This window comes from Magnolia sinica, chromosome 13, assembly GCF_029962835.1.
Source record: "Magnolia sinica isolate HGM2019 chromosome 13, MsV1, whole genome shotgun sequence".
Lineage (NCBI taxonomy): Eukaryota > Viridiplantae > Streptophyta > Magnoliopsida > Magnoliales > Magnoliaceae > Magnolia > Magnolia sinica.
The window spans coordinates 5,341,015-5,452,528 of NC_080585.1; the positions used below are offsets into that span (position 1 = coordinate 5,341,015).

Genomic DNA, 111,514 nt, shown 5'->3' on the forward strand with positions numbered 1-111,514 from the left:
TGATCCGTTCATCAGGTGGACCTTACGATCTAAGGTCCATACATCAAAACCGACACAAATCAGATGATCTTAACGCTCCAATCAATTTCTTACAAAAGGCCAAACCACCTGATGTTCCACTTTAATTAGAAAAGGTTATCTGATGTAGAGCTACCATGATGAGCGGTCCAGATCACATTTCCATACACTCAAGTGGACAAAATATGTTCATGGATCATTTAAGGGTGGCCCAAAAACGGATAGCCACCAACCTACTAGTTCTAACTTTACATTCTCCCACATCAAACAAGTCAAAAATGGACGGCTCCTAATAACCCAATCACCAGATTTTCCATGCATTAATAGAGAATGACCCCGTATATTCTCCCCACCACGGGAATATTTTCTTTGGCCTTTGCTTAGTCTGCTAACAGAGAACTTATGAGATACAGGCAAGGTTTGTAGCACCGCACGATCTTTCCTGCTAACATTCCACTTCTGTAGGAAATCAGTACCGTATAAATGGTAGGCCGAACCATGAAGATCATCTGGGACGAAAATCAGGCCATTCAGTCCGATTATCAGGCGGGTTAAGTCATTAGAATGAATGGACACATGATGATATGAATCAAATTGCAGGTGTGGTCCATATATTAATCTGATCGACCTTATTTTTGACAACGGTTATCTGAAAAGTGGATCATAGCTTTTTAGTGGTACTGATTTTAATAATAAGTGGCATGTTAGTAGGAAAGATCATAGAGTGCAGCGAGTTACAGTACTGAACGTCGGTAACAGGAGTTTAACGTTCACCTCATGCAGAATGACTGATACTGCCCCTCCATTTCTCAACTAACTCAGTTGCGTTTGATTGGATGATAGGGGAACTTGATTCAGACCATTAATTTTTAGCAAAGCCTTGCTTTAACAGCTTCTAAAAGGGTTTTAAGCAAGAGGCGCAATGACATTTTTACCCTCATGGCTGCCAACTGGATTACACCCGTTTAAGTTGTAATCCACAGAGGCAAAACTGGTCTCTTTACTGTGGTTCTTATTGGACCATCCTTTCACATTTTTGGGTTGCTAAATGATGTTACATGTAAGGGTAGTTTAGTCATTTGCTCTATTTTCTATTTGTGTTTATAGTTATTAAATGCACGTTAATCAAGGATGTTAAGAGTCCAAGTGTGAATGGATGGGCCAAACCATTCAGATCAGTAAAATGAGCCTAATCCATGAATTAATTAGTAGGCCAAATCATTCGGGTTAGTAAAGTGAGCCTAGGCATTTAATAATATCTGAATTTGAAATAATGTGTAAGTAGTAGTTTACCTTAATTGTAAGAGAATGAATTAGCCCTTGAATTTGAGTTAGAATTATAATTTAAATTTTATAGAAAGAATGATCCATCCTCAATTTTGAAGTAGTTGTCTTAATCACTTGAGTATGGTTATATTAGATGAGAGGAGGGGATATAGAAAGGATGGAGAGACACAAATAAGAGTGAGAAAAGAAGCAAATTGTGTGCTGAGTTAGTATGGCATCGCATACTGAATAAACTCTATGGGTCTCATTGTGATCTATATCTTTTATACATGTTATTCATCCATTTTAACAGCTCATTTAGATTATGATTCCAATTGAAGCATATGCAAAGCTCAAGTAGAATGCACCATAGGAAATGGTGTGAATTAAATGCCTACCATTGAAAACTTCTTACGCCCACAAAAGTTTTGGATCAAGTTGATATTTGTGTTTTCCTTTCATTTGTCTACATGATCTTGGGAATAGGTTGGATGGCAAATAGATATCACTATGGGCCCTAGGAAGGTTTTAGTGTTGGACGCCATTATCCCCACCTTTTCTTGAGGTGTGATCCACTTGAGCTTTGGATATACTTCAATTTGAGCTCATGCCATAAAATAAGCTATGGAAACAGCATGTGTTAGCTCCACATAGTTTACTAAGTATGCAAATTGCATTCAGTGAGAAAAGGAGAAAGGCAAAGAGAAAAGCCGAGACTACAAATAGGTGAATATTGGAGAGAGAAGGAACGGTGGCCGACCGGACTTTACTATTTTTTTATATTGTTGTTGATTGATGCTTTAAATCTATAAATCAACATGTCTATTGATGATAATTCAATGTCGTCTGTAAAATTCAAAATTTATCAAGTTGGTTACTAAACACTTTAGGTACCCAATGCGATGTCATTGAAGGTTGTTTGATGACATCGAAAGCTTAATCAATGACATTAGTAAAATCTGAGAAAATCATGTTTAGTCATTAGAACGTTTTGGTCGTTTATTCGATGCCATCGACAGTTTGTCAATGTCATTGAAGTCTCATCGAAAGAACGCGTTGAGTTACATAAAATTGCGTATCTACGACATTTGTTTCCGATTTTGATTGTGATTCTCCTTAAGGCTATATATAAGGGTGTAATCGGGATTGGAGTATATCTTAGAACTTTTTAATTTGTTCTTAAGGTTTTTAATGGCTTGTAAAAGGAAGATTCAAGGCTTATCCGAATCGGATATTTTCTCTCTTGTAATTTCTGCTTTCATCGTGATATTTGTCGCTTTATATCTTGAATTTTTTCTGAAAGGGTTTTTCTACGTTAAATTTCAAGTCTTCGTGACTAGGTTTGTTTGTGCTATTTGATTACTTTGCTTGATTAATTTATGTGTGCTTCCGCAATTCCCCAACAATTGCCACCCACTTTAGTTTCTAATTTACAAGTTGGCATTCTAAGATGAGCCAATGCAACATATATACAATATTCATAAAAGTAGGCTCCACAACACTTTCATCGTACAACTTACCTAATTAGACGCCTTGTGTTAGCCACAAGGAGAGAAGATGAAAGATCTATGTTATCCATATGAATTAAAAGAAGTGAAAGGAAGTGAATTCAATCTAAGAGATGCCTGTAACACCTTGTGCGGTAAAATCTGAACCATTCCTCGCCAAACTATTCTCCAATAGTAAAATCTGAACCATTTCTTGCCAAACTATATTTAAACCACAATTTTATTCTCCAATAGCCAAAGCATTCAAACTAGCTTTATATGCAATCTAGAAAGCTCGTGCAATGCACGCGAAGAGATAAGGGAGAGAGCATCCGAAGGCTTGTACAGGCTATGGGTAGATAGAGACAAGGTGCAGCCTACTTGCAAAGACAGGAGTGCAAACTACACTTGGAAAGTAGACAAGGGATACAGGCAGCAATAAATACGAAGTGCCAGCTGCAGGCAAAGGTGGGTCCAAATAGAGTCACCACAGATAAAATCTAAACCATTTACTATTTCACAAGTAAATGTGAACCATACATTGCGAAGTAGCCACACCTCCAAATTACCAAAATATGCATAGCATTATTTCAATGCCTTCCATTGTCTTTTGAATTTTTAAACTGCAAAGCTCTGGTAAAATTAATAGTTGTGAGTTATACATAGTTGAGAAACTCCAATGAAGTCAGAAGAAGACTTTAGTTTATTCTCTCAATCCCACCTTGAAAGTTTAATGAAATGGCGTTCTCGTGATGCCCAAACAGTGCATTTGCAGTTTTTCATGGCTGATTGATTTCCATCTAGACTAATTAATAGAGGGTGGAACATCAATGCCAGGAGGAACGGCAGACAAGCAGCAGCACTCAAACTACATGCATGCAGATTACACTCCTGAAGCTGTGATCCCAAACCTCATTAGTCATTACATTTCAGGAAATGCTTTACGCGTGTACTTTCCAAACACCCAAAATTTGAAATTTCCAATGCAGGTGGGAAGCAAATATGACTTCAGCCAAACAAATTTTCAAAGATGGCTTACACCCCAAAATAGAAGGCATTAATCAAACAAGAATTTACAACAATAAGTTCCACTTTTCACTTAGAAAAGGCTGTGTACCTTCCCATGCAACCTCTTTCTCTATTGAAGGGATACCAAAGAAGAGTAATATATGTTTTTTTTCAGAAAACCAAATCACTCTCTCCCTCACCCCAAAAGAAAAATAATCGACATTTTCCCCTCCCTCCATTGAGAAGAACTTGAATAAAAAAATAATTTTATAACACCCAACAAAGGAGGATTTCCCATTTTTCTTCACTTTTTTTCTCCTTTTTTTTTTCAGTTTCATCTACCCCCATTGGTTGATTGCAAAGATCCTTCCTTCATCAGCTTCAAGCTGAGGCTATTGAACCGTTCTCTTGAATACTGCCTCGATGCTTTCCTCCAATCCGTGCCTGCCTTCATCATGGCTGCAAACTCCTCATAGCTTATGCGTCCATCCTGCAAAAGTCCCCTCATTTCGGATTATTACAAGTATACAAGAGGATTTTAAGGAAATAAATTGAGATTCAAAGAGTTGGGGCAGTGCAAGCAATTGATGTGTGTGTGTAGCTGACCTTGTCTGTGTCTACATCGCGGATAATGGCATTGATGACCTCCTCAGAGTTCTCTCCCAAGTCATCAGCTAAGGAGTCCGTGAGCTCTTCGATCTCTATGAATCCACTTTTGTTCTGATCGAAATACAAGAATGCCTTGTGCAAGTGCTCGTCGTTGCCCATCTTTCTTAGGTGGATTGAGACGGCAACAAATTCTCCATAGTCTAGAGCGCCATTCCCATCAGCATCAGCCTGTCACAAAAATGAGAAACTGACTCAATGCAAAGATAATTCTCTTCAACTAATGAGACTTAAAACAAACAAATTCTGCAATACAAACAATGGCATTAATTATTTTTAAAAAAAAAAATTAGGGTGGTCAATAGTCAGGGTGTCGATTGGCTTGGGGCCGAATGTTAAAATTGATTAGGCCCAGGCTGGGTTGATTTGGACCAGATTTTTTAACTGATTGGGCTGCATCCAAAGTAGGAATTCCCCCAAACCCACCTTTGACTGCATGTAGAGATTCCTGCCCATCAATGAATGGATGGCTGTGAACCATTGGTACTAAATCTTCCAGTTACCAATGGAAACCCAAAATCATTTCCCAAAAAAGAAAAAGAAAAAAAAAAAAGATAAAGAAAAAAAAAATGGTTGGGTTAGGGACACATACAGCTTCCATTAATATCTGAAGATCAGGGTCTGGGACCTGCTGACCAATCTTTTGCAAACCGACTTTCAATTCCTCGAGTGTAATCTGGCCTTGATTGTTTGTGTCCATCATTTGGAACATCTCCTTTATGCCAGCAGCCTCCTCCACAGATAAATGTTCAGCCACAACCTGCAAAGGAGAAATTCCAAAGCGGTGTCAGCCAACAAGGACTTATATAAGAGAGCAGGGCCAAACTTTGCCAAGATCAGTCCTTTTAAGAGACTGGGACCCGCAATAGTAATTGACAGCAACAGACCAAAAAATCCTAGCGGTCTTTCGAATCTTACTCTTAGAGCTCTCTTCTTGAACTTGTTCATTACAGAAAATTGCTTGAGCCTTGCTTTAACAGTTTCACCGAGAGGGACATTCGGGGCCTTCTTGGCATTTTGCAGCCAAGGATGATCTGCACTCAAAAAGAATCAAGAAGATGCTTAGGTGCTACTGTGTTCCAGTTTGGCTACTTCACAGGCATAAAAAAGATGCAGCAGAATCAGATAATAGGGAATTTCAACAAAAGAAAAAAAGCATCTCAAACCATGAACATTATGCAGCAGCAGCAGACTGTTTGTCATGCTGCCCAAAATGTGGATGGCAAGATATAGTTCCAAAACACGCCGACTCAACTTGAACTCGACCGAGTCAACTCAACTCAGTGAGATTTCAAGCTGAGTCACCAGGAAACTCTGTACTGGGCCTGAATTGGCCTGGACTCAGAGAGACACAACCGAGTCACTCACCTCCTAGGGAGGGATTTTATTAAAAATAACGAATGTGGGAATGGGAATCGAACTCCAACCTCAACCAAAGGACAACACCCTTAACCAGAGAGGTATCAGTATTGTTGTTGATTTGAGCTACATTCTAAATTATTTATACTAAATTTAACTATTTTAAAAATCTCCTTATATTCCTAATACTTTTCAAGTTACAAGAATTAAATATTGAGTCAAGTCGGGCCAAGTCTTCGAGTCAACGCACCCCGGCTGAACATTGAATCAAGTTTTCAGGTTTTTGAACTATGTGGCAAGATGCCTCAATGCTTTCCCATCCGCATTTGGGCTCTAATTCACATATTCAATGAAAATGATAAATCACAGTCATCTCCATCCATTTGAGAAGAAATCAGCAGTGAACAGCATTTCCAAATCCACATTCCATGGACATTCCAAATGGGGCATGTAAGTATTCATACATCCATGATTACAATGAAATGTATAATGAGGAAGGACACCAAAGTCAGCATATGACTCGTAGAGAAGGTTAACAGGATTATATCTTTAAAAGGATAGTTTCTTCAAAGAGTAAGGGCATTGCTCTTATATGTTAAGAGCTGCCACAATGAAAATATCTCAGACATTTAAGCATAACAGACTTTGAACAAGACGCAAGGAAAATCAGGAAATCCATCATCATAAGCTATTTCAAAATTTTTGAAAAATTTTCAACGTGCAAACAGTGAATGAGAGACTGAATGCATGCTGACATGCAGTTCACCCAGTAGGACCATGGTCATGTGATCCAGACCTTGTGGGCATGGGAGGCCCCACCATGGACAGGTGTCTCAAAATCTCTCAGAATGGAAGTTCCTAACCCTTCAACCAGTGGTCAATGAATAGATGGGTAAGAAAGATACAGCAACATAGAATAAAGACCAAAGATTACATAGCTAGGACCATTCAATCTGGAAGAATTTTGAGGCATACACCATCAGTGGTGGTGCCATCACATCAACAGGATCACGAACCATGGGACCCACTTGTCTGAAATGGGCATATCACTGATTCAGGATACCATTTGCATCCTGATGTATCAGGACCCTATATTCATCTACCATAAACTCAATGGAGAACTTCACAGAAAGTTCAATTTCAGCACAGTAAAGTACAGCAATCAAACTCCCTTCAACAGACAAGTCAGGACCTGTTTGCATAGGAGAAATCCCGTTGTATTTCTGTTAGAGATGATTTGTGATCGCAATGGGTTCTGTGAGAGAAATTATCACCAACCAAAGAAATCCAAATGGTCTCCTCCCATGCTACTAGGACCTTTGAGATGATTTTGATATCTTCACTATGATAAAGAGAATACACCAGACTATAGAAAAAGCTTCTTAAGCATTTTATCTTCGATCACAATTTTTTTTTCTCTTAAAGGGAGAGCTAGGCTTTCTTCGACCATGAATGCAACTTATAAATGAAAAACATTTTAGTTCTCCTCCTGAAAAAAGGTATTAAGAGAAAATGGAATAGTATATGTTTTAAGCAACAACAATTTGAAAGTCGCATGCATCTATCTAGACTTCAACAAAGAAAAATAATTCTTTTGGAAGCTTAAACAATATAATTTATTTGCATCATATAAGTGCACATATTCAGATCGAGGAAATAAACAGTGGAACATTACCAAGAACTTCTTGAGCTGTCAACCGTCGCTTAGGATCTGGATCAAGCATCCGCTTCACAAGGTCTTTGGCATTATCTGACACCTTAGGCCAGGGGTCTCTTTTAAAATCAATAACGGACCGAATAATAGCCTGCGCAACTCCCTGTTCAGTTTCTGCAAGCAAAACAATAAAATCTTAGAAAGAGGAGAAGGGAGAGCAAATATCAAAAAGAGCTTGAAGTAAAACATGGCCAGCTAAGAAAAATAGGACAGGGACTTGAGCACTTAAATGAGTTTTTCACCCGCTTAAAACAATGGGCAAGCCCCTCCAGTTCAAGTCCTGTGGGAAGGAAGAATCCAAACCGTGGACATGGAAAACCCAAGCGGAATTCTATAGGGAAAGCTGCAGGCATGAAACCAATGTACGTTGTTTGTTTTGCATGGTTGATTTCGATGGAAACGTTGAAAGGTCAATAGTCAATGGCGAGAGACATCTCTCATTCTAGAGGAACTGTCTATGGATAAGCTTTTTGAGAAGAAATCAATTCACTCATTCTCTGAGGAAAAGCATAATAATGAGAAACAATTTCCCCTGCTACTTTTTACAATGCAAACAGCGGAAAACAACATTTGTGGAAATCGATTTTATTTCCAACCATTTCCAGCTTCCCAGGCAGCCCTGGTTGGATTAGCGAAATCCATTTTTCTACAGTGGAAAAGAAATCTTTTAGCTCAACCGTGAGGTTTTTGGCCATTTGCGAAAACAAAAGCAGCTGTGACAATCAGGATCCTTACTCTTGCTCCGGTAGTAGACTCACAGGAGTTTGCGAAAACAAAAGCAGCTGTGACAATCAGGATCCTTACTCTTGCTCCGGTGGTAGACTCACAGGAGTTTCAACACCCGATCAAGGGTTTGAGTATCCATAGGTGGTAAAATCCCACTACAGCGTGAGTGTGTGGGGGTGTGTGTGCGTGTAACAAAAAAAAAAAAAACTGTGACAATCAGTTTCTATTTCCACGGTTTTCCTTTAAAAAAATGGTGGTTTCCATTTCCTAAAAGAAAAACCTAAGTGGAGATTTCCACATTTTTTTAGAGAGAACTCTCACTTTTTTACCATTGACTTATCCACATTTCCAGAAATAATGAATTATAAAACAAACAGGTTATTTAGGATTCATTTTCCTTTCCAAATCTACATTTTAGATTCCACCAATCGAAACAGAACCAACAAAAAAAAATAAAAAATTAACAGTAAATATGAAGGGAAAAACTGACCTGCCCAGAAAGGTGGGACCCCACAAAGTAAGATGTAAAGAATCACTCCTGCGCTCCAGACATCGACCTCTTGGCCATAATTTCGTTTCAGCACCTCGGGAGCCATGTAATAAGGACTGCCGACTATCTCCGTAAAGCGTTCACCTGTGTAAAACCAAGAATTTTCAGTTACGGCATGGGGAAAAAGAACTGCTAGTGCAATATGGTGCCTGGTACTTAAATGCCCAGAAGGCAAAATAAATAGCACAACAAATTATATGCAACTCTCCTTTTAAACATAGACAGGAGTGCATTAGTAGTTAACCATCTATGGACAATTTGGGCATTACCAAAATTGCAGGTGGTAACATGCATCCAGTGCCCGAAATAGCAATCCAATGATAACAGATCGGATCCACCACCATCACTGCATTATCATGTGGGCGGATTTTGCAATTGGGAACTTTTAGTGCATCCCACCATCTACATTTTATGGGACGCACCAAACATTTCGACTTAAACAACAATGCTCACAGATCAACTGCATTCCGTTCCATTCTCATTCTGGGGTACAACCAAATGAGCCTCATATTTACATGGAGCTTGAATAATCAAGAAAATATTAAGCATTTGTGTACTAGTATGATCAGAAACAAGGATTTCCAAGGACCTACCAGGTGTAAAGAATACAGAGAGCCCGAAATCAATTGCCTTGAGTGGAGAGGATTCCTTCTTGTTCGCAAACAAGAAGTTCTCGGGTTTGAGGTCCCGATGCATTACCCCGTGCTTGTGACACATCTGCAAAAGGGGGAAAAAAAGATAGAAAAATAAATATATATTTTGAGACCATGTCGGCACATCACAAGCCAAATTCAAAATTCCCAGGAATATTCCAAATGAAAAAGGCATGATTACTACCAAATCTTCTTTTCAGTAACAAATGTGCAGCACCAAAAACTCAATAGATGAGAGCATCAAAGAAGGCCATCATAAATAAACAAGAGTAAAGGCCACAACTTAGTGGGAATTTCACGCATGGAAATGTGAAGATTCTGAGCATCAAAACCAAGTCACCATGGAAACCAATCATGCTATTATAAGATTCAATTCAACACAAAGAAAGGATGACTGAAAATTCCAATACCCGATCATTAAAAAGGCGAAGCCAATGGTATGAGCAGGAGTCTGAGAACACGCGGAAAATCAAAAAAAAAAAAAAAAAACATTTTGGAATAAAGGTTGCAACTTAGTGGAAACTTCAGATACAGAATCAATGACCGACCATGACTTTTTATAGGACAGCAACAGCAAAAAATAAGAACAGTGGCAGTTCCATGTTTGAGGACCACCGGAACAGGAAAGGCGAGCATCTTTCGTGATCAGGACATATGCATGATGGATCTCGAAACAAATGATGTCCTTCCAAATCCTGTGGAAATGGAGTTGTGAAAAGCGGTTGCTAGGAAGCCATGATAAATTCCAAATACCGTTATATCAACCAAAACTGAGCTTTACAATGAGAGAATATAGAGATGATTTTCATAGAAAATGGGAAGTCGGGTTTTCACCACAGAAATATCGGTATCAAACATATCTGAAATTCGATTGCAGAAAACTAGAATCTACAGTCTCATAGATATCAAATCAATAATCCCAACCAAACAAAAATTCCCACAAATTCACCAAAATAATAATAAAAAATAGAAAATAAGAAAAACCTATATCTTAACAAACAAGAATCAGAACCATAACAAAGTACAGAACCCAAGATCCTAACAAAGCAATATTCCACAAACTCATCAAAATCAAATCAAGATAGAAAAAGCGACAACACCCACAATCTCCATATAAACCAGTAAATCAAATGAACAGAATCAACGCAGACGCAAACAAGACAAAGATCAGGTCAATGCAACAAAAATAGGCGGTCAAGATCAAACCTGCACGACTTCAACGATAGTGCGGGTGACGGCCGCAGCTGCCCTCTCAGTGTAATGTCCTCTTGCGACGATCCGATCGAACAATTCCCCTCCTTCGCACAGCTCCATAACGAGATGGACGGCATCGTCATCCTCGTAGGTGTCTGTCAAGCTCACGATGTTCGGGTGCTTGGGCAAATGCTTCATGATCTCCACCTCCCTCCGCACGTCCTCAATGTCGACGGCGGTCCTCAGCTTCTTCTTCGAGATCGATTTGCAGGCAAGGTGCTCGCCTGTGGATTTATCGGTGCAGAGGTACGTGATTCCGAATTCCCCTCGGCCGAGCTCGCCGCCAAGATCATACCGGGTCCCAATGTCTCGGCCAGTCGGATCTTTCAAGACCGAGAACTTTCCACCACCGGAGCCATGAGTCACGTTGTAGTCGATCGAGAACGGGTTCTGCTTCTTAGCTTTCTTTTTCTCTGAAGAGACGCCGGGTGAACCACAGCAATTGCCCATGGATCTAAGCTTCAAGCTTCAATCTTTTTCTTGGTTGAAGAGAGAAAAACCTAGAAAATAAAAGATTGCAGCCAAAAGAAGAGAGGAGAATTAATAAAAAGACGTTTTGCTAGAGATTTTGAAGAAAATCCAAATCCAAGAAAGCCCAATCCAGAGATTTCACGGTCTTTTAATGGCAGAAAGAGCCAAAAAAATGAAGAAAACAGAGTTTTTTTTTTTTTGCAGAAATAACCACCACCCTTCAAAGATCCAGCTTCAAATGTCCGTTTTTTCTTCCTGCTGAAACAAAAAAACAGGAAAGAAATAAAAGTAAAAATAAAAAAAAAACCAATTTCCTCACATAGCTTTAGATCCTTTCATTGGCAAAAAAAAAAAAGATTTTTCTTTTTCCAGAGAAAACAGCAGTCTTTCGAAGATCTGTTGAAAACCAAGAAACAGAGAGAAACCCAATTCCTTTCAAGAGCTGAGGAAGATATTTCAACAGTCGAAAACGTGAGGAAGGGAAGAAAGAAAAACCCACAGACTTCCAAAGAAAAATCCCAGATTTTGACCTTTGGAGATGGAAAAAAGAAAAAGAAGAGACCTGAAACAGCGAAGAGAAGGAAACCAAAAAAGAATTGAAAGACACCCAAATGGGATTAAGATGCAGAGAGGCGTTTTAATGGCGGAAAAAGAAGGATTTTGGAGGGAGGAGAAGATGAAAAGAGGGATTTCGGGATGTGAGAGAGGGCCAAAGCTACTTCCACGAGATTTCCCGTTCTAGCCCCCTCTCCCTTGAAAAATTACGAAATTCTCCTCCCTCTCTGTCTCTCTCTCTCTCTCTGCCCCTTCGCTTTCTCTTTCCTGGCAATGTAATGTCCAAAGACTCTTCAAACAAAACAAACGCCAGAAATTCTTTTCCAATTTTCTCTGTAAATACCCCCTCGTTTTGGTTCGGAAGGTTAGAAATTGCAACGCACTGGCTTTCTCTAGAAAATGCCCTTGGTTTTCTTCGGAAATTTCACGAGGGAAAAAATGTTCACATGCGCTCGCCGTGTGGGGCCCACCGATGACGTTTAAGTCGAATCCAAACCGTGATTGTTGTGATTCCGTCCATATTCAGAAGTCAGGTTGGAGCTGTCACGGATTGGGTACTACCCTCACCAGACCTATATAGAAACGGACCGTCGTACGAGGGGTTTTGTAGGGCCTACACGATGTATATGTTTAAGAGGCAGATGGAAGGCTCAAGTGGACCACACTACTGATAGTAATAGAGTTAAAAGTCTACCCATTGAAAATTTATTTGAAGTCACGGAAGTTTTAGATCAAGTTAATATTTACATTTTATCAGGTTAATTTGATTTTCAATCATATATGTGAATCTTAGTTAATAAGTAATTATCATTTTTTTTCATAATATTTGAAAATGCACATAATTTCACCTCAAAAAGCAATACAAAAGTGTTAACTTAAATATATGAACCCCATTATAATATATATGATATATCTGCACCAACCATCCATTTTATTAAAACATTTTAGTGCATAATCATAAAAACGATGCAAATCCAACACTCAAATGGGTCATGGAAAATGAAACAATTGCTTTATTTCATCCGACGTTAAAAGTTACTTCTTTTGTTAGGTTCACCCTGAAGTTTTTTCATCATCTAACTCGTTCATAGGTATGGAGAATGCTATCAAATCATTATCTATTATAGAGTCACACGGATGTGAATAAAGGGAAAACACAAACATTTGCTTGATTAAAAACTTTTAAAGGCTCTAAGAAACTTTTAATTATAAGAGTTTGATTCCGATTGTTTCTTGCGGTGTGGTTCACTTGAGTTTTGGATTTCGCTCATTTGTTGCTCATGTCTTAAATACAACTACATAACAAATGAGCAATGTGGATAAGTAATAGATATTGAGACGAGTCCTACATTGGCTTTATAAACTTCTCAATTTAAGTATTAAAAATATAATTAAATAAATAATTACTTAAGTAAATAATTATTACCCATTTACATGGTAATTATTGTTAGGCTAAAAAATCAAACAAGCATCATTGGTGGCCTAAGAAAGTTTTCGATATCAGGAACTTAATCCCCACCTATTCTCATAACATGGTCCACTTGAGTTTTTGATATGCTCTCGGTGATACTTTAAAATGATTTATCACATACACTATGATAGCCCCAACATAGCCTTTGACAGGGCCATCTGTATCAAAGCAGCAACAAATCTGCCGGAAGGTAATAGAGTTACGATCAACCTAACAAACAACTTCCAATCTTTTATGCATCATCTGACATCCCCGATGTTCATGCTGTGCAGAAATCAGCCCGTCCACTCCCTTAGTAGATGAGACTTGAATTTTAATGGCTATATATTATTTTCTATGGTGTGGACTACCTGATGAGTAGATGAGACTGTCTTTTTCACCAAGGTGATTTTCAAAGAGGTTAACCTATTGATTTGAAAGGGTTGGGTGACGCATGCACTTTACCTTGTGGTCCAACCACTTACACTTAATACCCTCTCAGTGTTGTGGTCTACCTGAGTTTTTAAATTGCATTAGCTTCAGTGCAACCTTTCATCATGGTGGGGTACACCTGACGTGTGAGTTGGATACAGTAGATACAACACGGTGGTTCTCAAGGGGGGGCGTCCCCTACACAATGTCCTCATTATTTCCTTTGGTGTAGCTCATTAGAATTTTAAATTAGGCAGGATTTTAGGACCTAGAGCTAGTACCAGCTGGTTATCCTAATTAATTGCACTTATGCATTTGGTGGTCCACCTGAGTGTTGAATCATGAATTTGAGTGAGACCAAATAAAGGGAGTACTTTTATGGATAAAGTAGATCTCCTCCACTCAAAAGGTATTCTCGTCATTCTCCTCACCGAAGCTGTGGTGATGCTCCCCTCGCACATACCCACGTCATGTTAGTGGTGTCATTGGGCCAGGCTTGAGCCTACAAAATCAGAATTATAATAACTTCGGCTCCGAGGCTCAGCTCAAAATAGTTAAAATTTTGGCCGAGGCCCGGCCCGGCCCGGCCCGAACAGCCCAAGTCATCATGGAAAAACACTTGGGTACCTGGCCTTCCGTAACTGTTGGGGCTGCTCCTGCACGTCACTCTTCTTTTCTTTTTTTTTCAACTCATTCTAGGGCATGAGCCCAAAAATGAGACAGATCCAAATTTCAAGTGGACCACATTGCAAGAAAACAGTGGCAATTGAACGTGGACGATTAAAACCATTTAAAGGGTCAAAAAGTTTTGGATCAAGGTGATATTTGTGTTTTCCTTTCGTCCAAATCCCTATAAAACTTATAATGGCGTGGGTATTCAATTGCCATGTAGTGTGGTCCACCTCGTTTTTGAATCTGCCTCATTTTTTGAGTTCATGCCAGAAAACTAAGGACTTAGATAGCCAAAGTGGATTTCTCACAAATTTAGTGGTGGACGCTCCTAGCTTCCCGTACTAAAAATAAATATACGGCGTTGTTAAAACGCGTACATAACGGGTGGGCCGAAAGAGCACCGACCATGAGAGTCAGTCGACAATCCGCGTCCCTTTGTCTAAAGGAGGGAAAGCTGAATTCCTCGCTATCCATCGCCACACCACCCCTTTTTACCTTCACAAAAATAAGGCTGATTCAACACTAGGTGGGCCACACAAACAAGTTATACCTATAACCTATAAATTCACTTGTTATGGCACGTGTTTTGAAATATTGTGATTTTTTTTTTTTTGGGTAATACGTTCATCTGATTAGGCACGTTAGATTAATGGATTGGATGGCATATAAACACTAATGTGGGCATTAGGTAAAACTAATGGTGAGCATTCCATCTCAACTCTTTCCTATGGTGTGGCCCACCTAATTTTAGGATTATCATGATTTCTATATCCCTTAAGTTAACATGAGGCATTGTACAAGATGGACGGGTTTGATCTCATGAAACAGTTACACCCAGAGGTTCCCATTTGCAAAGTAACCCTAATAGATAACCTGCCGACAGGTGCGCCATGTTCATTTCATGTGTGCGGGTGGAGAGCCATTGCTCTCTCTGCCATTTTAAAAATGGTGGTAAACTATCTCAACGATTCTGATTCAGATTCCAATGAGTATATTCCGTTCATGGTCGAGGAATGCTTTAATGGCAACGTTTATTCTCATTATTTCTTATAGTGTGGGGTGCATTTGAGTTTTTAATTATTTACTATGATGCGGTCCATTCCCATTATTTCTTACGGTGTGTGGTGCATTTTGGTTTTTAATTATTTCCTATGATGTGGTCCACTTGAATTTTGGATCAGTTTTTTTTAATATTTTTTTGTACCAATTTTTTGGGACACCTGCCGGTTTTTTCGAATCCACAAGAAAAGAAAGTAAAAAATAAAAATAAATTTTAATAAATTGAAATTTTGATTAATTAATTGAGATAAATGAATTTACAAGTATATAGAGAGAAATTAGATGCAAACTACAATTAAAACTCTCTAAAATTGGTAACCTTTTAAATAATTCAAAACTTATCTCTAAAATTTGTAATTTACTATAAATAATTACGGATGGCAAGATACGTCAAATCTAAGGTCCGACGGTTCAGATCACTTCCGTCATCAATTGAACCTTTTCTGATCCATCCCGACCATGAAGTTGTCCTCGACTTGCTTTACATCAATATAAGCTCCCTAGAGCTTGTTGTTCTGTAACCGATCATCATGATTATGGCAAGGCCCACATGCCAAGTGAATCTCTGACTTTCTCTTTCACCTGCAGCAGATCGCCCTTTCATAGCCAGAATGTGTACACACAACACATCGTACACGCAGCGTGAAAACCGGACGTAGCATATTCAGACGGGATGGGATGCGTATTGTACAGTGGGACGCGGATTGCGTACTACGCCGCCCGGGTGGGAACGGGCAGCAGCTTTGAGTGGCTACCATAATATATGGGTCTTATCCCCAGCATCCAATATTTTTTTTCGTAGATACCCTGAAAAATGAGGCAAATCCAACGCTTATGTGGACCACGCGAAAGAAAGCAACGGGAATAATAATTCTCACCTTTGGAACTTTTATTTATAGGGCTCACATGATGTTTATTTTCCATTCATAAAGTTACATATATACTGGACGAAGAGAAAGCACAAATATCAGTTTTATCCAAAACTTCTGTGATCCCCAAGAATTTTTCAACAGTAAGAGTTTAATTCCCATCTTGTAGTACACTTGAGCCTTAGATCTTCCTCCTTTATAGTCTTATCCCCTAAAATAATAGGAAAAAAATAGATTGATGGTGTGGATAAGACCCATACATCACGGTGGGCACTCAGAGGTGCTGCCCGTTCCAAACTAGAGACAGGCAAGATCTGACGCAGTCCGGGTCCTGTATAATGAGGCACTTACACGTCACGGTGGTCCAATATAACTTGGATCTTCTTCATTTTTTTGACCACGCCCTAAAATGAGCTGGAATGTCATTTACAATAAATACATAGGCCCCACAGTCAGGGAAACACCAACGACTACATGTACGTGTAAGCACGTGTGACCGCAGTCAGGGGTACGTACAAGTGGGGTTACTAAACCTCATGACTATTAATCTCTCAATTGCTATACACTCGTGGCACACGTGCACGAAATATGTGATGTACATCTATTGTTATCATGAGTAGATGGACCAAATGCCAGAGCACACCAGTCAAACGATCATAGCCTTTCATTAGTCATTGACCATTGGTCAAACCTTCTGAATCCACTTTTATTTTTTCTTGGAACATGCATTTTGATGCAATGATCCTGTTATGAACTTTAATAGATATCAAACCCATCCACCAATTCAGTCATCATTTGGAAAGTTCACCTGGGCTGCTGCAAGGTTCACATCAACCGTGCATCAGATGGACATCATCCGTTAGATTATCCTTAGATGTTGGGCCAGGGGGCCAAAATCAGAATGAAAACTCAATTGGCCGACGCAAAGAACGGTTGGATGGTACGCCCAACCAATAAAACCTTTCACATTGTTCATGGGGTTACCAATGTTGTTTATATGCCAATCGATCAATTCCACGTTTGCAATCAAGACGGATGATTGTGTCGTGCTTGCCATGTTTATTTATCTCCCGTATTTGTCCCACAACGAATAGAGATGAGCTCTAAATCACATGGAGCTTCCCTTAAACCCACTTCTACATACTATGACATTACAGGATGTCATTAAGTTGCTTGCTCAATTCCATCATACAACCAAAGCTGAGCACACATCTGAGGTGGGCCATTTAAATCCTAGGAGCTTTTTTATTGCTGGTTTAGGGCACTTCTGTGGGTGGAACTGGTCCTAAAGATAGTGACCTAATTGCTTTTAGTACCTTCTTTTGATGATGCTACTGTTAAATAAAACTAAAGATGTTTGTCAAATGTACACAAAACAATCCCCGTCCTTATAAAAATAACATATTTTTTTACTTTGAATCATCTTTAAATATCATGAACCAAGACCTTATCAAGTTGAATTAGTTTGATGGAACCAATTTTCAATGATGGCAACAAAAGTTATTGTTTTGGCGGACATTGTTGAAATTAGCTTATGTGTTAATTGAACTTTGCCTCACTAGTGAACTTGAACCCAATTCATCCTGTGGTCGTAAGAAATGAAAAGCTAATGAATATATGCCCAAGAATCATTTTATCAATCTAATTGCCAATAAAATCTAATGCTTATACTTTAGAACTTGTATTGTTTGAGAGCTGTTGAAATCATTCTAAGACTATGAAACTGGCAAAGCTTAAGCTAAAAAGTATGTGATGAAAATAAAATATATGAGCTTACTAAATGCTTATGTGGGCTGAAACAAGCACCTAAACAATGAGAAATTTGATTGAAAGATCTTTTCTTATAAGTTTAGAATATATGAAGCAAATAAATGTATATATTGAAAAAATATTGATAAGCATATAATTATTATATATTTGTATATATGTACATGATATATTGATTTTTTTAGTACTAATTCAGATGGTATTATAGAAACAATTTTTATTTTTTTTAAAATCATAAGTATTCAAAATAAAAAATTTAGATGAAGCAGATTTAATATTAGGAATGTAAATTGTAAACAAAGAAAATGAAAATGCTTTATTGTAATCTTATTGTGCTAAAAATATTCTTAAAAATTATAATAGTTTTTACTACATATAAACCAAACAAAATACCATTTGATCCTAGTATTAAAAGTAACGAGAATGAATGCCATGGGATTTGATTAAAATGCTAGTATGCAAGTATGATTAGTAGCTTAACACATGCTATAAATTCCACTAGGCATGATATGGCCTGTATAGTTAGTAAATTGGGTAGATACAAAATCTTGTTAGAAGTTGTTAAAATGTTGTATTTAAAAGTATTAAGATATCTAAATAAAACTCAAAATTACGCCTTTCAATATTTTAGTTATCATTTATTTTAGAAGAGTCTATTAATATTGAATGAAAGTCTGACATTGACTAGTTTAAATCTGCAAGTGCCTATATCTTCACCTTACGAGAGGTGCATTATCTTAGAAGTCAAAAAGAAACAAATGTTTATATCTTATTAAATGATGAAATATGATATCATAGCCTTGGGAATAGCCGGGGAAGAATTCAGGTGGATTAAAACTCTATTAAGTAATTTGCCATTAGAGGTGAAACATATTTCACCTATTATAATACATTGTCGTTGTAATGCAACCATTAGTAAAGCTCCAAATAAAATATACAATAATGCAACCAAAGAACAAGTATATAAGACATGACTTGTTAGATTATGAAATGATAACTGTTAATTTTGTCAGGCTAGGCAAGAATTTAGCCTATCCTTTAATAGAAAGCCTTGCAAAGGAAAAAAATATTCAACCTTAATAACTCAATCGGGTGATGGAAGATCCTAGAAAATTTATTCCACAGGTAATCGTGACTCGGAGTTTGTTTAAAGAGCATCACCGTGAATGAGAATTACATTCTCAAAGTCTCATTCCTAAGATGTGAAATGGTACCACTATTGTAATATAAAATAGATTGGATTAAATTCCTTAATAAGTGTATATATAGTTATTATAATGGGATATTGATTAGCAGTTGATCTTGATAAATTCATTTATATGAGTATAGAAGCGGGACCCCTTTCTATAAAATTTAGAGCTAAATCTCTAAATTACTTATAAAACTAAATTTTACACATGGGCGCAACCTATGAGTAGTTATAGAAAAATAAGAGTAAATTAACTTTTCTTATGGTAAAAGAATATAAGACTCAAGTCATTGATATAATTATAAGACTCAAGTTAAGTTACGAATATAGTTCAAATTGTCAGATATTTATATATATATTTGTTAATATTTTTCCTAGTTGCACAAAGTTTTATTTTAAAAAAATTATTTTGAAACAAGGAATAGATTGTTGTGTTTATATTAATTTCAAAACAAATAAGAGTTTTTTTTTTTTTTTAAGTCTTATATTTGTCCCACATTAGATGAGCTCTAAAAACACCCTTCATAAGAAAAAGAGCTTTGTAAGGGGATTGAGCCCCTTCTAGAGATTATGCATTAAGAACTATAGGAGTAGACATGCACTTTATAATTTGAAAAATCAAATATGGTGTGACAATTTTCTCTCAATCTTTGTAATGGTCTTCTCTTTAATCTTTATAATTGTTTTTCTTTGAATTTTTTAAGTCTCTGGCCATCAGTCTCTATATAAACCATAGCAAAGTCCAAACCATGGCAGGGAAAACTAATTACTGCTTTCTTTCTTTGTTTTCTGTTCCTTGCAATATCATTTTAATACTTAGCTAGATGTAGTGGTAAAACTAGAGCATGGTATATGTCTTGAGAGTTGTTTGTCAATCCAATGCACTCTTAAGCCTATTAGGTGTGGGCTTATTTATAGGCGGGATGGAATTGCATTTAGTCCCTCGTGGGTTCCCGATGGATTTTGAAATCCATTACATTTGTGGGCCCCACATTGATTGCATGTGTTTTATCCACACTATCTATCCTATGCCTTTTAGGCATGACACGAGTTATATATATCTACAAGTGACCGGCATCATTTGTGAATATAATTTGTTTATTACAATTTCGTAGTTCATTATATAGGTTTAACTTAACGCAATATTTTTCTAAGAGAAATAGTACAGGATCCAAATGCAGGTTTTATTTAATATAGTATTTTTTCAATAGAAAGAATTTAATCCCAAATGAGGGGGGAATAAGTGGTCAAAATACCATACAATCATTGTACGATAGTGGTATTAATTTCATGTAATGCAATTCTATACCATTTAATCCCCCATGCTAAATAAGCCTCTATAAGAGGGAACTAGTCCCAAAGATAGCAGCCTGGTCGTGCTGGATCCATTCTCCCAACTTCGTTGCTCTCAAATAAAGCTAAAGAGATTTGCTAGGCCAGATGAGAATCATCATCCATACACATGTAACATCACACAAACTAAAATGGGCTGTACCATGTGAATTTAGATGTTATAGGCATGATTTTATATTTTCACTGTGTCCCACCCAAGTTTTAGATCAGCTTGATTTTTTACTTCTACGTACGGTGAGCACGAAAGGAAGAAAACGATGGACAGAGTGGATCAGATGCACAGTTGATGTGGGCCCCACAAAACAACCTGGTACCAGCACAAGTTCTGGTGGTACCGTACCATATGAGCCACCTCTCACTTTTGGCTTATTATTATTTTAAGATCCAATCTAAGGTGGAACTGATGAATCTGAGTGATCATTTTCTTGATGGTTTAGCCTTATTTATGCATGTACCACGTGTACATTTTCTCAAGGATGCGAATTGCTTGTCTGTGGTCCGAAGCTACGTGGGCCTATAGAGATACCTGTGAGAAATCCAACCCGCCTATTTCTCATGCTCACAGTAGGATAAGATTCCAAAAGGAGGCAGACCCTTGGATGAAGGAAAAGTTTGATCCAAAACTTTTGTGGTCCACAAGAAATTTTTAATGGTCAATCACAGTTGTTTCACGGAAATAACTTCATTTTTAGGCTGATACTCAAAAATAATTAGTAATATATATATATAAGGATTGGCCCCGCAATAAGGGCCACACCTAATCCTTTCCCTTCCTCCTAACACTATTATAAAGAGAGAACTTTTCGTGCTAAAGCAAGGTTTGACTGATGACGTGTAAGTGCATACAAATTACTTTTAAATTGTATATGTAAAATGTAAGTTATTCAAATTAAACTCTACAAATACAGCCCCAGCTTATAACTGTCATGGGCAAAAAATTAATATTATTTTATTATGTGGTTTTCAGATTGTTGGATAACTTAAGGAACGGTTTAGAACATTCCAATGGTCTTGTTTCAATAAAACAAGTGACCGCTAGGGAATGAAAGTCACCACTAAAACCTTCGTGTGTCCATGGATGCTTTAGCTAGGCTGATATTGTGATGTAGAGCAGGTCACGGACAGTTTCATGGCCAAGATGGATCAGAAAAGGCACAGTCGATGACAGAAGTGATTCAGACCGTTGGACCTTAGATCGGGCGTATCTCACAATCCGGAATGAGTTATCGGGCATAAAATATATGATTTTCGGGTAGAACGATCTACTTTAGCCAGCCAACCCCGCTATGCTGGGTTGCGCAACCCGGATTTACGAAATACCCCTGGATCGACGGTCGTTTCCCTGTTTTAATATCGTTTTTACTATAAATAGTAAGTTTTAATTTGATTATAATTCTTCATCCGTCGAGCTGTAGGAGTTGCGTCCAACGTGAAAAGAGCTTAGAATAATTAGGAGAACGGTTTGTTGAAGCCAGATAGGACACTTACTATTTTTGGTCAGTAACCTTACGCACTAGTAGACATCACGACCGTCTATAAATAGTAAGTTTACTATTTATAGTAAGTCACGAATTCTAGGAGTATTAGTTGTAGTTTGATTCTGATTTTTTCTCATTGCTAGGTACCCCTATTTAAAGGGTTGTGAACTCATTTTTATGAACTCATTAATCAATTTCGAATTTTATTAGAATTTAGTTCTATTTTCTTGCTTTCTTTCCTCGTGGATTCGAGAAATCTCTGTGAGGAGTCCAGAGAAGCTCTGTGGATTCAGAGTAGTTATCCTTGAAGAAGACGGTGATTGACCTCATCATGTTCATCCCTGCATCATATTGGCATTTTTCATTCATTATAGTTTGAATCACCTTATAAATGGGTTGGATGGCACTCATGTGGGAAGTGGATTAAAGGGTAGCATAAATATCTTTAATGACTCTATGGGGCCTAGTGTGGTGTATGCATTTTATTCATACCCTACATTCATTTTTGAGCTCATTTTAGGCCACGAGCCCAAAATGGAGGATATTCAAAGCCCTATTGGACCACACCACACAAACCAAGGGATAATGACTTCCTCCATTGAAACCTTCCTAAAGATCCAAAACTTCACGACAACCAAGGATACACGTAGATGCTGGTAGTTTAGTTTGGTTCCTGTGAGATGACAATGAAGAGTCTCACCATTAAGAAAAAATGGAATCCTATCAACTTGTTCTGACCTAAGATAATAAGCTCATAAACTTAGTCTTATTTCATCATCGAGAGAACCGAAAGAGGACTTCCATCTCGAAGCATTTCATGGGTGGCGACACAGCCCATGTTGCTAGAATTAGAGAACCTCCTCATAAACCAAGAGTCTCCGGCTCCTAAGAAATTTTCCACGTAGCCATTTAATCCACACTATTTCCTATGGTGTGGTCCGCTTGAGCTTTGGACGGATCAACAATGTGGATAAAACAAACACATCATGCTAGGCCTCATAAAATCGAATCACCAAGGATATCAATGGTGTTGTGGTCTCCACGGTGTTGTTGAGGTCCCTACACAATTTGCTTCCACATCAAAGTGGACCTAGGAAGATTTCATTGGTATAGGCATGCCCATCCCCACCATTCCCTTTGGCGTGATCCATTTCAGTTTCAATTTCCTCACTGCTTGACCTCATGTCCTAACACACCAAGTGAATGTCACACGAACATCAAGGTGGGCCATCTGAAGCTTTTGGTTGGACATGCTGAAAATTCAGTCCTGTAATCTCTGTTCTTCTTATGGACAAGGCGAATCGGTTGAGATAAAACCCACAAGATCTGATTATTCAAGCGGTCTATGATTATAGCACCAGTGGTGAAATCCCATGGCGTGTGTGGGGTAGACTCCCAGGAGTTTCAACCCGGGTCAAGGGTTCGAGTACCCACCAGTGGTGAAATCCCACGGCGTGTGTGTGGGGTGTGTGTGTGCGCGCGTGTGTAAAAAAAAAAAAAAGCAGTCTATCATTATAGCACAAACTAAAAGCCGTGCCTATAAAGTCATTCAGTGGGCCATACCATGAAAATGATCGAAAACTATAAAAAAGCCTCCAAATTCATATGGTGGCTTACTTGATGATTGCACTAACGTTATCCTTAGGGCGTCCCACTTTCATGGTGGGGGATTTTGATGGACATATTTAATGCCATAACAACATCTGAGTGGGACCCACATGCATCATTTGTTCGATGAAATTACAATATTACTTGTAGAAATTACAATATTACTTGTAGAGATAATGGCTTCTACCACGCATTCTATGCACTTATAAAATTGGTTTGCTAATGTCAACACACATTCACATCAGATGGGTGCTTGCCGCATGAGAAAAAAAATGCAAATCCTGAAATGTTTTTTTTCAAAATCTTCTTTCGGCGAACCAAACACACTACATCATTCTTTAGGAAAGCCGAACAGACCCAAACATCACGCTCTTCTCTAGCTGCATTAGCATTCACGAACGCATACGAACCAAGTACACGTGCTGTCATTGCAAGCCTGTCAAGATCTGGGCCATTCATCAAGTACGCCACACAATGTATGTTTTTTAGCCTAACAGTATGATGGGTACACTCATCAGGTGTACTATATTTGTGCCAAAATTGGATGTTTATAAATTTGCAGGTGTTTCAACGGTGGTCAATTTTTTTCCACCTTTTCAGGTGGCATGGCCTACCAAAAATTTTGAATTAATCTCATTTTTTTTATCACATCCTAACATGAGTCGGCGCAAAAGATAAATGGAGTAGATATCACACCATCACATGGGCTTTACAAAGCTTTTCCTTGCATGGTTTGCCTATATTCATCCATCACCGTATGCTTCCAGTCAAGGTTGGGTCCATCATTTTCCAGGGGTATGGGTCCACACCTTTATTGATCAGCAATAGGTCCGACTCGCACGCCATGTATCTGGCAAAATTGGAAAGGAAGCGAAAGGAAGATGATATGGTAGAGCCGGAATAAATGAAATGTGATGGAGTTATCTGTACACAATACAACTGGCAGGATGATACATCAATCAGGTCCGTCTATATTCTTAGCCATAGCACGGATGTATTAATTAACTAAAAAAATAACTTATGTTAGACAGCCCAATCAACCTGACCTTCTATCCTAAAGACAGGGTAGAATATGAATACAGTTAATTGTCAAACAGCCGGTGGAAAATTGAAGAGAAGTAATGGATAGACTGTCTTTGGTCTTCTAGACAATAACCCATTAATGTGGGCCAAAAGTATGAATGGACCAGCTGTGAATTTCCTTCAATGTCATTTTCGTGGAGTACCTGAAAAATAAATTTTTGCGGCCTACTTTAATCATAATCAGTCTTAAATATTTTCCATTTGTCAATTACACCGGCTTAAGTTAGTGCGTTAGCCTAAAAATAAAATAAATCTAAAACTTAAAGTTATGTTATAGGAAATAGTAAAAATAAAAAATTTTATAAGTAATTACATCAAGATAAAGGTAAAATACAAATATCAGCCTCAGTCGAATCTCCGGTGACTTGAGGAGCGGGCGTCCTAATGTTTTTTCCATGGGCTTACTTAGAGTTTTATAATCTTTGTTCTCACATCCTAACATGAGTTGCGGCGACATGGGCGTAGATTAGGTACTATTCCCACCTGTTCTGAGCTCGAGGCTCTTAGGGCAATTGAGGGGTCACGATTTTATATATCATTTAAGATTATGAAACAAAAAATAACGAATGTCCAATGCCAATGACCACGCAGCGGGAATTAAACTCCCAAAGTTGAAATTTTCTTTTAGGGGCTACGGAAGTTTTGTATGAAGACAATAGTTGTTTTTTCGCTTCATCCAATTATATTTGACCATATTAACAGATTGGATTGGATGGAAAATAATTGACACAGTGGACCCTAAGAAGGTTTCAATGGTGGGCATCCTTAGTACCACTTCTTCATATAGTGTTGTCCACTTGAGCTTTAGATCTGCCTTATTTTTGGTTTAGCCATCTAAAATGATATGGAAATATGGATAGCCGGTGTGGATAAAACTCATAAATCACGGTGGCCCCTCAGTGGCCCTCCGAGCCTCCGCCTGACCCGAGCTCGGAACAGTTTAGTACATAATCCGCGCCCAAGCAACAGGTGGTATAGGAAATTGGCGTCCGTCCATCGCATTCCAGAACCTTCACCTCTCTTAGGGGTAAAAATGCAATTCATCCTTCGATTAAGTGCAATATTGTCGTCGTAATTTAGAGCTGAGGGAGGGTTTTTTTTATATATATAAATAAGAAAGCTCTTAAAAGCGACACGAGACACGATGACCTCAGGTGATGTTTCAAGGGAGAGGGCAATCTCGTGAATTCTCGTAGAAACAAGGTTACAAATGGTCAACCGCTTGCCGGCCCGTTGATGCCTCTTGTTAGTAATTGCCGGACGTGGATTTCTTACTAGAGGGATGATAGGTGGGGCTCACCGTTATATTTTTGAGAAATTCACACCGTTCATCCGTTCTGAAGCTCATCTCAGGACATGCCACCAAAAATGAAATGGATCCAAAACTTAATTAGGCATACGAGAGGAAATAGTTGGGATTCAATGAGCCTACTGTTTGAAATATTTGCATAGCCATGACGTTTAGCATCAGGCTAAGCTTTCGTTGTTTTCACTTCATCGCTGTGGGAACGACTTTATAGGTGATTTTACTTCATCCCAGTGAGAATGACTTTATAAACGGTTTGGATGACATATGAACATCAATTAGATCAAAAGAGGATTTAACGGTAAGAAACTCGCTGCCTAATTTTCTCTCCCATGCAGCCTACTTTAGTTTTGGATTTTTCATCTCTTAAAATGAGCTCTCAAAAAAAAAAAAAGGACAGCGTGGATTGCTCACAAACATTAAGGGCCCATTTGGCCAGGCGGATTGGAAGGGATTGGAAGTTAAATCCTGAGATTAGCTGGGCGTGCCAAACAGACTGGGTGACCTGATCCCGGGGTATAGCAATCCCATGGATCTTAAGACAATCCACTGGCAACACCGTCATTACCTTTAAATCCCATCCAATCCACCCTAATCCGTTCAAATTTGCCTGGGACGTGTTTGGTTCGAGGGATTGGAAGGTTTAATCCCGAGATTGGCCGGGCATGCCAAACATACTTGATATAACAATCCCATGATCTTAAGACAATTCACTCTCAACACCATCATTACCTTGAAATCCACACCATCCATCCTAATACCATTCAGTCCCTTCTGATCCACTCGGCCAAATGGGCCCTAAGGTGGGCCTCACCTATATTATACCAGTAACTGCACGCCAAAGGCTTTGGCCAGGACACGCATTTAGGAAACTGAGGCATTTCATACGAAGTTCCTCCACTGAAAGCTTAGGTGGGTTTACCATGATATTTGTGAGAAATTTTTCATCCCTTTTTTAGCTCATTTTATGACTTGGAGTCAAAAGTAAATCTTGTAAGAACTCTATTTAGTGGGCTTTACTGATTAACGGTCTAGATTGTCATTCAGTTGGACTAGATGATTGAGTAGACCAGTGGGCTCCACTTCAGGTGATGCGATGCGCAGTCTATTTACGCAACTTTGCGTACTGGGACTGAAATACTATAGCTACCTTACGCAGACAACTATTTGAGTTAAACTAGGATGCTACAATGTGGAGTGTGGGAGAGAGAGCTGTGATGGGTTTCAAACTCTCTCTCCACAGATTCTATATAAGAGAGTTGGGTCCCCGATCCTACACCACAGCAAAATTCGAGTCTCATTTATTGTATTGCAGAAAGGGTGTGAAGGAGAGGAAGATCCTCGAGTCTCATTTATTGTATTGCAGAAAGGGTGTGAAGGAGAGGAAGATCCTAAGCTCTACAAGAATTCTGATATTCTTATCTAGCTGTCATGGCGGCGTCTCAGCTAGGTAAGCTGTTTGAACCCCTGATCATCATATCCCATGCACAAATAGATTCGTGGGCCTATTCCGCATATAGATTAAGTTCCACAAATCTGACCCAAGACTCAATTGGGCTAAAATTGTGAGGATTGAACGTTTCCAATTGAAGTATTCGTAGGGCCACGGAAGTTTTGAATAATCTAATATTTGTGTTTCCAATTCATCCCAATAAATATCACGTTGTGAACGGTTTGGTATGGATCGCATGTAAACATCGTTGTCAACCCTAAGGATGTTTCAAGGGTAGAAATTTCCCTAGTTCAGCCGACGTGAGTCTTGTATCCTTCTTGTCCCAAGTTTTAAAATGATCTCACAAAATAGCAAAGCTGATAGATTTCTCACAAACATCATGGTGGGTCTCACCTAGGTTCCTATGAACTTTATGTGAAAAGGCTTTGATAGCGGATTCTGTGGCTCCTACAGTAATCGCGTCCTTCCCCTCTCTCTAACCACAAATGGGCAGGCCTAACGTAATGTATGTGCTTATCCACGTAATACATTCGTTTTCTCATGTCATTTTAAGGTAAGAGAATAAAATTGAGACATATCCAACGCTTAAGTGGACCACACCAAATAATAAGCTTGGTTACATTGAATGCACATGGCATTAAATGCAAGAGTGATATGGTGTGTGGTATACTTGAGCGTTGGATCTGCCTAACTTTTGCATCAATACATTAAGGGTCGTTTGGCACGATGGATTGGAAAGGGTTTCCCATCCCTGGTTGTTTGGCAGCATAAACTAATTGGGGTTTTCAATCCCCTCTTTGAGGGGGTTTGCAATCCACTGTGAGAGCTTAGATTACACCTAAAATCATTTCAATAGTTGCAGGTGTAACATGTGTGTCACTATATATTATCATTCTATTGGGCACATGGCCCACTAATGATGATCAGCACCTTCCAAACATTGTCCAGCACCGTCTAAACATTGTTCATGTAAATCAACGATTACAAATCGTTGGTTAGTCACTCAGACATGATCTTGTGCTTGTGGCCCATCTAAGACTTAAAATTTCATCATTTTCGGGCAAAGCATATATTTCAGCCGGCTTATCAGAACCATTGTATCAAAAATTACATATCTCACTAATTAGAGATATTAAAGTTAATTTAGTAATTAAATTCAAATCCTCGTAAATATACTATGGATAAGTACTCTTGGATCAAGGTTGATTCACACTTCAAGGTGCCAAACACACTGTGAGGATTGCAAATCCAGGGGTTTCTAATCACGGGTTTCGAATCCAGGCGGTTACAAATCCACGCTCCCAAACATGTCCTAAAATGATACCAGAAAAGGACGATCCTCATGGATAAACAGATACATCACCGTGGGCTCACCCACTGACGGACATGGGTAAGACCCTATCCGCGTCCTGCTCAGTGATGATTATAACAACACGTGTCAAGTACTTGTTAGAGACTTTTGATAAAACGCCGTAATCCTTCGAGAAGCCAGACAAATGCGGATTGCTAGGAGAAGGGCCCACCTTATTGCATTTGTTTTATCTATGCCGTACATCCATTTTTCTACCTTAAGGCATAAGCATACAACGCAAATCTAAAAACCAAGTGGACCACACCATATGTAAGAGTGGGGATAATAATGCTCACATACGAAACTTTAGATCTGCTTTTTTTTTAAAAAAATAAAATAAATTTTTTTTATTCATCCCATTAAATGATTTAAAAAAAAATGGATGAACCACGTTGATAGAATACATACATCCGGTGGGTCCTGCAGAGTCGGGTGAGGGGATCCCTGGTCAAGGGATCTCCAGCTAATCCGCATCTCTAGGAACCTCCACTCCTTTTCCGGCGCGAATTAGGGTGGGACATGGAACCATCTATATCGGTGGTACTGTGAACTACGCGGAAACAGTGCTGGTTAAATGCCCACCATTCAAAACTTTCCAAGGGCCCACTGCCATCCAAACTGTTGATAAGGTCGAAAGGGCCCACCGCGATGTTTATTTGCCATCCAAACTGTTGATAAGGTCACACAGAACCGTACAAAGGGAAATGGCAAATATAAACTTAATCCAAAAAATCTTATGGCCTACAAAAAGTTTTTAATAATAATTCACAACTGGTTCTTGTGGTGTGGTCCACTCGAGATTTACATCTATTTTATTTTTGTGCTAATAGGATAAAATGAGATGAAAAAATGGATGGACGGTGTAGATATATAACTCATACATTGAGTTGGGCCCCAAGATCAGGGTATCACCCACGATGCTTTTTGAGGGGAAACCTCCGCGCCACATGTTCTAGAAAGCGCGTGCAACGCCTGAACTCCGTGGCCCCACTGCGGTTTTTTGTGGTATCCATTCCTTTCATCAGTCTTTTCTACTCATTATCACCTTGCATCCAGAAATATTGGATCATCCAAACTTAGGTGGGACACACCGTCGGAACTCATTCGATGTGGACCACCCGTGTCTTCGGATCAGGATGATTTTTAGAATATGTATTTATCCTGTTGGTTACCATCTGAAGAACGGTCTGGATGGCGTACAAAAATCACGGTGGACCCAGGGAGGTTTCTCCTGTAAGCGTCCCATTTCCACTATTCCCTGAGGTGTGACCTACTTAAATTTTGGATCTGGATAAATCGTTGGTTCTACACTAATATAATATTTCCTAGCTGATGGACGGAGTGGATTTTGCATAAGCATTACGTTGGCCCCACAAAGGTCGATTGTTTCACGCTCTTCTTGCAACAGTTGTAGCCGACTTACAGAGGATTCCCGTCCACTCCTTTCAGATGACGCGGGGAATTAAAGAAAGCTTTACCAAAGAACCCTTGTTTCTAACTATCTTTACGAAATTATCCGCCAAAGTTAGGACCAGCTCCAATGGCATTTTCGTCAAGAAAAGATCACGCATTTTTGAACGGAGCTGCCCATACATTCAGTTTTACCAATGTAGAGTCGTGGGAAGACTGGAATCATGCCGTCACGTTTGAAATTCAACGGCATACTTTAATTATTCGCTCGTGTGAGATAGAACGAAGACTTCTAGACACACGCACGAACATAAAACACTTGTAAGAAATCCTGACCATTCAACTGATAGTACACAGCAAGCATGCTCTCGCAGAGAATGAGCCTGGTCCGGTCATGATCTGATTTTCTTTCTTTTTTTCTATGCTAAATGTAGCACAGGTAGTTCCATGTTGGCAGTTAAGAAACATCCATACAGTGGCAGAGTGGGACCATACTCACACGTGCACATAGGCATTGTACACATGCAGCAATCAGATTGTCCAAATAGTGGGCCTCACTATTTTTTATCTCTTCTTTTATTTCAGCCATTGGTTTGATGAAATTCAGTTCTAAATTTAAAACCATCTTTTTAAGTGAGATTTTTTGGCTACAACTGATCTGTAGTGGCCCAACGTTTTGGACGGTTTTGATTGAATGTCATGTATGCTCCTTGGTACAGTAGCTATTTGTGCAGCACATTTTTTTTTTCTTCTTGTTTTTTTTTTTTTTCTTTTTATTATTATTTTTTTTAATATGGAATGGTGGTTATCAAAGTCCCAGCATTATCGGCCTTGCTTAATACCATAGTTTTAAGACTTGTCCAAGTCAGGTTTTTTATAATTAAATTAACGGTCATGATTTCATAAATTGGACTTGTGAAACATATAAATACATTATCAACTAAAAAACCATAAATTAAAGTGAAATTAGCCACTTATCCTGAGCCATGACAAATCAACGATGCAGGGTACTTTTTGGAATTCATTGAGCTTGATGATATATAGTTATTATAGTTGCTGTCTCATTTCTACGTGTGTTGATACCCTTGGCTCACCTTCTCCTGCACTAGCCAGCCCCACACTTTTTGAGTTTGTAGAGAGATGGCTAAAGGTTTCTCTTATTTGTAGGGTTTGTTTTATTTTACATAGGTAATTATCAAGTCCTGCATTACTTTATTTATTTATATGTAATATTTTTTTCTTAATTTAAAATTTTCTTTATAAACAGGTTTTATAACTAAAGAGTCAAAATTTCATAAAATCAAAAGTTGTTTTTTTTTTTTTTTGCATGTGTGCATGTGTTCATTTATGTGGCCTATTGTACCTAACATGACTAACAAATTTAAAATGAGTAAATGTCGTTTTCAAAATAGTGGGGATCTAACAAAAACTCGAAATCAAAGATAGAGGGTACAACCAAACCAAAAGAAAAAGATTAGTGTTGCTTTTCTTCTCTTTACTACCCTTCTCTTACCATTAAGTGTGAGTGGGGTTGGTGTGAGTAAGGTTGTACATCTAGCCGAGTTAAGTTGAGGTGGGCTCAGTTGGCTTGATTCGTCCATGCTCTCCTTGAACTCGCCCTTGAACTTAATATTGGAGCTTTACTTGTTTGCCAAACCTTTCAAGGCGAGCTAATGGATTGAGTTGAGGCGAGCTTATCTCGAGTCGAGTCGAGTTTGCTCCCACACCCAACCTAACCCAACCCATCTGTCAGCACCCAACCTATCATCCAACACCCACACCCGACTCAACCCAGTAACCAACCCAACACCCACACCCGACTTAACCCATCAATCAACCCGCACCCGACTTAACCCAACTAACCCAACCTGCACCTAACCTATAAAGGTACCTTGTTGTGGGTGCTGAGAGAGAGAGAGACAGAGAGACAGAGAGATTGGCCAAATGCAGGCTATACGGCTGAGTCGAACGAGTGGCTGAGTGGGGAGAGGATAAGGAGAGAGGGAGAGAGAAAGAGAGAGCTTGGTTTGCATTTCTCTTTGCTATGGCCGTTCATGTGAAGTAGCACCTTGTGAAACCCCCCGGGCCCAAGTTTTACTTTGATCTAAAACTTTGATGGGCCATGAAAAATGAAAACAGTTTTCTCCCTTGATTCGCATTTCTCTTTGCTATGGCCCACCAGAATTTTAGATCAAGGTGAAAATTTATCAGATGGGGTTTCATGGGATTCCGCATTACATGGACCGTTCAGATTAGACACCAATGACACGTGTGCAAAGGTGCGCACATGCGCAGGTGAGCATGACTCTCTCTCTCTCTCTCTCTCTCTCTCTCTCTCTCTCTCTCTCTCTCTCTCTCTCTCTCTCTCTCTCTCTCTATATATATATATATATATATATATGAGTCGAGTTAACTCAGCGAGTCAACCCAATGACTCGCTGGCCCGATCATCCGAGCTGATTTCATATTCTAATTTCGAGCCATTTATTAGCGAAGTTTCTAATCTCCATCATTTGACCACATACGTTAGAGTAGCCTTTATTCGAGTCGACTCACTGAGTCAACTTAGTGATTTAACGTGTTATTTTCTTATATTTTAATATTAGATAATTAGAAACCTTAGTGTAGGTCTTAATAAATCGGCATGTATGATTTGTGTAGGGATGCCATCGTTTACATCGAAAATATTTACCGAGTGCTACTAATCTAAGTGCGTTGAATTGAGTTTATGCGAAGTCGGACCCAGACCATCTATATGTAGAATCCATTATCACATCAAATCTATCACTCTAATAGTAGGTAGGTGATTTTTCCGATTGAAAAGACTACATTATTATATACTTTGATTTCATTGATTATTTATTTCGTATTGCTAATTTAAAATATTTGATTTTGATTTTACATGATGTAGAATGCATTTATTTGATTTCTAATATGTGGAATAAATCCATTTGATTATTGTTAAATACTTTTAATTATATTATAGGTGATCTGTCCTGAAATGACCATTATGTTATTTTGATACGGGTGCTCTGCCTAGGGTCATTCCCAAAAAGATCGACACGATACAGGTGTTATGCCTAGTGTCATACCCGAAAGGATTGGCATGGGTGCTCTGCCCTGGATGATTTTCTAAAACGATCAACACACACGGGTGCTCTGCCCTGGGTATTTACCCTAAAAGTTTATTCACCAGGTGCTCTGCCGAAGGTCATTCCCTAAAAGGATCAACACTGGTGCTCTGCCGAGAGTCATTCCTTAAAAGGATCAATACGCACGGGTGCTCTGCCCTGGATTGAACTAAAAAGGATTTTAGATGATTGTATTATCTTATTTTATTATTATGAAAATTAAATTGTTATTGTTGTCATGTAAAATGTTGATTCAATACTCGTAATTGATCTTATTTATTTTCTTGAGTTGTATTAATGTTAATATAGAATTTTCAATTTTGGGAATGATGTAACTCTACGAGTTGTCTCGCTCACACCCATATAGATTATTTTGCAGGATTTGTATATGAAGAATCGGTTGGGCAAGATTGAAGATTTTTTCCCTATTTATTTAGCACAGGTAGTTCCATACAGTGACAGAGTGGGACCATCTTCACACGTGCACATAGGCATTGTACACATACAGTAATCAGATTGTCCAAATATGGGCCTCACTATTTTTTATCTCTTCTTTTATTTCAGCCATTGGTTTGATGAAATTCAGTTCTAAATTTAAAATCATCTTTTTAAGTGAGATTTTTGGCTATAACTGATCTATAGTGGCCCAACATTTTGGACGGTTTTGATTGAATGTCATGTATGCTCCTTGGTACAGTAGCTATTTATGCAACACATTTTTTTGTCTTTTTATTATTTGTTTTCTAATATGGAATGGTGGTTATCAAATTCCCAGCATTATCGGCCTTGCTTAATACCATAGTTTTAAGACTTGTCCAAGTCAGGTTTTTTATAATTAAATTAACGGTCATGATTTCATAAATTGGACTTGTGAAACATATAAATACATTATCAACTAAAAAACCATAAATTAAAAGTGAAATTAGCCACTTATCTTGAGCCATGACAAATCAACGATGCAGGGTACTTTTTTGAATTCATTGAGCTTGATGATATATAGTTATTATAGTTGCTTTATCATTTCTATGTGTGTTGATACCTTGGCTCACCTTCTCCTGCAATAGCCAGCCCCACACTTTTGAGTTTGTAGAGAGATGGCTAAAGGTTTCTCTTATTTATAGGGTTTGTTTTATTACATAGGTAAATATCAAGTCCTACATTACTCTATTTATTTATATATAATATTTTTTTCTTAATTTAAAATTTTCTTTATGAACAGGTTTTATAACTAAAGAGTCCAAATTTTATAAAATCAAAGGTTTTTTTTTATGCATGTGTGCATGTGTTCATTTATGTGGCCTATTTTACCTAACATGACTAACAAATTTAAAACGAGCAAATGTCGTTTTCAAAATAGTGGTGATCTAACAAAAACTTGAAATCAAAGGCAGTGAGTACAACCTAACCAAAAGAAAAAGGTTAGTGTTGCTTTTCTTCTCTTTATTACCCTTCTCTTACCATTAAGTGTGAGTGGGGGTGGTGTGAGTAAGGTTGTACATCGAGCCGAGTTGAGTTGAGGTGGGATCAGTTGGCTTGATTTGTTCATGCTCTCCTTGAACTTAATATTGGAGCTTTACTTGTTTGCCAAACCTTTCGAAGCTAGCTAATGGATTGAGTTAAGGCGAGCTTATCTCGAGTCGAGTCGAGTTTTCTCCCACACCCAACCTGACCCAACCCATCTGTCAACACCCAACCTATCAGTTAACACCCACACCCAATCTGACCCAACACCCACACGCGACTCAGCCCAGCACCCAACCTAACACTCACACCCGACTTAACCCATCAACCAACCCGCACCCGACTTAACCCATCAACCAACCCGCACCCGACTTAACCCAACCACCAAACCCAACTAACCCAACAAGCACCTAACCCATAAAGGTACCTTGTTGTGGGTGCTGAGAGAGAGAGAGAGAGAGAGAGAGAGAGAGAGAGCTCAGGCGAGTGGCCAAATGCAGGCCATACGGCTGAGATGAGTCGGGCAGACGCTGAGTCGAGCGAGTGGCTGAGTGGGGAGAGAACAAGGGGAGAGAGAGAGAGAGAGAGAGAGAGAGAGAGATGAGCTTGGGCACGATGGGTTAAGTAAGAGAAAGGGAAAGGGTAAGAAAGGGATGGACAACCAGGTAGGGTAGGGTTTTTTTTTTTTTTTTTTTAAGTTTTAAGTTTTAACACATATATATATATATAACATAAAATATATTTGAGTCGAGTTAACTCAGCGAGTCAACCCAATGACTTGCTGGCCCGATCATCCGAGCTGATTCCATATTCTAACTTCGAGCCATTTTATCAGCGAAGTTTCTAATCTCCATCCTTTGACCTCATACGTTAGACTAACCTTTATTCGAGTCGACTCACTGAGTCAACTTAGTGATTTAACGTGTTATTTTCTTATATTTTAATATTAGATAATTAGAAACCTTAGTGTAGGTCTTAATAAATCGGCATGTATGATTTGTGTAGGGATGTCATCGTTTACATCGAAAATATTTACCGAGTGCTACTAGTCTAAGTGTGTCGAATTGAGTTTATGCGAAGTCAGACCTAGACCATTTACATGTAAAATCCATCATCACATCAAATCTATCACTCTAATAATAGCAGGTATTTTTTCAATTGAAAAGACTACATTATTATATACTTTGATTTCATTGATTATTTATTTCGTATTGCTAATTTATGACATTTGATTTTGGTTTTACATAATGTAGAATGCATTTATTTGATTTCTAATATGTGGAATAAATCCATTTAATTATTGTTAAATGCTTTTAATTATATTATACGTGATCTGCCCTGAAAGGACCATTATGTTATTTTGATACGAGTGCTCTGTATAGGGTCATTCCCGAAAAGATTGGCACGGTACGGGTGCTCTGCCTAGGATCATACCCGAAAGGAGCGGCACGGGTGCTCTGCCCTGGATGATTCTCTAAAATGATTAACACACATGGGTGCTCTGCCCTGGGTATTTACCCTAAAATTTTATTCACCAGGTGCTCTGCCGAAGGTCATTCCCTAAAAGGATCGACATCGGTGCTCTGCCGAGGGTAATTCCTTAAAAGGATCAACACCGATGTTCTACCCTGGATTGAACTAAAAATGATTTTAGATGACTGTATTTTCTTATTTTGTTATTATGAAAAACAAATTGTTATTGTTATCATGTAAAATGTTAATTCAATACTCGTAATTGATCCTATTTATTTTCTTGAGTTGTATTAGTGTTAACGTAGAATTTTCAATTTTGGGAATGATGTAACCCTACGAGCCGTCGCGCTCACATCCATACAAATTATTTTGCAGGGTTTGTATATGAAGAATCAGTTGGGCAAGATTGAAGATTTTTCCCTTATTTATTTAGAAATCAATTAAAGTTCAATGTATATTATTATTATTTTTTTAAAATATCAATGTAATTAAATATTCAATGATTAATTTGTGGATGTTATTTAATGATAATTACTTTGACTCCTTTTAGTTATTCTGATTGCCGTAAAAATCATGAAAATAATGTGGGTTGTGGTGTATATTTTATTTAAAGTCAACTGACGGTCCTACAATTCGGGTTCGGGCCTGACCAATTCGGGTATCGAATTTCGGGGCGTGAAAGATTTTTTGGACAAGATCAGAAGAATGAATCAGAAGAAAAGGCTAGAAGAAATGAGAAGAAAATAAATAAGGAAGAAAGAGAAGCAGACAATTTCATCGAGTTAACTCAGCGAGTCAACCCAATGACTCACTGGCCCGATCATCCGAGCTGATTCCATATTCTAACTTCGAGCCATTTATCAATTAAGTTTCTAATCTCCATCATTTGACATCATACGTTAGAGTAGCCTTGATTCGAGTCGACTCATTGAGTCAACTCAATGATTTAATGTGTTATTTTCTTATATTTTAATATTAGCTAATTAGAAACCTTAGTGTAGGTCTTAATAAATCAGCATATATGATTTGTGTAAGGATGTCATCGTTTACATTGAAAATCTTTACCTAGTGCTACTACTTTAAGTGCGTCGAATTGAGTTTATGCGAAGTCAGACCCAGACCATCTACATGTATAATTCATCATCACATCAAATCTATCACTCTAATAGCAGGTAGGTGATTTTTCCGTTTGAAAAGACTACATTATTATATACTTTGATTTTATCAATTATTTATTTCGTATTGCCGATTTAAGACATTTGATTTTAGTTTTACGTGATGTAGAATGCATTTATTTGATTTCTAATTTGTGAAATAAATTCATTTAATTATTGTTAAATGCTTTTAATTATATTATGGGTGTTCTGCCCTGAAAGGACCATTATGGTATTTTGATACGGGTGCTCTGCCTACGGTCATTTTCGAAAGGATTGGCACGGTACGGGTGCTCTGCCTTAGGCGATTCCTTAAAACGATCAACACACACGGGTGCTCTGCCTTAAGTATTTATCCTAAAAGTTTATTCACCAGGTGCTCTGCCGATGGTCATTCCCTAAAAGGATCAATAAACACGGGTGTTCTGCCCTGGATTGAACTAAAAAGGATTTTAGATGACTATATTATCTTATTTTGTTATTATGAAAAATAAATTGTTATTATTGTCATGTAAAATGTTGATTCAATACTCATAATTGATCCTATTTATTTTATTGAGTTGTATTGGTGTTAACGTAAAATTTTCAATTTTGGGAATGATGTGACCCTGCGAGTCATCGCGTTTACACCCGTATAGATTATTTTGCAGGGTTTGTATATGAAGAATCAGTTGGGCAAGATTGAAGTTTTTTTTTTCTTATTTATTTAAAAATCAATTAAAGTTCAATATATATTATTATTAATTTTTTTAAAATATCAATGTAATTAAATATTCAATGATTAATTTGTGGATGTTATTTAATGATAATTACTTTGACTCCTTTTAGTTACTCTGATTGCCGTAAAAATCATGAAAATAATGTAGGTTGTGGTGTATATTTTGTTTAAAGTCAACTCACAGTCCTGTAATTCGGGTTTGGGCCTGGCCAACTCAGGTATCGAATTTCAGGGTGTGACAGCCAAGTTCAAGTCGAGTCGAGTCAAGTTGCAATATACTCGACCTTGGCTCGTTTTCAAAACGAATTGGGTCATATGAAGCTTTGCTTGCCTCATGTCGTCATTCAATTCGAGTTAAGCCGAGCTAGATCTAGTCGAGCCAAGCGAGCTTTCGAGCTAGCTTAGCTTGTGTACAGTCATAGGTATGAGTAAATGCTTACTTGTTAAAATCTCCCCAGAAAGAAAGAGGAATTCGTATAGCCAGAATAACATTATAGATCTATACATTCAAATTGTTGTGCGTATTTCAAAAAGTGCATGAAAAAGTTTCATTATGTAAAGAAACTTATGTTGGTTTTCTTCGTTTTCAAAGAAAAGCCTTTGTCCCCATATCAGATAGGAAATGAGAGAAATGTGTTTATATAGCATTATCCTTGTAAGACTCTTACGTAATGTGTTATATTATGCACAAGCCTGTATGCGCGCATGAGGGAGTGCAATTGGTAAGATTCCTGGATAGAGACTTTTAATTGGGCATGTGCGCATGTGCACACTTGTGTATATGCAGGAGGGGGCTGTTGTTGGCCCCCGGTGGGCGGTTTGAATGTGGCCTACTAATCATCTGGTCGTTTCCATTGTGTATGATGTGGCAAATGTGCTTCATCTCGAATGGGCGTTGGTTTTAGTTTTTATTTTAGAAAAGGGGGAAGATGAAAATGCTAATCCTTATAACCCAAATACATTTCACTAGGTGAGGTTTAAGACCTTTTGTTATCATTATTTATGCATAATAATTTTTTGCATTGTCCAAATTTTATTCTGTTGTTTTGAAATAAGTGGGTGATTGTTATACGTATTTCAAAAAAATACATAAAAAAGATTTCATTGTGTAAAGAAACCCATTTTGGTTTTCTTGGTTTTCAAAGGTAAAACATTTGTCCTATATCGGATAAAAATTGGGAGAAAATGTGTTTATATCGTATTTTCTTCATAAGACTCTTATGTAATGTGCTATACTATGCACAAGCCTGTATACGCACACAAGGGAGTGCAATCGGTAAGATTCCTAGTTCGAAAAACTTTAACCGGGTGTTTGCGTGTAAGCACACCCATTTATACTCGTGTTCTCCTTTGATTAGAATCTTGATTGGTCATATTTTACTAAAATTTATAATGCTTTTTTACAGTTATTAGATGTGGCCTACTAATCATGGGACCGTTTTCATTGTGTGAAAAGTGTCACATATTGAAGGGGCATCGGTTTTGATTTTTTATAAGGACGTGTTTGTTTTTTAAGTGGTCAGTTTTTTATTCTTTATAAAAGAAATTTTATTGAATGAAAAAGGGAGAGACGAAAACCCTAACCCCATAATCTTTTATCTAAGAATCATCTTTCGTTTTTTTTGCAAAAATAAAAAAAATAAAAAATCGAAGGTCAAATGTGGCAGTTTTGGTGTTTGGATCTCTTCAGCCTATGCATAGGCCAAAAAAAAATCAATCGTTGCATGTTGTATCCTAGGGATAGCACGTGGGGAGCCTGTGCACCGACCGAAATTACCCGAGTAGCATGAACTATCTCAAAGAGAGCAACATTGTCCACGCCTCATCCTAACGGTAGAGTATTTTAATTATCAATAGTCAATCCAACAATCGGGTGTGAGGTTTCAATTCGATTGTTGTTCATTTATTTTGTGCTTTTATTTAGTATAATTCATTAACATAAATTAAATATAATTTGTTAATTTGGACCATCCATCTAAGGACTTAATATGGACCAATTATATTTCAAAATAAATTAATATAAGAACAATTTTAAGAATATTTCTATAAGATGATTAAAAGTTAAGAAAATCCTTCTTAAATTGAAAATATTAAGAAAGTGCGTTATCGGTCTAATGCTTCTATTGGATAATTTTTTGCAATGTTGTCCCTAGATTCATTGATTACGTTAATGAAATTCCCATTACAAATCAATACCCATAAGGAAAATATTCACATGAGACATAGTTAATACTAGTAAAACTTAATGGAATTAGATTCTTATTATTATCGGTATGTGTAACATTTTCTTATTTTGTAAGCTTAATGGAAATATATTCTTATTATTATCATCTATAAATGTAACATTTTCTTATTTTGTGGGCCATTCTATATCAACAATTTTAATATATTGGATTGGATCTAATAGTTGGACCTTGCATATATAAATATGTTAGTGAGCCTATTTTTAGTGTGATCAATTGCAAGTAATGTTCTTTACACGTGCAACACTACTAGTAGTTATAAAAATCTAATTTATAGAGAATGTTAGTTGATGTGTGCTTGCTTTTTCTCTCCCATTCTTCTCTCAAATCGCCCACCCTTAACATGTTCTATATATGCTAAGGAAACTTTTCCATGGCATGACTATGCAATTCCTAAACTATTTTTATGCAATTGTAAACTTGTAAGCCATTTCTACTAAGCTTTCTTTATCATATAGGAATCAATATTTATAAGTTACTTAAACTATGAGCTGTTAAAAAAATTTTATTTAAAAAAAAATAAAATGTTTTGAAAATTTTATTTTCCCTCCAAAATGGTTTTGAAAAATGAATAGAAAAATTTGTTTTCTTCCGTCCTACTTAGGAAAGACCGGGAGAAAAATTGTGGTTTATAAGTGGTTGAGTGGGTAGTATTCTTACTTAGAAAAATGCATGATGAGGTACACGCATGTGGGCGTGGGCATGAACGGTGGCAAGGGTGAGGGCGTGGGTAGCATGGTTGTAGTGGCGTTAGATGGCGCACTTTGCACTTTATACGTGTCGTAAGCTGCTAGAAACGATCAGATCAATGGATCCAAAACCTTCGACTATTTTGAGAACGACTATTAGCCTTAATAGCCAAATTGGTCCAAAAACATACAGGCCTTAATGATCCAATGGTTAGATTGTTGATCCAATGATCTGAAACTCTCGAAAATTAATACCAACGGTCAGAAACATTTTATAAATGTTCTAAACCATTGATGACCACCTAACAATTGTCCACACCTCATATACTATACAAATTGGACCATCCAAGAGCAGAATCATCTAAGTCTAACAAATCCCATCACAATCCGATATGATCTCTCCAAACATTTTTCCTTTTAAGAAATTACCGAGTAGCTCAAACATTATTCGAGTCGTTGAGTTCGACCATTCATCAAATCTATCAGACAACCAACTGCATTTACTGAGTTCCTAAGTAGATCTATTCATAATTATTACACATAGGATCTAAGAGAGAATGCTTATCTTATAATGGAAGCAATTTGCTTGTAAACCATCAGCAATTGAAAAAGAGGCGAATCAAGTTTTAAGGACAATGTATTTATATGTGATTCAACCTTATGTTAAATTTTAAATAATTTTATTTTTAATTTTTCAATATATTTTTTCCAACACGAGTAACACTCAAAATATACTTGCCTAACCCCATAAGAACTTTAACTAAATCAAGCCAATATAAGTTTGGATATTTCCACATGTACTATGAATGTATGCGATAATTTTGTCTCAAGTTATTATACATATACCCTTTTATGTACGGCTTTAAGACTCATAGTCCCCCACTCCACTACATTCCACAATTATTACTGATCATTAAAAATAAACAATAAGTATGATCATTTTGAAATCAATTATTTAATTAATAAACATTTGCAAAACTAATTCGAATAGCCATGTTGATCAACCATTTCAATTCTCAATATAAGGTTAAACCCATAAGGACTGTAGATTATTTATTGAGAACCCTAATTCCCATGAGAATATGATCAACCACCCAACCCACCACAATCCACCTATGAGGTTTACAAATCAGTAAATTAAGATAATTGATCAAGTTCCCATTGAAACCATAGGTCCTTTTCGACCTAAGGATAAGTGCAACAACTACAAGAAGTGCAAGATAATATCAAGCAATTTAATTTCGCGTAATGTCTGATATCGGAGCTTAATTTCTTATATCCGATGAATTTATACACGTGTGGAAACATGTATCATAGTAGTAGAATCTTAGTACACATATATAGTGGCCATAACAATATTTTAAATATATGAATAATTAGATAATTATCATTATATATTTTACATCGAACTTTAAAAATATATAAAATATTAATTTCATTAAATTATACGGATATACATTGTATACCATGAGTTTTTAATTTCTTGTACGCTTAGTGAGGCGGCGTGTGATTTCAATTATAATAAGTGGGGTCCACCGTTCAAAATTTTAGGCAAATGGTTGGTTGATTGCCACTGGGGATGGGGAATGTTCTCATCTTCTTGTTAAAGATCAAGTCGAAAGATATTGTTATCATAATAAGATTTTATTTTATTTTATTTTATTTTTTTGAGGCAACGTCCATCAACGGTGGGAGCCAACTTGTCAATGGTCCAGATTGCCAGAACAAGTGTCCCCTGGCAACACATCATGCACTTTTCAAAGATGTGGCCTACCTATCGCATGATAGAACTGACCACCTGCTGGCTGTAGGCTAAATGGTCATGAGGGCGCCTATCCCTACATGCATGCCACTTGCACAGAGCAAGCCTATCATGAAAAAGGTCGTCCCGGCACATAAATTAGGCCAGGTCTGTTCATTAGGTGGGCAACACATCAAAATCAAATGAATATGGATTGTCCAACTTAACATACATGTTTGGCCCACCTAATGAATTCACGAGGTAAGATAGGTGCTCTTCATGATGCGATGCAGGATTTTCATGACTGAGGTCCTCTGCGTGAGGAGCCGGATTGCGTCCTACCCTCGCCCGGACGGATTGGGGACCACCATGATGTAAGTATTTTATCCACGCCGTTAAACACTTTTCTAGGATTATTTTAAGATGTATTTAAAAAAATGAGGCAGGTCCAAGGTTTGAGTGGACCACAAAGTGGGTATTGAACATCCACCTTTAAAAACTTCTTGAAAGCTGGAGAAGTAAGCTGATATTTGTATTTTCACTTCATCCACGTCTACATGACCTTATTATTAGGTTGGATGGTAAAAACACATCACGTTGGCCCTTAGAACGGTTTCAACGGTGGGTGTCATTATCAGTGCAGCTTCCTTTGGTGTAGTCCACTGGAGCTGTGGACCTGCCTCATTTTTATAAACATATCTTAAAATGATCCTAGGAAAGTGTTGAAAGGCTTGGATAAAATAATTACATTACAGTGGGCCCCACAGAACCCTGCCCGCCCGGACGGGGTAGGACGCAATCCGCGTCCTCTGCGCGAGTGGCACGTTGGTGGGAAAGACGTCCGCGCATCACTTGTTCTAATGCAAGCTCCTTCTCATGAGAGCCGATTCAGTTAGGTCGGGCAGCCGTGACTGTGGGGTCCACCTTTATATATATATGCTATATATCCACGCCGTTCATCCGTTTTTCTAGCTCATTTTAAGGTAACCCATAATCGAAGCGGATCCAAATCTCTAGTGGACCACACCATAAAAAACGGTGGTAATTAAACGCTTACCATTAAAAACTTCCTAGGGCTCACTGTAATGTTTATTTGCCATCCAACCTGATGAAAGGTCAAGCAGACTTGGATGAATGAAAAACACAAATATCTGCTTGATTAAAAGCTTGTATGGTCCATAAGAAGCTTTTAATGATCAATTACCACTTCTTTTTTTCATGTGGTGTGGTTTACTTGAGATTTGGATATGCTTCATTTTTTAGCCCACGTCCTAAAATAAGCTAGAAAAACGGATGAACGGCTTGGATATACAGATTCACGGTCTGAGCGAACTGGGTGAGGCCCCAACCTAGCTGAATCCGCTCCCTCTTATCATACAAGTGCTCACATGGCAGCCGTACCAGCCTATTGTGGGGCCCACCTGATGTGTTCGTTAAATCTGCCCGGTCCATTTGGGTCACTCTAATGTTAAGCCATTGGACCAAAATTCAGTCAAAACTGAAACTAAGGAGGGTCACACGCGCATCCAATAAAACTTCCCCGGAGGTTAGTGAGGCCCACCGCTATGTTGTATATATGTCATCCAATCCATTAATCAGTCACAACGTGCCAGGATTAATGGACATAAAAAAAAAAAAAAAGGCCATTCCAACACTCGGATGGACCACACCACATGAATTTAAGGTTTCATGCGACAATCTTCTCTGTAGTTTGTCTTTATACCCAACTCTTGGATCGGCCCGATTCTTGAGCTCTACGGAAAATATGAACGGATCAGATTGGATGAACGCATTAAGTGGGCCCCACAACAGCCAGGTTCCAGCACGACACGGTTCCATGAGAGCGCATCACTGCGCACCCATCAGATAATTAATTCCTCTCCTGGAAAGGCGGAGCGAGCTATATAACGAAAAGACGTAAATGCCCTTAAATGCTGAGATTAGATCATTCGCGAATTTCAAACATCAATGCGTTGGATGGCACTCACACATCACGGTGGGCCCCACACAGTTGGAAGGTATGGTAATTACCTTGCCTACGAACGCATGTGATCATTCTCTTTACTCTTTTGGTTAAACCCGTGACGAAGCCACCGTTCTTTTGATAAAAACTTTTATACTCTGGCTAAGTTGACGGATGATACACGTGCACTTGGGAATTACATAGGTTGCCTGCAAAGGGTAATTCAAACTAGAATATCTAAATTATGGTCCCAGCTAAGATATATGATGAACCAAGGTTGATTTATTATCTGACCATTGGATTAGTGGACTCATTGGACGGCTAAAATTGAAAATTATCCGTTGATCTTATTTCATTAAGTATCCAAATAAGAGGTTAGAATAGTAATCCAATCTGATTTTGGGATTTTGACTCAGATATTGGTTCTCAATCTGTTTGGTTTAATCAGAACTAATGTATGCCACATATAATTTTTTTTAGTGCATGTGTATCAAGTACCACTCTCTGGCAGAGTATCAAATAACAACCCATCCTTTTTAACTGGCCGGTCAAATTCATTGATGACCGTTTCATGCTTTGCTGAGCTCAGACGCGCGTGCAATAAAGCCTACGTACATGCCACACGTGCCATCATGGAACGATAGGTCTAAGATCCAATCCGTCCATCAGAAAGAAACCACTATTGATTATCAGTTTGGCTATACTTTTCAAACAAATGTAAGGATCTGAAAATTGGATGAAATTCTCTAACGTATCCGCGTGTTTCCAGTATTAGGGCCCACATGATGATCGGACCAAATTTATTTTTGGTAAAACATTTATAAGGTTGGACCCAGATGATGGATGGATTGGATCTCGTACGTATCTACCATGCTGTCACATGTGTGGCATGTACATGAGCTCTATTGCACGCGCGTGTGCGATCGGCGAAGATAGTAGCTGTTTACACTGAAAAAAGCTCATGATGAACTTCGGTACTTTTAGTAGAGTGATATGATTAATACGCACAAGTATAATATTAATAATTCAATCCGAACCGTCCAAATTGTGGCCCTCAACTTGATGAATATAACCTAAATTTATATTAAAAAATTTTAAATTCCAACTAGCGGATGAAAGGATATTTAGTGGACGGTTGTTGTGAAAAGTAGCCAATGGTCCTAATGAGGCAGACAGGTGTCCACTAATCAAAAGGTAACATTGTTCAACCAATATGATTTTGACCTTAAAAACAATCGGCAATGGGACACTTGATTTGGACGGTTTATTTGAGTTGATGTATACCACTTTGCAGATTTCGTGTTCCTGCTTATCAATCATCAATCATACCTACCAGAGTATCAGTAGTTCCCGTGAATCGAATCCGTGATCAAAATCTTAAATCTTCAAGGAACACCCTCGATGTTCAATTCACATTAAGGGCGTGTTTGGATTCACGGTTTTGAGTACCCGACGTCAGCTGTAAACAGGAAGAAAGCATTTTCTTCTTTCAGTGTTTTGCTGGTAATGCCTAGTATAGTCGTCTTTTGACAAATCCACACTGTCCATCATCTTCCTCTCGAGATTTAAACCATGAATGTGAGCTTTGATCATCCAATAATGTGACCCACTGAGACAATTAAGATGAAACAACAGCCAAACGGTCTTCTTTTGATCATTGTAGCGATCATGACGAAGTACATGGCTATGAAAGGTCAATATGTTTTTCATAGGTTTTTCTCTCTCTACCTGATGAACGGTTCAGATCCACTTTTCACTACATGATGGTGGCCCACAACGAAAAGACGGAACCTCTGTTTCGCAATAGAGTCGACGTACGTCGACTCTGTGAAGTTTGGTGGCCCACTTATTGAAGTTTCTTGGAAAATCCACTCTATCCATTGGATTTAGGACGAAAAACCATCCGGAAGGGAGTGCTTTTGGAGTGAAATTAGCGTGGCCCATGAGGGTGTTTACTCTGCCGTCCATTTCATGTTTAACGATTGAGATTCTGCAATAGTTTACATAGAAACAAAAGGACACCTAGGCAAGGGTAATGCCCATCCTCTGAAGTGAATGAACAGTTTAGATCATTCAATGGAATAGTGATGGGCCCCACTACACGCATGTATATACATCGTGTGGCCTTTATCTGATCGTTTCCGAACATTGATCTGACATGAAATTGTATACATACTAGAGTAATACGTCATATCCAAACATTGGTTAGAGACACGTCTCCGCTAGATGTATTATGAATATCGCCCAACGTATACGGGAACACTACCGGATACAATACAATACAACCAAAACGTGAATCCAAACACGCCGAGCATTTTACAACGATGGATGCTATTCCATTGATCTGTTGGCTCTCAAATAGTCTTTTATGGTGAGAATGCAGCAATTGCCCACATTCAATTATGCAAAAGTCTAGTATTGAAGGGCCAAGATCATCCAATCTGCCAAATTTATTGGGCATCTTCCATCGAAGATGGGATTCATCAGGTGAACGGCCTGGATCACTGAACCACGGGTTCAGGCGTATCTAATCATCAGATGTGTAGGGCTGTCAATGGGCCAGACTTGAGGTAGGTCTTGGCCCAGATTCTGAACTATTTCGGGCTGGGCCATCAGGCTGGCTCTATTCAAAATTCTGATTTTTGAGGCCCAAACCCAACACATTGGCCCCTTAACGTTGTGTGATTACTCCACTTGGGCTTGGACTAATATGGCCCAATTGGCTATGGCATAGCCCTAAAGCCCTAAGCTGTTATCCTAATTTGGCTAGTGCCCTAATGGACTAAAGAGGCGTGGACTAACATGGGCTTGATAATGGCTTGATTACTATGGGAGCAAAGAGATTCTTATTTTTTTCTTTGATTTCACGCTTAAAACTTACTATCAATGACTTAAAATGTATTAGAAGTGGGTCATATGATTATCTTATTTCTTCATATTTTTTCTCCAGAAACTTGACTTTTTAATGAGATTAGCTACTATTTTATTTTTAACTAGAGAGGGATATCAGAGACTGAATGGGGTATGAGTTATGTCGTCTCATCTGATCTCTTTTTTCTTTTTCTTTTTTTTTTTTAAAAAAAATTATTTTGAAATTTAATTTTAAACTTTTAGAAAAAACTGAAAAGGATGAATAAGGCGGGAAAATGTGTGGACCCACCCAACTACTTAGTTGCCCATATGTGTGCCCCACCGGCTCATATCCAATAATTTATAAGTGCCTCTATATCATCCATTGCACCGTATTAAAGTATCAAAGTTCTTTATATTACTTATATAAACTAGCATTCAAACTTCATTGTCTATATTACTAGTACCTATTAATTTCTATGTAGGGCTAGAATGGAAATTCATCATTGGACCTAGCTCGGCCCAGCCCAAATAGTTGGCCTACATTTAAAACCCTATCTTAGCCCTCGGGCCAAGTTTACTGGCCCAGCCGTAGCCCTTAAGGGTCAGATCACCGAAGCTGGGCCAGGCATCCCGGCTTATTGTCACCCTTAAGTGTGCCCTAGGTCAAGCTCATTAGTAGGCTGGCCCATCAGAATTTTTTTCTCCATACATCTTGGATGATGGGCCACCTTTGAACAGCTCAGATCTTGCAGAAAAGTGGGTGCCCAGGCCAGGCTTGGGGCTGTGCAGAATCATCATGGGCCTAGGCTGGGCTCTGGCCTAGAACTGACTATGAGGGCCGGTTGGGCCCAGCTCATTGACAGCCAACCATTTTCCTTGTAACCATATATTGGTCGGCTACAACACTGTCCAAGTAACGGGCCCATTTGAAATGGGCCATGACCCACCAATCAAACTAAGTGGATTGGAACTGGCAGCTTGGTGGACATCAAATGGACAGTTCCACCAACAGGAATTCACCTACTAATCAATCTGATCTTGGTCTCATGTCCTATCTACAGTGGGTCCCACTACTTGAGCGGTTTGGATCGAGGCGATCTCCATGCAGAACAGATCATTAAGAAAGAATTTCTAACTGCTCATCCCTTTCATCCCCACCGTGGATGTGGCTCAGCGTGAAAATTGAGTATGACCATGCAGAAGGTTAATTTGTTCCAGGTAGGGCTAACAACAGGTCCATTTCGGGTCGAGTCCTATAGAAACCAGACCTGACCTCACCGGTTCAGGGTCTTGCCCGGTCTGAGTCCTTTTAAGTTAGGGTCCCCCGGACTACCCATCGGGTCTTTAGATCTAGGCTTCTGGTTAGTTGTCAGATAAGAGTATATTACATGGTTGTAACCAATGGATGGCTTTAAATCACACTTAGGTGCAGGAATGGATTGGGTTAGCCTGTGGGTAAACTGGCCGGACCCACTTTTGGGGCGGTTCAGGCCAAGTTAAATGGGTAGTGAGTCGGGCTCAAGCTAAAAATTTGACCCACTTAAGTAAATGGGTCAAGTTTGGGTTGAACCTGCCCAGTCGGATTATCAATGGGTTGGGCCAAATGACCCCCGGCTCATTGATTAGTGATCCAGACCATTCAAAGGTAATGTACATTGTTATGGGAAAATACAACTCGGGCCAACAAGCGTACTCCTTAAAGTGGATCCATCGACAAGGAGATTAGTCCGACCCTCAGTCTGCAAAACCGGCAACCCGAACAACCATAGTAGGATTCTCGAGCCCTCTCATAGCTCGGCTCAAATTAGCTTAGCTCAGTTCGTCTCTGGTTAGCCAGCAGAGCTCAGCTCGAATTGGCTCAGCTCGAACAAAAAGGGACCCATACCATTTCAACCAATGACGTCTTAACTATTTCAGCCGGCAGAACGGTGCTGAACTATATCTTCGGCTGAGCGAACAATCTTTCTCAGTTATGCATGATTCAAAAGTAACCGCCGATCCCCACCAGTTGCACATAACCGTCCATTGCGTTATTCTAGAGTAACTATCGACATTCATCACTCATGCACATCTCGCCTAACGGATGAGATCATGCTTAAGATTATGGGTCATCCTGCCCTACAAACACTATAAATAAGGGGCACACCTAAATGAAAAGGTATGCAGAATCTTTGGCCCTAAACCTTTCAACACGACTAGACCCGGATTCCTAACTTGACTTTGGCATCGAAGGGTCCCCTACTTTAGCTAGAGTCTCATTTGCTTTCCTCCTGTGCAAGTGCTCAGAAGACGAGAGAGGGCGGCCCAAATTCTTGCATCAACATACATTATAAGGATTTCCTGAATCACAAGCAACGTTGGTTGGTCCACTGATAAGGCATGTTATGAGAAAATGGGAGGCTAGAAAGACATGACAGTCAAAGTACCCGTGCTACCACATTCCAAAGCAAAGTGAAAAGGATGCTAATACACGCCGATAGAGAAAGAAGGTCATCAATGGCAGGAGATCGGTCTATAGTTTTTTCTATTATATGACCCACTTGAATTTTAGATCCGGCTCTTATTTGTGCTGACATCCTAACATATGGTAGCAGAACAAATGTACAGAAAGATGTTACCCAATTACGCTATAATTACCCTATACTGTCCATTTTTGCCGAGTGACTTTAAACTACACATGTATAATAAATGAGAATTGAAGATTTTCAAAGAACAAAAAATAAATTAAAAAAGATTAATCATAAATAGGAACTGAATTTTTTCATGAAAAATGAATTCAAAAGGATGATTGCTTAATCTTTCTTGTATGTTTTGGTGGTGTATAAATATAAGTGAGATGGCTCTAAATATAAAAAAATAATAATAATAAAGAAAGATCAAAGAGATCATTTTAAATCTCAGCAGTAATTATTTGTAATTAAAACATTCCTAATAAGAGATTGCTTCTGAGTGTTTTTAAGTCGTTCATTTTCTTTGATATAATGGGGTCCACTTTCTGAATGGATCAGGGCAATGTTTTGGGAGGGGCCATTTATCATTGGCGCATCGCAGGGCACTGCCATAGGCCTAGACTTCAACGGGCCCGGCCCAACAGGGTCCGACCCACCTGACCTATTTGTGAAAGGACCAAAATGCCCCTCGTGGGTCGGCGACTGCCTTTGATTCGTATATAAACTCCTCTCTTCCTTTCATCCTCTAACTTCTCCCATTTGCTGCGAAGGGGATAGAGCGTTTCAGGTTCGTTGATTTTCTCCAACTTGTAAATAATTTTAAAAAAGCCCTAGCTGTTATTTTGCTATTGCTTTTTCTTTTTCTTTTTTTTTTCCCTTTTCTTTGATATTCTACCCTTTCAAAACCCTAGATTTCGCTCTAGCGTTCTTTATCTTCCCTTGGATTATAGGGTTTTGTATCACATTTCTTACTTTCGAGTTTATTTCTGTAATTTTAGATCTATTTGTTTTTTCAATGTTCCCGCGAAACGCGGATCTCCTATCGAATTCTGGTGCTTTTCAATTTTCCGTGTTTGAATTCTGTGAATGTAGGGTTTAGAATTCAGTTTCTCATGGAAACATCAATTTATGATTTTCTTCTTCTTCTTCTTCTTTCAGCTTCAAATCTTGCATCAGAATCCTGAGAATTGTAGTTTTATTTAGGTAGTTCCTCTAATGAATTATGAGAATCTAGGGTTTGCCTTATTACTTACGAATTGTGAACCAAAGGAACGTTTGGCTGTGGTACTGAATTGAATTGCAATTTTCAGTCTAATTATGTAGAGATAACAGCACTGTGGTTTTTTCCCTTAGCATTCATATCGATGGGTTTTTGCGTTTCTTGAGATGAACACTCCTTTTGATGGTAGTGGTGAAAAAAAACGTTGGGGTTGTTTGGTGGACGCATAAAAATGATTTCCATCTCATTTTTGTTACCATAATTATGTATTTGAGATCATATTTCTTTTTGGAAATTATTAAAACTAATCTTGATAACCAACAGTCATCATCTGCATAATTATGAATAACTAAAATAAGATGAACTCATTTTCAAGTGGCACCCAAAGAGGCCCAGAGTTTCTTGAGGAGATGTGTTTGGATTGGATTTCCTTTTGGAAATTCATTTCTTGAATTGTGATTTCTCTTTCAAGTTTTGTTTGTGATATCGGTTCATGTGGTTATCTTTGTTTTTGTTTCTGCAGGTCTAGGGACAGTGCTTGAAGAGTTTTGGAATTTTTGTTCGAGGAAGACTTACAGTTAAGGCGACTTTCGTACAATTTGGCAATAGGAAAGAGACAGGGAACGGAAGATGGAAACAATAGACAGCGATATTGCTAGGGCCCAAGAGGAGAGGAGAAAGAAGGAGCAGGAGCTTGCTTCTCTCACTGCAGTTACCTTCGATGCCGATCTTTATGGGGGTGGCAACCGCTTTGAGGGCTATGAGCAGTCGATCCCTGTCAACGAAGACGAGGAAGATCAAGATGCTGGGGAGCGAGAGGTTGCCAGGAAACTGGCATCTTATACTGCACCTAAATCGGTATTGAAGGAACTACCGAGAGGAATGGGTGGGGATGATATTGATGATTTTGGTTTTAAGAAACCACAGAAAATCATCGATAGGGAGGATGATTATAGGAAGCGGAGGCTCAACCGGATAATCTCACCAGACAGGAATGATGCTTTTGCAATGGGGGACAAGACACCTGATCCTTCTGTGAGGACTTACAGGGATATCATGAAGGAGGAGGCCTTGAAGAGAGAGAAAGAAGAGACATTGAGAGAGATTGCAAAGAGGAAGAAAGAGGAAGAGGAGAAGAAGGCTTCAGAGGGGCAGAGGGATGCTGCGTCCGCGCCCGTTCAGGCTGCTCAGAAAAGGAGGAACAGGTGGGACCAATCTCAAGAACAGGATAGTAGTGGCAAGAAGGCCAAAACCACGTCTTCAGCATCAGATTGGGACATGCCAGATTCCACTCCAGGGATTGGCAGATGGGATGCGACTCCGACTCCAGGAAGGGTGGGCGACGCAACGCCATCAGTTTCTCGTCGGAACCGTTGGGATGAGACTCCAACACCTGGTCGTCTGGCTGATGCTGATGCAACCCCGGCTGCTGGAGGAGCGACTCCTGGGGCGACACCAGCTGGTATGACATGGGATGCAACACCTAAGCTGGCAGGACTCTCTACACCAACACCCAAACGCCAGCGATCAAGATGGGATGAAACCCCAGCAAGCATGGGGAGTGCAACGCCAATGCCTGGAGCCACCCCTGCTGCAGCGTTCACCCCTGGTGTAACCCCAGTTGGGGGAATTGACCTTGCGACCCCAACCCCTGGAGCTATCAACCTTCGTGGTGCCATTACACCCGAGCAATATAACCTGCTGAGATGGGAAAAGGATATTGAGGAGCGGAACCGGCCATTGACTGATGAAGAGCTGGATGCTATGTTCCCGCAAGAAGGATATAAGATTCTGGATCCTCCGGCATCTTATGTTCCGATCAGAACTCCTGCTAGGAAACTTCTAGCCACCCCGACTCCCTTGGGAACTCCCCTGTATGCGATTCCTGAAGAAAATCGTGGGCAGCAATTTGATGTTCCGAAAGAAGCACCTGGTGGGTTGCCATTTATGAAGCCAGAAGATTACCAATACTTTGGTGCATTGCTGAATGAAGATGATGAGGAAGAGCTGTCACCAGAAGAACAGAAAGAGCGGAAGATCATGAAGCTGCTGCTCAAGGTCAAGAATGGGACTCCGCCGCAGAGGAAAACGGCATTGCGGCAGCTTACCGATAAAGCTCGAGAATTTGGAGCTGGCCCCCTGTTCAACCGAATTCTGCCATTGCTGATGCAACCGACATTGGAAGATCAAGAACGGCATCTTCTGGTTAAGGTCATTGACAGGGTTTTGTACAAGCTGGATGAGCTGGTTCGGCCCTTTGTACACAAGATTTTGGTGGTGATTGAGCCACTCTTGATCGATGAGGACTACTATGCACGTGTGGAAGGAAGAGAGATCATTTCCAATCTCAGCAAAGCAGCTGGCTTGGCCACGATGATTGCTGCAATGCGACCAGATATCGACAATATCGATGAATACGTCAGGAACACAACAGCAAGGGCCTTCAGTGTGGTTGCCTCAGCGTTGGGTATTCCTGCTCTGTTGCCCTTCCTGAAAGCTGTGTGCCAGAGTAAGAAATCCTGGCAAGCCCGGCACACGGGAATTAAGATCGTACAGCAGATTGCCATTCTAATGGGTTGTGCTGTTCTTCCACATCTGAGGTCCCTCGTTGAAATCATCGAACATGGTCTTAACGATGAAAACCAGAAAGTGAGAACTATTACTGCATTGTCTCTTGCTGCCCTTGCTGAGGCTGCTGCTCCATATGGTATAGAGAGCTTTGATTCGGTCTTGAAGCCTCTGTGGAAGGGTATTCGTTCACACCGAGGCAAAGTCTTGGCAGCTTTCTTGAAATCAATTGGTTTCATTATTCCTCTCATGGACGCTATGTATGCAAGTTACTACACAAAGGAAGTGATGTTTATACTGATCCGAGAGTTCCAATCGCCTGATGAAGAAATGAAGAAGATTGTTCTGAAAGTGGTCAAGCAGTGTGTGAGTACAGAAGGGGTGGAAGCCGATTACATCCGTAGCGATATTCTTCCGGAGTTCTTCCGCAATTTCTGGGTTAGACGCATGGCGCTTGACCGCAGAAACTATAGGCAGCTTGTGGAGACAACCGTCGAAATAGCTAACAAGGTTGGTGTTGCAGATATAGTAGGAAGGATTGTCGAGGATCTCAAAGACGAGAGCGAGCCGTACCGACGGATGGTGATGGAGACGATCGAGAAGGTGGTTGCAAATTTGGGAGCATCTGATATCGATGCCCGGTTGGAGGAGCTCCTGATCGATGGTATTCTGTATGCTTTCCAAGAACAGACCAGCGATGATGCTAATGTGATGCTCAATGGTTTTGGTGCTGTGGTGAATGCCCTTGGACAGAGGGTGAAACCGTACCTTCCCCAGATTTGTGGTACCATAAAGTGGCGATTGAACAACAAGAGTGCAAAGGTGAGGCAGCAAGCGGCGGACCTCATATCGAGGATCGCCGTCATTATGAAGCAGTGCCAAGAAGAGCAGCTGATGGGCCACTTGGGTGTTGTCTTGTATGAGTATTTGGGAGAAGAGTACCCTGAAGTTTTGGGATCTATATTGGGAGCGTTGAAGGCCATCGTCAATGTCATCGGTATGACAAAAATGACGCCTCCAATAAAGGATCTGCTCCCGCGCCTGACTCCCATTCTCAAGAACAGGCATGAGAAAGTGCAGGAGAATTGCATCGACCTTGTTGGGAGGATTGCTGATCGTGGGGCAGAGTTTGTCCCTGCAAGGGAGTGGATGAGGATCTGTTTCGAGCTACTTGAGATGTTGAAGGCCCACAAGAAGGGGATCCGACGTGCCACTGTGAACACATTCGGGTACATTGCAAAAGCAATTGGGCCTCAGGATGTCTTGGCAACGCTGTTGAACAACCTCAAGGTGCAAGAGCGTCAGAATCGCGTGTGCACGACTGTGGCCATCGCAATTGTTGCAGAAACCTGCTCTCCTTTCACGGTCCTACCGGCTCTGATGAACGAGTACCGGGTACCGGAGCTGAATGTGCAAAATGGGGTCCTGAAGTCTCTCTCCTTCCTCTTCGAGTACATAGGTGAGATGGGGAAGGACTACATCTATGCTGTGACGCCATTGCTCGAGGATGCACTTATGGACAGGGATCTGGTGCACAGGCAGACAGCCGCCTCTGCTGTCAAGCACATGGCATTGGGCGTAGCTGGGCTGGGCTGCGAGGATGCCCTGGTGCATCTGCTGAACTACGTGTGGCCCAACATATTCGAGACGTCTCCCCATGTCATAAATGCGGTGATGGAAGCGATTGAAGGGATGAGAGTGGCATTGGGCGCTGCCGCAGTCCTGAACTACTGCCTTCAAGGCCTGTTCCATCCAGCACGGAAAGTAAGGGAGGTGTATTGGAAAATTTACAACTCCCTATACATTGGGTCACAAGATGCACTCGTAGCTGCTTATCCTGTGTTGGATGATGAGGAGAACAATATCTACAGCAGGCCAGAGCTGACGATGATAGTCTGAGGCCAGTGGTGGGCAACAGGAATCTGATCAAGGCTATTGTTGGATGATGTAGAGGCTCTTGCAGTGTCTTCATGGAGTAGGTAATCTTCGTTGAACCAGAGATGTATGTTCTGTGCTGGTGCATCTTTGCACTCTCCTTAATATGTCAAAATGCAGATTGGGACCGTCTTTAGAACACTGCTCCCTCTTTAGGCATATGCTTTCTGTAAAATGTCTTAAATAGTTTTACACACATAGTTTTTTTTTCTTTTTTTTTTTTAAATACTATTTTAACTTAATCTTCCCCACCGCCCCCTTTGTTTACTATCTTGGTCGTTGCATTTCGTGTTGTAGAGTTTTAGGCAGTTTCTCACTGTAAATGTAGTGAGGCATGTATGGTGATCTTAGCTGTTCATATGGTGGGACATTACCTGGATGGGCTACTAGCCAAAGAAAAAAAAAAAATAGAAAAAGAAAAGAAAAGAAGCATTGTCGGACTGCTCTTATCCATCTATTGTGAGTTCTGAACACTCGAGTGTTTGTTCCTGTTTGATTTTGGGATATGACAACCATTCATGGGGTAGCCACCCCAATGGTTCTGATGAGCTGAAACAAATGGCTGTGTGCTCCGTAGAGGTGTCCATGAGTGCAAATGTAGTTCGTTGAATCCATTTATGGACAGGAAATTGCAACAATTCAGTTCCATAGATGTGAAAATGGCAAAATTTTAATTACCTTTGTCAATATTTCCCATTTTCAATTTTCGTTACTTTTGTTAATACATCCTGTCCGTGCCCCACAAGTCATTTGTGGAATAAGTTTATTCAACGAATTATTCATCTGCTTCTACACTATTGCCTGTGTGGGCCCACCGTGTTGTGTATGACCTCCGACCTGTGCATTAAGAGAGCTCCATTGTGATGATGGGACGCCCCAAAATAAGGACTATCTAATCATTAGGTGAGCACACCATAGAAAACAATCCACAACCACCCAAAAAAAAAAAAAAAAAACCTCCAAATTCAGCCATGGCCAGCACATGATGGCTGGATTGGCCTGTATTTTGACATGACCAGCTGGACTGGTTAGATGTCATCGACACAACATGGAGGACCCATGGGCAACCCTTGTTGAATAAGCCTACTCTACAAGGACTAATGGAGGAACTGGCCTTTTTCAGTCTTTCTAAAATTTACAAGTAGGTGGAAATTTTTGTAGGGATGGGTACGATGCAGAATCACCGATAATGGATCTCCTACCCTTAAACACGTGTGGACCAATCTGATTTAAAGTGGCCTTTTTTTTGTTAAACCTTGGTGTTCCCATATCAGCTACCAAACATGCTACTATTTCTTTTCTTCCCAACAACCGTTAGGACGTGAATCCAAAAATAAGGCCAATTCAAAACTCCACGTGAACCACACCAAAGTGAAAAGTGTGGATGTGGATGCTTACCATGAGACCTTGGGCCATTGGAGTTTTGATCAGCATGATATTTGGTCCCTTCCATCCTAGTGGGACTCACCGTCCTATCAGAGTATTTGATGGCACATAAACATCACAGTGGGGAAGGGAAGGCTTCAATGGTAGGCTGTCCCCACTCACTGTTCCCTGCAGTGTAGTGGAACTGCATCAAAAATGAAGAACGTGTGTTGTGTCAACAGGCACACAACAGTGGGCCCCACCAGCTTCTTCTTCCTCTCTTATTTTCTTAGCACTGGCACCCTGTTGCAGAGATTCTAATCCCTTCCGAACCACAGGCTAGTTTGCCATTGAAGGGATGGACCACTGGAAAATATCTTCTAAAAACTTATTAGAGAACTATACTGAACTGAATTATGGTGATTTACTTTTGGCCTGAAGCTTTTGAGGCTTGTCTACCGTTAATGAGGAAACCTCATCTTTAACCCTTGTTAAGATAAGGCACCAAGCATTTCCCATAAATGGTAGACAGGAATCATAAAATCATTCCAAGTTCCTCAAACAAAATAACCAGTTGTGCTGCAAGAGAGCATGCATGCAGATGGCTACTCATCAATGTCTGGTGGCATCCGACTGGCACATACAACAGATTTCCACTGTATACACTTCACATTTGCATCTTTCCTCTGTATAGATTTCGCCACAGATCATTCGTCAACCATTTGCCTCTTTGGGTTTGGGACTGTATAGATTCATCTTTCTTACATTTCGCCCCAGATCAAAATCCAACACGTTTTTGGGTTTTAACCAATGTGCAAGAGATGTTGATTTTGCATGGAAAAGCTTTTCGCCGGCAAGGGACAGAAACCTACCTCAGTAATTGGCATCAAAATGACACATTTTTCTCATGCTGCCACCATGTTTAGAAAATACTCAAAATTACTTTATTTCCTTATTTTAAAAAATATATATATGTGTTGAAAATCCTATGTATATGTTGAATGATACAACAAAAAGATTCTATAGATTAATTACGCCTTTAAATATGCAGCAAGCTCATTAAAAATACATGTATTCATCTTTGGGCTGTAACTGCCTCACACAGTTCTCGACTGGAAATGCAATGTAACCTGTACGAAGGGCAAGTGAAGAGTTTCGGAAGGAAGCTTTGATGTATTAGATTCTAAGTGAAATTCGGCAATCAATATGAACTTGATTTCTGAAGGTACGTATTCAAACCAATTTGGTTTTGTATGAAGGCACAAACGGCCAAATCGGCATGGTTCGCCAAATGATTGAGTTATTTTTTCTTTCCGAACTTTGGGTTTTTCAACATTCGGATGCTTGATGGCGTGACCTCTACCAATTCATCTTCTTGGATGTACTCTATGCAGTCATCAAGACTGTACGTTAAGGGCGTATCCAGAATAACTGCATGGAAAGAAAAAAGGAGAAAAATCAGTGTATATAACAAATGACATTAGATTGATTTACTGCAGAAACAAAGCAACCAATATATTTAAATGATCATTTCTTAGCCACTGAACATATGAATCATAGCATGCACGAGAAAAGACAAGTCTCCTCAGCAGCTTTTAGGACCAAAACGGCATGATGGTGATAGATGTGGTTGCATCCTGCCCCTGCCAGGGTGGACTTGGTCCAGGCAGGGGCTCTGTGGGGCCCACTGTGATTTATGTGTTTTATCCACTTCATCCATCCATTTTTTCAGATCATTTTAAGACATGAGCCCAAAAAAGAGGCAGATCCAAAGCTTAAGTGTACCACACCACAGGAAGCAGTGGAGATAGTGACGCCCACAACGCTTGAATTTAGAGGTTGGGCCATGTTTTTACACTGTTTCCTATGGTTTGGTCCACATGAGGATGGGATGCCCTAACATCAGGCTGATCCAAAACTCAAGTAGGCCACATCAAGGAAACAGTTTAAAAGAATGTCCAAAACTTCAAATTCGAGCTGTGTGGCCCACCTGTGTTTTGGATTGGCTTGAGTTTTGGGGCATCACATCATCCTAGTTAGGGACATTATATGAAGGGGTTTTATGTAATATGCATATCAAGGAGGGCTGCCCCACACAGTATTATTTTATTTTATTTTCCTGAAGGGGGCATTCTTGTTCTGTGTTTTGTCACCCATGAGTTATGGATTGGCCTTGTTTATAATCTCATGGGCAAACTTGGGGGAGCACACCTTATGGATGGGGGGCGGTCCAGGCGGATTTAAGTTATACGGTTGACCTCACACCACTAACATCATCTATCAACTTGCTGAGTTGCTCTGGAGGAAGCTGGTCCGAATCAACATGACTCGTTTGAGTCAGCCCGACACAGACAATTCGGCAGCTATCAGAACCAAGTAATTTCCTAATATTCTGTATAGGTGGGGTGCACCGTATTGTTATGCACCCAAACCTGTACATATCAAGTATAATTTGGGCAGAGTAATCCCTTAATATTGTGTAGAGGGGTGTATCGTATCATTAAGTAATCATGTAAGTATCCAGCAATACAAAATGGTTTCAAACAATGCTGAAAACCTTGGTCAGATTTGATACCAAGCAAAGCCGAAATCTTAGCACCTGGTTGAAAATCATGGTTCTTCTTTAAAACAGCTGATGAGTTAGATTTGTTGACCAATTGAGAGTTGGAGGCAGATATTTACAGGATGATTTTGCACAGAAAAGCTTTCTTCCCAAATTACTTGCGCAAGGGACAGAAACCTCCCTCAGTAATTGCCATCAAAATGATGGGTTTTTCTCATGCTGCCACCATCTTTAAAAATAAAAATAAAAATAAAAAAATCCCTCAAAATTACTTTATTTCCGTACTTGAAAAAAAATATTGAAAATCCTCGGCACATGGTGAACACCTTAAAGTATACAACAAAGAGATTCTATAGATTAATCTGCACCTTTAAATAAGTCGGCAAGCTCATTAAACATACATGTATTCATCTTTGGATTGTATAGAATTCAGTTGGGCAGAAAGCTTCTCTGTGCAAAAACAACATGTGTTGAACATTGGGTGTTCTTCTCCTACTGAACTGGCACCAGTAATGGAAGGGCTAATAGATGTTCACACATCTTTTCATCATCATCTAAGCCTTATCCCAAGGAATTGGAGTCAGCTACATGAATCCTTTTCTGCCATTCCACTTTATCAAGGGCCATAACTTCAATTAGACCACAGGTCATCAAGTCTTTTCTTACTACCTCCACCCACATCCTTTTGGACCATCAGTTGGATGTTCCCTCATTTAATTTTCAAAAAATAACACACTTTCTTAAATTGCCATTGCATCCTAATCTCTTTGAAGTGCTAAAAACACACCCTAGGCTTGTGTTGAACATCGACAATACTAATTTTCGGATGTGAGTGGAACTGTCTAGAAACAGCTGGCATATGCGTGCTTTTTTGGAAGAAAAACAAAGGAAGATCATGATAAGCATCTGAGTCATTTGCAGTGTCACTAAATGCAAAGTTATTACTCACCTGTTTGTTCCTTATTGGACCGTATGTTTGTTGCCGCCTTTTTCTTGCAGACATTGAGGGATAGATCACCAGGACGCTGATGAATGCCAACTATTTGACCCTTGTACACTTCCATACCAGGGCTAACAAACAACTGACCTCTTTCCTGTGAACTCGAAAGTGCATAGGAAGTAGTTGTCCCACCCTCAAAAGCAACCTGCACATCAATTTTCGCTCTTTTTTTATTGTTTTAGATGAGAATCTCTCTCCTTTTTTCTTTCTTTCTTCTTTTCTACCATGAATCTGATGAAAAACTTTGATCTTAAAGGAAGAGCAAAGTCAATTGAAGTGTTAGAATTTACCAAGGACCCCTGATCACGGGTGCTGATATCCCCAGCCCATGGTCCATAGCTATCAAATACCGTGTTGAGAATTGCTGTGCCTCGAGAAGCTGTTAGGATCGCATTCCGCAGTCCAAGAAGACCACGAGTAGGGATCTTATATTTAATCAATGATGTCCCCTCCGACCTATGTAGAAAACATATCACTGCTTCAGATCAAAACTTTTCACAATTTCAATTGGAAGCTGAAGATGAAAAATGACACCAAAGCAAAGAGAGGTTACAAACCCAAGCCCCTGCATATCAAACATTTGCCCCCGCCTTTTCCCAAGAAGTTCAACTACAGGTCCCATGTATTCTTCTGGAACCTCCACAGTAGCAATCTGCATTGAGTGGAAATATAGGGGACAGTCAAAAAGATAGAAGAAAATGGGGGGGGGGGGTTGGAATCAATCCAAAGAATCATGCCTTTGTTTTTTTTTGGTACAGGCATCATGCCCACCAAATATGTTAAAAGCGCCAATGATACTCTATCAAAAGAAAGGCATTCATAAAAGTATGTATTTGCACTTTACACGCAAATTCTCAAAGCAAAATTGTTTCCCTGGCCTTCAACAAGTCACATCCTGATATGAAGTTTACCTCAAAAGGCTCGAACAACTTATCATCCACCTTCTTGTTAATAACCTTCGGTGGCCCCACCATAAACTCGTACCCTTCCCTCCGCCTGAATTGCATCATGAGGATCAGAGAAACAAAAGATGCTAAAGAAGAAAACCAAGAGCAAACAAAGAAACCTTAAACCCTAGCTTACATGTTCTCTATCAATATGGTGATATGTAAGGTACCCCTCCCACTGACGATGAATGTATCTGCCGTTTCACCTTCTTCAACTTTCATAGCTAAATTCCTCTCAAGCTCACGGTAGAGCCGATCTCGAAGATTTCTACTGGTTACATACTTTCCCTGGATATGAACATGGTACAGATGTCATGCCATGTTTGATCAGCATCCATAGCATCAGCCTGCACTGCTCATATACAAGTAAACCCCACTCTATTGCATCGTCATTTCATATTAGGTACAGTGTTATCTGTTCCTTTTAGATGAGTATGTAACTTTGAGGAATACCCAGGCAGTACCTCATGACAATTAAAAAATATTCCATGAACACAATCGAATGAGTCCCGTTCTAATCCGGCTCCTTCCAAAACATCGCATCAAACTCTATGTAAGGTAATTTTTTATTCAAAAGTTGTACCCTATACATAGGGAACCTACACATGATAAATAAGGATGCTCCAAACATCAGAGAAACATGTATGAGCACACCCACAGTTTCAATCCACTGAAGAAGAAAAAATGCTTAAACAAAGCTTTTTGTAAACTTGCTCAAAGATTGTAGTGTTTCTAAAGGCAAGGGAGGCTTCCACCTTGAGGCTTGCCTCGAGACGAACTCTCGGGAAACACCCTGGGGCATAGCCATGGCATAGGTATTGAGGCTTACACCTCAGTTAATGAGCCCATATGAGGAACTTTTTTAATCAGTTATACCCTATAGGCCTATACACACTGAACCTACACATGATAAGAAAGGAGGCCCTAAGCAACAGATACAAGCACACCCAGAGATAGGGGTGTACACGAACCGAGCTAGCTCGCTCGACTCGACTTGAAAAAGCTCGATTCAACTCGGTTTGAAGCTGAGTTCGAGCCGAAAATATTCCATGAACACAATCGAATGAGTCCCGTTCTAATCCGGCTCCTTCCAAAACATCGCATCAAACTCTATGTAAGGTAATTTTTTATTCAAAAGTTGTACCCTATACATAGGGAACCTACACATGATAAATAAGGATGCTCCAAACATCAGAGAAACATGTATGAGCACACCCACAGTTTCAATCCACTGAAGAAGAAAAAATGCTTAAACAAAGCTTTTTGTAAACTTGCTCAAAGATTGTAGTGTTTCTGAAGGCAAGGGAGGCTTCCACCTTGAGGCTTGCCTCGAGACGAACTCTCGGGAAACACCCTGGGGCATAGCCATGGCATAGGTATTGAGGCTTACACCTCAGTTAATGAGCCCATATGAGGAACTTTTTTAATCAGTTATACCCTATAGGCCTATACACACTGAACCTACACATGATAAGAAAGGAGGCCCTAAGCAACAGATACAAGCACACCCAGAGATTCAATCAACAAACAGAATGCATTTTGTAAACTGACTTGTATATTGTAATGTTTTGTAAAGGCTTGCCTCAAGTCAAAGCTCTCCGGAAACACCCTGGGGCATAGCCATTGAGACTTACATGTTACACTTCAGTTAATGAGGCACATGGGAGGCATATGGGTTTTGTACGCTTTACAACTTCTATTAAGAGGCTTAGACCTCTCAATTTACTTTTTCAAGAGTGGAAGTTGTACAAGAAAATGTTTTCTTTAACGTATTTACTTTTACCTGTTTGTCCCTCTACCACCACGAAGCTAACAGTTAAGGAATTCGGTAAAATATATTTTTGAGGTACTTTTAACCCCATTCAAGAGTTCTCCCAATTTCTTACACATCTTCTATGTAATGGGCAAATGAGCCCCACAGATTTTTTTTTTGTTAGGTACTTATCTTCCAAATTGTCTAGTGTTTCGTGACATTCTGTTTCTGAAAAATGTTCCATACCTTTTCTTTTGTTGGTTATTCATGTTCTACTTCTGCATTCCTATTAAATAATCACATATTATAGCTATCTTTCTTAGATTTAAACGTAACACTTACTGAATAGATATAACGCAACAAAAAATTTGTATAAAATATTGAAGTACATTATGCACAATTTTCATACAGATTTTGCAATTTGTTCTTATTTTTCTCTATTTTCCTGAATTTTCACATTTTCCTGCTCGTTGAACACTCACATCCCATATACAGGTTTTCTTCTTGAATGACTGAGCGTACCTCACGGCCAACAAAAGGTGAAGTATTGATAGAGAAAGACATTTTAACTGTTGGCTCTTCCACCTTAATGGCAGGTAAAGGCTTCCCAGCACTTTTATCGGCTATTGTCTCCCCAATCTGCAGGAAAGAATAGCTTTAGTAACTTGCAGGTACTCAAGGATGGACCATAATTCTGAGCTAGACAGTGGTCATCAAGATCAACATAAGATCAAAGACATGGTTAATTGATAAATAAAAGGTTAAATAATATGTTTACCATAATATCACCAATACCACAAACAGCACAAATATCACCAGCCTCCACAGTCTCCACCGGAGCCCTGCTAAAGTTCTCAAAGACAAAAAGCTCACTGATTTTACTATACCTACATGTTTCCTCTGAGGTGCATACCTGCAAAACAAAAGGTAAATTAAAATCAAGCACCATTAAATGGCTTGTTCTTTTGTTGTGGATGAGATGTCCAGCAAACGATCAAACTAGGCTACATCTCCTCCCAGTAGATTTCAACAATTAATGAAACAAAGATACAAAAAAAAAAAAAAAAAATCCAACATTTACAATTTTAGATTTAGATTTCTAAATCATTTCCAAAAATAAGAGGAATTGATGATTTATCGATTAAAAGAAATTTCCCACTACTGCTATATTAGAAGACATTTAATTCAGTAATACCAATGGTTCTTCATAAATTAATTCTGAAGACAAGGTTCCCTCACCTTCACATCCATGCCTCTTTGCAACACCCCAGCATGCAAGCGTCCAATTGCTATTCGGCCTTTGTGCTCATCATACTCAGTATTTGTCACCTGAAATTTGCAAAATATCACGGATTTACTGAACATAAAACAGTAATATTTGACGATAAATTTACATCCACTTAAAAGATAATACAAATGAGAGTTGTATATTTGAAGCTACACATTCATGAACCCTAATGCACTGCTGCATTGTGTTCAACAAGCTTCTCCTGCTAAATAAAATCTAGATATTTCAAAAGTGTACTGGAAGGTCTCTTTTAGGATTTCAAGTTGTAGCAGGACCAGTAAAGTTCAACATTCCATAGGAGATAAAATATTTGACGGAAGAACAGGAGATCCTTTTGAGCAACCTATTATAATAGGAAAGTCATATATCCTGAAATTAATTCAGAGTGCAATCTTTCCCCTTTGTATTTGTCTTCGTTGTTCTAATTTGCCTTAGATCTTCATATATGGCTCTCTCTTCTTTTTTAAAAAAAAATAAAACATCATTACATTTCAATTTTTTTTTCCAAGAAAAAAAAAAAAACCCAGTAAAGTTCCTCCAGAAATAGGTAATGAACTGCTACAAGACCAATGTACAACTATTTTGCTGTTACGAAATCAGTGGAGGAAACCATTTCTAGGCTTATATATTTATGGAAACATAACACAGTGAGGTGAATGACTTGTCACATATTGAAACCATTGGAAGGCGAATGAAGATGTAAGACACATGGTCACTGGCTAATATACTCGACGTACCATATCAACTTATCCAGTAACTCATACCCAAACTTAAATCAACAGCCTCCTTGCACCTACCACAATCATGGACATCCAAACCCAATAGATTTTGTGCCTTGATGTCCAATATAGCATGCTTCGATACTATATTAACAGTGTGTCAAGACAACCAAAGAGTACTCTGTCTCCAGTTAGGGTATCTTGAAGCAATTAACTAGTTAAAAGGTAAAAAAAATACCCTTAGTGATGAGGACATTAGACCCTTCAAAGTGGATCAGAGATGAAGGCGGCCGACGAATACATCTTTATGGCTCGATGATGGTTCGTGGCACAACCAATGAAGATTTTGAAGACCTTACACGTGTCCCTGGATTAATTGAAGGCCCCGCATTAGGAGGACACACATATAGGATAAGTTAGAAGACAGATCTGTTACGCATGATTTTTTATTTTTTATTTAGAAAGCTTTGTTTTGCATGCTTTTTTTTTTCCCTTTTGTTATAGGGGTAGTTTAGTCATTTTCTTTTAAATCCGAATTTTATAAATAAGGTACTTTCTACCCTAAACCTAAGAATATTTTTTAATGAAAGCTTAGTGCCTCCTTCCCCTCTCTCTCTCTCTGTGGTAAGTTCTTCTCTTCCCCTAATTTCTTCTCTTCTTATAAATTCTATTTCTAGCCCTCCAACCTTCTTCTTCTCTTTCTATGCCTAGTCTTTTTTCTTTTTTTTTTTGTAATTGCTATTGACCCTGAAAATCTAAGAATTGATCTCAACCCTCTCAAATTTTTCAGCCGCTCATATTCCAGAAATCATTTGATTTCCTAGACTAGAGAAGGTGCATTGATTGTTGAATTGAAACCATGCAAGATCGAGAAGTCTCATCCCTCGCCGAATCTAATCCATACATGATTTGAATACGGTACCGCAGAATTGTGATGATAGTCTGCAACCATTGCATGTTCCCTTTATTATTATCTTTACTATGATGTGGAATGTGAATATTTCAATTGATTTGCTTAGTTTATTTCGCTAGATAATTTTTGTGCTCACACATGCATTCTAGTTTAGACCATCCTGCATCACTTAGTCACATTATACCCTTGAATGAAAACGTAAAGCATACAATGATTCGATGTAATATCCTTGAGTTGATAGCAAAGTTAAGTTCTTTCATACTTTTCCCATTCTAAAGCTTGTTTCCATTATATGCAACAGGGAGCATTTGTAAAGAAAACTACAAACCATACAATCAAGATTCAAGATGGACGAAAGAACAAAAACAGCATTATCAGAGGATTTTTTGTAGAGCATAAACGCCTTTTTGAAGGACAAAACTATATATGAATACAAGTAACAAATCTTTCAAAAGAATGTATAGAAGTAACATGCACAAAATGATATCAACTTCCATGAAGAATAGTTTATCAACAACATTAAATACATTAACTATATAAAGAAACAACCACTAACAAGCATCTGCAATGCACCATCTTTATCAATAGTTGGCTCTGGTATGCATCTAACAATAGCCTCAAAAAGTGGTCCAAGATCATCTGCAAGATTGTCTGCAGATAGTCCAGCCTTTCCCTTGATAGCACTCGCATATATCGCTTGGAAATCACACTGCATAAACCATGAAAATAGCCAGGAGATTAGGCTCAAAATTGCAAATTTGTTGACATCTTGTTATACATAATGTATTATTCTTGGTGTGACAAAATTCCAGAAAACATGAAGTGATGGCTGTGTGTTGATAGAGTACCTGTTCATCTGTTGCATTTAACTCAATAAAAAGTTCAAAAGTGGAATTGATCACATAGTCTGGGCGTGCTGAAGGCCTATCAATCTTATTCACAACAACTACAACAGCATGCCCAAATTCTAGAGCTTTCTTTAGAACAAATCTTGTTTGTGGCATTGGTCCCTCTACAGAATCTACCTGTAAAATACAAAATCATTGCAATTTGTCAATAAACCACAGCCATCAGAACAGTCAAAGTAATCTAGACAATTGAAGTAAAAGAACCACATAATGAGGGAACCCTGCAGAGGCATGCTGCTCAGCAAAAAGGCAGCATCAGACGTTCATGAATGGCATCTAAGTAATATAAAGGTGGATGACAGTGCCATTAAAATTGACTAAATAATTAGGTAACCTGACGTTCTTCAAGGATAACTGCCTTTTTTTCACACAAGTAATCAATCTGCAAGAAGATGGAGTCCAAATCACAACTTCCAAAGTGCTAGATGGCACTTGGCTCAACGATTGCTCCACAGGCAACTGCAGGTGCTAAGGTAGGAATTATGCACCTTGCGAATAGAATGATGTATACTGTATACAATGTTTAGCACATAATGCTTGCTATTGGAATATTGAAGTATAACATGCATACTTCTAGCACATTCAATCATCGTAAGTATGATATGCGCACATACATATTAGTTATAGCGTTACACGCTACACACAAAAGTACAATATACATACTTCTACCACATGTAATCATCAGGAGCTGTATGATATACATCACAAAAACACTTCTACCAGATTTAATCATCAAAGCTGTATGATATGCACACATAATATACATGCACAAGATATTAGTTATGGTGTCATGTACCACATTTAATCATTGGAAGCTGTATGACGAAGCTCACACAAGAGAGAGAGAGAGAGAGAGAGAGAGAGATTCGTTATAGTGTAACACACACACACACACACACACACACACACACACACACACACACACAGAGATTAGTTATAGAGAGATTAGTTATAGTGTCACACACATGAGACACACACACACACACACACACACACACACACACACACACACGCACACGCATATATATAGTTATAGGCATGCCTCTATATACAAACACGTCTTGCCTGTATGGTATTCAACTTCAAATGAACTAGTGTATCATCTACACACACACACACAGAGATTAGTTATGGTGTCACACACACACACACAACTTCAAATGAACTAGTGTATATTCTACATATATCATCATCATCATCATCATCTAAGCCTTATCCAATTAATCAGGGCCGGCTACATGAATCATGTTCCGCCATTCCACTCTATCAAGAGCTAGACCTTCAATTAAACCATAGCTCATCAAATCTGCATATATACATCGAAAAATTATTCGCATTGAACACTAGTGCAGAGACATCATAATAGCTGAACCTTATACACCGAGTATAAGGATACAAATGAAAGATTTTCTTCACACGATGAACTCAAAGAACTACACCATGAAACTTCTACTATATTTTTCAAAAGCCATTTTCGAGGGCATGTGATATTCGTACCAATCACTACAACCATCATTCTGGATTTACATCAATTAGATTAATTAGGAACAAGAACTAATTTCACAAGTTCAACCTATCCACAGCACTAGCAGTTATCTTTTAACATGGCAAGCTAAACAGAAGGCATCAAAGTGAATGAAATACCACAAGAATCTCATCTCCACATAAATTGGCTTCAAAGTCATACAGCCATTGTTTATTGATGGGTTTGGAGTTCAATGACTTTAAAATAAGCTAAGAAAAATTGTCACGATAGTACTATAGTACCACTAGAAGAACTCCCTCCACCATATTAAGGACACGTTCCACTTCACCACCAAAGTCAGAATGACCTGGAGTATCAATAATGTTTATCTTAGTATCCTTGTAGAAGATTGAAGTATTTTTGCTAAGAATAGTAATTCCCCTTTCCCGCTCAAGATCGTTTGAGTCCATTATCCTCTCTTCTACAAATTGGTTGTCACGAAACACCTGCAAAAAAGGACATCTGGTAATTATTGTTCACATGATACCATTATAATTGGAAATGAAGAGTAAGAACAATGTGTTGCTAGGGTTTTAATTATCAGAACAGGCATTGCACCAGTCCAATATTGCATTACTTGGCAGACATTCTGCTGTGAGATCAAGATATGATCATTCTAGAAGCCCAATCACCTTTTTGATCTGGGGAACTTCTGAAATAGTTTAACACAAGGCAAGACACTGTTTTTGCATCCTGATCTCTGCACATACTTAGAGTAGTGTCACAACAGTCTGGTGATGCCAAACCTGTTCACCAGCTGGGTCACAATTGGATTAGTCATTGTTCAACAATCACATCAAACAGATTGCAAAATCCAACCCATCTTATTGGCAGGCTTTTTCCCTGTAATGCAGATTGTTGCAAATGTAATTTGAAATCCTGCAGCATTTACCTTAGATTGTTTCAACATTGCATCCACCAAAGTCGTCTTTCCATGATCAACATGAGCAACAATTGCTATATTTCGTACATCTCTTCTTGTCATTAACTGGTTCTTTTTCCCTACTGTGATTGACAAAAATAAAAGTTATCACTATAATTAGGAATTGTGAGACCAAAGCAAAGGTCTTTCTTGCAAATAAGACCTCTCCGCACAGTATGGGAAAAGGAATTGATATTTACACACCATGGTTTCCATGCATGCACCCTAGGCTTGGTGCTAAAATGTTATATTTAGAACTGAAAACTAAATTGACCTACGAGCTACCCAAAAGGAACATGTTTGCTCACTATTAGAGATACTTTTAATGAAAGGGGACTTTAATAAGTTACTTTGAAATGATGAATTTTTTACTAGTAAAAGAGAAAAGTGTAGCTAATTACTCATGATGAAAGATTGCCAAGATGAGCTAGAATAACTAGAGTTTCTAACTACTGAACTAGTAAATTAATCAATCAACTGAAAAAATGAAAATTGTCGAAAAGTGAAGTTTCAGGTAACTATAATCAAAGAGAGCAACCATGTCAAAACTTAAAATTTCGCATCCAATTAATCATTGATAAACCAAACAATGACTAGAATCTCGCAGCAATCAAAGAAGCCCATGCCAGGGCATGTTGAGGCCATATTAACAGCCCCACAATTTAGCCCGCATACTCCGTAAAGTTGGTTACTGAAAGCCCTCCATGGTCAATGCTTCACACAAATTCATAGGCATTGCCATGCTTATCAATACCACTCTCATACCATTCATGCACCAACTTATTCCCTTCAAACACTCATTTAGAGCTAAGGGATTTAAAATTAGTCAGACTAAAACAGAGTGCATGGAGTGCAATTTTATTAACAATAGGAGTGGAAACAAGGAATTAGTGAAGATTTCTGACCAAGGAGTTTCCCGAATGACTCCTATCGATATCTTGGGTCAATGATTCATGAGAGCAAAGAGATTGATAAAGATGTTACCCATAGAATTCAACCTGGGTGGAAGAAATGGAGAGGTGCCTCTAGAGTTTTACTTTTATGTGAACATCATGCACCACTCAAACTAAAAGGGAATATATGAAAGCTATAAGACCAGACATGTTTTATGGGACGGAATGTTGGCCAGTTAAAAAAGAACATGTTCATAGGATGTGTGTAGCTGAAATGAAGATGCTGAGATGGATGAGTGGCAAAACAAGGACAGATAGGATTAGAAATAAACACATTCGAGGGAACATGAGAGTAGTGCCAATAGGTAATGAGATGAGAGGAAGTAGACTTGGATGGTTTGGTCATGTGCAATAGATACCAAGAACTGCACCGGTTAGAAGGAGTGAGTTGGTACAAGTTGAAGGCTCTAAATGGGCAAGGGAAGGCCCAAAGGACGTGGTTGGAGGTAGTAAGAAAAAACCTGATGATCTATGGTCTAACTGAAAGTATGGCCCTTTATAGAGTGGAACAGCGAAACAGGATTCACGTAGCCAACCCCAACTAAGTGGGGCAAGTCTTAGATGATGTTTTGGAATTTAGTTCATGTTATTGAATATGAAATTTTTTCCATTGTTTGGTTTATGATTGATTGATTGAATCTTCACCGTTCGATACGATTGTTCTCTTTTAATTTAGTGCAATGATAAATTCCAGTTAGCGTAGCTCATCTTAGTCAATCTTTCATCATCAGTAACTAGCTACAATTTCCTTGTTTACTGATAAAGAAATAATATGGTCCAGATTTCAAAGTAGCTCATTAGAGTCCTCTTTTACTAAAAATATATCCATCGGACAGCACACAAATTACTTTTAGCTAGCTTCATGATAAATTTCATTTTCAAGTACCGTCTCCATACCAAAAGTACAATTAAAGGTCTACATATCAAAAAGAAGGGTATAGATAGTGAAGCCCAGAGAATTAACATTCAAATATTCAAAATTGACTACAAAAATACTCAAAAATTGAAGAATTCAATTTCATCTAAAGTAAAAAACTAGAATATAACGTAATTCTCAGGAGAAAGTCGAAAATCATTACGAGATAGACTAGAACTGAAATTCATCGGGAAATTGCAGTTAAATCTGAGAGAAACCAAAAACATGTGAGTTTCGGAGACAGAGAGGGAGGGAAGTTGAGGGTATATACCGGTAGTGGTTTCGGTGGTCGATGAAACAGAGCATTTGATTGCGGTGAGATTGGAAGACCCAGAACGAGCAGCGAGCTTCGAGAGTATTTTAACGGTTTGAGATGAGGGGAAGGTGCGGCCGAGGATTTGTTTCGGGAGATGGAGAGAGGAAAGGGAAGGGCTCCTATTAGGGTTTCTGCCGGAGAAATGGCCGAAAGAAGACGAGGATTTGAGCTGCGTTTGGAAGCCAATCGCCATTTCCATCGCTCTCTCAGCAGGCGGAGAGAGGGGATTTGGCAAATGAGGCTGGTATGAAATTAAAAAAGAGGCGGGTATGGTCTTTATAGCTCAGAAACAAATGGAAGTGTACTCGTGAGAGTACACTCTACAAGTGTACTCGCCCTTGCACCAGCCGATATTAGAGATCTAATCCGTTCATTAACTGGGCCAAAATTGACTGCGATGAGGTTAGAAGGGATCAATTAGGTGGTAGAATACAAAGGTACGTTGATGTGGACCATTAGCCCTTTTGCAACCCTTTGCTTATGTACTTTATGTGTGGCCCATCTAATGAGAGAATCAGCCAATTTTTAGTTCACACCAGATACACGGTTTGTCATTCCTGATAAGCAGTTTGGATGTTTTAATTAGGCACGTTTTAGTAGCGAGTTCTCTAACACTTGTGCGAGTGTACTTGGCAGGGTTGATTCATAGAGGTTTGCTGGAATACATACTGACCTATCAGCAATAGGTGCGTCCCGGCTTTAGCCGTTGGATTGGGGACATTTTCGATAACCTAAACCGTTTATATGATGGGCCTTTCATGGATGGAGAAAACCTTAAAAATCTCTCATAAATAATTCAACCCCAGCCATAGATCGTCGATGTGTTGGGTACACTGTCCATATTCAAAGGAAAAGAGTTAAATAATTAAGGGCTTAAAATATTCTAACTAAAGATATTTATATTTCTGACATCCCACTTTCAAAGTGAGGCCCATCATATAAACGGTTTGGATCATCGATGCATGATCCGTGTCCTATGCCAAATTTCAATGTATCTATTACAATACATCGGGATGTATTCTAATAAATCCATTTACTGAGATGACATGGTAACGCTGTTTATCTTCCAGCCGGAGAAAACTAGAACGATTTTATGCGGCTGTTCTTGCATTGTCTTCTAGGGTTTGGTGGTGCACACGCACCTGTCCAAAGGCCCCACGTGCATACTACGGCCCAGTCAGGAATAGGTCGATACGACTAGGGATGGTCCACTCATTGGGTGGACCATATAAAATGAATGGACGATTTAAAACAAAACTTGCCAACCGTTCTGTGGGCCTCATCGTGACGTCTGTGTTATATCCACTCCGTCCATCCATTTCTCCCGTTCATTTTGAAATATTAGGGTAAAAACGAGGCGGATCTAAAATCCAATTGGACCACGATGCTGCAAACAGTGGGGATTGAATGCAGACCATTGAAACGTTCTAGGCATCAACAGAAGCATTGGATCGAGCTGATATTTGTATTTACCCTTCATCCTGACGAGAACAACAGCATGAACGGGTTGGATAAATACAACGTCATGCTCCAGGGAGATTTCAACGGTAGGCGTTCCATCGCCATTGTTTCCTGTGAGTGGCCCGCTTGAGCTTTGGATCTGCCCTTTTTTGGATCATATCCTAAAATGAGCTAGAGAAACGGATGGACAGAGCCGATATAGCAGATACATCAAGGTGGGCCCCACATATCTTAGGGTCAGAGGGAATTCTTGTAGCCCGGGTTACAGGACAATCGCGTCCGTCCATGACTGTTGCCAGGTTGGCACGTTTGATGCGTGTAAAGGTTCGTTCCGTTGGATCCACGGAGAACCGTCGTTGATCTGTGCGGTTCATAGAGTGGGTCCCGCCATAAATACCGCAGTCCACATTGGGAAATCACCAAACGAACGGTTAGTATCTACAGTGCCGTATCTGTTGAATTTCCGGGTGAGCTCGTAATGAAGAGAACCGTGCAGTAGTGCACCGTGCGTAGAATAGATAGCATCTCTTATAGAGGATGAATGGCGTCGATTTGGCAGGATCCACCGTTGATAATGGATTTGTTGCAGGCCTATCTAGTCATCGAACAACCCTGATTTCTGGCTATTGAACATACACCAGCGACTCAATTAATGAACGGTATAGATCTCGCAGTGGCACTTGCAGCGGGGCAAGGAAATTTTATTTTTATTTTTTTTTCCCTTTTTCTTTTCACACAGTCACACCGTAGTAGTATTTCACCACCTACGAGTAATCGAACCATTAACCGGGTGTTTTTTTGTTTTTTTTTAAATGAAGAATGCTAAGATCGGGAACATTCATCAAAACTTAGTTGAGCCCACCATGAACGTATGTGGTCTATCCACGTCGTCCGTTTGTTTTTTCAGCTAATTTAAAAGGTTGAACCTAAAATTGAAGCTTACCCAAATATGGAGTGAATCATATCACAGAAAACAGTAGGAATAATGATTTCCACCCTTGAAACCTTTCTAGGCTCCACAGTAATTTTTGTTTGTCATTCAATCTGTTCATAAGATTGTACAAACATGGATGAAGGGAAAATACAAGTATAAGCTTGATACAAAACTTTTGTAGCCCCTAAAATTTTTCAATGGTAAACATTCAATGAACAATATTTCCTGTGGTGTGGACCATTTGATCTTTTTATATGCTTCATTTTTGAGCTGAAGCCCCTAAATTATCTTGTAAAAGGGATGGACGGTGTGAATAAAATACATAAATTACGGTGAACTTCACAGAGTTTACTCAGTACATAATCCGCTTCCCTGCCTCGCAAGCTTGTTTTACCTGAGTTACGATTCACAATCATCCAAAGTACATCATGCCACCGAGTCCACGTGTTGGCATTTGCTTTCCCCTTCATCCCGACCTTATTAATTGTTTGACAAATAAACGTTAACCAAATTTTTTGGTGAGCCCTATGAAGTTTTTTAATGATAATATATAAAATCATTGTTGTTTTTTATAATATGGTTCACCACAATTGATCTTATTCTATTATTTGGCTCATACTCTAAAAGGATCTAGCAAAATGGATGAAGAGCTTGGATATAAAATACACACGTCAAGGTACGCCCTATAGTAAGAGGGGCATTGTCTTGGTGAGGTCATAGCTGCATTCATCCACTTCAATGGCAATTAAGGAGAGTGGAAATAGAAGATGTCATTATTGTTGCACGAGTTGATGCATGCAGTTAGATAAACAATAAAATGAATTTGTATTTTGCTCGTGGATTTTATTAAAAGCTAAGCATCGGTTATAGTGCTAGTATGTGGGTAAACTTTATTGAAATTGTATGGATTGTCTACCATGATATATGAAAGTTTGATGGAGTTTAGAATTATGGCTAAGTTTTTAAAAGAGATGAATATGTTCACTTATAATTCATTATATAATAAACTAATTCATCAATTAAAAACAATTAAACAAATAAACACTTGATCTTCAAAGTCAAAGTGAGTTTAATCACATAAGCTACAATAAATGCAACGATATAAGCAACTAATTTATAAAAGAGATAGTGATATGTGCAAGCAATTCAACCCTTAGCATACATCCAATTATACATTTATATAATTTAACAAGATACACTCACAAAGCATAAGCAAAAAATATATACAAATAATAATCCTAGACATAAACATGTATAGTAATTCAGTTACTCCACTCCCAATAGACCTACTATCCCCGAGTGTACCGGATTTTCGCTATCTTAAATGTTTAAAATCAGGATCGTCATTAACCACTATTGGTTTTAATCCAATGCATTATATACATCGGTAGCTCCCTATGGAGACCAACACACACGCACTCGGTTCAGTGAATATAGTTATAGTCTAAGGCCTTACATCTACTCCCGTCGAAGGCTCCTACAAAAACTAACATTTACGCTCATGAGCTCAATAGTGGTGAGTAATGAAGCAAAATTGAAGCTCCGGTGGACCAACCACATGAAATGGCATTGATTGATCACCCACCATTAAAAAATTATCGAGGATAACAAAAGTTTTAGATCAGATGGATGTTTTTGTTCTCCCTTCATTAAGGTCCGAGCGACCTTATGAATAGGTTGGATGACAAATAAACGTTACATATGCCCAAAATTGGTTTCACCAGTAGTTGTCATTTTCCCTACTATTTCATGTGGTGTGGTCCACTTGAGCTTCAATTCTACTTTATTTTTGGGCTCAAGACCTAAAATGAGTTGGGAAAACAACTGGACGACATAGATTTAAAACACACATCACACTGAGCTCCACAACGCCCAACAAGTCAACACACCACCCAACGATGTTGCAACACCACCTAATCTACGTCCGTTAGTCTTTGTTTTGGTTAGAAATGTAACTCTAGCATTGATGTGCAAGTATACAACAATAGGTACAAGGTATTTGCCAATAAGCCTATATAGGGGGGTTTTTGGCAATCTGGGCAAGAGGTTGAGGCTTATATGCAAAACACCATAACCACTTCTGTAAGATAGGTGACTTCATGAAATCCATCGTATCCATCATCAAGCGCGCCACCCATCGATCCAACTCCAAAACTCAAGCGTGGTGTGCCTCCTCATAAGTAACAACTTAAAAAGACGCTGCGATGGATCCTGGTTTGAGATTGTGGGGCCCACTATAATTTATATGTTTTATATCCATGCCATCTATCTGTTTTGCCATCTCATTTTAAAATATGGATTAAAGAATGAAGCAGATCCAAATCTCAAGTGGACCACACCATAGGAAACAGTGGTGATTGAAGGCTTGCCATTAAAAAATTCTTAGGGGTGACTGTAATGTTTATTAGCCATCCAACCCGTTGATAAGATCACACCAACTTGGTTAAATTTTTAGTATGGGCCCGACGTACCACCCACCTTTTATTGCTCAATTCGAACAAAACTTATCTAACCAAACTAGACATCTACCCATACGGACGAACCCATAAAGACGAAAATACCCTTACTTTTTCCAGTTGCTTTACCCTAAAAATCAGGGTATTTTTGTCCAAAACCCTATTTCCATACCCTAAAAATATACTTTGGTAGCATAAGTTTTCGGGCATTAAAAAAAAAAAAGGCATAGAAGGTAAGGAGTCTACAGTGCTAATTTTTCCACCAACTTAGATTAATGGAAAACACAAATATCAACTTGATCTAAAACTTTGGTAGCCCTCAAAAGAAGTTTTTAATGGTGGATTCAATGACCACTGTTTGAGATTCTGGGCCATTTCATTATTAGATTCATGTCCTAAAATGATATGGAAAGAAGGATGGACGGCGTGGATATAAGGCACACACATACCCCACTCTCCTGAAATCACTGAGCTTGGTAGTTCCTCTGGATGATAAATGGACCACTGTAAATGCCACCTTCTACCCCGCGTCTTTTCAAAACGCTCCCAAACTTTACCTCCCAAAGTAAACCATTCTATACGGACACGTTATTTGCAGACGAAAATACCCTTGCATTCATGGTGGCTAAACAGCTATGGCTACGGTTATAATCTGTAGCCATAGGTTGTGAATGTAAGGGCATTTTTGTCTACAAATAGTGTGTCCGTAAAGAATGGTTACTTTGGGAAAGTAAAGTTTGGGAGCACTTTGAAAAGACGCTGGGTAAAAGGTGGTATTTACAGTGGTCAATTTCTCTTCCTGGATCCACCTAAGCCCCATCCGCGGAAAAAATTAGCATTATAGACGCTCACCTTTTATGTGTTTTTTTTTCCTGAATAGCCAAAAACTTATGTTACAAAAGTAGATTTTTCAGATATAGAAAGAGAGTTTTAGACAAATATACTTCTGGTTTTCAGGTAAAAGCAGCTAAAAAAGTATGAGTATTTTTATCTCTATTGGTTCGTTCGTATGGGTAAAGGTCTACATTGGTAAGATAGGTTTTGTTCGGGTCGAAAAAAGGAAGGTAGATGGAAGGTCACGTCTACGGTAAAAAATTACCCCGTCATCATGGCTAAAACCTGGTGTGGCGTAAGTGAGTTTTGTAACACGGTGATTTGTTTTACCTTCCTTCATCCTAGTTATTTGCATCATATGAACGACCAGGATGGCATATATAAACCTAGGTGGGCCTCAAACTAAACTGACGATGGATGTTCCATTTCAACTCTTCCCCATGGCGTGGCCCACTTGAGCTCTAAACCGTCTGATTGTTAGGTCTTGGTGATAACATCAGGCAATGCACTTGATGGACAGGGGTGGATCTCATGCATGTCTTTTCTCACGTCCTACTTGGTTAGTAACAGGCACGCCCATGTATGCCAACGCCTAGCGAGGTTCGTAAAAATGGAAAAAATTAGTATTGTAGACGAGTCCATACAATGCTTTTTTTTTTTCCGTCGCCCGAGTACTTATCTCGCGGAAGGCAATTTTTAGGGTACGGATGTTGGTTTTTTGACGAAAATACTCCTGCTTGTTAGGGTAAAATAGCTGGAAAAAGTAGAGATATTTTTATCTTTATGGATTCGTCCGTACGAATAGTAGCCTACTTTGGTAATTTAGGTTTTTTCGGGTCGAATGAAATAACGTGGGTAGTCAATTAGGTATATACTAAAAACTAAAACATACTCGCAAAAATGAGAGAAACTTTTGATACACTGGTAGAGTGTGATGGATGATACACAGGCGCTCAGATATTCCTTAGAAATTAAATACGTGGCATACAAATACTCAATTAAACGGTCCAAAATATGCTACCCAGCATAGATGCGCCACAAACGAAAAATTAAGCTCCTCCAGTCATCTGACCATCCGATTTTCGAACACTCATTGGACGGTTTAAAATGGAAATGTCCAGCAGCAGTCATGTTCCCAAACAAGTTTCCCCGAATCAGAGGTTATTTGGTTCAACCAATCCGACTTCGCAATTTTGAATTCGAGACAGCGGTCTGTGTAATCTAGTCCGTTTATTCCATTACACGTGCACAATTTCTGAGGCGCGCCGATTAGGTACTACCCCCGCCTGACAGGCGAAGGCTCCGAGGGCCACTGAGGGGCTGACTTGATGTATGAACTTTATCCCCACCGTCCATCTATGTTTTTTTTCATATTATTTTCGAATATTATCCCAAAATATCGAAGATCCAAGTCTCAAATGGGCCACACAGTGGATATTAAATTATTATCGTTGAAAAATTCATAGGGATCCCAGAAATTTTGGATCAAGATGATATTTGTTATTTCACTTCATCCAGGCCGTGTATATGATCACATCAAGGGGTTAGATGGAAAATAAACGAAAAAATGGGCCCTAAGAAGGTTTCAACGGTGGTCGTCTTCAGCACCGCTGCTTCCTATGGTGTGGTCCTCTTGAGCCTTGGATATGCCTTATTTTGGGTTTAACATTCTAGAGTGATATGAAAAGAGGGATGGACGGTGTGGATAAGAGTCACACATCACGGTGGCCCCTCAGTGGCCCTCGGAGCCTCCGCCTGTCACGAGCTCCGGCGGGGTAGTACCTGCGTATGAAGCGTCATACGCAGCCTGAGTATCATATAAAAATAAACCACGCCTCATCCCTTCCCAAACCACGCAACTGTGCAGATGGAAGAAGAGAAAATGGAAGAAAGCAGCGGCGGCAGTCCCTGTTGGTCCGCCGCGACGAACTGGACCGTCGCCGACGGTTCTCTCCAAAACTCCATCTCTTTCGAATCCCCTGTCTTTCCAATCCCGGAAGAAAAAGAAGTAAAGAACGCAGTGCTTACCAAAGATCAACTCATCCTGCAACCTCCACCGTCCGATTCGGCCCCCTGCGAAATCAACGGTCAGTTCCAGAAATCCTTCCATTTCTAGAGTTTCTCTTTTTTCCTTTCGTTTTTCTAGGATTCTTCTTTCCGCTTGTTCCTTTTCCGAAATCTGCTGTTAGTTTGCTTGAGATCTCGATCTAGGTTTTGGGTTGGAAATGATGATTTGTAATTTTTAGCCTGTTTCTGAATTTTTCAGTCCTCTACTTATCTTCTTTGCATGAGATCTCATTATGGGGTTTGGATCGTAAGTGATGATTTGTAATTTGTAGACCGTAATTCTGAATTTTCAGTCCTTGCGTATTTTATTTTATTTTCTTTCTAAATAGTTTCTTGTCTAAGACAAGGAGGGTACGGTATATGATGGGCCCACGTTGTGGTGATCCATCCGTTTATATGGTGGACCGCGTTGCAGATGGGAGATTGATGCATCCATGCTGCACAAGTTGGCTGATCGAAGATCAGGCCCATCAATGGGCCCTGCTCAAGGATGTGAATCATCCAACTCTCTGAATCGAAGATATGGACTGCTTCGGTGGTCAAGATTGATCTGATGGGAAGATCAATGGTCCTGATGTGCATTTGGACCAAACCGATGGCCATCTAGTCAGTCACTGATGCAATCGCCTCATATCCCACACGTGCTACGCTTCACATGTGTGTACAATAAAATGACCACTTTCCCTTTTTAGCCCATCACCGCATTCCTTTTCTTTCAAAATCTCTATGTTAGGAAATTTCCTTTTTCTTTCATATCTTTATATTAGGAAAGAAATAAATTTAGATTTTTCTTATTAAGGTGCTTTGTTGTCACAACTTTGCAACAAGTGGTCGATTTGATCATGAAACGGGTGGATGATCTAGAGACCTGTTCCACTGTCAAAATGAATGCTTTTGGAAGGACATATTATTGTTCTCAAAATCGCAAACATAGAAATCAATCTAGACCGCTAAACCTCCATGGATGGCCTTGAAGGAGATTTGGAATATGGGAATGTTAACTTAAGGCATCTTGGCCGCAATGGTGATCTCCAAGAAAAAGAATGTGAGCTTGGCTATGAAGCCCAACAACATCGCTATGTGGATGAATAACCTCCGATGGGATCATCCAATTTATCCCGAAAGAGGAAGGAATATTCGCACTTTGGAACTTGCTAAGCATGTCAAGATTGGCATTCCAGATTACGATGGTAATTTGGATCCCAAGGTGTTCAATGATTGGTTAAAGTCAATGGAGCGATATTTTCATTGATACGAAATTGAAGAAGCTGTCAAGTTATGTTTTGTTGCTCTGAAACTTAAGGGTGCAGTTCAAGATTGGTGGTATGCCATCGAAGAAGATTTGCAATGGTGTGGCCATCTTCTCGTAAGCAATTGAGAGGAAATGAAGGCAAGATTAAAGCGAAGGTTTTTGCCGCCGGATTATGAGACGACTTCTTTCCAAGAGCTCCTCACGCTTCGGCATGACAATCTGACCTTGTAGGAGTACACAACATTATTATGGCTTAGTTATTCGCTACCGCCTAACAGAAACCGGAAGACAACAAGTGACACATTATTTCAATAGGCTATGGTTCAATATTCAACGAGAATTGGTGATTGTTCGGCTCAATAGCGTAGACGAAGCGTATCAGATGGCTCAAAAAGTGCAGGAATAAAAGTTAGTGATAAGGCACTGTAGTGCTCAAGGTGGGGGCTATGCATCCACCCGCCCCACTACTAGTGGCTCTACTTCGCGTCCACAACCATTTGTGCCCCGTACTAAGTTGCCTCGGGGTAACAAAATTGGTCAGAACTTTACTTCCAATCCTCTTTTCCGAAACGGTGATACAAAGGGAGAGTCTGTTGCATCAACGTAGGTGATGTCGACCAACACTTGCTTTAGGTGTGGTGGTCGTTGACATTACACGACGGAGTGTCCTTCTCGTAACCTCCAATTTTGGGAGGTAGAAAACTTCATTGCATGCCAAGTGGAAGATGAATCTGAGAACAATCCAGAATTATTATTATTATTTTTTGAGAGAATGGAGATTTTATCAAAGAAGTGCAAAAGCACGAAAGAATACAGGCCCAAAACACCACTAAAACAAAAGAGTAGATGAGGTTGCCTTAACATAAATTGCCCCTTTCGACACCAGCCGTTTAACCTTTAAAATCACGTCGCACCCCTACAACAATATTATGAAAACAACGATCATTCCTTGAGTCCCAGATAACCCAAATAATTGCCATGATTAGAAGCTGCCATATAGCTTTCTGCGCTTTACCAACTCCACCCCCATGCCAGGCCCATAGAAGCTCTTCCATCGTCTTAGGCATAACCCAACCTGCATGCAAGCACGGTAGTCAGTAATCCCAAACTCTTGTGGTGAAAGGGCAATGGATAAACAGATGGTCGATCAACTCCTCATTCCCCATATGCATAAAACGTATGTTGGGCAAAACGAGCGCTCTTCTCTAGAGATTATTAATAATTAGGATTCACTTTCAACCTACATCCAAACAAACGTTGTGACCCGAGGGGAGCTCCAGAAAACCAATGATGGAACAAATGTGACGTATCTGCATAAGACGACAAAGGAGAGAGGAGGCTATAAAACAATTTAACTGTAAACTTTCCCAATATGTTACAAGTCTGTTACAAGTCCAAATAATTCTGTCGTCTTGAAGAATGATATGCTTCTCCACATCTAAGAGCTCCATCAAAACCACAAGCTCATCGAATTTGGCATCCAACAGGTCCCTACGGCAAGGGGGAGATCAAATAATCTTCTCCTCATCTATTGAATAACAATCCATCACACGAACAAATCTATTTGGAGCGAGACTATCGACTCCAGGGAACAAAGACTGAATTGCCTATGTGCCGCACTAGATGTCTACCCAAAATCAGATTTAGGATCTTGTTCCGACTTTGAAGTCTATGCTCCTACTAACTAGATGTTGTGTGGCTATACTCGCTTTCCAAGTGCCTGAAGCTCTATACAGGACAAGACTTTAACAAACCAACCGCCCTCCTGCACACTATACTTTGCAACAATCAATTTTCTCCAAGGACTTCCCTCTATGCTAAATCTCCAAATCTACTTCCCAAGTAGAGCCGTATTCATGTTGCCTAAGGATTTAATGCCAGCGCCCCCCCCCCCCCCACTTCGAGATAGGCTTGTAGACTTCGTCCCACTTGAGAAGGTGGAACTTTATGCCTTTTGTAGCCCCATTACATAAGAAATACCTCCTAAGCTTCTCAAGCCCATCCAACACCGATCTTGAACACTTGAATAAAGACATGATGTATATCGGCATATTGGAAAAAGTTGACTTAATTAACGTTAGGTGGGTCCTCGAAGAGAGATACGTGCTCTTCCAAGAAGAAAGCTTCCACTTGATCCTTTTGATCACCTTGTCCCACAAGTGTTTGGTTGGCTTCCCCAGACAGAGACAGACCAAGGTGTTGACGGAAAGGATCCCGATTGATAACTGTAAGCAATAGCCATCCGAGATAGATCATCTTGCCCAACATGCACCCCAACCATCTCAGATCTTGCCACATTAATCTTTAGCCCAGAGATCACTTCGAAACATACAAGGATTATTCATAAATTTCTGATGGAGTCTTTTCTTCGCCTCGCCAAAAAGCAACGTATCATTTGCATACTGAAGGTGAGAAATGCTGCCTGGAAGATTTGCCATCTAGAAACCAGAAAAGAGTAAATTTTCCTTGCTTTTTTAAAGCTCATACTAAGGGCTTCAACCACGACCACAGAGAGAGGATGAGAGGGAATCACCCCGCCTAAGACCACGGGAAGCTCTGAAGTAACCTTTGGGAGATCCGTTCACCAGAATGGAAAAAGATGCTGAATGAATGCAAGATTTGATCCACCCTCTCCATTTACTACCACAACCCAACCTCCCAAGCATGTAATCCAAAAATTTCCAATCGACATGATCATAGGCCTTTTTGATGTCTAATTTACAGACCAAGCCACTTTCCCCCTATCTGAATCTATTATCAATGCATTCGTGAGCGACAAGAGTTGTATTCAAAATTTGTCTTCCTAGCACACAACTCCTTGATTTTCCGAAGTAACTTTGGAAACGAACTCCCTAAATCTGGTGGCTAGAATCTTGGCTAGAATTTTATAGGGATCCCCAATGAGACTTATTGGCCTGGAGTCTTTCGACTGCTCTGCACCCTCCACCTTTGGAATAAGGGCAATAAAAGAAGCCCCAAGTTCGGATGAAAGCCTTCCACGCTATGAGAACTCCACTACAAAATTTGTAACATCCTTCCCAACAATATGGCAAAATTTTAAAAAAAAAACTATTGGAATTCCGTTCGGGCCAAGGGCTTTCTTCCCACATAGAGATCCTAAAGTTTATTTAACTTCCTCTTCTGAAACTGATCTTTCCAAAATGGCGCATTTGCAACAGGCATATGGTGAAACTGCAAATTATCTAATTTCAGTCTACCCCAATGTTCGCTGGATAACAAATTGTTGTAGAATGAAACTATAGCCTCACAAATATGGTATTTCTTAGTCATGCTTACTCCATCCACCACTAAGTTGGAGATTCTGTTAGCATGAGCTCTAGTGCTTGTGATACTGTGAAAGAACCGGGTGTTTTTATTCCCATCTTTCAACCAGATCACACACGATCTTTGACGCCATCCAATCTCTTCTTCCTTGGCCCTGTGCGCATATTTGTAGGCAAGATCAACCCTCTTCTTTCTGCCCTCTTCCAATAAACTTGCAGCCTCTTCTGCCAAATCCAACTCATGAATTTGCTCAGCTAGCTTGTCAAATTCTTCTTCCCTCTTGCCAAGGACCTATTTCTTCCACAATTTCAGCTTCTCTTTTAGCAGCTTTAACTTTCTAGCTAGAATAAACCCAACAAAACCATCCACTAAAGAGGACCACCAATCTGATATAAGATATTCAAAACTTCCATCCAAGCCATCTCAAATCTGAAGGGTTTAGGAACCCAATTTCCTCATCTATTTGCAGCACAATAGGCCTGTGATCATAAGTAAGTTTGACAGCCCATTCTGATGAACCAAGGGATATTTTTCGATCGAATCTATTGAAACAAGAAATTTGTCCAAACACGACATAATGGGATTCTCACAAAGCATGGTGGACAAGTTGAAATATCAAATGCATCCCAAGCCATATAAGATTGCGTGGGTGAATGACACATTCGTCCTGGTGACTAAGAGGTGTTTAGCAAACTTCTCCTTGGGTCGTTACGAAGAATCATTTTGGTGTGACATCATCCCAATGAAGGTCACACATATTTTAGTGGGGTGCCCGTGAATATACGACATGGATGTAAGGGTCGCAAGAACACATACAACTTTATATATAAAAGAAATTTCCTAATGGAAAGATTTTGAAATAAAAGGAAAGTGACGATGGGCTAAAAAGGAAAATCGGTTCTTTTCTTGTCCACATGCGGAGCGTGCATGTGTGGGATGTGGGGCAATTGCATCAATTCCCTTCAGCTTGGAAAAAACTTGGCTTTGTCAAGTTAATGGTAATGTACTATTCATAGAGTTCTGGGTTGATGTGCTTGAAATCATCAGCTGAAATCCATGTGCTATTGGATCTTGGTCGGCCCTTTCATTTGACAAAAAAACTTCTGATACTCTCCTTGGCGTGTGGAAATTATCTGATCATCCAACATGTCTTCAATGATTTTTTTGAGCTGACATGGTATCTCAAGTATTCGGATTGCCTATTCTTTTGTGCTTTCATTTGCATGATGTCCAAGATAAACTGTAAGGTCTTCCACATTAAAAATGGGGCTGATCTTCATTTTGGGTGGAAGCTCGATTAGGTATGCAATCACCTAGCCTCTTCAAAATATGTTGAGAACCTGCCTTTCTGGAGTGGAGCTTTGTATAAGAGCCCGATGGAAACTGCTTAGGCTTAAGTCGCACGATGACTCTATCTCCTCCTTGGAATTGTGCGGAATGTCGTCGAACATTTGCATATCCCTTATAATTTTCATTACTAAGGGTGATCTTTCACGTAACTTTTTCATGTATCTCCTTAACATGTTGTGCAAAAGCTTTCAACGTCCTGGCTCGATCGAGTCGCACTAGGAAGTGATACTAAGTTGATAGGTTGTCGCGGTTGCATACTCGTCGAAAATTTGTTTTTAAGAAGTAACAGGCTTGTATTAAAAACTAAAAACAGAAAAAGAAACAAAAACAAAGGGACTGCTGAGATAGCAGAGCAGAAAACAACAAAGGGACAGAAAGGAAACTAGCATCCTAAAAACAGCAAATCAAAACCCTTGAGCGCCGGAACAATTGCAACCCACGATGATTATATTTTTTGCCCGGGTACCCACAGCCAAATCCGAAGAATGAGAGTTGTTGAAGCATCTCTCGTTTCTTTCTTTCCACACCGCCCACCAAATAGCTACAATGGCCATTCTCCAAACCGTGGCTCTGTTTTTGCCCAAATTGAAGCCATTCCAATATTCCAATAAGATAGCAGCTGAGGTCGGCAAACACCCTATGACATTGAAACTTGACATAAAATCCTCTCGAATGAGTGAGATTAAGGGACAGTGGACAAGAAGGTGATCCACTGATTCCTCATTATCCATGCAGCAGAGACAAATGTTGGGGAGTTGCAATCCTTTTTTCTTCAGATTATCTATCGTGAGGATTTGATTCTTAGATGCGAGCCAAGCAAAGCAGATGAATTTGGGGGGAGTAGGATAACGCCAGATAAAAGCAGTGGCTTGGGAATGAGGGGACGTAGGGATTAGAAGCGCATATAGGGATTTGACAGAGAATCGGCTAGATTTATCGCTGGGCCAAATTGTCCTATCCGGCTGAGATGGATTCGGAGAAGCTTTGGAAAGATAGTTGAGGAGGTTTGAATAGTCACTTATCTCCCAATCATATAGATTCCTGCAACAAGGGATGTTCCAAACGATGCCTGAGTCGGTAACGGAGTAGAATTTGACTATAGGGGAGTCTTTGCTGACAGCGATGCGGTAGATGGAAGGGAATCTGTCCTTTAAGGTCAATTCCCCCATCCAGATGTCTTCCCAAAATCGGATAGCCTCTCCATTCCCTAGTTCAAAGCCCGTGTTTTGAACGACAATATTTTTGGCTCGTAGAATTCCTTTCCAAATGTATGACGCTCTATAAGCTGAGGAGTCTTTTGTCCACCATCCCCCCAAAGAAGACCCATATTTACCTTTGATCACATTGCACCATAAAGCATCTGGTTCTAAGCTTAGCTGCCATGTCCATTTCCCCAAAAGGGCTTTGTTCATTATCCTCAGGCTTTTAACGTTCGCTCCACCATCCCGAAAATGACGGCAAACCTCCTTCCAGTCAAGGAGATGGAATTTTTTCTGGTTCTCCTTACCACACCACAGAAAGTCTCTTCGCAACTTGTCAATCTGACGAAGAACTGAAGGAGGGCAGTTGAATACGACCCCCCATCGATAGGTATTGGCACTTCCACCTAGCCAGATGCTTCTGAAATTTGTAGATGATCTTAACCCACATGGATTTAGGGGGGGTGTCGATAGAAAGAGGGAGACCCACAAACGTATAAGGGAAAGAGGCAGCAGGACAACCAAGGTGAGCAGCAAAAGAGGCAAGGACATCATCAGTAATGTTAACCCCAAAAATTTTTGATTTGGACATATTAACTCTCAAGCCCGAAACAGCTTCAAAGCAGCACAAAGTGGTGTGAAGGTTGATGACGGCTTCATCCTCTGCTTCGATCATGATGAGGGTATCATCACCAAATTGGATGTGGGTGATCGGGGTAGGGATCCCAGGCGTATAGATTCCACTGAATAGAGCAACATTCTGACCTTGCAACAACATTTGAGAAAGAGCCTCACCAATAAGAAGAAAAAGGAGAGGAGAGAGAGGATCCCCTAGTCGCAGACCTCTGGAAGAAGGAAATAAAACTTACGGGACGCCATTGAGGAGAAAATAGAGTGAACTCGACGCATTCCTTCATCCAACCATTCCACTTCACTCTGAAGCCCATATGATGCAACATATATTGAAGGAAATTCCAGTCTACATGGTCATAAGCTTTCTCTATGTTGAGCTTGCAAAGGAGGCCCTTCAAGCTAGATCTATGGCTCGAATCCAAGCATTCGTAAGCTATAAAGGGCACTGTCAGTGATCTGTCTCCCTCGGATAAAAGCATTCTGACGTTTCGAAATCAATTTCCCTATCACCGCCGATAGTCTGGTAGCCAGAATTTTTGCCAGGATTTTATAAATACTGCTAATCAGGCTAATGGGTCTGAATTCCGTGGAGTTTGCTCTTGCAACTTTGGGTATGAGGGCAATGAAGGATGCGCCAATGCCCTTCGAAAGCTTGCGTCTAGAGTGAAATTCATAAGATCAGGACGATCAGGCCGCACTGTATCCCAGAAACATTGGAAGAAACTGATGGGGAAGCCATCAGGGCCAGGTGATTTGTCACCTTCCATGGCATCAATTGCTGTTTTAGCTTCCAATTCCGAGAACGCCACTTCCAAGATATGAGCTTCTGATTCCTGCAACGAGAAGAAAGGAATCCCATCTAGGCGAGGTCTATTCCAACCCTCGGAAGAGAGGACGGATCCGAAATGGTCCACAGCCAAGTTCGAAATCTCATCTAGGTCATCTGTCTGGCAACCATCTTTGGATATGCTGAGAATGGCGTTCGCCCGGGTCTTCATGTTGGCTATGGAATGGAAATAATGAGAATTTTTGTCGCCTTCCGATATCCATCTTGATCTAGATTTCAGTCTCCAAGTGTGTTCATCTTCGAGGACTTTGGAAGGTAGAGATTGGATGATCTGAATTCGCCTGGAGAGAAAGTCATCCGTGAGGACGAAGTCTTCAGCCTTGAAGTCGATGTCTTGCAATTCAGCAAAGAGAGCATCAGTCTCGAGCTCTCGCTTGTGTAATTCAGATGCCTTCCACTCTTTTATTTTTCCCTTGATGAATCTGAGTTTGCAGATCACCCAGTGGCCTGTAAATTCGTCGGTGTGAAAGGAGGACCACCAATCCACAATTTTCTCCTTGAAGCCTTCAATGTGGAGCCATGCGGAGAGGAATTTGAATGGTTTCGGACCCTAATTGATATCGGACTCGGAGAGAAGGATAGGACAATGGTCTGAAGTTGTTCTAGGGAGAGCGGTCTGGTTAACGGCAGGATAGATATTGATCCAGTCTGAGGAAAGGAGGAATCTGTCTAACCGAGATTGGATCTGGGACTTGCGGCCATTGGACCACGTATATTTGGCACCTGTGAGAGGGAGGTCCGCTAGCTCCTGATCTTGAATCTAGTCAGAAAAAGACTGCATGGCATTGCTGGATCTCCTTTTGCGGGAATGTTCCTTCGCAAACCTAATGACATTGAAGTCGCCTACGAAGCAATAGGGACCTGAAAAAGATCGTCTAATGGCAGTCAGCTCGTCCTAGAAATTTAGCCTCAAAGAGTCGTCGTTAGGGCCATAAACGGATATAATGAGATAGGATAAGTTAGAATACTTATCTTTGAGAATGACCGCTTTGGAGAAGGATCCCATCAGCTAGGTTTGTAAGTCCCACTTGGAGGACTTCCAGGCAATAAGAATGCCTCCTGAGGATCCGACCGCGACCAGAAGAGTACAACTAATCCAAAATTACTCTGCAAGTGTGCTTGAAGATGAAATTTCATGGAGGCAAAGATCGCAGAGCAAGTGATGCGGACACGGGTGCATTCAAGGTGTACCAACGAAGAAAGCGCCAACCACAAGTGCCGTCCTTGTGGATAGGCGAATATTGAGGAGCTGAAGACCTTTCACATGTGATTGGACATATAGAAGACCCCACTTAGGGAAGACACATGTGAAGGAAGATTGGAGAAAGAGGACCGAGCGCCCAAACTTTCCCATACTTATGTTATTTGCACGTTTTTTGACTTAGTTAGCGGTCTTTTAATAATCTTATATCTTTATTTGCTTATCCTAGGGGTATTTTAGTAATTTTATGTCTTTATGTGCTTATTTAAGTGGGGTAAAGCCCTAAACACGAATTTCAACTATTGATGAATGAAAAGCAAACCCTTTGGTTGCCTCCTTCCTCTCTTCTCTCTAATGGTGCTTCTTCTCTCCCCTTGATCTTCTTCTTCTAATTTCTTCTTGTGCCCCTCCAACTTCCTCAAGGTAATAACTTTCTTTCTTTTATTTTTTTGTTTTGGCTAATTCCTCTTTGATCAAAATCTTGAGAACCGATCTAAACCCTAAATCCCCAAATTCTCAAATCCCTAATCCGAGAAACTTCTTGGTTCTTCGGACTAGTGATCTTCATTGATCGATTGGGTGTGACCATGCAAGATCGGGAGGTCTCATCCCTCGCCGGATCCAACCTAAGTAGTAATTGAATTCCATACTCCATGGTTGTAGTGATGGCCCGCTCCATTGCATGTTTTCTTTATGATTTTCTCAGTTATGATGATTATTGTTAGAATTTTAGATCATTTATTCCTTTTATTTCCGTTGTTTAATTATCTCCATGAGCATGCATCATAATTAGGGCTGTCCTGCGTCAAATTTGGTATCAGAGCCTAGGCTTGCATGGTTTTTGTCTAGATCGAGTTATCAAATTAGGGTTTTGATTTTTAGGTTTAACTTGGGAAAGTTTCAAGTTTAGAAAGTTTTCAATTTTAGAAACTTTCTAATTTTAGAAAGTTCCTAATCTGGAAAATTTTCAAATTTGAGTTGTTTCCTGTTTCAACTTAATTGTGTCAGTTCATAGAGTTTTGCATTCATCGCATTCATCTTGAAAGTCATGACACCTAGTAGTCTAGTTAGGTAGAGTTTGGTTCAAGTCTTCATTGTATGCCCACGAGAAGAGGTAGAGGTTTCGGACTTCAACCTACCATGAATAACGAGCAGTTATCTGAGCAACTTGCTCAATTGATACAAAAGATAACTGCCCTAGAAGCGGGTCAAAGGTGTGAGTTTGCCCGCCTTGAGAACCAAATTACCACCACCATGACTAAGGTGGAGCAACTAGAGGCGTCCCAAAAGGAAAACCCCGCTGTAGGGGAAGATGCGCACTCCCAAGTGGAAGGAATCATTGAAGAACGTGCTGCCACACGTGGTGGTAGTGAGGATAGAGATCGTGGTAACGGTCGTGGTGTGGTGCGAGAGGCACGAGCCACATGTGGTTATCAAGACCGTTATGATCCAGATGAGCGTGCGATGAAGAGTGTGAGAGTTGAGGCCCCGAGTTTTGATGGACGCTTGGATCCCAAGGCATTCCTTGACTAGGTTGCTGACATGGACCACTACTTTGAGTGGTATGGCATGTCAGAAAACCGTCAAATGCGGTTTGCTAAGATGAAGCTTATGGGTCAAGCCAAGCTCTTCTGGACCAACACCGAGCGTAGGGTAGAGAGAGTTGGTAGAGCCCCTATCACACATTGGTATGAGATGAAAGAGAAGTTGAAGGAGAAGTACCTTCCTCTCTCATACCGTCAGAAGCTCCTTGACCAATGGCAATCCTTACGCCAAGGGTCAATGTCTGCCGCTGACTACATCGCTAAATTTGAAGAGTATGTGATGCGATGTGATATCCGAGAAGACCCTCTAGTAACGCTCTCGCGTTTTAAGACGGGCCTTTGTGTGGATCTTCAGCGCGAGCTTATTACTCGGCCCTTAACGGACTTAGATGAAGCATATCAAGTCGTGCAGGAGTTAGAGCAATATCTGAAGGCTCCTGTCGTTCGTCGTTTTGAGTCCCGAGACTCCAATGCTAGATCTAGTTCCCAAGGAACTAGACCTAATATTGGTAATCAACCTAGGGCACAGGCGACCATTCCGCCTAGGCCTAGGGAGGACAAGGGCAAAGAGGTTCTTGGTGCCGGTCCTAGTAACATGAGCCAAGTGAGGTGCTATGAGTGTGGCAACCTTGGCCACATGTCTAATCAGTGTCCTACGAAGAGCCGTGGGAGAGCCTTAGTTATAGGCGAGTCCCACGAGGGTGGAGATGACCAGGGTGATTATGAAGTTGAAGAGTATCACCATGAAGGAGGACTTACTGATGAAGAAGTGGATGGAGAAGCAACGCTTGCGGTAGTCGGGCGTGTGTTAGCTCAGTCTAGAAGTGCTGACGGGCGTCGAAGCACTATCTTCTACACTATTGCCAAGTGTGGTGAAAAGAATTGTAAGGTGATAGTGGACGGTGGAAGTTGTCAGAATGTGATTTCCACTAGCACCTTAGATCGCTTAAAGCTGAAATCCACACCTCATCCAGACCAGTATAAAGTTTCTTGGGTTGACAAGACATCCCTACCTGTCACCCAGCAATGTCTAGTCCCCATCGAGTTTGGGTCATACAAAGAGTCCCTGTGGTGTGATGTTTTACCTATGGATGTGGGGCATGTTATCCTAGGTAGACCGTGGCTATTCGATAATGATGTCACGATCTTTGGCGTTCGAATGCGTGTACTTTTATGTATAATGGTAAAAAGATCAAACTTAATCCCATGCCACCTGAGAATACACTAGGAAAGAAGAAGGATGAGAAGGCAAGTGAGCCTAGAGAAATTGGGAAATCCAAACCTAGGTCTTTACATATAATCAGCGCATGAGAGTTTGAAAAAGAGGCTAAGGAGGATTCTATGGTGTATGCCCTTGTGGCTAGAGAAATTACACTTGAGGTTCCATCAGAGTTGCCCCGTGAGGTGACCTCGGTCCTGAAGGAATACGGTGATGTATTTCCTGAAGACTTACCGAATGAGTTGCCACCTATGAGGGACATACAGCATGCCATTGATCTTGTCCCGGGGTCTACTCTACCGAACCTTCCTCTCCACCGGAGGAACCCTGCAGCGCATGCAGAGGTGAAGAAGCAAGTTGATGAGCTTCGGTAAAAGGGTTTCATCCAAGAGAGTATGAGCCCGTGTGCCGTGCCTGCATTGTTGACGCTAAAGAAAGACGGCACGAGGCGCATGTGTGTCGACAGCCGAGCCATAAACAAAATTATCTTCAAGTATATCTTCCCTATACCTAGACTTGATGATATGCTTGACATGATGGCCAGGTCCACTATATTCTCTAAGATAGACCTCAAGAGTGGATATCACCAAATTCGTATACGCCCAGGAGATGAGTGGAAGACGGCGTTTAAGACGAAAGATGGGTTGTATGAGTGGTTGGTCATGCCCTTCGGCTTGACTAACGCACCCAGTACTTTCATGCGGGTGATGACCCAAGCTTTGAGGCCGTTCATGGAAAAATTCCTAGTGGTGTACTTTGACGATATTTTTATTTATAGTACCACTAAGAAATCACACCTTGAACATTTAAAGAAGGTCGGTAGTGTCCTTAGGAAGGAAAAGTTGTACGCTAATCTTAAGAAATGTGCATTCATGTCTAACCAAGTTGTGTTCTTAGGATTTATAGTGTCATATGAAGGGATGCGGGCAGACCCTGAAAAAGTCAACATTCATGAGGTGCGAAGTTTTCAAGGCCTAAGTTTTCACGGCCTAGCAACTTTTTATCGTCGGTTCATTAGGGGTTTTAGCACGATCATGGCTCCCATTACCGAGTGCATGAAAAAGGGAGAGTTCGTGTGGTCTAAAGCCGCCGTCAAGGCTTTTAAAGAAATTAAGGGCAAGATGGTGGAAGCTACTGTAATGCGTCTACCTGACTTTTCTACAATCTTTGTAGTAGCGTGCGATGCGTCTGGTGTCAGTATAGGTGGAGTGTTGAGTCAAGAAGGACACCCAATGGCCTATTTCAGTGAGAAGCTGAATGAGGCAAAACAAAAATACTCCACTTACGACAAAGAATTTTATGCGGTAGTGCAATCCATGAGACATTGGCGACACTACCTCCTACCGCAAGAATTCGTTTTGTTTTCTGACCATGAGGCTTTGAGATATTTGCATTCTCAGAAGAAACTCAACCCAAGGCATGCCAAGTGGGTAGCGTTTCTTCAGGAATATTCGTTTGTTTTGAAACACAAGGCCGGGGTTGAAAACAAACCAGCGGATGCCCTTAGTAGGAGAGTGGCGTTGCTCAACTCTTTGAGTGTAGAGGTAGTCGGATTTGAGCAACTGAAAGATGAATACCCCATATGTCCTGATTTTGGGGGTACTTACACGTCGCTCTCTAGTGACCAGCATATTATGGGTGGATATGTTCTTAAAGATGGCTTTCTTTTCAAGGGAGACAGACTTTGTATTCCCCGTATGTCCCTTCGTGAATTCCTCATCTGGGAGCTTCATTCAGGAGGGATAGCTGGCCATTTTGGTCGTGATAAGACCATTGCCCTCGTGGAAGATCGTTTTTATTGGCCAAGCCTCAAGCGAGATGTAGCCAAAGTTTTAGGGCAGTGTCGAACATGTCAGCTGGCAAAGCAAAGAAAGCAAAATACTGGGTTGTACACGCCATTGCCAGTGCCACATGCTCCGTGGCAGGACATTAGTATGGACTTCGTGCTCGGGCTTCCCAAGACTATAAAAAAGCACGATTCCGTTTTTGTCGTTGTGGACCGTTTTTCTAAAATGGCGCATTTCCTCCCATGTTCGAAGACGTCAGATGCGTCTCATGTTGCTCGTCTTTTTTTTGATGGTGTGGTGCGTCTCCATGGGTTACCTAAAACCATAGTGTCTGATCGTGATGTTCGATTTACTAGCTATTTTTGGAAGACACTGTGGCACATTATGGGAACTCATTTGCAATTTTCTACTGCTTACCACCCACAAACAGATGGTCAAACTGAAGTGGTAAACCGTAGCCTTGGAAATCTTCTACGTTGTCTAGTGGGTGAACATGTTAAGACTTGGGACCTAATTTTACCAACTGCTGAACTTGCTTATAATGGGTCAGTTAATAGATCTACAGGGTTGAGTCCTTTTGAAATTGTAAGTGGTTATAAACCTAGAATGCCCATAGATCTCTTACCTATGTCTGTTACCCAAAGGTCTTCTGAGTCAACCGATGCATTCACACGCCATATTCATGATTTGCATACACATATTAGACAGCGGTTAAATAAGAGCAATGATGATTATAAAGTTTTAGCTGATTCTCATCGTAGAGTGCAAGAATTTCAAGAAGGAGACTATGTAATGGTGCGAATAAGGCCAGAGCGATTCTCTCAAGGATCTGCAAAGAAATTACAAGCGCGTAGTGCTGGACCATTCAAGATATTACAAAAGGTTGGGTCCAACGCGTATCGGGTTGACCTTCCATCTGAAATGAGCATTAATCCAACTTTTAATGTGGAAGATCTAGTCCGTGCCCATACTCCCATTGTTGATACATCATCCCTTTCATGGCCTTTTTCTGAGTTTACTACCCAACCCCTTCCACCCCCTCCTCCACTCATTACCCATAAAGAAGCAATTGAGGAAATCTTGGATGATGAGATAGTATCCACGAGAGATGGGGGTTTCCAAAGGTATCTTGTCAAGTGGAAGAACAAACCATCGTCTGAATCTACGTGGCTGTCGGGCGACGCATTGCAGGGTATTGATCCAGATCTACTTGAGCGTTACAAAAGTTTCAACTCGTCGGGGTCGAGTTTTCTCACCCAGGGGAATTGATGCGGACACGGGTGCATTCAAGGTATACCAACGAAGAAAGCGCCAACCACAAGTGCCGTCCTTGTGGATAGACGAATATTGAGGAGTTGAAGACCTTTCACATGTGATTGGACATATAGAAGACCCCACTTAGGGAAGACACATGTGAAGAAAGATTGGAGAAAGAGGACCGAGCGCCCAAACTTTCCCATACTTATGTTATTTGCAAGTTTTTGACTTAGTTAGCGGTCTTTTAGTAATCTTATATCTTTATTTGCTTATCCTAGGGGTATTTTAGTAATTTTATGTCTTTATGTGCTTATTTAAGTGGGGTAAAGCCCTAAACACGAATTTCAACTATTGATGAATGAAAAGCAAACCCTTTGGTTGCCTCCTTCCTCTCTTCTCTCTAATGGTGCTTCTTCTCTCCCCTTGATCTTCTTCTTCTAATTTCTTCTTGTGCCCCTCCAACTTCCTCAAGGTAATAACTTTCTTTCTTCTATTTTTTTTGTTTTGGCTAATTCCTCTTGATCAAAATCTTGAGAACCGATCTAAACCCTAAATCCCCAAATTCTCAAATCCCTAATCCAAGAAACTTCTTGGTTCTTCGGACTAGTGATCTTCATTGATCGATTGGGTGTGACCATGCAAGATCGGGAGGTCTCATCCCTCGCCGGATCCAACCTAAGTAGTAATTGAATTCCATACTCCATGGTTGTAGTGATGGCCCGCTCCATTGCATGTTTCCTTTATGATTTTCTCAGTTATGATGATTATTGTTAGAATTTTAGATAATTTATTCCTTTCAACGTCCTGGCTCGATCGAGTCGCACTAGGAAGTGATACTAAGTTGATAGGTTGTCGCGGTTGCATACTCGTCGAAAATTTGAAAGGAGAGTCCCATAGTGCGGTTCACAGAATTGTTATAAGCAAACTCAACTTGTGGTAACACGATGTCCCATGAACTGATATGATCACCAACTAGACATCAGAGTTGATTCCTAAGACTGCGGTTGACTATTTCAGTTTACCCATCTGTTTACGGATGATAAGCACTCGAGAAATTCAACTTAGTTCCCATCTTAGACCACAAGGTGCAACAGAAGTAGCTCATAAACTTAACATCACGATTAGATACAATCATTTTAGGAACACCATGTAAGCAAACCACCTCTTTGAAGAAAACATTGGTGATGTGCATGGCGTTTGATGTCTTCTTACAAGGGATAAAATGAGTCATTTTCGAGAACCTGTCAACCACAATATAAATAGAGTCATAGCCACATTGAGTCCTACGCAAGCCCAAGATGAAATCCATACCGATGTCATCGCATGGAGCATTTGGCACAAGCAATGGCGTATAAAGACCAATATTCTGCTTGCTACCTTTACCCAGTTAGCATGTTCGACATTGACGAACAATGATCCCGACATCTTTCTTCAAACCTTGCCAATAGAAATGGTTGGCAGAATCTTGCATTCGCGGTCTCTAGCATTCGGCTAGAGGATTGCTGGGTCCTTTCCCACAGTCTCTTTCTTCTTTTCTTTGATCTATTTGCTTCCCCTTTCGGGGTTTGCATCAGTCACTTAGATTTAGAGTTAGTTTAACCAATTTCCCTATAGTGTTTTCATCCCCGTGGTTGGCCACTTTTATGGTATCAAACGATGTTTGGGTGACAAAAAATTGGTTCTGTTTCAAATCCTATTGAGTTAGCTTTCAAATGAGTAGAAGATTATGCAATTCCAATAATATTTGAGTTATGACCATAGTCGGTTAAACAACATACATCAAATTAAAAAAGAAAAAGAAAAAAGAGTACATGAAATGTCCGTGTTTAATTTGGTCTCAATTGGTAAAAATTCGGTTAAAACAAAAGAGAAATGCCAAAAATTCAAAGAACGAAAAGTTCAATTCTAATACGGTTTGGACTCAAAAAATGAGTGAAAAAGGCTATATATGTGCGTATATGTTTGTATATCTTATATATAAGGTTAAGATGACTTTTATTAAAACCATTAGAATTTCTATATGATGACTATAGTGTAAGATAGTTGAATGGTGTTCTTTGCATCTCTCAAATCTTTCCTTTTCAAGTAATCCTCATATAAATCAAGCTCTCTATCAAAAGTTTTCACCTTCTACTCTTTTATCAATGGGGGTGGTGATGATCAATCTCTAATTTTTAAATTTCCTTCAAAAGTTTTTTTTTTTATTTAAATAAATAAAATGTGTTTTATTAAAAAAAAATCATTTAAAGCAATTTTCCCAAAAACAATTAATTTGCCTATCTTCCTATATATACAGAGTTTTAAATGTTTAATCAATTATGCGGTTCTTTTTTTCTCTCCAAAAATACAAAGTTTAAAACGGTGTTTTGCTAACTATGGTTATGATTGATTTATGGTAGCCATACATGGTTGTGATGAGATTAAGGGATATTTTGGATATTATTTCTAATATTTTATTGAGATAGATGTTTTGGATTAGTAATGGATGGTATATTAGGGTTCTCTTTTTCTTGAGTAAAAAAAAGTTATTTTCTTGCATTATAATTTGTGTTGCCTGTGGTAGAACTAGAAGAAATGGAATATTGTGATTACTAGCATTGTGGCTTGTAGGCTATTGGGTACCAATCCACGGTCCTTTAAATTTTTATTTATTTTATTTTATTTTTTTAAAATTTCTTGCTGCATTAGTGAAGAAAATTTTGTGGTTTGATCTTCAAGGCAAAGGTACATATGCAAATCGAGTTCAATTTGGCTGCACCAGATATGCTTTGTGGTTTGCTCCATCTAATGATCTTGTCCAAGCACAACTAAATGCACACCAACGCATAAAATTGTATATTCTCAGTACACCGATCAAATGTCTGGAATCATCTGTTGGGGTTGCACTTGGGGATTGCTGTCGCAGTGGGCCCCACCCAATGAACACCTTAGGTCACTGAAAGGTTGATCCTACCTGTAGTGTCATTTGGTTGAACAAAATGCTCTTTTTGCTTGAGCAACATGTAATATGTTGGTATATATTTTTGGTTTACAAAATTTCTGAAGTTGAATGCCATTTGGGAGATATGTCAGGCCCCATGCTTTCCACATCATACTTGTTTGGGCCAAGTGGAGCTTCTCTTCGCTCACAATTCCAATGTTTTTTATTTTAAAAAAAGAACGTCACATAATTTTGTGATTAAGCTAGTGAAGGCACTGCCCTCTGTACCATACAAATCTGATGTGCAGGGCATGGCACCCACCATAATCGAGGGATTCCTTGCCCAAATAAGCTCCTTTAATGTTGATTATTCATGTAGTTTAGATGTGGGGCCTTGTTGTCGGAAATTATATCTTGTGTCATTAAGTAACCCTGTAACCAGAATTCAAATTTAGCTTCAAATCCAATCCTCGTAACATATTTGATGCATTCTGTCTATGGTATCAATTTTGTGATTAAATTCTATCAAGAGCTCGCCCTTTATGTGGGATGCTCCATTATAGTCAATTAATTAAGCTGTTGTTACGAAGCCACATTGGAAAATGATTGGGATGGGGGAGAAGGCATGCCATAGATTCAATTATTTATTATGCCCATCTTATTTGGTTTATCTGTATATAGGAAAATGATTGAGATGGGGGAGAAGCAGTGTTTTAAATAGCGGTAGCGTGATGCGTAGCACTCAACCCTCTATAGCGTGTAGCGTAAATACATAGCGTGTAGCGTAAGCTGCATGATACTTCTATTTTTAAATTTAAAAATAGGACAAATATAATAAATAGTGAAAAAAAAGGAAAAAAATATAAAAATGCGTAAAAGATGATTCATTTTATCAATTATAAGCATGTTCAAAAAAGTTAGCATGTTCAAAAAAGTTATTAGTTATTTATCAAAAGCCAATCCACATATATAAGCCAAATCAAATAATTATCACATCAACAACTTTCTAAGCAAACCACTTTAATTAATGATGTCTAATTGAAACCACAAGTCACAATTATGAAAAGAAATAAAAATCCCATTGGTTAAAAGTATTAAGTACAATACAAGTGTCACATTCATCAACATTAGAAACAAAGAAAACGTGAAAAAATAATAATAAAACTAAAATAGTAAAAAAATACCTTGTAGCTTATGCTATGGACGCTACGCGCTACGTAGCTGTAGCATACACTACGACCCTTACGCTATTTGGGACGCTACAGCCACGCTATGCTACGTAGCGTACGCTACGGGCGCTATTTGAAACACTGGGGAGAAGGCATGCCATGGATTCAATTATTTATTATGCTCATCTTATTTGGTTTATCGCTATTTTATACGATGCAAGTAGTTAGGGGCAAAAATTGAACCACAATTAGTAATATAGCTAGATCTTTTCATTATTTAATGATATGAGAAGGTTTTTAGCCAAAGAAAAGAACATTTACATTGTTTACAATGATATCCAACTGTATGTATCACAATGCTGCAATTGGGATTTTGCCTGTCCCTTTTAAGAGGCGAGAGGAGGGTGGAGATTTTACTGACGCACAAAATGATCAATAGTCCTCACACATATATCCGATTTGTATTTGCTATCATCTACTCTGTGATTTTAGCCTTTGAATTGGGAAAAATTTTCAATGATCCACACCATTCATATGAAGGGCCACATGGTGGATGGTTGATGACCAATGCATTCTTTGTAATGGAAGGCCCTATGGATGGGCGCGCAAAGGAATGTTTGAAGGAGACAATCCATGTCTGAGAGTTCTTTCATGTATCCTCCTTCCACGATGAGGCCCATCATATAAGCAGTTTGACCTATTGAAACATTACCTCAGATCAACTACTATGGTCCCACGTAAAAATACTAGTAAGTCGAGATGTATTGTAGCAAACCCTTTCTCATATGGACCTTTTCACTACTGCTTCTCCCCCTTTCTCCCATGTTTTGCAAACCACCTCTCTCTGTGCATTGCATCCCCATTTCCCACTAATGTACATGAACAGCTTGTTGATGGGCTTAGTGAGAAGTCACCACCAATCAGTGCATCTCTCTCTCTCTCTCTCTCTCTCTCTCTCTCTCTCTCTGTAGCTTTCCCACCACATTTTCAGTTGTTCATTCTTATCTGAACACTAGTCTTTCTTAAGATGTTCTTCTTGTGGTTATGCACATATTCTGTGGTTTTTTCCATAGATACATGGGCAATAGTATTGATCATGTAAGTATAAAGAAAACCCCAAAAACTACTCTCTTCCTACTAGAAAATTGGATGACTTGGTGGCCATAAAAATCTCAAGAGAAAAGTGATTATTAGAAAGATTTTTTTTTGAAGGATTCATTAGAAAGATTTTTCTTGACTATGTTACGAAGACACTCCAGTTGAACTTGGTTATCTGCATTGAACTGCATTCTAATGCTCTTGTTGCACTTTTAGATACTGATGTGAACTTTCTTTTGCTGCCGAGTAAATTCTATCGAGCTCTGTTTGCCAAAATTGTTGTGGGCAGAAAATTTGACCAAGCTATAACTTGAAAATTGATCATTGTTGGCCTATCACAAAAATTCATACATTGCCTTTTTGCTCAAAAGGTGTGGGCGAGCTTCCTTAGTCTGTTTAATGTGCCATGGGTGATGCCAGGATTAATTGGTGACCTCCTTTTGGCATGTCATGGTGTTGGGCTCGGGAAAGAAAGAAGTGTGAGCCGGAGATTGGGCTTTTTTTTTGGGGGGGGGGGGGGGTGGGGCGCGGAGGAAGGGGAGTGGTAGATGCTTTTGAAATGAGTACGGTCGTGTAGGTTTTCAGTAGGGCAAAGCTTTTTGTAGTGGAATGGCCTCTTGTATAAAGGCACTTGAGGAATGTAATTTTTCTTCTCTCTTTGGGTTGTAGTCTTTTCCTCTTACCTTACCACTTCTAACAAAATACTGTTTATCTTTCAAAAGAAGAAGAAGAAGCCAAGGGTTTCTTTTATTCTTACTATGAAATGCAGACCAGGTGGTGGCACACTAACAAAACATCATTCTTTCAATTTATTTTTTCAATGATTGTGATCTCTTTGTACTGCAGTCACTTTCACACAAAGGCATGAAGCCCGTCAGGTCTATGTGCGCAGCACAGCTCGAGTTTTTGAGATATATTATGCAACCGAACAGCAGAGCGGTAATGAGTACCTTTGTACTGTACGCTGTGGTGTTGCTGCAAGAGAAGGCGAGATACTTCATACAGGCAATGGTGGAGAAGCCATTGCTGAACTCCAGGATGGCAATGGTAAAGCCATGGAGCTTCCAAAAGAGATAACTCAGAGCAGCAGCAGTAGTAGTAACGACGAAGATGGTTGGGTAGAAGTGAAGGTCCCTGATTCTCCTCTCAATGGCACAACCAATCCCATGTCTAATAAAATTGATGGAAAAACTGACAGAAAAACTCAGGTATGCTTGCATTCTCTTCTCAGTCTAGCTAGAGGAAATGAGATATTTTTTTTTTGTAAATGCTGATGAAAGAAACCTTTCAGGATTACTACGAGGCAACCGCAGAGATTACTGATGCAAGTCCTTGCATCTCCATCATAATTCGGTTGCTCTCCCTTCAGGTCAAGGGATGCGTTTTCGTAGAAGAGATTTACATATTTGCCGACCCAGTTGAATCCACCGATTCAGACCATCAGGCGGGTCCTTCACAAAACTCTGCCGGAAGTAATTTACTCGCCATGCTTGTTCCTAGTCTTCTGCAATTATCTAAATCAAGGCAGGAAAGAATCCAAGATAGGCATGTTCATGATACTGGGGAAGCACGGAAATTACAAGATGGTGGGTTGAAAGCAACTGAATTGATCAGTCCAGAAATGGGGAGGGTGGTTCAGCAAGGAACACCTTCCAACACTGCAGATCCAAGGGTAATGACAATGAAAGAACTGAGTGGTGACACTGCAGAATGCGAGCAATTAGGATCTGGTAGGCAGATACCTGGCGCAGAGAACATACCCGAGTCCGAGTTTGTTTCTTCCATTGGAAAGAACAATCATTTAGATAGAATGTTGGATCAGCTTGATACCCGAATGGGAAGAATAGAGGCCTTCTGTGCAAGGTTTGAAGAAAACATGCTGAAGCCCCTTAGCTGCATGGCAATGAGGCTTGAGCAGCTGGAGCAGAAACTGGATGCACTCGCTCTGAGATCCCAACCCTCCACATCATTCTCCTGTTCAAGGTTTGCAGCTCCCGAATTTTCATTCGGTGATTCTGAATCCAACGATGCTTCAGAATCAATGCAGAAGGATCTCTCTGTCGAGAAACCATCTTCAATCAATGATAATGCTACTGCTTCAGTGACATTTGTGCCTGAGCTGCGCCCCTGTTTGATAGTTACTGCACCCGAGTTCTCAAACGATGATGACGATGGTGATAGAAACTGTGGTGACAGTTCAGAGTCTGTGACGAAAGACCATACTGCCCCTGAATTTTCAAAAGACGCTGATGGTGATGAGAAATGTGGGGAGACTTCAGAGTCTGTAATGAAGGATCACTGCATGAATAAGCCATCTTTATCCATCGATGATGCGTTGGCTTTGGCCCTTTCTGCATTCATATCGTCAGCTTCAACTCAACCTCCCAAACTTATCCCTACTTTGATTGTTAAGGCTCCTGAGTTTGCAAATGAAGATGATAGTAATGAGGAATTGCTTTCACCCTCTGCTGGGGTTTCATGTGAAGGATCTGAAAATCCCAGCATCAATTGCTGCAGGAGTGACGGAATAGATGGTTCCTGTTCAACTAAACACGTCTCCACTTCTCCTGTTAGGGTTTCATGCAAAGGATCTGAAAATCCCCGCATTGATTGCTGTGTGAACGATGGAATAGACGGTTTGGGTTCAACTAAATGTGTCTCCCCTTCTCAAGAGGGTGAGATATGCGAGCATCATATGAAATGGTTGAAAGACAGCCCTGCAAAGGCTTTGAGTTCTGCTAGATTCATATTTGAAGGAGCTGAGAATCCAAAAGATTCAGAGTCTACTCTCTGCAATTCTCAAGACAGCAATATACAAGAGCATCATCACATGAAGTGGGCCAACGACAGCCCAACAAAGACAGCTGCAAACGTCGATGTGACACAGAACCAGCTTCACATGGGAGGGGTTGAAGACAGCTGTGAAGATACCAGCAGGAACAGAATTTCTGCACAAGACTGGGATGACATACAACAGGCTGATGGTGGCAATGCGGAGACAACTGCTAATGGAGCTGTCTCATTCAAGGAAGGTACTGAAAGCACCCATCAGACCAACAGAAGCAGTGCTGATGCCGTGAAAGGAACCTCTCCAGGTCAGTTCTATGAGGAGCAGAACAATGACTGTGACAGAGATGCCACTAACAATGGAGATATCACCCGCAGCGGTTCCACCACAGGTGTCCAGCTTCAAAATGAAGGCCATGATGAAGCTGGTTTGGAGAATGAACTGACCCAGGCATCAAAACCTGCAGTGGATTTCAATCTTCCCATCTTGGATGTGAAGTTCACGTCACAGGAAAACTGCAGCAGCAGGTTGACCCTTGAATATCTTCTAGGCGACCTTCTGGAAAAGGAAATGCAGGATTCTGGTGTTGGGGATGCCTATGATGATGCCTATGCTACTACTGTCCAACAAAATCACATGGTCTCATTTGATGGATCTGGGTCGAAAGATCCTGCAGTAATCAATCAGTTTCTGGAGCTGGAGGATCTTTCAGTGGAAGATGTAGCTTCATGTACTAATGGTGAAGAGTTACAAGACCATTCAGCAATGGTGAACCAAGAACCATTCTCCGGCCTCATATGAGCTGCCTCAGATTGAAGCAAGGCAAGAGAAACACTTTCATTTCATACCATGACCTTATGCTAAAGGGATTGCTTTGTATTAAAAAAAAAAAATCAAAATCAAAATCAAAATCAAAATCAAAACTGTTTGTACAGGGGAAAACGATGCAACAGCCTGGTAGATGGTTATATATCTCAAGTTCTTTTCCAACTAAGTCTCACTCATCCATGATTTAGAAAAAAGATAAGTTCATCTGAACTTGTATTTATTCAACAAATAGCAACAGCTGAAAAAAGGGGTTGATCATTCACTTTTGCCATTTTGCTGGGCCGCAACAAAGTTGCGGATGACTTCCATGGCCAGCTGGTGAGCAGTCTTGTTCTGCAGCGTTGCAAGTTCATCCATGGCTTCGTATGTGTCTTTGTCAGCAAAAAGCTTTAGATTAAATCGTGCCGGTGCCTTTGCTATGCCTTCCCACTTCTCAACCGTCTCTTTCAGTTTGTCAAAGCCCTGCATAGGATAGGAAGAAACTTAATGTATGCTTACTCTGCCGGTATAGAACCGTTTGGATTTTCAATTAGTTGCCCCAGGAATGATATGTAGATGAAAATGGGGCAAAACGAAGCATTGAGACACTACTGATATAGAAATTTTGTTCTGTGGTAGTGTTCTTTTAAAAATGATTAGACATTCGCTAAATTTTAGATCCCAAAATCCATAAAATAATTCAAAAGTTGCAAGTATGGCTGGAAGAAATTCAGATGTTGTAAATAGCATGACCCAAATATAAATTTGGGTACTCACCATGCGGGTTGTGAAATTGCCGAATGATTCTCCCTGTTGGCGTTTGCGTCTCCAGTTGTAGAACAATGGCTCCAAAACCTTTTCTAGATCATGAATCTTCACCTTATTCATGAAGCATTTTGCTAGTGAGGTTTGGTTAGGCGTTCCCCCAAGCCAGACCTGTTTGAAACATGCAAAAGTACCCCATCATTCATCCTTCTAAAATAAGTCCTATTTTAAAGATCGGTAAGAGACATCCTGTAATGGATCTTTAGAAGGACATTTCTGTGTTCCTGCTTGTTTGGAATTTTTCCCCATTTTTGGGTGCAGACAGGACATGTCATGCTCAAATCACCATTCTGGCAACTACATGGTACCTATCCTTGTAAAAGAATATAACTTATCTATGATACATTTGTTTTTAGGGTTTCGACCAAAATCAGCATGTGAAATACCTGGTACATGTTGGGTCCATCGCCAACCAGTCCAAGCTCAGCCATATAAGGCCTGGCACAACCATTAGGGCATCCAGTTACCCTTATTACCACTGACTCATTGTACTTGAGGCCAACCTGTAACAACAAAACACCATTTTCAAGTTTCTGGGTGACCCCATGGAAAAACAGGTTTGATGCATATTTTCTGTTCATTTTTGAATTACACACACACACACACACACACACACACACACAAAAACGTGAGTATATAGCTTTATGGCTTGCCTTATCAAATACAGCTCGAACCCGCTTGAGAATGTCAGGAATTCCACGCTCAGCTTCTGCTATTGCCAGAGGGCATAACGGTAGTGCGGGACATGCCATTGCAGTTATATTGAGTGGATCCACATACCTAGGATTCTGTTCACATAAAAGCTAGTCAAGATCTGCTATGAATAAAAGACATTTGCAACAAGTAAACAAGTAACAGGAGCAGCAAACTCTCAAATTCTCACTCAAACTTGTAAAATTTTCATCAGAAATTCTGAAAGGAATGAATTTACAAAATCTTCATCTATCCATCCTCTATTCATTATCTTGATTAGTTTCATTCTCTTCATTTTGTTTAATTTTAGCCCTAGCATTAGATACTTAAATCTTTTCTGAAGTTGACAATTCAGTTCTAAGCAAAGTTGGACCTCATGCAGCCAACCTGAGTTGAAGAATTTTATGCTAATCTAGAGAGGCCCAACCTAGGTCAATCCTCACAAGTATAGCTGGGATGCTTTTAAAGTCTTGGGAACTCAGACTGACTTGTTCAGTCCTGACTGGAGTCATGACCCAGCTAAGTTGGGCCAAGTTCCCCTGTATTTCATTTCTCACAGTGTTGTACCGGACTGGTTCCAAATGAGTCTTGAGTCTTAAAACCTTGCTGGGGATTGAGTCTTACCAGAAGACCAGCCTGAGCAAGAGCTGTTGTGATGGGTCGCCTCGATGCACGGCGAATGTCACACAAGATAATGTTCTGGTTGGGTGTAAGGCGCACATTCAGGTTATACTTCTCGATTATCTCCCTTAACGTCTTCTTCATTGTCCCTCCAATGCGGCCATTATCAACATGGAGCCCACAAAACATTGCACCATTCCCCTGCAGGAGGATACATTAAATGATCAGAGAGCACAAACATGAACGAGAGGAAAAAAAAGAAAAGAAAAGAAAAGAAAAGAAAAGCATGCCACACCTAATATATCAATAAGAACCTAGGCAAGATAATGAAATAATCGAGATAATATAAATCTAGCTAATACATGTTAAATTCTATAGAAAACCAGATCTATAGATAAATCCTAAAGAGAGGAAGTAAGAAGCAGAACACATCGGTTACAAATCTGTGGGTATGGGTAGGGTAGAACATAACCTGATCATGCCAGCCCAGATAGCTCTTGAATTCCCACTCTGGTAACTCTCGGAAGGGCTCAAACTTCTTTCCATAATACTGCTCAGCAACAGTCCTGAACTTCTCAATTCCCCATTCATTGATCAAATACTTCATTCTGCTGTATTTCCGGTCATCCCGTCTCCCATTCTCTCGCTGTGTAACGACAATCGCTTTGACAGCAAACAATATATCCTCTTTCGGAACATAACCCAGTGGCTCACCCAGACGAGGGAAAGTGGTCTCAATCCTATGGGCTCTTCCCATACCACCTCCAACCTGCAATTCCATGATGGAATCAAGCATTGATAATGGTAAATAAATCAAATTAGATAAGCCAGAAAGCAGAGACAAGGCATACACAAAAATCATTTTTGTCTTACGTAAATGTTGAAACCTTGAGGTTCCCCTTCGGAATCAGAAACTACTACAACACCGATGTCATTTGTGAGAATATCTACTGAGTTGTCTGTAGGAACTGTCACTGCAATCTTGAACTTCCGAGGCAGGAACTGGGTGCCGTAAATGGGCTCCGGAGAGTCAGGAAAGTTCGTGCCATGGGAATTGTCATTTCGAGCCTTCACCACTTCTGGGGGCTCCACTGACATAACCTTCTCCCCGTCCACCCACAAATCATAATAAGCACCTGATTGTGGGGTCAGAAGTGCAGCAATGTTATCTGCAGTCTCCTGTGCAAACAAGTAATCTTTCTTCAAGAATGGTGCTGCGGGAGCGAGAACATTTCTGTTTAGGTCCCCACACGCACCGAGTGTCGATCCCATGCTTCTGATAATAGTGCTCATCACAGTCTTGAGGTCCTTCTTTAGAATCCCATGCAGCTGAAATGTTTGCCTGGTTGTCAAACGAAGTGTGCCGATTCCAAACTCGTCCGCAAGGTCATCCATGGCCAAGTAGAGCTTGTTTGGAACTTTACCACAAGGGTTTTTCGTCCGAAGCATAAACTGGTAAGATTTTCCCCCTGGACCGCGGTCATCTCTGTTAGCCTGTTGATAGCTTCCGTGAAACTTGATCAACTGTGTGGCAGCCTCGTTTATATTGGGGGCTTCTGTTTGCAGCTCCTCATTCAGAGGGTATCTCAAGAAATTACTCTGCTCCTTGAATATTTCAACCTTGCTGCGCTTAGGTTCCTTTGAAGTTTCCGGTTTTATAGGCTGCAGATGGAAACATAGGAATGCATTAACGTGTCTTCATTGGCAGAAACCACCTGCTTCCAGACCATATGAAAACGACACAGCATGTGTTTGTGCATGCCCAATAACGACCAGTCAGAAGAAATGCATGGAATGAATAGCACCCAACATGTGTATATGTACGCCTACTGTCCAACCCAGCCATTGATATGTTTATCTGCCAGTGAATTGCAAAAACCAAGCTAAAAACCATAACTGTTTAACTACGGCCTAGTACAAATATTACCCTAAACACCATTTGCATGCCATCAAATGGTGCCATTCACCTTGGACAGTTTGGAAGGAACGTTTAGGGGTTGTTTGGATGCCTGTAAATGGTTCAAGTGGTAAATGATTTAGAGGTGTAAATCATTTACAGCCTGTCCTGTTTGGCTGTAAGCTGTAAATGATTGCATGTGTTTGGATAGCCTGTAAATTGTTTGAGTCCTGTAAATGGAGAGCTAATCTTTGAAATATAGCCATTAGGCTGTAAATGCAGAGCCAGTAAATGAAATCGTAGCCTTTTCCCTGTAAATCAAATGGGGCTGAAAGTTGTAAATGATTTACAGGCCTTTTTCAGCATCCAAACACAGACCGTAAACCATTTACCTGTAAATCATTTACAGTTAGCCACATTTACAGGCATCCAAATGACCCCTTGGTGCCTTGTGGAGTGTGCCAACTATCCTATTCCCATAGCAGGCGACATTTGAATCACATATAAACATCTATGTTCTAAAACTCAACTCCACTGGGCCAAATTGACTCCAACTCAATCAGATTTCATGGAGACAGAACAGATTTTTTTATTTTTTTTATTAAAAAAAAAAAAAAACAAAACGATTTGGTCATAGATCGAGTCAAGACTCGTTAAAGACCCAATTGACTCAACATGACAAAGTAAAAAAATCTTGACAGAACACAATAAAACTGGACCAAGCTCAACTCGACTCACCAAAAATCAACAATAATATGACTTCAAACATTAGATATCAGTATATCATAGAGTCTTGGTGTTCAAGACTCGACAATGCTCTTCCAATTTACTTGTTTCAAGTCAAGTACGTTCACAAGTCTTAAACCTTGCTAATATTCAACAGCCTAGGCTGCTTGAGGTGTAGGATTACAATTCCCCTTGCAGACAAACATGTGTAAGATCCAGGTCATTCATCAGGCAGGCCCCGGCGTTCTTCTGCCGTGGCCCAAAAATCAGGCTACTCTGCATCAGTTGTGCCAGATGCGTACGTTGACTGTGGAACATTGGTAATTTTTTAAAAGTTCCACCCTTTCCATACACAAGTGTCCCACCTGGTGAGCAGCCTGTTTTTCGCCAGGCCACATGCATGGTGGGCCAGGCCAATGAACGGCTCAGTTTCCATCTCGAGAATCATATTTCTGGGATCAGCTATGATTGCTACTATCAGAGACCGAAAGTTCCGAATTTTCTACGGTAAAAAACCAAAATTGCTGAAAATATTGCAATCAGGAAGAAGAAAAAAGAAACAAGAAGAGTTTGAAAGAGGAATTCTGCAATCGAATCAACAAAAGTTAAAATCGAGAAGCGTAATGGAAAAGCAATGAGTATCGAAGCCTTCGAAGCTCGAAATAATCAAAGAAGATCTAACTCACCGTGGCGACAGCGCTTACGACGGAAGAGCTCGACGAACAGACCGGCGAGACAGCAACGTAACCGATCGAAGGAGCCGGGCCGGATGATCTCAGCCCTTGAAATCCTTGGATCTGGAGCTTCAGATCCTTCAAAATGGCCGTGTTCGCAGCTCCGATCGACGTCGCCATCTCCAGAAGAAACTCCTTATCCGAGTAGAGGAAAGAAAACCCCACAAAAGTTAGGGTTTTTTGGAGGAAAATGAGGAAAGTGAAAACCCTAGATATTTTCAGAAAACGACGGGTGGTTTGCGCGGCGAACCGTTTGCCGGAATCTGACTTCCGGCGAGTGGAGTCAGGGTTTTGCCTTTCTGGGTGCGGTAGCGAAGTGTAGAGATCGCGACGCTATTTAAATTGGGAGAGAGGTTGGATACTCTGGTAGAGTGTGATGGATGATACGCATACTCTTAAACTACTTAGAAATTGCATACGTGGCATACTCAGCAAGTTGAAATAATCTGTCTCAATGATACTTAGTTTAGATGTGTCATTGATTATTTGACTATTGGATCCGTGGACATTTATTGTACGGCTAAAAATTAAAAGTTTCCAATGGTCTTTTTTCAACGAACAAGTGTCCACAACTAATCTAATTTTTGGATGTTGGCTGACCGATAATGGGCTCCACAATTTAGTCGGTTTAGTTTGAGTTGATAAATGTCATGTGTAAAATTCCTGAGTGCTTGCGTATCAAGCGTCTTAGCCGGAGTATCAAACATCAGCTTCAGGGAATGTTTAATGCGGTGGAAGTTAGCTTTCGTTATTTTGTCGTGCTAAAATGCGCATGGCAGGGCCTGTGCGCACCACGCACTCGGCGTATTGCAGGTGGGGTGCATCTTTGATTCATTGAACCTGGCCACTATTGAGCGGGTTTTACAACGGCTAGGAGTTCGTTTTGCCTGTAGCCGCCCCAATGGGGCCCACATGCTGAGTTTTATAATGATCTGAACCGTCCATGTTGTGTAGTTTATGCTACAAACAACACAACCAGAGACCTGATTTGAATGACCATCATTCTTCGTAGATGGATTTAGAACAATGAAAGGAAATCTTCAACGGCTTGCATTCAACTCTGAAGATCAAAGGTTAGGATCATTACTGAAGCGCGAGGATCCAACAATATCTTATATATGCTAGGAACGAGAATATGGACTGTTCACTTGAAATCATCGGCCCATCTAATCACGTGGGCCCAAGTGGGTGAAACAAATGCTACCTCATGCGTCGCGACAGAGGCAAAACGAACTAATACCGTGGTCGCCACGAGCCAGCAAAAGGGTATCGTGTAAATTTAGATCAAGTAACAAAATGGCCCTTCAATTGCGTAAATTACCAAAATACCATTCTTAAAATCTAAATTTCCACGTGGAATATGAGCCGTGCGTAAGGTGAGACCCGTCTCAAATTTGAATAGGTTGGTCCCTTGATCAGGTGGGCCACTCTCTACAAACAAAAGGTCATGTCTATGCCATTGCCACCGCAATAGGCGATTTTCCAAACGCCCAATGGGTTGGAGTTGTGGCTAATCCTATCCATCAACTAGCTAATGGTTGTTAGAAAAAATGAGTCACATATACCGAAAAAAAAAAGAAGAAATGAAATAAATCTCAATTGTTTTGTTTCATTAGCATGAATCACCTAAAATTAGGTGTCCATTAATGGTTCAGAACATTTGAAAAATGTTTTTGACCGTTGATTATTGATTTCAACTATTTCTCGTTGTCGGATCAGAAGATTAGACCGTTAGATCTTCATGACCTGTCCATTTTCAGATTATTTTTGGCTTTTAAAACAATTAATCATTTTCAGAAATGGATGACTATATCGGATTAAAGATCCAACCATTCTCAGTTGCCTATACAACTCTGACTCATTTCAGATCCATCACACTTAGGCTTTTAGTAAACCAATCTCCTAATGTCCAAGTAAGAATATTACACATACATAGGGGTGTACATTGAGTTGAACCGAGTCGAGTTGACTTTAGCTCGAACTCAGCTTGGCTCGGTCCTCGAGCTTGATTGGTCAG

At 39.9% G+C, this 111,514-nt stretch overlaps 5 protein-coding genes and 1 long non-coding RNA gene across 8 annotated transcripts; 3 read left to right on the top strand and 3 right to left on the bottom strand.

Annotated features, from left to right (window-relative positions):
* Positions 1–3,806: 3,806 nt before the first annotated feature.
* On the bottom strand, positions 3,807–11,446 carry LOC131222535 (calcium-dependent protein kinase 20-like). Its single transcript, XM_058217651.1, has 8 exons — positions 10,654–11,446; positions 9,388–9,511; positions 8,735–8,878; positions 7,480–7,632; positions 5,364–5,479; positions 5,038–5,205; positions 4,386–4,616; positions 3,807–4,269 (listed from the first exon to the last, which is right to left on the bottom strand). Exons 1-8 carry the CDS (start codon positions 11,149–11,151, stop codon positions 4,114–4,116), a joined length of 1,590 nt encoding a protein of 529 aa, XP_058073634.1. The 5' UTR covers positions 11,152–11,446; the 3' UTR covers positions 3,807–4,113.
* LOC131222536 (uncharacterized) lies at positions 11,236–11,653 on the top strand. The gene is made up of 2 exons (XR_009160098.1): positions 11,236–11,358; positions 11,529–11,653. It is a non-coding gene; the product is annotated as an uncharacterized LOC131222536 (long non-coding RNA).
* Positions 11,654–50,806: 39,153 nt separating this feature from the next.
* On the top strand, positions 50,807–56,021 carry LOC131222538 (uncharacterized). Of its 2 annotated transcripts, none has more exons than XM_058217652.1 (2): positions 50,807–50,870; positions 51,826–56,021. In XM_058217652.1, exon 2 carries the CDS (start codon positions 51,933–51,935, stop codon positions 55,767–55,769), a length of 3,837 nt encoding a protein of 1,278 aa, XP_058073635.1. In that variant the 5' UTR covers positions 50,807–50,870; positions 51,826–51,932; the 3' UTR covers positions 55,770–56,021. The 2 variants fall into 2 exon arrangements, with proteins under 2 accessions (XP_058073635.1, XP_058073636.1); XM_058217653.1 differs by lacking the exon at positions 50,807–50,870 and adding an exon at positions 51,263–51,286.
* A 2,070-nt stretch (positions 56,022–58,091) lies between these two features.
* LOC131222539 (putative elongation factor TypA-like SVR3, chloroplastic) lies at positions 58,092–72,142 on the bottom strand. 2 transcript variants are annotated; one of them, XR_009160099.1, is made up of 15 exons: positions 71,849–72,142; positions 69,679–69,791; positions 69,029–69,232; positions 67,202–67,378; positions 66,910–67,062; positions 64,673–64,762; positions 64,212–64,346; positions 63,956–64,072; positions 61,817–61,968; positions 61,645–61,729; positions 61,291–61,385; positions 61,024–61,189; positions 60,683–60,878; positions 58,410–58,601; positions 58,092–58,300 (listed from the first exon to the last, which is right to left on the bottom strand). XR_009160099.1 is itself a non-coding variant. In XM_058217654.1 (14 exons), the coding sequence occupies exons 1-14, from the start codon at positions 72,090–72,092 to the stop codon at positions 58,471–58,473; spliced, it is 2,058 nt and encodes a 685-aa protein (XP_058073637.1). In that variant the 5' UTR covers positions 72,093–72,142; the 3' UTR covers positions 58,324–58,470. The 2 variants fall into 2 exon arrangements, 1 of the variants encoding a protein (XP_058073637.1); XM_058217654.1 differs by lacking the exon at positions 58,092–58,300 and having other exon boundaries at positions 58,324–58,601.
* A 7,156-nt stretch (positions 72,143–79,298) lies between these two features.
* LOC131222540 (uncharacterized) lies at positions 79,299–104,184 on the top strand. The gene is made up of 3 exons (XM_058217655.1): positions 79,299–79,665; positions 101,253–101,614; positions 101,698–104,184. Exons 1-3 carry the CDS (start codon positions 79,446–79,448, stop codon positions 103,993–103,995), a joined length of 2,880 nt encoding a protein of 959 aa, XP_058073638.1. The 5' UTR covers positions 79,299–79,445; the 3' UTR covers positions 103,996–104,184.
* Positions 104,134–109,814, bottom strand: LOC131222541 (sulfite reductase [ferredoxin], chloroplastic-like). The gene is made up of 8 exons (XM_058217656.1): positions 109,450–109,814; positions 107,014–107,802; positions 106,613–106,909; positions 106,144–106,341; positions 105,480–105,614; positions 105,213–105,329; positions 104,779–104,937; positions 104,134–104,484 (listed from the first exon to the last, which is right to left on the bottom strand). The coding sequence occupies exons 1-8, from the start codon at positions 109,615–109,617 to the stop codon at positions 104,278–104,280; spliced, it is 2,070 nt and encodes a 689-aa protein (XP_058073639.1). The 5' UTR covers positions 109,618–109,814; the 3' UTR covers positions 104,134–104,277.
* Positions 109,815–111,514: the final 1,700 nt, after the last annotated feature.

Bases quoted from the DNA above. Each gene is read 5' to 3' on its own strand.
- LOC131222538 (XM_058217652.1), top strand. From the start codon at position 51,933: ATGGAAACAATAGACAGCGATATTGCTAGGGCCCAAGAGGAGAGGAGA.
- LOC131222541 (XM_058217656.1), bottom strand. From the start codon at position 109,617: ATGGCGACGTCGATCGGAGCTGCGAACACGGCCATTTTGAAGGATCTG. The intron at 106,910-107,013 runs GTAAGACAAAAA...ATGGAATTGCAG, and splicing joins CTCAAGGTTTCAACATTTAC to GTTGGAGGTGGTATGGGAAG. The intron at 106,342-106,612 runs GTTATGTTCTAC...ATCCTCCTGCAG, and splicing joins ATCTGGGCTGGCATGATCAG to GGGAATGGTGCAATGTTTTG.
- LOC131222539 (XM_058217654.1), bottom strand. From the start codon at position 72,092: ATGGAAATGGCGATTGGCTTCCAAACGCAGCTCAAATCCTCGTCTTCT. The intron at 69,233-69,678 runs GTAAATGCTGCA...CCTTTTTTGCAG, and splicing joins CAATGTTGAAACAATCTAAG to GTGTTTCGTGACAACCAATT. The intron at 61,969-63,955 runs GTACGCTCAGTC...GTTCATATCCAG, and splicing joins CACCTTTTGTTGGCCGTGAG to GGAAAGTATGTAACCAGTAG.
- LOC131222535 (XM_058217651.1), bottom strand. From the start codon at position 11,151: ATGGGCAATTGCTGTGGTTCACCCGGCGTCTCTTCAGAGAAAAAGAAA. The intron at 9,512-10,653 runs GTTTGATCTTGA...CCCCTTTTGCAG, and splicing joins CTATCGTTGAAGTCGTGCAG to ATGTGTCACAAGCACGGGGT. The intron at 7,633-8,734 runs GTCAGTTTTTCC...TTTTGCTTGCAG, and splicing joins GGTCCCACCTTTCTGGGCAG to AAACTGAACAGGGAGTTGCG.
- LOC131222540 (XM_058217655.1), top strand. From the start codon at position 79,446: ATGGAAGAAGAGAAAATGGAAGAAAGCAGCGGCGGCAGTCCCTGTTGG. The intron at 79,666-101,252 runs GTCAGTTCCAGA...TTTGTACTGCAG, and splicing joins GGCCCCCTGCGAAATCAACG to TCACTTTCACACAAAGGCAT. The intron at 101,615-101,697 runs GTATGCTTGCAT...GAAACCTTTCAG, and splicing joins AAACTGACAGAAAAACTCAG to GATTACTACGAGGCAACCGC.